General features: G+C 48.6%; 1 protein-coding gene across 2 annotated transcripts; it reads left to right on the forward strand.

Moving 5' to 3' along the window:
- The first annotated feature begins 29490 nt into the window (after positions 1-29490).
- LOC128104385 (core histone macro-H2A.1) lies at positions 29491-94555 on the forward strand. Of its 2 annotated transcripts, none has more exons than XM_052729277.1 (9): positions 29491-29660; positions 38212-38416; positions 62074-62180; positions 62874-63071; positions 70085-70192; positions 76623-76722; positions 82685-82774; positions 85086-85260; positions 93813-94555. In XM_052729277.1, exons 2-9 carry the CDS (start codon positions 38245-38247, stop codon positions 93976-93978), a joined length of 1116 nt encoding a protein of 371 aa, XP_052585237.1. In that variant the 5' UTR covers positions 29491-29660; positions 38212-38244; the 3' UTR covers positions 93979-94555. The 2 variants fall into 2 exon arrangements, with proteins under 2 accessions (XP_052585237.1, XP_052585236.1); XM_052729276.1 differs by having other exon boundaries at positions 29492-29660; positions 70082-70192.
- Positions 94556-101316: the final 6761 nt, after the last annotated feature.

Genomic DNA, 101316 nt, shown 5'->3' on the forward strand with positions numbered 1-101316 from the left:
ATTCAGAGACTGGCATGCGCAGACATTATCACCACTGCCGGCTGTACCCCTGTAACTGGAGGGGTGTAAGTGACATTAGAGTGGGCCCTATCCTGAACTACCATGGCCAGCTGGAACCACAGGTGGCTCGTAAGTTGTTGGAAAGAGGCAGAGATGGTGGGGTGTGTCTACTCTTCATGACCCACCATCTCCCAGCACACTTCCCTTTGGCAAGAGCAGCTGGCAAAGGACACTGAGACTGACTGCTGGTCTGAAGGGTCCTGGGACCTTGCAGGACAGGCCAGAAGACAGAGGAGTGTGGTGGATATGTGGGCAGCCAAACTCCAATGCAAGCTCCTTGTGTTCTGTGTCAGTGTCCCTTAGCCTTGTCTGGGCCCTAGGGTAGCCACCAAGTAGAGTGTGATGTTGGGGAATGGGAGGAGTCATTGTACAGACGACACCACTGCCCAGGGGCTCTGTTGCCAACCTCTCTAACCTAAGCATCTGAGCAAAGGGCGGTGGGTACAGCATAGTGATACACAAGGAAGAGTCAGATGTGGTCTTTGTTGGCATCCTTACCAGCATGCCATACTGCCCTGTGTTGGTCCCCCTTCCCAGGTGTCGGCACAGAGCAGAGAGGTGTCCAAAGAAGACCAATACCCAAATCCTCACTGTTTTCCACTGATTCTAGAAACTTTATCATTACACATGCTACCATTTCCTCATCTAAAATGAGAATACTGTACCTACCTCACCTCTGTGAAGATGAAAAAACCCAATATATAAAAACAACTTAGTACATGGACTGTGCACTAAGTACCAGCCATCGAAATAGCTATCAGATCCTTCCAGAAAGATCCCTGGCTGCTCCTGCTGAGAAGAGCCCTTTACCGTCCAGCTCCACATTACTGCTGGGGCACTCAAAGGGGACTGTAAGCAGTTATCTGTGGCACAAAAGTCCTCATCTCCACAGGAGTCAGTACCCCATTTTAGATGTCTTCTTGCTAGAATTTCCCACCAGAAGAACCCTATATGCGGCAGAAACTCTCTCAGAAATGCCTATAGCTCCCAGTAAGTCTTCAGTAAGGCCCTGAAGGCAGGAGGGTGAGCTATGAGGAAGATTTGGGTGGGGTAGGAACAGCCTTGTAAGGACAAGGATGAGCAGACCCCTGGTGAAGCCTTGATAAAGCTGTTACGAGAGCTGTTAAAATGGACTTCGAACAGCCAGGCACTCAGGCTGAGAAGAATGAAAATGGCCTTGCTCCAGAAGCAGTCACTGAGCTCAGCAGCCCCCAGCAGAGCCTCACATCACAATCCCTGGGTCTGCAGGCAGGGCTGTTTCCAGACAGGCCACTCAGAAACAGGCCCACAGCTCCTGAACTCTGAGATCTGCCCCAGGAGGACTGGCGGCTGACTGGAGGCTGGAGGCTTAGAACCAGCACTGGGCCTCATTACTGAGGACCACACGGCCCCCATGCACACGCATTGGAGGCCTAGGCAGGAAGCTAGTAAGGAAGGCTGCCTTTCAGTTTTCTGTTCTGCTTCTCCTGGGCATGTAGGTTCTGTAGTTACCATGTAGATTTTGGGTGGAAACACCTCAGAGCTTCATATGTTCAGACTTCTTCCCCACTCTGGCCCTCTGCACAACCCCTGCCTAAACGCCTAGGTAACAGAAAACCACAGGGCAATTATGAGCTATGAGTTTCTCTCCTCCGCTAAACAAAAAGAGTTTTTCCACCCAAGAATCTCAGCATGCCTTCCAAACCAGAGCTCTCAGGGGGAAAGAGAAGGTGAGGGGAGATGCTGTGAGGGGAATAGGGGTGAGGCGAGGTGAGCTTTTGGAGGAGTCAGCGTTGTGATAAGGGAAAGCCTAGGCCACAAGTTCCTCCTGATGACAGCTGCACTGGAGGAAGGGATCCCCAGATTCCACGCACCTCACTTCATCAACCTCTACACTTGGGCAGTGCCAGTGAACAGCCCACACCTGGCTCTCTGGTACAGGAGCTCCCATGGCAGCATTTGCCAATTGCTATGGTGTAATTCTTCTCACTGTGGTCAGTTTTGAGAGACCCGTTACAAGGTGACCTTGTCGAATGGAAGGGGAAAGGTGCACAGGAGCACACACACCATTCTGTACTTGTTTTCACCACACAGATGCAGCAGTCAGACTCCTGAACCCCAACAACAGGGCAGCACCTGGTGGGTCACCATGCCATCTGTGTAGAGCTACCCAGCAGCCCTTGCAGGGCCCCATGACACCACCTCCCTGCGGCTGCCAGTGCTGGGTTCCTGGACCCTGTTGTGTCTGGAAAGTCGCCCTCCACAGCCTCCAGTGTACACTGTCTCCTTCTCCTACCTCCTCCTCTCTCGGTGCCATTACTGCTTCAGCTTCTGGGCAGGAGATGCCCCGTTGCCCAGGCTCCATCCCCTCCATCTCTATCTCTCCCTGTTTTCTGTAGGGTTTAGCATGCTTGGCTCTCTTAAACATCACGCTTTATGGCTGTTTGCAGTGCAATTTTGTTCCTATCCTGCCATTCAATTTGAATTAAATATCAAACAGATGTGAGTCATTTTTTTGTGCTCTTTTTAAAGAAAAAAGTTTAATATTGGGGAGCATGCCCTCCTAAGGTCAGGAAAGCCATTCGGAGAAATAAGCCCCCTCAAATTAAAAAAGAATCACATTGGTTAGCTTGAGATGCTTTCAAGTGGTACCTTTCGAAGTGCTAAGGAACGGTGTTTCCAGCAAGCTATAAAGCATCAGGAGAAAGCAAGGCAAGATATATGGCCTGGGGCTGATGGGGAAATTGAGCTCCGAGAAGGGGTAGCCCCACCTGGGAGGAAGCCCTGAGCCTGGAGATGAGGTTTGCAGATGATGCTGGGGGAGGCCATCTTCCCTCAAGGCCTTAGGGAGGGCCTGCGCTTTGCAGCCTGTGTGGTCAGGCTGAGAAGGGAGGCAGGATGGATTATCCATGTACTCAAAAGAGCCAGCTGAACTTATGCAGCATGTCCTACCTTCACAGGTTTGTGCCACCATGGTCCTTTTCCACAGCCAGCTGTTACAGTCTGAATTGTCTTCCTAGACATGCCAAATGCCTTTGTCCCTTGTCTCTGTTACAATCTCTTAGATAGTGGGGTCTTTGGACATTGGCAGGTCATTGGAGAATAAAGAGAAAGGCACGCCTCCTCTTTGCAGACAAGATCACAAATAAACTCGCCCGTGACCTCAGTGGCTATGGTCACTGCCCAGCATAGCCTAACAAGCATCTCATCACTGAAGTGTTCCACTCACAGGGCTGGGGCCCATCTCTTGATGGCTTTTCCCATGAGCAGGAATGGCTGGTCAGGCTCCAAACAACTCCCCTCACTTCTTGGCACAGCCATACCTGCCTCTCCAAATTATTGGACCTGCCGCCATTCGTGGCTTCCAGCCAGGATCTCTCCAGGGCCAGAGAGGCTAAAGTGTTTCCATGTGGTCCCCTGACTCACTACACCAAAGACACCACTCCAACTGCAGTGCCGACTGCAAACAGCATTTCCATGTCCAGGGCGTGGGGCCAGCTTGTTCCAGACATGTTCGATATTAATACAATGGTCTGCACACCCAAGGTTTGCCTCAGGGACAACAAGGAAATACCCAGGGGCCTTGCATCAGGCCCTGCTGATGAAACAGAGCCAACAGTTCCTAGAATTCTGCAGACAGCAGACCAGGCAAGTGGAGGGATTTAAAGAAAGAAAAGCCTAGACTTGGGCATCAGTTAACTGAAGTCAAGATCAGGTTCTACTCCTTCCTAGCTCTGTGACCTTAGCCAAGAACAACCTCACCCAGTCTTCTTTGTTTTTTATTTCTCCCTTCCATGCCACCCCCCTTTTTGAGGTGTGTGTGTGTGTGTGTGTGTGTGTGTGTGTGTGTGTGTGTGTGTGATTTTATGTGTATGGGTGTTTGGCTTGCATGTATGTCTGTACACTGTGTGCATGCAGTGCCCACAGAGGCCAGAAGTTACAGAAGGTTGTGAGGCACCATGTGAGTGCTGGGAATCAAACCTCTGAAAGAGCAGTCGGCATTCTTAATTTCTGAGACACTTCTCTACTCCCTCCTGCCCCCCCATTTGTTTTTTGTGTGTAACACAAGTGTCTCTCATCTCATGGATGCCAAGGAAGACGAGATGACATGTGGAGTACTCAGCACAATGGGGGACCAGTACTTTAGTACTAGTGTTAGGTAGTTATTTTTTTCACCTTACCTTAAAGGTAACAGGCATCCCCTATCTGATAGCACTTGCTCGGGTCTGGGAGGCTGGAAGTTGGGTCAGAGCCGAGTTTCTCCCGGAAGGAACTGCACTGATGATCTCAGGAATGGGAGACACAAAGGAGGAGTGATGAATTATGCTTCATATAATGTCCCAGGGAAGGAAGAGGTGTGGGGGGAGGCTGAAGAAATACCAAGAAGCTCCAGATGAGGAACTGTGAGTTGTGGGTCACTGTTGCTCCAACAGTCCTGTGTCCCCAGCATGTTCAGTAAGAACGTCCCAAGGCCCACCTCTGAGAGCCTGAGGTGACAGAGTGAGGTGGTGGGCAGCTGATAGCACTCAAGGCAAAGCTCCTGCCCTGTAGGGAGGAACAACCGTATTTGGCTTCTAGCAGGACTCTCAGCTCAGACTGAAACTGGTCAGAAAAGATTTCTAGAAGTTGTGCTTGGATGATGAGCAGAGAAGAGAGAGGAGGGAGAGAATGAGAGAGAGAGAGAGAGAGAGAGAGAGAGAGAGAGAGAGAGAGAGAGAGAGAGAGAGCTCTATCTTGCTGCTCACCAGGAGGGACAGCCAGCTCTTAGAGATCTCAGTCACCACCACAGCTCACCTGCAGCCATTCATTGGGGCTTCACTGAGAGCAAGAGGTCCTCAGAGGGGCTGGTTAGGGCCCAGCCATGGCAAAGCTCACAGCTCACCACGGAAGGACTCTGCACACAGACAGACTGGGGCCCTCTTCTCGCAGAGTGTGGGAGAGTTCAAGGGCTCTGAAGTCCCTTTGGATCTCAATAGCAAGGATGCCTATAGCTCAGCACAAACCCTCTGCCCCTAAACTAAAGAGGTCAGATGTCCTGAGGTGTAGGGGCAGAGAAAAAGCATCTTCTCTCTTAGCCCTGGTGTTAGGTAGGGCTCTCTTTTCCTGCCCCCTCCACCCCTACAGAATGTAGGGGTGCAAGGCCCTAAGTTATTAAAGAAGACCGACCATGGGCTGGGGATGGCTCAGTGAGTAAGTGTTTGTCATTCAAGCATGAAGACCTGACTTTGGATTCCCAGAATTCATGGAAAAAGCTGTCATGGCAGCTACACATATACCCCAGTGCTGGAAGTGTGGAGACAGGCAGGTCCCTGGAGCTCATTGGCTGACCAGTCTGGCTGAAATGGCAAGATCCGGGCTCAGTGAGGAAACCCTGTCTCAAACAGAGACTAGAATGGAATTGAATTAGAATAGGAGATGGAGAGTTATAGAGAAAGACATATATCAACCTGCACAAGCAAGGCAAGCACACCTACACACACACACACACACCACACACACACACACAACACACACATAACACACACATACACACCACACACACACACACAACACACACAACACACCACACACACCACACCACACACATACACACCACACACACACACCACACACACACCACACACACACACACACAACACACACAACACACCACACACACCACACCACACACATACACACCACACACACACACCACACACACACCACACACACACACCCCACATACACCACACACACCCCACACACACACCATACACCACACACACACCACACACACACCACACCACACACATACACACCACACACACACACATACCACACACACACCACACCACACACACACACCACACCACACACATACACACACCACACACACACACACACCACACACACCCCACACACACCACACACACACCCCACACACATACACACACACACCACACCCATACACCACACACACACACACACATACACACACACCACACACACACATAACACACACAACACACACACACACAACACACACACAACACACACACACACCACACCACACACATACACACCACACACACACACACCACACACACACCACACACACCACACACACACACACCCCACATACACCCCACACACCCCCCCCCACACCACACACACACCACACACACACCACACACACACCACACCACACACATACACACCACACACACACACACATACCACATACACACACCACACCACACACATACACACATCACACACACACACACATACACACACACCACACACACCCCACACACATACACACACACACACACACATACACACACACCACACCCATACACCACACACACACACACACACACACACACACACACACACACACACACACACACAAACACACACACACACACACACACACACACACACACACACGGCTGACTGTGGTGCTGGCTCGGTCTCACATCCTCCAGTATGTGCCTCATGCCAAGAGCCTCAATCTGTAGCGACCATGTTCATGCTGATGGCCTGCTTCCACATCCCCCGTGGGGCAAGGGCCTTCTCAAGCTCTCCCCTGCCACATCTGAGGTCACACTAGTCTTGTCCTCTGCTGATGCTGCAGGGCTTCAGCTGATTGAAACGTCAGCATCTTATACTCATTCATACCCATCTCTGTTGCTGTGGTGCATTAACCTATTAGGTGGCTTAAAACTAGTAAATGAGCAATTGTCCACACCATCATTCAGTTTTCCCCAAAGTAGAAAGGCTTGTTTCTAGGCCCTGCGTCGGAGTCCATGCTTGTCACAGCCATCTAACTGGCTACTTTGTTTAACCATTTGACGGGCCTTTGAAAGGTTTGTAATATCTTGGGCTATATTTGATCCACATCTATAAAATGCACCTTTGGAGAAATTCCCTTGGGGCTGTTCCAGGGGCTATATGACCAGGTGAGAAGTATGCAGTGTATTCTCCCGGCTCTAATCCCAGGCATGTACCTGAGAGTTGACAAAAAGTTACTTCACTGGCCCACATGCCACTCTAGCTCAGAGTGCCCTTATGATGCCCTTTTTACAGATGGGAAACAGTGAGGTGGCTTTGGCGGGGGCATTTGCTCAGTAACCCGTGTCTGTGTGTCATTTCTCAGGTTCCTCTGCTCTCAAGGCATAGTCTGGACTGCATCAGAATCCTGAGTGCCTTTGTTCATGGTAACGAAAGACTAATGGTGGAAACAGTCCCACAGCAGCACAGAGGCATGATGGGATGAGGAAGCTGCTACTTTGACCTCTGAAACCACCTCTGCAGATGGCCATCTCAGATCATGCCCAAGGAAGGTTGCCCTTCCTGACCCCTCTGAAGATGCCCTTTTAAGTGAAGGGGGTACTTTAGGATCTCTAAGCCCCTTGGAAGATGTGAAAATGGGGGCAGGTCAGCCACATGAAGAGCAAGCTAAATGTGTAAACACACCTTGGGGATGCTAATCTCCCAGGTCAGGCTCTGGGGCCTGGCTACCCACTGCAGGAGCAGAGGCTGTGTGCTTCTGTATCGATGGTAGGTGGTCTCAAGGCTCCTGGGGTCAGGCAGGACACTATTTGTTGGTACCAATGCCCACAACAACCCAAGTGTTCTGCCCAACCTTCCCCAAATACAGAGCAGCCATTGCTGCCAGGCTAGAGAGGGGCTCCAGGTTCACACAGAGATTCCTGCCCCTGGTTGTGCCCCTGGCCGAGGTGCACAGGGCTAATCAGAAACACCTGTGTACATGGAATTTCCTGCCCCGGTTCAGCCTTCATTTCCGCTGCCAGTAAAAACCCGAGGCATGCAAAGGTGAAAGAAACCAGCCAGTCAATCACCCAGACAACGGCCACCAGGGCTGCAGAGACAGGACTTGGTAAATTAAAATTTAATTCTCACCTGATGGCCCAGCCAGGACAACCATGTTCCAAACCTTGCATCCAGTAGCCATAGTCAGGCAGCTCTCTCCACCCTGGTTCTTGTAGGAATCAACCTCACCCCATGGCCAGAGGAGGGTGGTATCTACCTCAGTCATCAGGCTGTCGGGCAAGCGCCTCAGAATGAAAGTGACGCCTTTCTTGTCAGCTCCATCCTGCAGCTGCAAGGGCTGTTTGAATTATTAGGTGCTGGAGAGATCAGAGCTCACTGGTGACCTGGGGACATTTAGTAGACAACATCAAAGCCAGGGCAGCCAGGGTCCAAACTGAAGGATAATGGTCAGAGCCTGAGGGTCTGTGCTCTGTCCTAGCCCAGCAGGTTTAGGTGAGGAGAGAGTCATAAAAATGCCTCTATTTTTTTCCAGAACATTTTTCCAGAGATTCCTGCAGGCTAGTGGAGGTGGGGCTTGGAATGAGCAGGAAGAAATGTCATGCTGCCCGTTTTATGATCAGACAAACTTTGTCTGAAGAATGACTTGGCTGATTGCACAGATGGAGAGTTAGGTACCAGGCTGAGGCCAGCACAGGAGACTGAGACATGGAAGGGACAGGGAGTGGCCCTGAGAGGCCACATCCAGGCTAAGGACCCAGGCCTAAGGTTATTTGATACAATGGCCTAAGGACCATTGTGCAAGTTGACTTTGCACAGAACAGAAATAATGGTTCTCTCTCTCTCTCTCTCTCTCTCTCTCTCTCTCTCTCTCTCTCTCTCTCTCTCTCTCCTCCCTCCCTCCCTCCCTTCCTCCTTCCCTACTCTCCCTCCCTCCCTGATTTTGTTAGACTGGCTGGCCAATGAGGCCCCAGGATCCTACTGTTCGCACCTTTCAGTGCTGGGATCATACATATGAACCACCTGTCATGTCCTTGGCTGTGATGTGCCATGTCACTAGGGGTCTGAACTCAGAGTAAAGCACAGCAAACTCTTCCCTCTACAGACAGTAGTCATACAGGTAGCTTTCCCTGGAAATACCAAGCACAAGCCAGACACAAAATAGTTCCTAGGAAGAGCGAACTGGGATAAAACGGGTTTGTTACATTAATCAGGAGAAGGGGAGCTGGAGAGATGGCTCAGTGCTGCAGAACCTGTTCTGCTCTTGCAGAGGACCTGGTTCTGGTTCTTAGCACCCGTGAAGTGGCTCATTACCACCTGATCCAGGACACAATACCCTTTACTGGCCTCTGTGAGTTCCTGCATGCATGTGGTACACATACACTCATGAAGGCTCACACACACACATAAAAATAAAAAAATCTTTTAAAAATGAGAAAACACTGGGTGGTGGTGGCACACGCCTTTAATCCCAGCACTGAAGAGGCAGAGGTAGGTGGATCTTTGTGAGTTTGAGGCCAGCCTGATCTACAGAGCGAATTCCAGGACAGGCTCCAAAGCTACACAGAGAAACCCTGTCTCAAAAAAAAAAAAAATCCTGGACCCTGGACAAAGATTAAAAAAGGAGATAAATCAGGACAGGGTCCTCCCTGCCGCTGGTTGTTGAATACGGTTGCTGTTGAGGAGGGTGTGCAGTAACGACGGACCGATTGTGACTGCTACGTTCACTTAGTGAAAATCCACCGAGCCGTACACTCACAATTGGTTTACTTTCCCATATGCATGTCATATTAAGTATCATTTTCATAAAGTTGCCACGTCCAAAGCATTGTATATACAAATAAATAAATATGTAATATTCATCCTAGTTGAGAAAATGTGGGTCTTATTTTGTTTTAAAGTAGAAACCTAAAAATATGTTACTCATCTCACCATCTGGAGTTAATTCCTTAAATGTTTTAGTGAATTTCCTTCCCACTTTTAAAGAATCTTTTTTAATATTTATGTATGTGTATATGCATGTGTACATGTATGCAGATGCCTGCAGAAGCCAGAAGAGGGTGTGAGGTCTCCTGGATCTGGAATTAAAGATGGTTGTGAGATGCCTGTCGTGTGTGCCAAGAACTGAGCTCAGGTCCTCTGCAAGAGCAATAAGGGCTCTGAACCTCCGAGACATCTCACCAGCCAATCCTTCTTACTTCTTTCTAGTGCATGATGTGTGTGTGTGTGTGTGTGTGTGTGTGTGTGTGTGTGTGTGTGTGTGTGTGTGTGTTCTAGCTTTAGTGATATTCTCATATGTAAAAAATTATATGCACTTTAAAAATATTCCATGGTTAGTACAGTTCTATCCCTGCTTTGCTAATTACGGGGTTCAGGATTCCGTTCCTCTTTCTGGTCGATAACACTCCATTGTTTAGATGCAAGCCTTACATCTGCTTTCCCATTCGTCTTGTTTTTGGCTACCTAAGCTGCGTCCATATCTTGGCTATCAGTAGGGACTTGGTATGCACTGGCATGTGGATTCCATTTCCTTGGGCCATAAGCTGGTATGTCACTACATCACGTGGTAGAAACCTCCATACTTGTTCTCCATAGTGACCACACTGATTCTCGCCAAGAGCATTCACAAGTTCCTTTTCCTCCACATCCTCTCCAGGATTTGTTGTTGTTGTTGTTCTTTATTTCTTTTTTGTAATATTCATTTTAACTGGAGCAAGTTGATACCCTGTCATAAAAAAAATAGGAGTTCTTCATGTTCTATGGGTGTCTGTTATCTGTCAGTTGGATAGCTGGCAAACACCTCCTCCCTTTCTGTAATCATCTCGTTATCCTGTTCAGCGTCTTCTTTGCCAAAGTTCAATGGGATCCCATTTAGCAATGGCAGCCTTGGTTTCCTTTGCTCTTTGAGTCCTCTCCAAAGAATCCTGCCTGTGCCAGAGTCTTGCAGTGTTTCCCTTCTTGAAGTGCCAGTTTCAGATCTCCGGGTCTTTGATCCATTTTTGTAAAGAGTGAACAGGACTGGATTTCAGTTTAGGTGAGGGGATTTTCCGATACTCTTCGAATAATGAGTTTTCTACTCTCAAATAAAACAAAGCCCTGGTTTCTAGTGCTGAGCTCAGTGGTGCCTCAAGAGCACATGACACGTAAGACTTTGACATGAGCCATCTGCACCAGCAGGCTTGCATCTTACATGAGCTGACAGTGCGTGGTGATGGAGCTGCAGCAGCCTGCAGCCAGGGATCCCTCATTATGCCTTTGTCTGTGGAAAAGAATGGGTCTGAACCTCTCCAGGATCAAAGAGTTTATGAGTTGACTTCTGTAGAGTAACTTCTTTTGGGGAGAGAGATGAGATGAGAAGGCAGTGGGGAAAGTGCCAGGCAGCATCTTAATACAACAAAATAAAACAAAGAATGCATGACCAAAGTACCAGGCTTTGGGTCCATCTTGACAGACACCCAAGTTGGAAGACCTTTCTTGTAGTGCAGGATGTTTGGAAGCATTGGGATGCCCCTTAGGAATTTCCATCAGCCTGGCCAAGAATTTGCTGCCCAGTTGCTGTCTGAGAAAAGTTTAGTGGCATCCAGAGCTAATCCTGAAGGCCCCCATGGAGGCTGCCCTCTGTCAACTGCCAAATGCAGCCAGAGAAACCCTCCTGGCTCTGATATAATTGCTGGTATTTGGCTGCACTGGGACAAGTAGCCCAGCAGAGCTCTGTGGGTGAGAACCCTCTCCATGGGACTTGTAAGAGCCATAGTTGACAGATCAAATAACCTTCTTGCTCTCGGCCCTACAGCAGGCCTGGTCTCCATCAAGCAGGACATGCCAAGCCAATCAGAACATAACTTCCCTGCAGACAGCAGGGCAACGAGGCAAGCCATAAAAAGACCTAATCTCTTAAGGCAACACGAATCGTTGGCAAGAACATAAGGAGAAAGCAGCATTAGTCAAAGGCTAATTTTCTTCTTGTTTTAGATACCTGCTGACTGCCTGCAGAAACCAAGGTGGGGGAAGTCCTGCTAATACTAGTGGGCAGCAAGATGCACAGGTAAGCTTATTGTAACTGTTAGTGACAGCCACTGACTGAGTGCTCTTCTGCAAAAGATAGTTTTATATTTAAAAGCTTGACAAATCTTTGTAGTATTATCCTCCTGTGTTATTCATATCCAGTATGAAAACCCAGAAGCCATTTGAGTATTTCCTACAAAAGATTTTATAAGTTGTGGTAAAGGCTAGAGAAGAATATGCATAGAGATGACAGCTATCTTTGGAATATCAGGAAATGTCACACATCCTTATATTCAAGGATGTGGATTATATATCTCAACTGAGGACAGCAAGCAGCTGCTGTAACTGGCACCATAACTGCTGCCACAACCAATTCTGTCACTCTTGAAGCTGGTAGCCATCTTGGCTTGGCTTGATTGCAACAAAACTCTTTAGAAGAAAGAAGACTTACTGTCTGCATCCTACCTTCCAAAAATCCCACAAGAAAGATCACTAAGAGGAATTTATTTCTACCTGGGAACCCTAGCTGCAAGAGAGTCCAGGAAAGCAGCATGGATTGAGAATAAGACTATCTCTCATCTATGCTTTTCAGATGAGGTTAAATCATTTGTTCAAGATCATGTAGGTAAGCCAGTACTTGAGCCTAGGCTAAGGAACTCTGAAGTCTGACCTTATCCTCTGTTTTCTAGGGAATTAAGAGAAAAAGTACTCTATGTATTCCAAGTATTCTTTCTATCTACAATTACACCAATTGGGTCCTTATTGGAACTCAGATTTAGCTGCCACAAGATCATTCTGGATTTCACACAGACAATGCTTCTTGGTTGTGAGAAATTGATTGTTACCATATTAGTGGAGATGGGATGAAGACAGACATAGTGAGAAGAACAGAAATCAATGTAATTGGCATGGATTAAGCTTCAGATCAAATCTGTTTCACCTAGGTGCCCCCAAGCCATTCTCAGAGGATGACCACAGTGTGGTACATATAACTAAGTCTGACAGACACTTGGGAGGGTCAGGGAGGAGTTGGGGGAGGGGAAACATGATAAAAATAGAGTGTACGAAAATTTTTAATGAGAGACAGAGAAAGGTCCCAATGATGTGCCAACAGTTCTATCTGTCACAACACACACACACCACATATACACCACACACACACACACACACACACACACACACACACACACACACACACACACAAGCCACCAGCAATTCCTCCACAACATCTGTGGGTAGCTTGTGAAACTGGATAATGGTCTATTGCTTGAGTTGACCATATTGACACAGTGAAAATTCTCTGAGCTCAATACTTATATTTCTATGTTTTTATATTATTTCAAGTTTCCATTTTAAGATGTACTTAAAAGCCATCTGATCCCAGGACCAGGAAACTAATCCACTTTGTGTTTGAAAACTCTCTTCTTTCTAGATAAAGAAGCTAAAAACGAACTCTACCCATACAGCTACCAACTCAGCTTAAGTAAACACAGTGAGAGGCAAGAACATCTCAGGAACCTTGCCAGAAGTCACGACATTACTTTTCCTCCCTTTAGAATGCAGGATTTCTGTGTGTGTGTGTGTGTGTGTGTGTGTGTGTGTGTGAGAGAGAGAGAGAGAGAGAGAGAGAGAGAGAGAGAGAGAGAGAGAGAGAGAGAGTGAGAGAGAGAGCGAGATGGGAGTGGGGAGAGATTTGACTAGATACAAACTGTTTACCTCTTCTTGCAGAGCAACCAACTAAACTACATTTCCCAGCCTCCCTTGCAGGCACGTGCAACTATACAATGGATCCTGGCCAATAGAATGCTTAAAGTGGGCACAAGTGATCAATGTGAATTCCAAGTCTGGCTTGTATCACTGTCTTGTACAGCCTCAGTTACCTTTTCTAACCTACTGGGAAACTTCTTTGAGGTGCTAGAGGAGCATAGAGACACAAAATGGAAAGAGCCTGGGCTCCCAAGAGGCCATAAGGAGGAGAGCCATACAGGAGAATAATCCAACCAGGAAAACCTACAATGAGACACTTATACAAACAAGAAATACACTGTGTGAGGTGCACAGTGGTAAAGCCTCCTGAATCATACAAGGGCTGGTTCCTTACTAGGCACATCCTATTCTCTAAGCTGTTTGCATCATTTCTATTTAGAGGAAGCCCCCCAAATATTTTTAAATCTCCAAGGAGACATGGTGACTTCTTAACCTGTCACTTATTGAATTTAAGAAAAAGACTTATTCATCTTTATTTCTTATGTGTGTGTAGGTTTTGCCTGTATGTATGTACCTGCATCACATGTGTGCCTGGTGTCCTCAGATGCTAGAGGATGGTTTTATATAGCCAGGAACTGGGGGTTATAGAAGCTGCCATTTAGGTGGATGAGAACCAAACTCAGGTCTTCTTCAAGAGCAGCACGTGCTCTTAACCACTGAGCCATTTATCTGCCCCAGACCTTTAAAGCAAAACAAAAACCAAACCAAATAAAACAAAATAACAACAACAAAGATCTACCAAGATTGAGTTACTGTCTGGCTCTCAGGTCACCAGACGGAGCTGTCACTCCAGAGGGAGAAATTTGCTGACACAACACATTAAGAGCAGGATATCCTGTCCTTTATTCTTTGCATCTTTAAAAAAATTCTATCTTCCCCATCACTGACAGAGAACTCAGACCAGCAGCATTCTGGATTCACTTACTATGGGGTCTGACAGTCCTGAACCGCCAGGGGGCAATACTATATAACAGCAAATGCAGATAGTAACTGATGTGAAAGAAATGGAGAGAATCCACTGGCAGGAACCCGGTGGAATGGCGATGTGGTCCTTGGGTAATGGGAAGGGGATAGCTAAGAAGACTTCTCTGACCCCTGGCTCCCACTTCTGCCTCCTTTGTCATTATTCAAAGAGCTACTCCTTCCTGCCTGCATTTTTTCCTGCAGGAATGAAAACTCAGCAGCTGGAAGATTTAGCTGCAGGAGGTAAGGAACAACTATGCTAAAGCCACTGCTGCTGAGACATCTAAACACATAGCTGTTGGAAAATGAAAACATGGTGGGGGGGCATACATGCGGAGCACAGCCTGGGGTGTGCAAGAGTCTTCAAGACAGCAGTTTCTTCCACATCACCCTGTGGTTTCCAGTAAACCCAAGGGCTGTGAGTTCTGCTTCCTGGAATGGGAGCTTGCTTCCCCTCACCCCCCCCCCCCCCCCCTAACGAACACTTGCTAAAAATACCTAGAAAAGTTTGGCCTGTTTAACAGCAGCAAAGAGCAACTGAAGATTTGTAGAGCAAGATGGAGGAGAAATGGTGAAGGGCTCCAGCAGGTCCCAGCATGGCAAACACGGCTCTGGAAGGCCTTGCCTTTCCTCTATTTCCTCTTCCTTGCTAAAAACTGTTAGATTACACTCCTAAAGCTAGCCACCATGGTCTAGTCCCTTATTTGGCCACTTCCTCCTCCTGGGGATGACTACTAAGGTTCAGCTATTGAAGTATTAAAGTCCAGAAATCAAAAGCCCCCTTTTGGCTGCCCTAATTAATAATCAAAATTAAACACCTCATTCTAACACGGTTTCCCCCTTTACCTTTATAAACTGCCATTTGCCCATGTGCCACATCTGTCTCCTCTCTGTCCAAAGGCAGTCCTTTGTCCCTCTCCTTTGTTCCTTTCCTGTCCTCTCTCTTCTGACTTCATCTCTGGTTCCCTGCTCTTTGTCCCTCAGGGGCAAATAAATCTCCTTTGTGCAGAGAACTTGGTCTTGAGGTGTCTTGTGCCAATACTGGTTCTTTCAGATGGGGAATTCAGAGTTCAGTATATATCCCAGCTGCTAAGCAGAACCTTTGACAAGCATTCACTGGATCAGGGTCCAAGACACCTCAACCAGGAGAGTATTTAATAAGCACCTTGGGTTTTCAGTTGGGGTCTCTATGGCTCCAGAACAAGGGAATTTTAGGGTAGGTTTCCTAAAGGTAGCCCAGGGCAGAGACTTTGACATGAGTCCAGGAGATACGACCTCAAGAGAACTGTTTGCGTGGGAGCTCCAACTCAACCCCTGGCACCCTGGCATCCCTATACCCAAAGAGTCTAGAATGTTCTGGTGGAAGATCCACCTCAACTCCCCTCCCCCATCTCTTTCCCCAAACCCGCCCCTTCAAAGCCCACCAAATACAGCTCCTCCCCCAGAGAGGCTCAAGACCACTCCCACTGGGTATATAAGCTGCATCCCTGAAAACAGACACATGGTCTCTCGTCCTGGTCTCCTCTCTGAGGCCCGGGAATGCTTTACCCATTAAACCTGGGCTTTTCCAATTCAGTCTGATTCAGTTTAATTTGGATTGCTGCATCGGTGGAGAGTCCTTCAGGGTGCAAAGACTTACCAGGAACTACACAGAGAAAGGAGACAAGGAAGAGAAGAGGGAACATACATGAGGAGGGCTGTGTCTCTGAGCAGTCTCTCCCAGGCCTGGAGGCTGGGGATAATTACTAGTGATTCTCTTTGGGAAACACTGACTCCCCAGAGCTAACGTTCCCATTTCCATGTTGTCCCAGAATCCCTTTAGCAATGCAGAAGCTTGAGAGGGGAAATTCAATACAAAGTTTAAACAAAGAAGATGTAAAAATTCTAATATTAGACCAAATAGATTTTAAGATGCATTATTAAGAAGAAAAGTAAAAGTTTCATAATGATGTGGAACAATTCATTATGACGTCCTAGCCTGTACATAACTAATAATATAGCATTAATATGCAAAACATGTTATATGTAAAAAGCATGCATAGATATATAATGCTAATGTATCTAAAGCCACAATCACAATGGACAGAACTAAAAGAGACAGACAAATCAATAACCACATACCTCACTCAATATCTGATTTAAAAAAAAAAAGACAAGAAATCAGCCAGGACATTGAAGATCTGAAAAATAAAATTAATAAACCTGACTTAATTGATATATAAAATATATCTCCAGTGAAAATAAAATTCAAATTATTGCCAAGTGCATATGAAATGTTTAATAGAAGAGAGCCATATGCTGAATCAAAAAGAATCTCAACGATTTTCGATGCTCATAATGATCTGTTGATTAGTCTCTGCATATAATAGAAGTAAGCCAGAAGTAAGCATCAAAATCCCAACATGCCCAAATGTTAAATATATACTTTACAAGTAACCAAGAGCTGGGGGCTAGAAAGCAGTTAAAAGCATTCACTGCTCTTACAGAAGACCCAAGTTCGATTTCCAGCACCCGCATGGCTGCTCACAACCAGCTGTAACTCCAGCTCAAGGGCAGCCTAGGCTAGAAAAACTCTATTTCCAGAAGGAAAAAAAGAAAAATAAATCAAAACTGAAAAAAGTACTAGATTAAAATAGGAAAGCATGTAATCTTAGTTCTTTAATTTGGGTAACTGAAAAGTCAATTGAAATGAATTAATCCTGGGACAAGGTGACATATGAATAGATCATTTAAATAATACTTAAAAAATAAACCTTGTAATTCAAACCTTCCCACCAAGAGAAACTTCAGACAGCTCTGCTAATTTCCATCAAGTTTATAAACAGGGAATGAATCCAGTTCTACTGATCCAATATAAAATCTTCCAAGAAACATAAACAAAGAGAATAGTCATCCAAATTCGATTTTCAGCAAGTAATTTTGAGGGCACCAACAAGCTGATTCTAAAGTTTATGTGGAGAAGTGAAAGGCCCAGAATGGTCAGCACAGGATGAGCAAGAGCGGAGGTGAGGACCCATGCAAGTCCAAGACTTCATGTAAAGAAGCCACACGGGCCCTTCCTCCCTTACGTTGCTTTGGTCAAGCAACAGAAAGAAACTAGGATCCCACCACCACGAGAAGCTGGTGTTAGAGACAGAGTGACATGTGGCTGAGTGTGAGGAACAGCCAGCCAGCCCAGGAACAGATCCACATGAATGTGGATTACTGGTCTTTGCTGCAGGCCTACGGTATTTAATACAGAGAAGGTTTTCAACATACAGTGTTGGAGCAACTGGACACACATGCAAGATAATAACCTAGTAATGTATACACAGACTTTGGACCCTTTACACTAGATGATCACAGATCACAAAATCGAAATGTAAAACAAAACCATAACATTCCTGCATGATATTAGAGAAGAAAGCCTCAGTGACCTGGGCTTGGTGGCCACCCTAACAACACCAGAGGCACAATCCATGGAAGAAGTAACTTACAAGGTAGATTTCATTAAAATGACTTTATTTGGGGGGTAGAGAGATAGCTCAGAGGTTATGAGCACTTACTGCTCTTATAGAGAACCCAGGTTCAGTTTCCAGCACCCACATGGTGGCCCACAACCACCTGTAACTCCATTTCCAGGGGAATCCAATGCCCTCTTCTGTCCCTGCTTGCACACGGTGCAGATACATACTTAGAGGCAAAACACTCATACACATAACATTTTAAAATCTTAAAAAGATAAAAAGGTTACCTTTTGTGTGAATTCAGTGGACAACGTTCTGGAATAGTGGACCCCTCAGAGACAGTTAAAAAAATCAGTAGTCGCCAGTCATTGGAGAGTAGAAGTGGGAAGGGTAAATAGACAGAGGCAGTGTAGCATGAATCTTAAAAGTTCTTATTAATAAAATCAAACCTGAGGCCAAGTATTTGGGTGAACACTGGATGATCAGAGAAACAGAACAAGCCACAGCTAACCCCACCTGGCCAACTTCTCAGCTGGTCTTGTTTCCTCAGACTGGAAGCCTCTGTGTCCTCATATCTGAATGGCTCTCAGCTGAACTGTGCTGCTAGAAGCCTGAAAGCTTAACCAGCCAAATGCTTCTAGTTTCTGGTCCTCACGCCTTATATACCTTTCTGCTTTCTACCATCACTCCCTGGGATTAAAGGCATGTGTCACCATGCCTGGCCATTTCCAACATGGCCTTGAACTCACAGAGATCCAGAGGGATTTCTGCCTCTGGAATGCTAGGATTAAAGGCATGTGCTACCACTGCCTATCCTCTATGTTTAATATTGTGGCTGTCCTGTTCTCTGACCCCAGATAAGTTTATTACCGTGCACCATATTTTGGGGAACACAATACCACCACAAGGCAGAGACTTTTAGGCAGTAAAATCACTTGCATGAAGCTACCATGGAAGCCACACACCATCCACTAGACCTTTGTACAAACCCAGGCAATATGTAACACCATGGTAAACTATGGTAAACCATGCATGGTCTTTGTGTGACCACGACATGTCAGAATGGCTTGCCATTTGTAACTCCTGATGGCTTTGGTGAGGGTTGATAATAGGGGAGGCTGTAAAAGAGACATCACCAAACCATATGACATACAGGAATACAAAGTATCAATTAAAGCACTAATAACCACAAAACTCCAAACTGCAAAACTGATATAAAATAGTCTACACAGTTAATGACTATTTAAGGTACATGTGGAAATAGTAAATGAATGGTGTAACAGGGAAAGGAGAAAAAGAGAGGAAAGGGACTAAGGAAAGAATTTATGGAGAGGGAGAGGAAAGAGTAAGAGATTAGAAAACACAAATATAAAAGAAAGAAAGAAAGAAGAAGTTCTAGATAATTTCCTGATGAGAAAACTGCCAAACAAACCTCTGGGCCAAGGACATGGCTCTGTCAGCAAAGCGCTTGCAGCAAAAGCATGAGGACCTCAGTTCAAATCCCCGGCACTCATGTAGAAGCCAGGAGGGACGATGCACATTTGTAACCCCAGCACTAGGGGTGTGTGAGGACAGGCAGATGCCTGGAGCTCACTGGTGAGCCAATCTAGCAGAATCAGTGAGCCCTAGTTCAATGGGAGACCCTGTCTTAAAATCAAGGCAGAGATTGACTGGGGAAGACAGCTTGCACTGACCTCTGGTCTCCACATGTGTGCACACACACGTACACACACATATACACACATCCACACACATGTTCATGCACACACAAATTAGGTAGGTGTGAGATGGGTGGGGCTAAAAATTCAAAACATAATAATTTAAAAAATAAGGGAAATTAAAATACTACTACAGTAGAGAGAAAAAAGGGAAGGAGCATGGGTCGGAACAAAACAAAGAGGAGAAGCAAGATGGCAAAGTTCTTGCACAAGTCTGACAACCCACGTGAAAGGGGAAGTGGAGAACCGACTCCACAGAGTTGTCCTCTGACCTCCACGTGTGCCTGCCCACCATAGTAAAGTGAAAATCCTAAGGAAGAAAAGAAAGAAGAGAGAAGGAATATATTTCTCAGTAACGAAAAATTTATGTAAGTAAAAATCACATGAGTATATGAAGGAGGATTAAAAAATAAAAACATAGTAAAATATGATAAAGTAAAAGATACAGTAAAAGTGTAGGGAAGGAGCTAGGGGAGAGCAAGGTCTTAGTAAGGAAACAGGGTGATGTGTCATTTTTCTAGAGAGTTAGAGACTGCTAGTTATGTGCTGTGGGGTGGGAAGAGCCACACTGGTGGATTCTTGCCTTTCACGCTAGTGGCTTCCCTTCTTTGTGTACCAGGGGCCTCTGCTGGCCACACTTAGCTTTGCAGTTGGTGGACTTGGGTTCTCTCACCCTCTTGAGACTCCTCTCTGTACTCCTGAAGTAGCTAAAGCCCCAAGCATATCCTGAGTGTTGGAAGCAAATGGCATTGAGATCTGAGCCAGTGGAGGACCGGCCTTCATACTCAAGTCCTCCTAAGCCTTAACTGTCCCGATGGAAGGATGCATTGGGAGTGGGCTAGTCTTTCCACACTTCTTGGCCTGAGCCAAACCTCTTGCCACGTGTGCCCTTTGGTTTGTGAGCATCTATCTGTCTGTCCTCCTCACTCTCCACAGCTGCCCCCAAATGCTGTCTCTCATCTTGGGGCTGTGGCAGGTTAAGTTCAGGCTCCCTGACTTGTGGTGGTTCCTTGTTCTCATACCCTTGGGATATCTCAGTCTGAAATAGTAGATTCACTTCCAAGGTGGTTTCTGGCCACCATACTGAGTCACACGAAATGAAGAAACGGGACTCTCTGTGGCAGGTCTCTAGAGGAACCACTGTCTCACCAAAACCTGAGCTTGTATTTGAAGTCTGTCAGGCTGTGCACGGTCCTCGGGCCAGGACTGCTAGTCTGTTTTCACCGGGGCATCTGGCTCACCTACTGGATTAGGCTTCTGCTTTCCAGACCAGGGAGCGAGGTGCTGCCGCAGAGGTGTGTCAGGTTTACTTTTCTGTGTGTATCTTTTTGTGTTTCTTTTCCAGTGACCTGTCATTGTTCCTTTTGTGAATTCCAGAAGCTCCTTCCCCCCCTTTATTTGGAAGGGTTCACGTTCTGTAGTTTTGACTTTCTGTACCAGATCACTTGAAGGCAGCTTCTCATTCACCATCTCACCCAGAAATCCACTCATTTGATTTTTAACTTTTCCCCCCATCTAAAGCCTTTGGTTTTGTTTTTAATAAGATCACAAGAGGAGCATGAGGATAATCTTTTCAGATAATTGTGCACATTGTCTGACTCTATACCCAAATTTGACAAATGGCCAGTTCTTAACACTCTTAGAGTTCTTAGATCCTGTAGAATCTAAAAACAGGTCACTAACGTCACATACTTTATGACGTTAAACCCACTGAAGTATCTGACACTTTGAATGGATCTTCTTACCTACATATAATTTTGTGACAACATACAGTCATAATTTGGAGAAGTTATGCAGATATTTAAAATGTTAGTTGACCTTATTGTACACTATACAATGTATGTCATCAAGAAGTCATACCGCTGGGTGACACTGTTCTTAGGGAAACAAACAAATGTCTACTCACCTCCAATAGGAAAAGAGTGACAGACCAGAGTCCAACTTGGTGAACCAAAGAGTTTTATTTGGGTTACTTACAGGAGTCTGGGTGAGGGATTACTTAGAGAAGCAGAAATGGCTCCAAAGCAGCTGCATCGCCAAAGCTGCCTCCACTCCAATTCCTACCATAGGTAGGGTTCATGAAAGGGGGACACCCGGATCTCACTGTACAACTGACAGGCAACCACTGTACAACTTACAGGCAGCTCAACAGGTTGGAGAGTATCTCTTTCAGCGTTCAGCTTGACTGAAAGTGTCTCTCAGCAGCCCTTACTGCTTATATATGCGTGGGGAGGGAGAGGCCTAGTACATCTGGTCTATTTCAGGGACTTCCTGAAACCTTTGAGTTGTTTACTTGTTGAGTGGAAGTGGATTTTGTGGTTGGGGGTTGCCACAACATGAGGAACTGTATTCAAGGGTTGCAGCATTAGGAGGGTTGAGAACCACTGTTCTAGAATATCCTGTGTTAACTTCCCTCCAAGGTGGAAGGCTTTATCTAGGAGGAAATCGATACACAGCACATATCAGCTATTACATGTCATGTCCGAACAATTTTACACTTTGGGAAGACACACAAAGTTCATGTTAGAAGATAGATGTTTTAAACTTTTCTAAATGTATATGATTACAGACTTTTTGGATCTTATGTAAAAGTGTGTGTGTGTGTGTGTGTGTGTGTGTGTGTGTGTGTGTGTGTGTAAGGGGGGAGGAGGTAGAGAGAGGGCAGAAAGAGAGGAAGTGAAGAAGCCCTAGGCATTAGTTTAGATTGCTTTGTGCTAAGTACCAGGTTTACTCAAGAGGTCTTTGTATCTCACTGTAAACTGCAAAACAGGCTTTTTTGTTTTTTTAAGGCAAATGAGGCTTTCTTATCAATATAACAGCAATTTTGAGGAACAAACTTCATGAAAGGGCCCACACTGTAAACACAGCTGTTCTGATGCAGAATCTTTCAAACTGTTTGCAGCCCAGCTCTAACCTAGGGGGCAAAACCCCACTCCAATCTAGAAAAGTCTGTAAGCAACAAAAGGACCGGGAACACTGTCCGTCCTTCTTCCCATAGACACCCCAGGTGGCCTCCTGGCTTCTTTGTTACTCTTCATTTAGGGTAAACATTCAGTCTCTCCTCCCCTAACTGGGAATTCATTGCTTAACAAACATAAGGAGTGGAGTCTTAGAAAACCAGGGAAGGTGTCAGATCGAGAGGGAAGTTGATGGGTAAGAGACTAAGGAGAAAATAAATGCTCTCCTGGGTGGAAGGGAGTACTCAGCTTGCTAGGAGGGGAAGAGCAGACAGAACAAGGCTGAAGATCAAGAGGTCTGTCACTCTCTCCTGGTTGTCCCACCCACTTTCTCTGAGCACATACACCTTTCTGGTGTCCTGGAGACCCACTCTTGCCTTCCACACAGAACCCAAGAGAAGTAGGTTGTTTCCTGCAGACATGGGGAATAGTTTCAAAGATATGTTTTGTGCACGTCTGAGTATTGGGGATACAGCCTTAGAAGCAGTGTCACAAGGTCAGAGATCCCACTTTTAAAGGACTTCTAGGCCAGGTGGTCGGATGGCCCATGAGAGAAGTCAAGGTGTATTTAGCCAGTGGGTGGGGTTACGCGCCCTCGGTGTCCTCAACACTTCTTGCCCCATCAAAGTAGTCAAACCTTTTTGGTCAAACTGAGGCAGACCAGGAGGAGAAAGGGAGGGGAAGAGCACAGCAGATCTGTTAAGTAAACAATGGCCTCTACCCCAGGATGCTCTCAGCACCTTCCTGGGCTCTGAAGAGTCAACACTGTTCTGAGACATGACTTGGCTTTTCATTGTTGATCTTTGTACAAAGTAGCAAAACCATGGTGTAAACACAAGTCGGTAGTCTGAACAAATATGTTTCACTATTTCTTGGTCTTCACAAAGGAAAGAGCCAGTCTCCACGTGCCCTTGATGTCACAGCGAAAAGTATTAAGTTTACTAAATCTTGACCCTTGGAGACAAATTAAAAAAAAAAAAATTCTTTGTGGCTGAATGAGAAACACGCATGAGGTGCTTTTGCTGTCTGACAAACTTGGATGATCACCCCAAGAAAAAGAGCTTACGTCATTCACTACACATTTCAAATTGGCACAATGATGCAGGACTCTGTAGTGCTTTCTTGGTACATAGACATTTGTGCCTTTGTGAACCTCATCCTTTGGGAAAAGAAAGAAGAAATTGTATTTTGTGATCTTGCTGTCATGAAGACAAATGTATTACTATTATATGTTGCTTTCTTCAATTAAAAAAGGACCTGACCTTCAATTTCTTCTGATTTTAAAAGAAATTAACACATTTTTGTAGGTCTATAAAGACCCACAGGCCTCAGCATTATTCTTCAGGGGGGCTTAGCATCCAGACACGGCTCTCTCCATGTTTGTATTCCCCAAGAGGAAGTGTCCATAGGCTGTAACAGTGTATCTAGGAAGTGTCCATAGGCTGTAACAGTGTATCCTAGCTAGGGGTTCATAGTGAGATCCTCTCTCAAAACAAAAACAAACTGCATTGGTGAAAAGACAGATACACTGTTACAGTCTGGAACTTGCTATGTAGACTAGGCTGGTCTTAACTAACAGAGATCTACCTGCTTCTGCTTCCTGAGTGGATTTTTTTTTTTGATGAAGTTTTTTTAAACAGAAAAGAACAAACCAGTTATTTGTGACTTTACTGTTTCCAACAATCTGGTTGAGCTTTCAAGAAAAACTACAAATTTGAAACATTTGTTTGCCATCATGAACCTGACAACTTCCCAGTACTGAAAAAACCCTCAGAAGAGATGCATACAGGTTTCTGCCAACTTTACCTGGAGTCACCCGGGAAGAAGGAACCTCAGTTGAGGAATTGCCTCTGTCGGCTTGGGGCACGTCTGTGGGGCATTTTCTTAATTGCTAAATGATGAAGGAGAGCCCAGCGGCACCTTGGGCAAAGTGGTCCTGGGTTGTATAAAAAGGTTACTAAATGAGAGCCTGGGAGCCTGGGAGTCTGCTTCAATTCCTGCTCTGACTTCCAGCAATGATGGGCTGTAACACGGATGTATAAGCCTTTAAATAAATGCTTTCCTTCCCAAGTTGCTTTGGTTATGGTATTTACCAGAGCAACAGAAAGAAAACCAGCTATGGTGAGTATGGCATGAACAGGTACAGTACCAGTGTGTGCAATGAATTGTTTACAGGAAGTCAGAATGCCAACACTGCATAATTCAAGGAGCTTGCATTTTCCAAATGACCCAATCCTGTGCAGCTAAATGGTCCCTTCCAGACATAAGACCAATGCATTGTAGTGTACCTAACACCAAAAGTTGACTCACTGGTTCTAGATTCTATATTGCAACAACCTTTAAGAAACTATTACTTTTTAGAGTTAGAGATGGCTTATTGGTTAAGAGCATTTGCTGCTCTTCCAAAGGACCCAGGTTTGATTCTTAGCACCCACATTAGGCAGTTCATAACTGCCTGTAACTCCAGTTCTAGGAGCCCCAATGCCCTCTTCTGATCTCTATGTGGTGTATACACATGCACTCAGGCACATATACACACATAAAATAATAAATAAATCCTCAAGATATTATTGAATTTGAATATAGCATCAAAAAAGTATCTGAAAAGACTATTTAAACCCTCTATTCCAAATATACATCTATATGCACAAAGTTGGTTCATCAAAACTGCATATAGCAACTGATTGAACACAGAAGACACCAGAATCTAGTTCTATTAAATCAGGCGCCCAATAGGAGTTGAAAATTATAACACAATGTCACTCTTCTTGCTAGCTTTTTGGTTAATACAATTTTTTGTAACAGTGCATTATTGTGTTATACATATGCTAACATTTTCAAATGAACATTTTGCTGAATATTTATTTTTTCTTAGTTTTAATTTAGTTTCTAATGGTACTTTTTTTTTTTTTTTTTTTTTTTTTTTGGCAGTGCAAGGTCTTGAATGTAGAGCCATACACTTGCTAAGTAAGAACTCTATCACTGGGCTACATCTTTAGACCTTAGTAGAGAAAATATGTATGTATGTATGTATGTATGTATGCATATATCTCCACATAACCAAGAACTCTTCAGGGTCTTCAGCAATTTTTAAGAGTGTCAAGGGGTTCTGAATCCACATAGTTTGAGAGCTGTGGTTATAGGAAAACTCTCTGGTAAAATGCTCATGAAGGACCATTAAGTTTAAAAGCAGGTGCTGAGCACTGGAGTGGAAAACTGTACACGTTTAATATGAAGCAGATTTAGCAAACCCATGTAACTCAGCAAACTGCTCCTTGCTCAAAGGGGGAACATTCTTTCCCAGTGAGTGCTTATAGTGATATTTATCTTTTGAGCACTTTTATTTTCTAGTTTCCATGATGAACACATATTTATCTTGCAAATGGGAAAAAAAAACCCCAAAGTCTTTAAAAATTAAGAGAGGCAGCTATGTGTCTCCCTGAGCCAGGCTGAGAAGGATGCAGATCGCTGACATAGAGGGTGGGGCCCAAGGTGAAGGGAGAGATGGAGGGAAAGGCTTGCTGCACCACACAGCACAAGTGTGCTACTGTACTCTTACTATAGTCTGCAGAACAGCACACTGGGGACAGGGGTCAGGTGGCACAAGATGGCCTCTTGAGGAGTGCAGGCTCTAACTTGACCTGGTGGCCTCTGCAGAACTGAGGGTGCCTGCCCAGGGATTCCGAGGGGGATCAAGCGACAAAGGGAGTCAGCCCTCTGGCTTCCCTTATGTCTGCTTCCTAGGCATCCCGAATGTTTTGATTGGAATTTGAATCATCTTTATTTCCTCAGCTTTTCTCTTGTCGCTTTCCACGATGGCCAATCTTGATTATATCCTGATGCCAATTGGAGTAGATTAAGAAGCATCTAGATTATAAAGTATATCTTTGGAAGGAATAATTAATACTAATAATGAATGAATCTGGGTGGCGCCTTACCCCAGGCTGGGAGTGCAGATGGAATAAAAGCAAGGAGGAGAAGGCCAGTGCCAGCAGGAGTTCTGTCTGCTTCGTGGGTACAATGATGTGAGCTGCTCCATCACACACTCTCTGCCTTGACGTTCTGAAATTGTGAGTCAGGATAAATCTCCCCTAACTTGCTTCTTGCAGGTATTTGGTCACAGTATGACCAACACAGAAACGTGATATATGAGAAGTACTCCGACTATGTGGTTCAGATGCCTTTAGAGCTGGATCGTGGGAGGAATTATATAGAGTTTGAAGATGTGGGCTAGACAAGCCCTAGACTTCTGTAAGCAGAATTTAATAGAAGATCCTGGTAGGAGCTCAGAAGACCAGAATGGATATTAATGTGGATGATAAAAACGGTGCTTGTGAGCTTTCAGATGACGACAAGGACTTCGTTGGAAACTGAGCCCATGTTTATCACATTTTGGCAAATAGCTGGGTCTACATTTTTGTCTGTATCCTGAGACATAGGAAAATGAGTTTAAACAATAAATTAATCTGATGGAGGAGGATGAAAGACAGCACTGAAGTGTGGCATGGGTATTACTCGATGCCTTTAGCTAGGTTTACAGTGAGGATTGAGAGAAAATACCAAACAAAAAAGGTTTGAGAAAAGTCAGTGCCAAACAAAGATTGATAAAGAGACAGTTCCTGAATTAACCAGGTCTAGTAAGGAGAAGCCAAGAGCTTTGTATTAGAACAACAGAAAAGTTACCTGAAGGCATCTCAGATACTAGCCAGACCCCAGACTTGTAGGCAGAACGGTATAAAATTTATAAACTCATTTGGAAGACTTTCCCTTGACACGAGTGTGCTCAGATGTTCCCTGCTCACACAAAGGCACCTAGAGACATGTTGGACTGGTTTCAGCTGCCTGGGCACTCAGAAGGTTGAGAACCACTGCTATAGGGCTCACAGTTCAGAATTTGCCTCAAGTCTTGAGATTTTAGGCTTGAACTTTTGAACAATTGGAATTGGAATATTAAGACCATGAAGACTCTTGCCTTTTGCATTATGAGATGACCCTGAACCTTTACCCAGGGGCAGGTATTACGAGCTCGAATATGAAATGCCCATCCTTACAACAAGTTCACTGTTGAAAGCGTGGTCTTTAGCTGGTTACACTATTTGAGGAAGCTTGGGAAACTTTAGGATATGAGTCCTAGTGAGAGGAATTAGGGTACAGGGGGCTCACCACTGGAGTATATCTTGTCCTGGCTCCCTCTCTGCTTCCTGTTTGCCATGAGATGAGCGGCTTCTGCCATGCACTCTGCCACTCTGGTGTTCTGTTTCACTATATGCCCTACTCATTACAGCCGTGGACTGTGGGTTGAAACCTCTGAAATTTAGTTAAAAAAATAATAATTTCTTCTTTAAATTGTTCCTCTCAAGTATTTGTTACAATGACAGAAAGTCTGACTAATATGTTTCCCCTTCATTTTCTGAACTCCATTTTCATACTCTGGTCCATAATAGTTTCAGCCATGCTCCTGCCTCAGAGCCTCATGCTTAGAACACTCCTCTCCAGTAACTACATGGTTTGCTTGCTCCCTCTGTTCCTTCAGGCCTTTCCTCAAGTTTCTTTCTTACTGAGCTATCGCTTTACTTATTGGATTCTACTGTTTCAGGGTTTGCCTGCATGTGTGTATCTGCACCACATGGTGCCTGGTACCCACGGATGTCAGAAGAGAGTACCGGATCCCCGTATTGGAGTTATCGGGACCACACCAGTGCTGGAAACAGAACCCTGGTCCTCTGCAAGCACATAAAGCGCTTTTAAACACTGAGCCGTCTCTCCAGCCCCAAGACTGCCTCTTAAACACACTGCTGTCTCACCTTCCCTATTAATTTCCCAACCCATTTCTTCCCAGAATTTACACCCTATAATACATGATTTCTTTGTCTCTTGCCCTTCTTTCCCCATCAGACTGCAAACCCTAGGAGGGCAGGGTTTTTTTTTGCCTGTTTTGTTCACCATTTCATATCCACCACCCAAATTTATGCATGGTGCAAAGTACATCCTAGGTATTTACTTGAAATGAATGCGTGGATGATAGGTATTAGCGCTTTGCGTGGCTTTAAAATAATGCGTAAAAGGTGGAGAGCTGGTTCAGCTGTTAAAGTAAGGGTCACAATCCAAATACCTGCTGCTATTCTAGTGCAGCCTGGGCCCGGGGGAGAGTCTTTAGTTCTGTAGATGGATTTTGCTGTCCTTTTTCTGGCTGTCTGCTCCCCTTCCTTAATAAATGCGTAATAAAAGTGTCACTGCAAATCCCCACTTAGAGCCAATAGTCAACAAACGTTTGCTTAGTGGAGGTAGCTAACCGATTCCACGAACAAAGCGAGCCCAGACTTTTGAGGCCAGCTGTGAAGAACCCCACTGATCCAGGGAGTCGAGATGCAGGCGCTGATCTTGGGGCGGGCAGCTGCTTGAATACTGCTTGTATTTAAAGACAGCAGGCAGGCTTGAGGCGTAGGGAGTTAGCACTGATTGGGGAGAAGATCCCTGATAACAGCAATCGTACTATCCTCCGTCTTTGTGGACGACGTTATTGGGCTTGGGGAGGCACAAGTCACACAGTAGGTGCTCACTGAAGACAGGCTGAGTTGCGCTCTGGACAAGCATCTTCCTGAGGCCTGACTCCTGCAGCTCCCGCGCGCGGACCGATGCCTGGGGATAGGGCGAGCCGCCAGGCCTGGGTGCACCCGAGGCAGGAGTCGTTGACGTCCAGGGCCCCGGCGCAGGCCGGGGTCAAGGCCGGGGCGCCGGGTAGCGCGGGGAGGGGTGGCCGGACGCGCGAGGCCGGGAAGGGATGTGACGAGCGGCGCGCTGTGCATTGTGGGAATCCCGGGGCCGCCGCGAGTGGTTCCAGTTCACTGGTTCCAGCGGAGCCGGGCGGAGGGCGCGAGCGCGGGACGCGCGGGCGGGAAGCGAGGAGGCGTGGGCGGGCCGGCAGGAGTGCGGAGCGGAGCGGCGCGAGCGGCCGACAGGGCTCGGGCCCCACACCTTGCAGCCGCCCGGTAAGTGCCCCGCGGGCCTCGGAATCCCAGGCTGCCGGTCCGCACCGTCTGGGCCCCGCGCGCCCTCCCGCCGCCGTGCGCAGCGGCCCTGCCTGGCGTCCGGGAGAGCTCGGGCGCTTGCCCCGGGTCCTCGGGTTGCCCGGAGCCCGCCAAAGGCCTGCCCGGGCAGCGCGCGGGTCCGGGTGGTTTTGTTCGGAAAGCAAACCCGGAAACCAACTTCTCTTGGAGACGCACCCCTGCCCCCGCCGGGGCGCTTTGTGGGAACGGGGCTGATCTGGTCCCTCCTTCGGCGGTAGAGCCAGAGCTGATACGGCCCGAGGACACCGAGGCCCCGCGGCCCTGACTGGCCGGACCGCCCGGGCGCGGAGCGTCTGTGCTCGGAGTTGTACTTGGTCGCGCGCCGCCAGCCCGCGCGTGTCCTCCCGGGCACAATAAGTGGGGCGCGAGCCTTGGGCCGTTGTGTGGCCGGCTGGAGGGGGCCCTCCGCGAGGCCTTGAGCAGGGGAGGCCTGGGGACCGCTCGCGGACCGAATCCCAGGCCGGGGCAGGCTGGAGAGGAGCCATGGAAGCCCCGCTGCTTTCGCTCGCCTTTTGTTTGCTTTGTGGTGGGGAGGTGTTATTTTAAGGTGACTCCGGAAGGCCGTAGGCTCCCCGCGCGCAGAGGGACAGCTGAGAAGAGTCTCTGGGGGTGGGGTGAGTGGAGATGGACGGCGCGGGATGCTGCAGGCTGGGTCACCTGACAACAGGTGTGCAAGATGATGAGCCCTGTCCCCACGCCCGCAGAGACCGCTGATAACTCTCATTGCTGCACAGAAGATCGCTTGAAAGAGTCTTTTAGAAGAAATGTAGGGGACATGTTCTCTGAGTTTGAAAGTGAGTGACTTTTGAACAAGCAGTTGAGACAGACCTTGGCTCCAACAATTGCAATCATTACGAAGTCTTTGTAAGGTTTTAATGATCCAATAAACAGCTTAGAAGAATAGACAATTAGAGGGGTTCTCCCGCTCGCTTTCTTCCTTGCTGACACCTCTGTGGTTTGAGGTTTTACTGTTAGAAGAGAGGAAGTGTTTTGTTTCTAGACTTTGCTGCAGGGAGTCCCAGTTTGGGGCAGTTTTATGCTGGAGCGGAAGAGCACAAACTAGGGCTAACTCTACTACCCTCCCGTCACCTTTGGGTTCCCGATGTGTGGTCACAGTTACCATTAGTTCTGAAATGGACACTTGGTGCCTGCTACCGGGACTAATACACCCTGAACACAGTTGAGCAAGTGATCAGCAGCGACTTGGCTCACACACCCTTCTGAGTAGATCGGCTTTTTCAGTTTGTGGGTTTTTTCTTTAAGGATAATGAAACTCCTGGGACTTCCGACTTTCCCTCTTTCTCGGTTTGCCGGGACGGAGGGCCATCTTTTTTACTTGTTGCTGTCAATGTTGATCCCTAGATAAGGTGTGGGGGAGGGGTGAGTGGACATCGTTTCTAGCAGGTGCTAATTTACGATGAGGCAGGAAGAGCCCACATTATAATATACTGAGAATTGTCTGGAAATTCACATGTGGTAACCTCCTCACTGGCCAGTGTCAGGGAGTGGTACAGGTCAGTCTGCCATTTCCTTGAATCCTAGAAAGAGCCATTCTTTCCTCCCCCAGTGACAAGCTTGGAGCTGATGACGTCCCAGGTTGATTAAAGACTTATTTAAATAAATAAACTGGAAGACCCAGATAGTCTCTGTGTGATGTTCAGAGATTTGCAGTAGCCTTTGTCTTGATGGGCTTTTCAGAGCCGGTTCTTGAAACATGACATGGGAAAGGGTGAGGGTGAGTGGGACCCTTACCTATCCTGAGCCCCTCCCTCAATCTGTATGCTTATGGACGGTGGCTCCTGCCTCAGCTCTTCTGAATGCGTGCACCTGAATGGATCAACTCTTGGTTCCAAAGAGGCCAATGCCTTGTTGCCGAGAGCACCCTGCCTGGTTGGTGTCTTGCACTCACTAGTCCCAAGAATCTGTTCTGGGTTAGGTAATGGGAATATAGTCATGAGCAAGAAATGCCCAGGCCTTGCCCTGGAGAACCGACTGTAGGAGATGCAAACAGGTGAGTGTCTCCAAGGAGACCAGTGGAGGAGGGGCAGCTGTGTTAGTGGGATTGAGCTCTGTCTGTCCTGGAAAGATCAAGGGGGAGTTTGCTGGTCGAGGGAGGACAGATGGGGGCAAGTGTTTATGCCTGAGAAACCACGCGTGCAGATTGTAGAAGGCAACAGCAGAGGACCTGTGAGGTCCAGCCAAAGGTTCAGGATGGGGGACAGGCAGGCAGAATCACGAGGAATCCTCATCAGAACCACAGTTGATCCTAAGAGCAGTCAGGAGCCTCCAAGGGCTCTGAGCAGGAGAGGAGAACAGTGGTCAGCCTCTCATTCTTAGCTGGGACACCTGCTTAGCAAGTACCCAGAAGTTTCCAGACACTGGGCTGACTGGGCTCCTGCCCTCTTAAGGTCACGTTTTCTTCTAATGGCTTTTTGGAGGAGCTGTCTTGGAATTTAGCACAACCTTTATGGGGGAGAGGAAGCAAGTGGCAGCATTGCCCTTATAGTGCAGGGCTGGTCCCTCCATGCAGGCAGGAGGCACAGCTTGGTGCACATTCAAGGGTGAAGATTCAGGCTCCAGCTACAAGCCATTTCCTGCTTGTGAATGACACTTGGGTTTGCTTTCTTCCACCACTGGAAGCTGGACACATGAGCAGCATACATGTACTGAGACCTCTTCTGTCTGTAGTCCCTCCTTTGGTTGCCCATGGTTCATTTAGTGTTTGGTGAATGGAGAGAGATTTTTCCTGATTGATGAGTACAAAGACTGGTCTCTGTTCTGAACCAATGGCAGTGCAGCCTGGGTCGTGTAGCAGCCACGTGTCTCTGGGGACAGGACAACAGTGCCACTGTTAATATTCTGGCAGGAAAGGAATAAACAGAGAGTGCTGCAGACAGGATTACCATCCTGTCCTTCAGAGTGGAGTGGCTTTGCCTTCATGACCAACATTGACAGGAAGGTGACCTGCATGTGGATGCAGGCATCTATTCAGCTGCAGGGACTGTAGCAGGTGGCCCTCATTAATAGTATCTTCAGCACTTATAGCTCAGATTCCTCCATGCCTGGGACTGGGACTCAGGTTCTCTGACCCATCTCCCCACCTGCAGGCTGTATGCATCCTAGGGCAGTGTGAATGTGGTCCAGCACTTTGTAGATGCCATCTTCATGTTGTACTAGTAAAAATGTTGGTCACTCCTGGTAAAGGCTGCCTCTGCCTATTTAAATAGCATCAGTGGGCCAGTGTCTTACAGGTGTGAAGAAGATGAACAGTTTCCTCTGGCCAGAATTAGTCAGAATAGTGCTGAGAAGAAAGGTAAACAGGGTCAAAGATTGTCACGGTCATAGCCCTTTGTGTGACTTGTGTCTCAGCTCTCAAGGCATGATTCCTTCCGGGAACTCCCAAGGTGGTGCAGACTCCCTGACTTTGGAAGGTCTCCGCTTTCACAGTGACTTGACAAATGAATCTTGACAAATGCATATATGGAATAACCCCAAAGAAGGCTCCTGATGTCCCACTGGCCATGGCTCAGCATGGCCTTTGGACATGCTGCCCTGTTCTCTATTGATGGGAGAACATTCACTGTAATGGCAAGTAAACAGCCACAGACCAGATAGCAAGCAGGGCTACAGTGGTGAAGCAGAGGAAGTTGGTTTGGAGCACCATGACAGCTAAGAAAACAGGTATTGATGCTGTGTAGCGAGTGTTGAGGACAGGGGTATGTGTGTGCGCGTGTGAGTGTGTGTGTGTGTGTGTGTGTGTGTGTGTGTGTCTTAAACTCTTTTTCCCCTTTAAAGGCACCAAGGTTCAGTCATGGGGACTCTGTCTATTGACCTTGCATAATCCTAATCATTTCCCAAAGGCACCACCTCTAAACTTAATTGCCAGGTTAAATTTCTATTCTCTGAATACCCAGAGCTATAGGAAACCTCGGAGACACTGAGACCACCAGTAACCCAGAGTACAGGGATGTGAACCAGAGTCTCCTAGGATGGGTGGTAGCATCTTCATGTCCTAGGCTGGTGACAGCAGAGGAGTGGCTATTATGTAGTGGTAACTGGACGCATTCTTAGTGTCCTCGAGTGTTTGGGAACTTCAATGGATGGATCCTTTTGGATGACTGAGTAGGGTGCCCTCCTGGATGGTGAGCACAGCAAGGAGAGAGATACTTCTCTGGCCAACAGCAGTGGTATGCTGAGAAGAGGCCGAGTGCTTGGAAAGTCATCCTGTCTACACTGTAGGACTGTCCTTCCCTCAGGTCAGGCTCCATGTAGGACACAGGTTACACTTGCTGCTCAGACCATGGCTTCAAAGTCAGCTTTCAAACCAGTTTGTCATATGGCCTCTCACAACCCTCTTGTAGTTACATAGAGATGCGTAGCCAAGTTCTGACTGGTGGATCATGATTAGTGGTGGTGTACCCGTTTTGAGACCCAGCCCCTAAAAATCCGTGGGTTACCCTCCATGATGTCCCCGTTCCGTGCAGCCTTGGGAATGAGGCATTAAAGATGGCAGAGTCAGAGATGGGGGTCTAGATCTAGGAGTCGTAGAGATGTGACTGCCAGTCATTGAAACCTCCTCTGGACCTGTATTTGCTTCTCTGCCCCTCTCCTGAACTATCTGAGGCTAGATAACTTCACAAAGAAATTTGCTTAGTGCACAGTTTTGAAGGTTCGTGGGTATGGTGCCAGCCTCAGCTTAGCTCAGATGAGACCCTCCTGACACATATTACACTGCTTTTGGGGGTGGGGTGAGCATGATCATATATCATATCATATATCATGTCATGTCATATCATATATCATATATCATATCATATCATGATCATATGGTAAGAGGCAGAGGAATCTGGAGGAGCCAGTACTGGAATCCCACTAGCCCCCCTTCTTAAAGTCGATACCCCTTATCACCAAAATGCAGACTAATCTAACACGTGAGTCTTTAGGGGTCATCGTGTCTAAAGCATAGGAGGAATTGTTATGAGTGAGAAATAAGTTGTAGGGACTTATTTAATGGCAGCTTAGCAATAGTGCCCTGATCAGGACAAGTGTCTGTCTAAGGCCTGTCATGCAAGGAGATGCTGTTTCTTGTCTTACGTGTCCTGTGTCTTGGTTGACAGTTGAGCAGTGGCTCAGAGTGTCAGCCCCCTTACTCACACACTCGACCAATTTCCCACCAATACTTGAGGGTCCTTTCTGCCATCATCTCTAACTGACATATGAAAACAAAAGGTTCAGAGGGGTTAAGTCACTTGAACAAGGCCACATGCCCACTAGTAATAGAGCTATAAAGCAGGTCGGGTGTGGAACTCATTATAGATCACGATGCCTCTTCTCCCATGGCCACTTTCCCCACAGTAGAGCTGAGCTGGAGCTGCCCATACACCAGAGACTCAGAGCAGGCAGGACCTAGCACGCACACACAGGCTTCTCTGGAGACTGCAGGTAGGAAGTAATTGGGCAAAGTATGCTTAAAGCCCACCATGCGCTGCTGGCGGTGAGGAGGCTCAGGCCTTAGAATTCTTTCAGAGCTTGGGGAACTAACCATAGATAGAAGTGCAGAAAGAACACACGAGTGTAACAGAACCATGGCCACCCACCTGCCATGGCAGAACCAAGGGGCTGCTGCGTTAGTGAAGCCTTGGACACCATGATGAGATGTGGGCATGTTCCTCACCAGCACAGTGGCTTTGGGGATGTGATGAGCCACCTGCAGTGGTTACTTGTATTTCAGTTGAATTGCGCAGGCACATACACAAGCTGACACAAGGCTATGGAACCATGGAACAGTGGTCTTTCTGGCTGTGACCAGGGCCAAGAAGGGTGTGTGTGAAGAGGAGAACAGAGGACATTCCAGGTGGGAGAAACAGGGTGATGATGGGCACAGGATGTCAGAGGTGGCCCGGGGCTCCTGAGCCAGCAAGGATACCAGGAAACAGTGCTGTGGAAATAGATAAAGATGCTTTCTCAGAGCTCAAGGAGATGGGGAGGAGGCAGAAGTGGCTCTGGTCTGGAGAAAGCCTGCTGTTAGCTACAATGAGAGGTAAAAATGTAAAGCAGGTGAGGGGGTGGGGGAGTTCTGCAGATGGCTTGGGCAAAACTTTGCTATTACTTGGGGGCTATGGAGGCTAGCAGGAAATAGGGGCCACACTTAGGCCTGCTTGGGTTGTGTGGTGTACAGTATTGCCACTGAGGGGGCCTAGAGACCCAGAGAACCTTAAGGTGCCTGTAGGACTGATACGTGGGCCTTTGCCATAGGAGTCTGGTAGCCAGCTATACGCTGACATAGGGACAGAGTGTCCTTAGCTTTTTTGTGTAAAGACTCTTGGCTACTGTCAGAGAAGGAAACAGAAGGAATATCACTCTTGAAGAGTGAGCATATGTAGGACTTGGCAGGTCCACAGAGGCAGCCCAGATACACCTGTAGGTCTTCTGGGGGAACAGCTGGTCTGTGCACATGTCATAAAGGTGCTGAGCTGCTGGCAATCATCCCTGACCACAGGCTGCTCCTGCCGAAAGAGGGGAGAGACACTGGCAATAAAAGCTCTGAAGATCTTGGGTTGTTGGTCTGTGAAACGCATTTGCTAAGCCAAAGGTTATAGGAATCAGTGACAACTCTCTACAAACAGGTACATATGTGCCACCCACACTGCATGCTCAGTGAGCCCAGGTACCTGGGCATGGTGTGTCCTGGAACAGTGTTGCCACAGAGGTCGGCTCATTGCTTCTGACCCTCTTTAATTGTCCCAAGACCTTAAGACCTTGGATCTGGCACAGTGCAGGGCTCCTGGCAGCGGCTGGAGCTACCTTACCTCTGCTGCAATGTGGCTGCCCCAGCATGCCCAGGAATTTTGTTGTCTGTGGCCCTCACAGCTGTGTCTCTAGCAGGCAGATGTTAGTGTGGACCACAGCCCCTAAGCTAAAGAATGTCAGGATAACAAGAACTCCTAGCCCTGGGGCCTTTGTGCTCACAGGCACAGTCTTTAGAACTGGAAGGCCCACACATCATGGAGCCTGACCTCAGAGTCTTAGCATCTGGGAGACCTGTTCATTTGGTTCAGTGAGCAATAGGATTGCATCAGGGAGACTCCAGAATCACCCGGTATCCCTCACAGTTATCCTTCAGCACCCCACACTGGCTTCACACTCCAGTTTTACATTTGTTCACTTATAATTTAAGTGACTCTCGGGTTATTATTAATCATCTCTCTCTCTCCGCCACCTTGGGAAGGCAGGGACCACCTTTGCCCAGCAAAGTTCCAGTAGTGTACACTTCATGTAAGCCTTTGCCACCCTACAAGTGCAGTCAGGTTTGGCCCTCCATCCGCTTGCAGTCTGTAGGAGAAGCTGGAATCAGGGCCATCACTGCTGTAGCCTGAAGCTCATGGAGCTGAGATTCTGGACAGCAGGTCAGGGATGATTGACAGCACAGAGAAAGGGGCCAAAGGAGGTCTGACGGGGCGAGAGTCAGTGCAGATGTGTGAAGAGGAAAAGCAGGAGGACCTTTGTGGGGTACCCCACGAATCTCTGTGTCGGAGTTTAACTCACAGTGATGTGAAGCCAAGTTAGATTTGTGTGGCGGGCCCGGATTTCTATGGCATTGCATAGTAGTGGCCCAGGATCACGATTTTTCTTACCTTGGGATTTGTGGTGGTCCTAGTAAGCTCTTAGATCAGGGCTGGGACACCTTCAGATATGGATGTGACAAGATTGCCCGGCCTGCAGGGTAGAGAGGAGGAGGAGGAGGGCAGTAAGCGAGAAAGAACTTTGCAGATGCCTGTGACCACCTGGTTAACATGGGATGAGTCGAGTCCAGTCATGGCTGAGGAACATCCTCTGGACAAGGGCTGTGTGGTGGGAGTGGACAAGCAAAGCCGGTGACGCCTCTTCTCCACGGCAGCCCAGTGGACCGCATGTGCTCAGAAGGCCTCTTTCAACTGCCGCCTGTGGCTTCTGGCTTTTCCTCACTGCTCTTGCCTGTCGTAGGCCAGGGTCCTAGGAGAGAGAACACGATTTTCATTACAGATTCCAGCCCTTGGCTTTATGTCCTTGTTCTAGGTGAAGACCATAGTTTTCTTTCCTTTTTACTGCAGATTTATTATTCCAGTCTCAAGTACATAAAAATACGATTATTAAAGAGGTGTAGAACATAATAGGAAATCCCATTATTTTTATTATTTTTTACACCATGAAGCATAAAGGCAAGACACTTAAGAGCAGTCATTGTCAGTATAACATTTAAATGGAAGTGGCCAATAAAATTGATGTCACAGGATAAAATATACACAACTGTATATTCTCTTTGCAGGGCTCAGACAGCTCTGTCCAAGCACATAAATGACTTGGCAGACAAAGTGGGCTCAGCTGCTGCCTGCCGCGTCTGTCCTCTGTTCCTATCAAGAGACCACAGTGTACCTGGAAAATGGGGAGTGAGCTGTCCCCAGTGTCCCTGACTGTGTGCTTCTTACCTTCACAGTGAACTTGCTGATCTGCTTCTGGGGCCACCGCCATGTCGAGCCGTGGTGGGAAGAAGAAATCTACCAAGACCTCCCGGTCAGCCAAGGCAGGAGTCATATTCCCTGTGGGACGGATGCTGCGGTACATCAAGAAAGGCCACCCTAAATACCGGATCGGCGTGGGGGCACCTGTGTACATGGCTGCTGTCCTGGAATACCTGACAGGTTAGTTCCCAAGCCAGCTGTGGCACCGTGGGGTGGATGTGGTGGGTCTGTGAGCTTGCCAAGGACTCACAGGATCTTTTCCTACTTAAAGAAGCTTCTTTAAATTTCTGGAAAAGTCACAGACTAGAAGAAGAATCATTTTTGCCTGGATCTGCCAGTTGCTAACATTTTACCTCGATTACTTGGCCCCCTTCCCCACATTTTTGTGCACTGACTCTTCTGTATTTATTTTTGGCGGTTAGGTACCTCATTTTTAAGTTTTCAGAGTTACCCTAATAACGCCATCTAGACTTCGGGTTTCTTTCTTGATTCAGGATCCATTTCAGTATCTTGGATTGCACATGCCCATCAGGTTTGCCTAGTCCTGTGTCGTCTTGAAGGGCTCCAGGTTTAGTCTCCCGTTACACTGACATTTTAAAGCATCCATGCCACTTATCTTGCCGAATGGTCTTCGGTCTGGGCTGCTCTCGTGATAGGAGATTTTGGCCTTGCTTTGCAGGCGAAGCAGGGGTGGTGTTGACTCTTACTCTCTGCTCCTGGTGTGGGCGTGTCCTGTCCCTCATTCATCTGAAGTGGCAGATACCAGCTTTCTGCACATTCTTACCACAGCCATCCTTCAGCCAGTGTCTTTAGTCTCCCAGGATGATCTTAACCCTAGAGAGCCCTTAGACTGTGGTGGGTATGTTGAACAAGGAGTTGGGGTTTGGGTTAGTATTTATTTATTTATTGAGACAAAGTCTTATGTAGCCCAGCCTATCCCCCAACTCTACAGAGCTGAGGATGACCTTGAAATCATGGTAGTTATAAAATAGAGATTTTTTTTTCATTTCTCTCATTCTGTATATCCTAGGTGACTTTCTTCTGTCAATCAGATGTTCTCCATCCCTACCCCCTTCCCTTCTTATTTTTGTGCGATTGGTATTGGCTCATGATTTCCTAACTTGGTGTGTAATTCTTCACTCATGTCATAGCTCATTTTAATGCTCAGACTGGCCCTGGGTGGAAGAAAAGCTGGTTCTTAGGCTCATGTTCCACATCCTCATTGCTTTCTGTAGGTTTTCTTGCTGTTGAGCTCAGTGGGATGCCTTAAGTCTCACTTGGAACTTTGCTTGTCCTGGTCTTGGAGTCAGCCACCGTGTGGTTGTTCGCACAGGTCTGATTGTGGCCCCATTGCGGGAGACCAGCTGGGCAAGGACAGATACTGTCCCTGGTTTTAGTGAAGAGAAAATGAGGCCTCGGAGCATAAGAGGACGCGCCTACTCTGCACATACCCTTTAAGGGGCCCAGAAGGCCCAGATGCTGCTCTCTTTTGTAATGACACTTATTAATAGGGTGAGCTTCCTGGGTACTAGGAAGTAGCTCCCTGATTCTTGTAGCTGCCTCTCCTCTAAGAGAAGAAGAGATTGAGCAAGACAGGGCACCTCTTCTGAACTGGCACAGCTAGTAGCAGAGTTGCTGGACTGCTCCCGCATTGCCCACACCTCTCCCCATGGCAAGTCTCAGGCCTCCCTGGAGCAGACACAGTCACGAGGGAGGCGACATTCTCATGATTATCAAGCTTTGAAAAGTAGTCATTTTGTTGGAGTCATGAGGCGTTTACACATATTTTGGGACTTTTGGCTTTCTGCTTGGGCAATGTGCTCACAGGTGGCAAACCTGTTAGTGTGGGCTGGGCATGGTTCTCACTCTAGATGAGGAAACAGGCCTAGAGTTTAGGTGGAGTACCCAGGGTTCTGGTTGTTTCTCGGTTCCTGTGGTAAAACATTGACTAAGAGCAATTTGGTGGAAGGAGAGAGTTTATTTAGCTTCCAGGTTATGATCCTTCATCAAGCAAAGCCACGGCAGAAACTTGGGGTAGAACTGAAGAGAGAGCCCATGGGGGTACTGCCTCCTGGCCTGCTTCCAGCTGTGCGCTCAGCCCCTTTTACACAGCCCAGACCCACCTGCCCACGGATGGCACTGCCCACAGTGGTGGTGGTGGGGGTCCTCCTGCATCAGTTAGCCATCAAGAAAATGCCCCACAGATGTACCCACAGGCCAGTCTGTTGGAGTCAGTTCCTTGTGAGGCTCCCTCTTCCCAGGTTTATCAGGTTGATAACTGAAGCTGACGGGGACACACACACACACACACACACACACACACACACACACACGATGGGCAGCATCGGCAGTCAGCCAGAGGGACGGGAGGGGTGACTGGATAGAAAGCAGAGGACTCCATAGTTCTACACACATTGTGACCAAGCTGAGTCACTTCACCTTTCTGGGCCCACTTTGCTTACAGCTCAGATGGAGACAGTTATCCCTGCTCTCTGGGTATCATAGCAGCTTCTTTAGAGCAAGATGGGAAAGCTGTTGTCTCGGCCTCCTCACACCACGATGCCCCCCGCTGCCACAGACACTCTTCAGTAGGTTAAATGCAGCATGAGTTTCATTTCTTCCCCAGAGCTTCTTGAGTTTGGTTAGTAAGGTATGAGGGGACAGTACCATCGCTCCCCCATCTCAGGCAGCTGCTCCCTATCGCCCTGCGGGTATCTGTAGAAGTGTCTCGTCTGTGCCTATCTCCTTATGGATCTGAGCCCACTACTTAGGAGACTGAGGTGAAGACCCTTGTGCATGGCTCTGGAGACCTTGACCATGTTGCGCCTACGCTGGTCCCTCCTGCTGTGGTCGTACGTGGTGGTGCTCATAATGGAGAAGGCCGGCAGGGGCAGCCCATGACTGGGGAGGCGGCGCAGAGGCCTTCTTTGCCCGGTGAAGTGTGCGGTGTTTTGTTCTATAAAGCTCTTCCGGTAGGGCTGCTGCTAACTGAATACACACCGTATCTGCCTGTACACTGCTTTAGTCCTTGGCATGAACATCCTGGCACTGCCCATCACATGCCTGGCCCATGTAACTCGGGAGAATATCCAGAGTGGTCAGCGCTGCACTGTCACCTGTGAGGTCCCTGTACCCTGAAGCATCCGATGGGCACCGGGGCTGTGTCCAGCGAGCCCCTCAGAACACTGCTGCATGCACCGTGACTGCTCTCAGAGGGTCCCAGCACTCGATCTGTGGGGTCAGAATGTGACAGGCACGGGTAGCTGGAAGTTTAGGGGTCTCCCTGTTCTCAGTCTTGCTTTGGGGTCCTTAGTGAAAGGAAAGGTGGACTGACTCCCCTTTCTGTTCTGCCTTTGCTTTTGTTTTACTGAAGACCTTTTCTCACTCATCTTGCACGCTTATTGAGTACCTACTGTTTGCCAGGTACTGTGCTGTGCTCTGCATGAGAACACAGTGACGGGGCAAAACAGGCTATACTCTGTGGAGCTCTATCCAGAGTAAGTGCTGTGTTCAGAATGGGCATGAGCAGAGCAAAGGGGTGCCTGATCAACCCTGGACCTAGAGATTCACTGTCAGGGAATACTTTAGGGGGTTGGAAGGAGATGCCCCCATAGGCCTCGTGTAGCATGAATCTTAAAGAGTCTTATTAACAAAAACAAACCTGGGGCCAGGTATTGGGGTGAATGCTGGAAGATCAGAGAAGCAGAACAAGCCACAGCTTCCTCACCTCGCCAATTCCTTAGCTGATCCTGTTTCCTCAGACTGGAAGCCTCTGTGTCCTCATCCAAATGGATCTCAGCTGAACTGCTGCTCAAAAGCCTAAAAGCTTAACCAGCCAAATGCTTCTAGTTCCTGGTTTTCACACCTTATATACCTTTCTGCTTTCTGCCCTCACTTCCTGGGATTAAAGGCGTGAGTCACCATGCCTGGCTGTTTCCAGCATGGCTTTAAAGTCACAGAGATCCAGAGGGATCTCTGCCTCCCAAGTGATAGGATTAAAGGCGTGAGTGCCACCATTTTCTGGCCTCTGTATCTAGTGGCTGTTCTGTTCTCTGACCCCAGATAAGTTTATTAGGGTGCACAATATTTTGGGGAACACAATATCACCACAGCTTCGGGAGGGCCTTGGTGTCAGGCCGTACTGCAAGAACTGGGGGAAGTTTCTACGGTCAGTTCCCCTGCGTTCCACACCTGCTGGGTGCTAGTCCCACACTCAGGCATGAGGAAAGTATAGAAAGAAAGCAGAGATCAGCCTTCCATCATCTTGGAGTCTAGTCAAGATGAGCATCAGATACTGTGCTGTGATACAAGGCAGGTGTTGCAGGGAAGTCTCATTCACCTAGCAGATCCTCACTGTGGGCTGTGATGTGTTTGGTACAGCCCCCATCTCCATCCTACCCCAGAGAACTTTGTTCCAGAACAGGTACAGGAAAGTGACAGGCTTTCCCAGATGATGAGACAGGACCACCCGTGCTGGGAGGCAGAAGCGGGACACTGAGCAGGTATCAGAAACTGTCTCCTGAGGATGTTGTTAAAACTGCTCTGTGTGTCTAGTTTCCTGCACCCTGCAGAGAGATTGCCTTCTTCTCTGCATGGCCCAGACTCGGGGGGAGTTAAACCATGGCAGGCATTGCGTTGGGGATGGCCATTTGAAAGATGAGCTGGCCTCCTACCTTTGGAAGGGCTGCTGGAGACACAGGAGGGTCCCTCGGTGACCAGCTGTGTTAGTCTTGTTTCTGGGACAAGAACCCTGACTAAATGACTTGAGGAAACCTTTATTCTGGCTCACAGTTTGAAGATAGAGTCACCACCGATAGCAGGAGGCAGTGGCAGGAGATGGTAGCCGCTCACACTGTGGCCAGTCAGGAAACATGGACGCTGGTTCAGCTTGCTTTCTCCTCTTCACTCTGTCTAGGATACCAGCACATAGGATGCTACTGCCTATATTTAGGGTAGGCTTTCCTGCCTTAATTAGCCCAATTAGAAACTCCCTTATATACAGGCCCTGGTGTGTCTCCTGGGTGATTCTAGGTCCTGCCAAGCTGACAGTATTAACTGTCACTCTGACCTAGGGCTGCTTTACTGTTTGTAAGATGAGCAACCCAGCCCCTGCCCCAGTGAGCTCTAAGGCAGAGGTAGAAGCAGCTGCAGAGTCCTCGTGATGGTGTACTCCGTGTGCCAAAGGAGAACATAGAGAGGTAGGCAGTCTCCACAAGTTCTATTCTGAGGTGACTGGATTGACACTTCCCTTAGGATGGTAAGGGGAGCTGTCCTTGCCCACTGTGACTTGTCTCTCCCACTGATCCACGGACCTGGTCTCTCCAGGCACCCACAGGATGTCTTAGAACTGTTGCTGGACTCTTCTGAAAGCCTCCGTCATTGGGCACCTCAAGACACACCCTTGGCAGATTCTTTCTTCTGGTGCTGAAGGTCCCCTGTGTCTTGAGTTCTGAAACATTCTTGGAAATGTGAAGGATTTTCCAGGCTATGGAGGAGCTGAGAGGGCCCAGCTCTTGGCCAATTATTCCAGAGCTGAGGCCAAACCAGCCTGGGAAGGTATTGAGCTGGTGGTGCCCTGTGAACCAGAGGCTAGGAGCATGGTTCCACCCTGTGGAAATTGTATTTTCCAGATCAGCCATGCATCTTGTCTTTCCTGTTCCTTTTAAGGATGGAGGGATGTGAGGTGGTAGTGTATCTTGCTCTGAAGCTGGCGTTGGTTCTGGCTCTTGGATGAGGAGCCCGGTCAGATACCTGCTGAGGCTAAAAGGAGTGAGCATCAGCATCTGGAAGAAGCCTGGGTCTAACAGCCTTCTTCCCCAAACCCCTACACTGTGGTCAAAGCCTGGCCCAGCCCTTCCCAGGCCCAGTCGTCTGCGTGTCCCTGGAGTGCCTCAGCTTTGCTATATAGCCTCCTGGCTCTTGGTCTCCCAGCCAAGAGATCAGAGCAGCCCTACCTCTTGAGAGTGCTGTGTATACTGATACTGCTTCTAGAACATGTAGCCTGCATTTCATATTACACAATCAGCAACAGAACAAGACAAGTGTTAACATGGGGGACAGTGAGCTAGTCAAGGATAGATTCTACCCAGCCATCATCTTTGATCTCAAAGTTTTGGGGACCTTAAAAAAAAGATTTATTTTTTTTTGAATCGCGTATATATGTATGTGTGTAGGGTGTGGGGAGAGTATGTGAATGTGAGTGAAGGTGCCTGCAGAGGCCAGAAGAGGGCATAGGATCCCCTGGAACTGGAGTTATAGGCAATTGTGAGCTGCCTGACATGGATGCTGGGAACCAAACTGGTCCTCTGTAAGAGCAGCAACCACTCTTAACTGTACTGTCTTTCCAGCTCACCGAGGAACTTTATGATGAATGATATTTGAAGGACATTTGGCTCTTGCTGCAGTCTCAGAAAACCATAGAGCCTCTCCCTGAGCTCAGCACAGTGTCGACAGTGGGAAGTATGATGTAAGAAATGGGACTTGGGGGCTGGAGAGATGGCTCAGAGGTTAAGAGCACAGACTGCTTTTCCAGAAGTCCTGTTTTCACTTCTCAGCACCCACATGGCAGCTCACAACTGAACTGTCTGTAACTCCAGTATCAGGGATCTGGTGTCTTCAGGGGCACCAGGTATGCATGTGGTTGGTGCTCATTCTTACAGGCAAAACACTCATACATATAAAATAAATAAATCTTAAAAAAATTAGAAAAGACTTGGGACATTACTTCTGCTCCCCTGGGAGTTCCTTGGTGTGGGGTGACATTTAAGTGATATTATAATGTCTGTGGCTAAAATCAGGGGATGACCAGATCCATACTTCCTTGAGAGAGAGAGAGAGAGAGAAAGAGAGAGAGAGAGACAGACAGACAGACAGTCAGGGACAGCAAGCCCAGAAAAGGTGGCATCTGAGGAGAGTTAAGTTAGGAGACACAGAGTGTCACCTTAAAGACAGAACTTTGTCCTAGCTTGGCATTGACTCTCCAAGCTGGACCTCGGAACACTTAAGTCTCCTCCACAGAGAACCCATAATGTAGATAGTGCTGAAGTATCTGAGTTAGTCTCCTCCACAGAGAACCCATAATGTAGATAGTGCTGAAGTATCTGAGTTAGTCTCCTCCACAGAGAACCCATAATGTAGATGGTGCTGAAGTATCTGAGTTAGTTCCCTTGGGAGGCTGTGTGCTCATGCTTTGTGAATCACTCTTGTACTGGGACTGGAGACACGAGCTTTGCCTTCAAGAAGCTTGCCCTGGAAGGAAGAACCTTCGTGACCTCTCAGCCCAAGCCCTGAGAGAACAGGCCTCATTCTTCGTGATCAGACCACTTTCCTGTTTTTGTCTAGACACCCTGTTATGTGATCTCATCACACACTTTATTCTGTATTTAACTTTCTAGAGACTTAAGCCTGTGTACCAAAAGGAAATCCACTAGCAAAGGGTGTCATGTAGTTAAGCAGACTGGGAAATGCTGACTACCAGCTACCAAGATTGACCATCCCTACAAGACCATCGATTGGACTCAAAGCTGGGCTGTTTAAAAACCTAGTGTCATAATGTTATTTGCATCTTGTAGGAGGACAAGGTGGTGGCCTGTGGCTTTTCTGTCTTGCTTGGGTTAAATCTATAAATGTATAGAATGATGAAGACAGCATTTGCATATTGCTAATCCCTACTTTTTCATTCCATTTCCCAAGCCCCACCCTCCATGTTTCTAATTTTGGTCTTCCTTCTCCCATCTCATCCCTGGCCAGAGCCTTCCCATGTCCTCTCATGGTCAGTGCTGCCGGTCAGCACTGCCTAATGGTTGTGAGGTTTCAGGTCTAGCTCCTAACTTGGAAAGCAGTCCCCCGCCGGGTGATCTGATGGCCACTATTCAGCCTGAATGAGGCTCAGGTCTTGGGCCTGCCTGTACTACAACCCAAGAACAAGGCATGACTGCTAGATGTTTTCCTGCCAACCGGTGGTCTGCCAACAAAATGGTGGTCCTCACCCATGCACCATGTGACTTCTGGTCTCTAACTCCAGCTAAATGTCGCATATGCCACATCTCATTCCTACCCCATCTCTTAGGGAAGGGGAGAGAACACTCCCCTAGCAGCAGCACACCTTACTACACAGATGTGCCTTGCAGCCAGCAGCAATCACACTGCCACTTCTGAGGAGGGAAAGAGGAGGTCGTACAGAACGAAGGTTGCCTTAGGCAGGGCCTGCGGTTAGTTCATCTGTCACTTTCCTTGAAATGAGACCCACATCTCTTTTATGCTTTCCTTTCTGGGACACCCCAGTGTGTCCTGAACTAACACAGCTAAAAATATAGTGAAAGAGGAATCTATTCAGGCTGGGCTCTGTGATGCTCCACAGCCCTTGGAATGCCTGCATCCCTTGTGTGCATGACTGCGCATGACACAATTCCTGAAAGGCCAATACCAACCTCATTTTCCTTAAATTAAAACAAAACAGAAATGAGAAGCCAAAATTTTTAAGAAGTCAGGGTTACAACAAAAAGAAAGGTGGCCACTTCAATTTAAAGTGCGCTGTGCAGAGGGCATTCGGATCTGTTTCCTTGTCTGGCTTTGTGAGGATTTTGTGTTTGAAAGTTTAGGAAACTGAAGCGCACCTGTGATCCCAGCAACCAGAGGGGGCAGCTGGTGCTGCAGCTTCTGTGTGCAGGAGTGAACAGTTTCAGTCTGGTTGTCACTAATGGGAACTCTCAGTGTTCTTTTTGCTAACAAATTACAGAATGGTGCGCAGTCTTACAGAGTGAACTGTCAAGTGACTAAGGAGATGAAGGAGCTGTGGCCACCTGCGACCTCAGCCCCTCATCTCCTGAGGGGATGGATGACTCCAGGGAACCCTTGGACAAGAATCAGTTCAGCACTGTTCCCCTAACTGAGCGCTGTCAGCAGTTAATGGGTTCCCTTGGGGTATGCTGTAGGCTAGAGGGAACAGCCTGGAAGCCAAGGGTAGGCCTTGCCCAAGATGTGGAGGTGGAGCAGGGCTTCCTCCATTGCATATGCATCTGTGGAGCTCCCAGACTGAGTTCTCAGAGCCCTTGATACGGCTTTAGTTTGTTTCTTCCTTATTCCTTCCTGTCTTTTAGTTTTGATTTTTGAGATAATATAATTACTTTTCCCTTCCCTTCTACCCCCCCCCCACTTTCCCTACACTCCTTTAAATTCATGGCCTCTTCTTTCATTGTTACTGCATGCAAATATGTACATGTTATTTACATATATATTCCTAACTATAACCTGCTCAGTCCATATGTTACTTGTATGTATGTTTTCAGAGCTGACCATTTGGTACTGGACAAACAGTTGTGTACTCTTCCCTGGTGAAGACTGCCACCCCTGCTCCCAGGCCTTGTGGGTTTACCCCTCTCCACCTTGGTGTGTCCATTGGTACCATCCTTGCTCAGCTCTCGGCTGGGCAGTCATGGTGAGACGATGGGTGTAGCTTCTGACATTACTAGGAGACACAGCAAATTCCCCGTTCTCTGGCTCTTACGACAGTTTTTTTTTTGTTCCCTTTTTTCTGCAGTGTTTCCAGAGCCTCAGGTGCAGGAGTGCTTTGCAGATGTGTCCATTCAGTCTGGACTCCACAGCTCTGCATTTTGGTTGCCTGTGGTTTCTCTGTTGCAAAGGGAAGTTTCTTTGATGAGGGGTGAAGATTACACTGACGTGTGGTATAAAGACATGCATAGCTGTTGTTAGGGATTACACCAGCTAATCAGGCTTTCCTAAAAAATCCATGGACTTGTCCAGGAGCAGATGGGACCTGGGCACTCTGAAGTAGTTGTTCCAGATCCCCATTCTCTTCCAGGGCCCAGGGTTGGATTACAACACTTATATCAGACTTTATTTATATTATCACAACATTTATATCAGACTTTATCTAATTTGTCTGTTTAGTTTGTTGTTTTGAGATAGGGTCTCATTGTGGAGCCCTGGCTTGCCTGGAACTCACTGTGTAAATGAGTTGGCCTGGAACTCACAGAGGTCTGCCTCTCCGGTGCTAGGATTAAAGGCATGAGCCACCACACTCCGCCCTGCCACTCCCCCGGGTTTGAAGGCTGTAGTCCAGGCTGGCCTAGAAATCACTCTGTATCTTTGTCAGCGAGGGCTAGGGTGAGCTTAAACTCAGAATCCTCCTGCCTCAGCATCCCCAGTGCTGAGATTGTAGGCAAATACCACCACACTCACCCCACTGGTCCTCCTGAGGACATCTTTTCTTTCTTTTCTTTGTTAATGTGGTTCTGGGGATTGACCCTGGGACCTCACGAGTGCTGGGCAATGCTTTGCCATTGAGCTTCATTTCCAGCCCTTGACAGTGTTTCCTGAGTTTCAACAAAGGCTAACCTATCAGATGCTCTGTCTTTCACAGATGGCCTGTCGAGGGTTCATCAAACCCAAAGACACCTAGGTTTTCTCCTGTTACCTGCTAGGAGTTTTATGGTTTGTATTCTCTACAGTTTGATCTGTGGTCTATTTTGAGTTTTTGTTGTTGTTGTTGTTTTGGCCAAGAGTGTAACGTCTATGTTGAGGTGAATTGTTTATATAGATGTTCACACATACTTGTATACTTGTTGAAAATCTCTGCCTTACTGAAGGTAAACCACAGTGCCTAAAAACTTCAGTGAGCATGTAGGCTCTGTGTCATCTCTGTATCTCTCTCCCTCCCTCCCCCCTCTCTTTAAAATATTTATTTTACATCTTGACCGCAGTTTCCCCTCCCTTTTCTCCTCCCAGTCTCTCCCTGCCACCTCCCCTCTGCCCCCATCCCCCTATCCGCTCCTCCTCCATTTCTTCAGAAAAGGGCAGGTCTCCCATGGATATCAAGTTGTAGTAAAACTAAGCACATTGCCTTGTATTAAGGCTGGGCTAGGCAACCCAGTATGAGGAATCCAACCCGGTATGAAGGTCCCACCAAAAAGAGTCAGACAGCCCCTGCTTCCACTGTTAGGAGTCCCACAAGAAGACCAAGCTCCACAACTGTCATATATATGCAGAAGGCCTAGGTCAGTCCCATTGCATGCTCCCTGGTTCTCAGTTCCGTCTGTGAGCTTCTATGAGCCCAGGTTGGTTGATTCTGTGGGTTTTCTTGTGATGTCTTTGACCCCTCTGGTTCCTACAATTCTTCCTCCCACTCTTCAGCAGGATTCCCCAAGCTAGGCCTAATATTTGACTATGAGTCTCTGCATCTGTTTCCATTAGTTACTGGATAAAGCCTCTCTGATGACAGTTCCCACCAATCTATGGGAATAGCAGAATATCATTAGGCATCATTTCATTGACATTTTTTTCCCAGTCCTGTTTGGTTCTATCCTAGGTCTCTGGGCCAGCCAGCCTCTGGGTCCTGGCACTCCAGATGTGTCGGGTTGGTTCACTCTCGTGGCATGGATTTCAGGCTGGACCAGTCATTGGTTGGCCACTCCCGAAATCTCTGTGCCACCTTTACCCCAGCATATCTCATAGGCAGGACAGACTGTAGGTGGAAGGTTATGTGGCTGGGTTAGTGTCCACTGGAAGGCTTGCCTGGTCACAGAAGATGGCCAGTTCAGTTTATGTATCCATTATTTCTAAGAGTCTTAGCTGGGGTCATTCTTGTAGATTCCTGGGAGTTTCTACCTGACCCTGAAATGACTCCTTTCAGTTCTCCCCCACCCCCCTTCATGATATCTCTTAAAGTGGCAATCTGACATTTTTATTTATGCCACCATTGTCTGCAGAACAGACAAGTTCTACAATAAGGGTCTGTTTTTCTTGGGTCAAGAGGAGCTTATAGCATCTTGAAATGTTTTTGGTTTCACAAAGCATGGCACAACCTTATTGTGCGTTTTTCCACCTGGGACCACGTCTGTTGATGGTAATTACTCTTCATGTTGTTTATGAACTTGACGGTATCTCAGTCTTTCTTTATAGATTACAGACTTAACATGTATTAGTGTTTCATCCCCCTCTGTTAGTCTTACTTTTTCCCCATCTCTTTTCTAAACGTTCTAAATAAGCACTTCTGATCTAGGTAAGTGTAGCATGAATCTTACAGAGTCTTATTAATAAAAACAAACCCAGGGCCAGGTATTGGGGTGAATACTGGAAGATCAGAGGAGCAGAACAAGCCACAGCCACCTCGCCTCACCAATTCCTCAGCTGATCCTCATCCAGAATGGCTCTCAGCTGAACTGTGCTGCTCAAAAGCCTAAAAGCTTAACCAGCTAGTTCCTGGTTTTCACGCCTTATATACCTTTCTGCCATCACTTCCAAGGATTAAAGGCTCGTGTAGCCATGCCTGGCTGTTTCCAGAGTGGCTTTAAATTCACAGAGATCCGGATAGGATTAAAGGCATGTGCGCCACCATTTTCTGGCCTCTATATCTAGTGGCTATTTTGTTCTCTGACCCCAGATAAGTTTGTTAGGGTGCACAATATTTTGGGGAACATAATACCACCACAATAATTTCTTACTTTTACTTCATTTTCAGTTATGTTATTAAAAAATCTTAGTTATTTTATATTCTTTAAATAATTGTATAAAATCTTTAAAAAAGATTTATTTATTTTTATATTATGTGTGTGGGTGTTTTGCCTGTACGTATGTAAGCATACCATGTGTGTACAGTGGAGGTCAGGTCCCTTAGAACTGGAGTTACAGATGGTTGTGAGCCTCCATGTGGGTGCTGGGAACTGAACCCAGGTCCTCTACAAGAGCAGGCAGTACTCCTAACTGCTGAGCCATCTCTCCAGCTCCTGATATGATGTCTTCATTAGTCCATTTCTGCTGGACTTTGAGTCACTGTTCAGAAGGACGCACACACACTTTATACTTATTATATTGTGTGTGTGTGTGTGTGTGTGCATGTGTGTGCATGAGCGTGCTTCCATGGCACATGTGTGGAAGTCAGAAACAACTTTTGGGAGTTAGGTTCCTAAGATTGAACTCAGGTTTTATCAAGCCCACGGCAAGAGCCTTTAGCTGCTGAGTCATTGCCCCAGCCATATGTATTGTTTGACAATTCATAGGTGTACATAATGCATTTTCACTTTTATTACCCTTTCTCATTCCTCGCCCGATTCTGCTGAAGCTTTTTGTGTTTGCACACCACTGACTTTAATCAGGGTCACCTATGTGAGAATGGGTGGGGAGTAGTCATTTACACACCAGACTTTAATCAGGGTCACCTGTGTGAGAATGGGCGGGGAGCAGTTATTCACACCATTGGGAAATGCTGTTTTTATTGGTTTCATTTTTCATATTCTTACTTTGAAGCATTTGGAATTTATCCTGATGTATGGTGTAAGATAAAGATTAACCTTAGTTTTGTTTCATTTGGTAAAGCTGGTTACCCCAGCACAATTAATTGAAGACCCCATCTTTCCCCTGATCGGAGGTGCTGCCTTGATCACACATGACTTCCTAGGATAAGAGGACTCCTTCTGGACCCCCTTTTATGTTTTGTTAGCCTGTGTTGTTCCATACTTTCCCCTCATAGTGGTTTCTCGTACCTAGTGGTATGCGTTGCCTTGTCTTTTGTCCAGTTTACTTTCTTTAGTAAGTAAGAGTTCCCCTGGTAAAATTCACCTGACAAAGGATGTTCAGTAAGGCCTGGCATCTCTCCTCACTCTGTCTACAGTTTCTCCCTTGCTTTTTGTATATGGACTTTGTGAAGATAGTCTTTCCTTTGGAATTCTAGAATAAATCTAGAAAATGAAATGAAAAGAAAATCAGTGCATCAAGAGGATAATGGTCACATTTCAGACACAGGCTGATTTAGTGAGGAGGATCTGAGGGTCTTTAATCAGCCCCTCTCCCCCTGAACCCCTTACCCAAGCTCAGTCTTTACTTCTGGCCTTCTTTCCTGTGGGAAGGCAGTTGTGTTCCCACTGTCCTCGTCCACGCTGTATCCGGAGCCTGTGTTCTAATATATGAAACCAGGCCAGGGCCTTGGAGAACAGCCCATAGGTTCGCCTCTCACACTTCCCGACCACACCAATGATCAGGCTTTTCATTCAGTAATTCATCTGGAATGACCTACTTGTGAAAGATTCCCTGAGCCCTGACCACGTGCACAAGCTAAGTGTTGGAGTCAGAGGATTTGTATGGAGTGCCCCATGTGTCAACCATATCAGAGGCCATCACTGTGACTTCAGTGTAGGGGCTGTGCCTCCCTCTCCCGTCTCTCGGGTAATGCACTTAGCTCCTAGCACAGGGCCTGGTGTCCACAGCATTACAGGAACACTTCTTTATTGAAGGAGTAGACTCGGCACAGTGGTGAGCTTCAGGAGGGAGCGGGGTGCTGGTGGTTCGTGATGCCGGGAAATTTGGGAGCTACTCTGGACCCTAGAGTTTTAAATGAAGCAGAATCAGGATGAACCTGAGAGCAGTGGCCACACCTGTGTGAGGAGGAGCACTTGACCGGGCAGCTTTGCCAGCAAACAGGAGGAATTTGGAAGGCTCACACAGACTGCTTTTTCCTGTTGCTCCTAAAAGCCACCAACGTCTGTCAGCTGCAGCATGAGCAGCAGAAGCCGCTAGGAGCCATCTAGCAGGTTAAAATAGATGTCCCTAAAGGGCCCCAGGATCTATCTGCACATCACCACCAGGAATGCTTCTGAAAACTTACAGAGAGGAGAAGGAAGTAGGTAAGAATTATGTGTTATCTCTTCCAAGATTTCCCACTGAAATGACAGTGACCAGTGAGAGACATTTACAGTACTCTTGCTCTCTTGGTTCTTATGTCTAGTCAGCCCAGAATTAAATACCATAGAAACAAAAAAGAATTTCTCAGAGCTATAATGAGTTGCAGCAAGACCAACAGAACGGTGTTAATGTTAAAGCCCCTCCCCGCTTTCTGTCTGACCTCCTCCCACAGTCCCCTCCAGGTTTGCTTGCCAAGAAGGTGACATAGCCCTCCTTGGGTTTGCCAGGCACTCCACTCCTGCTGCTCTGGCCCTAGTTCCTACCCTCCATCCCTCCCTTTCTACCTTCTCTTCCGACCCCAGCCACTTCCTTATCAGGCAATTGCATCATCCATTTAGAGCCTGGAAAGTGTGTTCCCAGGTCCCCAGAGCTGCCCGCATCAGCAGCTTCCTGGGCTGGCCAGTCAGTGTCCTCTCACGGTGTGATCTTACACCTGTCTGTCTGTAGGGGGCTGCTCTGGATCTTTATAGAAGCCTGACTCCTCATAGGGCTCCCTTTCAGCTGGCAGAGCCATTTGGGAACCCAGGCCCTCTGCAGATGACTGATGACTGCCCTTCCTGGTTGTGATTGATTTTACTGTAGTGACTGGGAGCTGCGGTAGACTTTGGTGAGCACATATCTGCTGTCTTTATAAATCTGTGTGCTGACTGTGTGCTGAAAGTCAGTGCCTGCATTCACTGAGAAAACGAGGACAGCCTGCCTGAGGCAGCACCATTTGCCTTACCCTCTTGTCCCTACCTTGGGCCCCACGGGTCTCTAGTCTAGATTCAGAGACTGGTTTGTCATGATACTTTGTTGAGTATCAGGCAAGTGCTTTTGATGTTTGTTGAGCTCTTAACTGTGTGCCAGGCACCAGTGAAATGTTTTACACTGGGCAGGGCACTGAATCCACAGGCCACCCAAAACTCCTCCAGAGCCACTCAGCACAGTAACACATCTCCCCAGAGAGCAGCTCTCCAGACTTTTCTGGGGCTGAACCCTCAGCAGTGCAGAGGACTGGGCACCAGGACCACTAGTCCACTTGGTCCTTCCTTGTTTCAAGTAGCCCCGATCACCTCAGGAGGACTAGTGTATGTCCAGTCTTTGTTAGTGAAGGCTAAGCCTGAGGGAGCAGGCTCTAGAGTCACATGTAACTGTCAGAGTGTGCATAAGGACCTGCAGGGGATGGAGACACTTCTGTGGCCTGGTGTGGGACAAGGAAACAGAGGTCCTGCAGCAGGAAGAGACTGGAGGATGACCGGTACAAGGCCAAGGGTGAGAGGAGTCCAGAGCATGAGTGGGAAATGGTAGGAGCAAGGAGAGGGTGGTCCTTGGAGTGACCTGTGCTGGGGTTTCAGGAAGGACCTGGCCCATGCTGGCAGCTGCAGAAGAAGCAGGTTGCTAGGGAGCATCTGCACAGCCAAGAACCCCAGGAGGAGCCCCATAGGCCTCAGATGGAAGGCCTGTGCAGTCGGTGTGCAAGGTTGTGTTGCTCGGGGGTGCTGGGGACACAGTGGAGGGCAAGAGACTTCTGGACCAATGTCCTTTCTTTGGCCCCTCAAAGAGGGGAGAGTGGAGTGCTGGGTGTATGTAGAGCATATGCAGGTGTGCCTAGACAGCGACCCTCAGCCTCAGGAATCCACTGCCAGGACCAAGTTGGTGCCAGTGGAGGGTGGCCCCGGGAGCTGCAGGCCCTCTTGGGGCCCTTCCTTTTGTGGCACTCTGCTGCTTCTGCCACTCTTCTAGAAACACTCCGCCATGGAGAGCAACCTGAAGTTCCCTGTGCTTGCAGCCTTGCTGTGAAGGCTGCGCAGACTGGGAGGCAGTGTCTAAGGCACTTGAGACAGTGAGACAGCGTGGAGCAGCGCCACTTTGCGTTCACTCTTGTTTTGATTTCTGTCTGTGTTTCCCCGACTTACCTCTGTCTGGTTCCCCATAGCCATGCTGCCCGTGTGAGTGTGTATCGGAGTGTGAGTGTGTATCACAGCTGATGCCCCACAGCAGCGCAGTCTGCTGCCCTGCGCCTGGTTTTCCCTTTAGAAGTCCATCTGGAAAGTGGTACCAAGTAGGGGCTTTTTAAATGAACTTCCTCTTTACATTATGCTCTAAATCATTTCATTTCAGCAGACATCTGATTGTTCACCCCTTTGGGCCGAATTAAGAACAAATGGCTGTGGTTTTCCATATTAAAACAAACATACACGTTAACCATTTCCTTGTAAATTAATTTGGAGACCTTGAAAGTAAGTGATTGGTGCTGCAGAGGCTGGGGTAGAACAGGTTGCCTTAGACCGCCTTCTTTCCCTCCTCCTCCCCCCCCCAGCTCTGTAGCCCCAGCAGCTGGCCCTGCTTCTGCCCTGCCATGGTGCCCCCTGCTGGGGTCAGATGAAAGTCCCAGACCCCATCCCAAGGGAAGGCTGCCTGGGGGTGCTGTGTTCTGTCAAGGCAGGTCTGGCAGGACAGAGGTTAATAGAGTTCAAGTGCATTTTTCAAACATATGTAAACTGTTAAGTGTAACAGCAAAGGGTAAAACTGCTGGGGAGGAAACACCAGGTTTTCTCCTGCTTTTGCTTTTCGTATGCGTCTGTCCACCCAGTTATTTAGATGGAGAAACCAGGAGAAGGCAGTCAGTTTCTTGCCCTTGTAATCAAGGCTGCCTTACTGCTAACTCCTCCCCTTCCTGCTCCACCCCACCACCCCTTCCCTCATTCCCTCCTTCTCCTTCCCCTCTTCTTCATGAGGAGATTGTAGCCTTAGTACACAGAGCTTACATTTACAGCATCTACTAAGCATTTTACTTAGTAACTCAACCCTTACAGACCTATTCTATAGAGTGGGAAACTGAGGCTGGGTATTGTCTTGCCATGGCTGACAGCAGTCACAGGAGCTAAGATTCAAATCTCCACATCTGACAGCAGACCTGGCCAGCCACCGTACATCATGGCTGCTGCCCTTTGCTGCAGGCCAACTGGAGGTGGTGGAAGTCGAAGCTTCCATCTGCAAAGGTGAAGGAGGGGTTCCTGGCATTGGAGCTACTCAAGCACTGGCCTTGACAGGCAGGTTAGAGTCGATATTTGCCAACAATCCAAGTGTCTCTTGTGTTAATATGCATGTCTTTTCAAAACATGCATGTGACTCTGACATATGAAGAATGAGTGTCCAGTGGAACGTACTTCAGAGACTCCCAAAGTAGGCTACAGCTCTGCCTTGTTGGTAGTCTTTGTGGGACTGGACCAGATGCCACCTGGTTCACAGAGCCAACAGCAGGGATGAGCTTGAGTGGGCCTTGTGGGAAGCAATGGGCGGTTGGTTCACTTTAAAAAGTCTTTGTATCACCACAGACAGACTGTCTACAATGCCTGCATAGCCCTTTCTTTGTGGAATACCCAGTTCCTCTGAGAGCCCGGGGCCAGCTGAGGGCGGGCTCTGGGACAGGCCAACAACAGGGAGCTTTGCTGTGGCCCAGAGCTCCACCACGGAGACAACTCTGCCAGCTTAGTCTCTGCTGTTCCACACCTGGAAAGCAGTGGACATGTGGCGGACATGGCAGCAGACACTCCAGGTCACTGAGGGAATTGGAGAGGGCCGTGGTGTGGTCAGAGCACAGGAAGCTCTTAGCGGTCACCCTCCGATTGGGGTTGATTGGGTTAAGGCCTTCTGGAGTGGTGTCCCAATTCTGAACTTAGTGAAGTCAGTGGAGGGTGAGGGCTCAACAGAAATACAGCAAACAGATTCCTTGTCATGGTTTTGGCTCTGTAGTAGATATCGGTATTCTCCTTGGGATTATGTGCATATTTGCTTTCTTTGATTTCTGATTGTTACTTTCAATCTTTCTTTTGTTAGAGGAGATGCTTCAAACAGCTCCATAAAAGCCCCAGATTCTTTCCTATTGCAAGGTTTGTGTTTGGAGTTTGGCTCAGCCTCACCACATCACCTGTTAGTTGTTAGAGTCTAATTCCACAAGCCATGACTTCATCTCCCTGAAGGAAGGTAGACGAAATGCTTCCATACAGCAGGGTCGGTTCAGTCGAGATGCTGTGTGGTGGGGAGGGGGAGGGTTAGATTCTAGACCTTTGGGCTTGGGTAAAAGTGAGAGGTAGGGCTGTCAGAAGCATCCCTGCTCAGCCAGCTGTCCCAGAGATGAAATGACTGCCAAGTCACGGCCTTGTCCAAGGCCCTGGGAGTCTTGTCATGGTACCCCCAAAACCGTCGTGTTCACCCAGGCTTGGGAGATTGGGGCTCTGAGGAGAAAAGGCCACCTCACCAGTCCTGGCCACCACAAGCCAGTTGCTCTCTGGTTGTCTTTCTGGTAGACCTGGCCAAGAGTGAGGTGCTTGGGTGTCTTTCAAGTCAGATCTTAAAACAATATGAAAAGAACCAGCTACCAAAGTACCCAGCAGCGAGCCTCATGTAGCGGTTCTGCCTGGGGAACTTTTACCATATTTGCAATCCCCTCTGGACCTGACCTCATGCACTCTGGGCCCCAAACCAGGCCAGTACTGGTCATTAGCCATAAAAGTTAGCTTATCTCTGGCCAGGAAGAATGTTCCAGGGGTGAAGGCCTGGAGAGGGCTTCTGTTTCTTCCCTCCTAAGACTCCCATTGCAAACCTTCCATGGTTTCTCAGAGGTTCCCTTTTATTTTATTTTGTTGGCTGTAACCTCCAGGATGTAGCTCCTAATTAGCACTCTGAGGAAGGGTCTAGGGACTGAGCCCCAGAAACCATGGAGAGGCAGTCACCGGAGTTGCCCGGCAGCTCAGGGCCTCCCTGGTTTTGCCCTCTTACCAAGGAGAGGGTCATTTCTGAAGAGCAGACCTCAGGCCCTCCTCCCTGTGGAGTTCACGCCCGTCACAGCCTCACAACAGCCATTCTGTCCCCTTGTATAAAGGCCAGTATACCCTGAAGAGCAGGCAGGAACCACCCTGTCTTGTTGAGTGGCTGGCGGTTTGTATCTCTCCTTCTCCATGCAGCAGGCAGCCCTCTCCTGGCCAGGAAACCTTTTACTTTATTGCTGTTTCTAAAACTGGGCCTAGGCTGAAGGGCAGAGGGCATTCCTGCTGCTCAGCTAGGGGCAAGCACATAGTGCAGTTCCTGCTTCCTTAGCAGTCAGGATGTGTCCTTGTCTTTCTCACTGTTGTAAAGTGCCCAGGTCCTCTGCCCGGTGCAGTGTGGAGGCAGATCGGGGCGTGGACCATGTTTCTTGTAAAAGGTGTGTCTTGGAGGTACTCTGTCTTGTATGTCCCCTGATGATAGTGTTCCTATGGTTACTATCCATCTGGAAAAACACGAGAGTAAACAAGCTACAGTACTTACCAGTGCGCTGGAGTCTCTCTGAGCCCCACCTTACTGTTGTAATGGGTACAGCGCCTGCTTCCTCCCTGCAGAGTCCAGGGCCCACTCCTTGGTGATAGGAACCTGGGCTGGACATTCATCTCGACCTGTGCACATTGCTGGGTTTTGCAGAAAGGAAGCCTTGGACTTCAGCTCATTGGTACACAAGGCAAGAGAGTGACACCCTTACCCTGCTCTTTCCCAGGAGATCCCATTGCTCGATCTGCCGCCCACCTCACCTCGCACAGCCATTCCCGCAGGACTCCAGGCTGGCATCCCTCAATCCAGCTGAACTGGCAACGTGCAAGGTGTCCTTGAACTTTCCCAAGGGAAAACTAAAGCCATTGACACTGGAGCCACAAATCAGACCCGGGGCAGGCTAATGGAAGCTGGTGTCCTTGGGTCTGTGGGGTCAGTGTGCCCCTGACCTCTGGTGCTTGCTTCTGGAGCACTCGGCTGCTTTCTTCCCATTCCTCACATGCTGCCTCTTCCACCTCAGCCAGCAGCCCACACCACTCAGGGTTTCATCTTCATTTCTATCATTTCCCTGCCCAGAGAATCAAAACACAAAAAAAGTCAAAAACCCAGAGAGACCACACTTCTCCTTCTCCCCACCTCTGCCTGGGGAGGCCTTCTGTTGGGACCCCTGCAAGAAAAGGAAACAGGCTTCTTCTCTAGAAACTGCTCCCCCATGATTTGCTTGTCATGGGGTGGGCTTAAGGATTTAGGAAAACAGTCCACCACTGTAGACACCTGTATGTTCCCTGTTTTAAATAATGAGCAGGTAAGGCCTTTTTAGCACACCAGGGTCAGCAGACTATAACCTCCCAGACGCTGTCTGCATGCTCTGACTCCCCACACTGAAGGCTCCTCCTCCCGACAGCCCCGCAGAAGGGGGAAAGGCTTAAGAGGGACTGTGCTAGCGCTAGGAAGCTTTTAGAAATGGCTCCACAGCTCCGTGATGCCAGAGGCCACTCTTGAGCCATCCTGAGTGCTGAGTTCCAGCCCTGGGACTGCTCTGGTAGGCTCTGCTCTCTGCCCTTTACTGCCGGGGTCTGCTCTTGTGGGCCCCAGGCACCTGCTTTGCTAACTGTTGAGCTGTGTGTGGGGAGGATGTACTACCTACACCACACGGACAGGAGTCTGAGGCTCCACTGGACCACAAGCAGGCATTTCTGCATCCGTGACCCCTGTGTCTGATGCACTACAGGTCACCTCTTCATTTGAAGAGAGGGCCTGTGGACAGTTTTAGGGAACTTTTAGGAGAATGGTTCTCGAAATCCTGAGAAACTGTGCTGGACTGAGGTTGGAGGAGAACAGCCTGTAGAGGCTAAGGTGGAAAGGTAAGCCCTTCTCCAGTTAGTGCCCGCAGGTCCTGGCCAGTCTCCCTGCCTCACACTGGGGCTCTCTCGTGCATGAAGCCCAGCAACCCTACTCTCTAGAGCTCTGGTCTGTGTAGCCTCGTGTTGATCTCCTTCCTGCTGGTAAGACAGGAACCTCAGTGCCTTTGCATCCCTTCTCAAACACAGCTCTTTGTCTCTGTGATGACTGAGCAAAATGATTTCCTGGAGTTAGGGAAGGTGACCTGTGGCTCCAAGTGTGACTGATTCCCTTTCCCTACCCAGCTGTCATTATGAAAGTGTTCATGAGGAGCCAAGCACACTCATCTTTACACATAGGTAGCAAGTTTTTGTGTGGGGCTTAGTTGTTAATCTCAAAAGTGTACATACCATCTCAAGTGTGGTAGTGCATGCATCCATCTAGCTCTCAAGAGACTGAGGCAGGAGAGTCACATATTTGAGGCTAGCCTGGCTACCTAGTAAGTCTGAGACCAAAGTAAGACCATATCTCAAAGCAAGCACCATAGACAACCCTGAGTATTCTAAGTTTCAGGCTTGGTTTCCACACAGCTACCAGTTTATCTGCTTATTTCAAGATGTGCCCAAGCACTGCCTTTGTCAGGGTCATCTAGAACATATAACATAACTGGAATATTAGACCTTGTTTAGTGCCAGCAGAAGGGCATCACAGGCAGACCCACAGCATGGGATACACTCAGGAACAGTCTGCACATTTCATAAAGACAGTGAGGAGTCACGAGGAGATGGGCAGGTTACCAAGGGAACTGTATTGTGGAGCAGGGAGTTGGGAAGGATCTCTTGCCAGAGGGCATGCCCCAGTGCCATTGATAATGGTGGAAGATCTGTCTTTTTATCCAATGAGACTGCCTCGAAGGGCAGGAAAATAGACTTTAAAAGCATCAGACACAAGTTATACTCAGCCTCCCGGTCTTGTTTTATTCCTCGTCATGATTTTTGTTTTGAGGAAATTTTAGACATACAAAATGCTGGAAAAACTATTGTATTATTCTTACTAGATAAATAACAATCTATATAGTACAGGGTACAGTGCTGCTTTGGAACGTGCATACTTAGTAGACTGAGTAGTTAATCTGGTTAACATACTTGTCCTTCATATTCCTGTGTTTAGGTTTGGAGAACATTTAAAATATATGTTAGTGATTAGGGAATACATAGTATTATCAACTGTAGTCACCATTCTGGGCACGTATTAAGACTTTCCCTAAAATATAACTGAATCTCTGTACCCTCTGACCATCCATTTCCCTTTCACTGAACCCCCCCACCCCAGCCTCGACTTCTAAATTAAACTTCTTTAGATCTGGTATCTTAGTAAGCTCTTACAGCATTTATTTTTCTATGCCTGGCTTATTTCACTTAGACATGTCACCTGAAGTCTGTAAAGTTCAGGTCCGTACATGTTACAAAGGACAGAAGTCCTTGGAAAGAGGGACTCTGACCACATGCAGATGTGACAGCAGCTGCCACACTTTGCCGTGTTCACTGTACTCTCAAGACAACATCAAGACGCTCCATTCCTAAATACCAGCATGAATTTCCTCTTTTATTTTTATTTTCATTTTGTATGTGTGTGCATGCAGTACAAGCAGAGGCCAGAAGATGATGTCAGATTCCAGGAACTGGAGTTACAAGTGGTTGTGAGTTGCCATGTGGGTGCTGGGAACTGAACCTAGGTCCTTTGGAAGAATAGCCAGTGCTCTTAGCTGCTGAGCTGTCTCTAGCCACAGCATAAATTCCTTAAGAACAAGACTGTTCCCTTCAGATTGGCCATGCTACTGTCCAGTTTAGGAAAGCTAGTTCCTAGGGTGTGACTCCCATGTTCAGACCTCTTCACTTGCCTCCAGAATGACTTTGGTTCTGCCTCTGGCTCCTTTCAGCTTACAGTATCCCCACCTTTTGTTTTGTGTTCCTGTGACATTGACCTTATGAGTCTAATCACAGCTTCCTGATTTCAAATCCAAATGTGCAAGTGTTCTTCCTTGATTCAAGCATCAAAGATTTCTCAAACGCTGTCTATATCAAGCCCCCTCCCCTTGAATTCTACAAATGGGTGATGCATTACCAGACATGCAGGTATTGTGTCCTTCTGGCCACACCCACTCCAAGCACCCCTCACAGCTCATTCTGGGAAATGGGAGCCAGAGCTGGATTTACATCGTAGTCCCACCATGTACTTTCTCAGTGGCCTTCCACTGGTCCGAATCCCTCCCACCCTCTCCATTTTCAAAACAGAAAGTGGATCCTTTAACCCTGCCCACCTTTTCTGTTAAATCTCTTCCTGGTTTTCCCAGAAGTACTGCTTACAAAACATCCCTGTAGCTTCTTACCACTGGTTAGCTGCTTCCTGAACCAGCCATTTCTTGTGCCCATTCCTGCACTGTGATTGGGGTACGGGGGCATGTGAGTTCCCGCATGCCCTGAAATAACCACATGCTCTTCTCTGCCCTACAGCTGAGATCCTGGAGCTGGCTGGCAATGCAGCAAGAGACAACAAGAAGGGACGGGTCACTCCCCGGCACATCCTGTTAGCTGTGGCCAATGATGAGGAGCTGAACCAGGTATGGGTTCTCTAGCCCGCCCCCAGGCATGCCGGCACACACTCGGACTACCCTTACTCTCCAGCCCGCCCCCAAGCACACACTCGGACTACCCTTACTCTCCAGCCCGCCCCCAAGCACACACTCGGGACTACCCTTACTCTCCAGCCTGCCCCCAAGCATGCTAGCACACACTCAGACTACCCTTACTCTCCAGCCTGCCCCCAAGCACACACTTGGACTACCTTTACTCTCCAGCCTGCCCCCAAGCATGCTAGCACACACTCGGACTACCCTTACTCTCCAGCCCACCCCCAAGCATGCTAGCATAGACTTAGACTACCCTTACTCTCCAGCCTGCCCCCAAGCATGCTGGCACACACTCAGACTACCCTTAGAGGCTTTGGTGGCTGGCAAGACCTCGAGCAGCTTCTTGTCTGTTGGGGCTTCACTGGGAGTGGGGTCGGGAGATGACAAGGGTGCTTGGCTCTCCTGGGAGAAATGATAGTGTGAATTGAAACCAAGTGAGGACTCAAGGAGTCTATCCCTGTGTAGTCTGAGTCCTGTCTCTATGCTTGTAGCTGCCACAGAAGTAGGAGCTGAACCAGCTCAGAGAGTGATACGTATGAGCAGGGCTGACTTCTTGAATGAGGCAGGGTACTCCTGGAGCAGGGTGGTGTGGCTCACCACTTGTGACTTTGGTTTTCCTGCAAGCTGCTAAAAGGAGTCACCATAGCCAGTGGGGGTGTGCTGCCGAATATCCATCCTGAGTTGCTAGCGAAGAAGCGAGGATCCAAGGGAAAGTTGGAAGCCATCATCACGCCTCCACCAGCCAAAAAGGCCAAGTCTCCATCCCAGAAGAAGCCAGTGGCTAAGAAAACAGGAGGCAAAAAAGGGGCCCGGAAGTCTAAGGTATGGGATCTGGCAGGGATGTGTGGGATGGGATAAGTAAGGTCATAGGGGACCTCCCAGCCCTTTTCAGAGCTGATCCCCATCAGGAAACTGACTGAGACAGGAACATGTGGGAGTCCAACTCACTGGCTAGTCAAGAGTGTCTTATGGAACCTGGCCACAGTTGGAGGACTGAACCTCTTGGGATTTGGGGATGGGTAGTGGGTGTCCAGGGAGCAGTTGGAGGTGGGTGGTAGCCCAGCCCTACACCTTCTATACCTGGTCTCCCACGTAGAGGGGAGAGCCTTTGGAAAGGTTTCCTTGTGCCAGAGATCAGTCACCATACAGTCCTCAGAGTGGCCATCTGCCTGCAGGCTTTGATGCTGAGTTGTACAGTCTCCTTGTGTTGCCATGGCGATGTGTCCTCCTTTGGGTGTGCTGTAGCAGGAGCACTCCAGACCAGCTGTCATTCGGAACACTTGCTTCAGTCAAGACAGTCTTCAGCAGTTCCTCACAGACCTAGCTTCACTGGAAAGTAATGTGGATTACTCTGCTGATCTGTGGAGAGGGAAACCCTCTCATTAGCATGACCTAGAATTATTTTGATGGGAAAGGGCAAAATAGTCCCCATCTGTTCACACTGTTTTGGAGTTTGTGTTAGTTGGGGAGAAGGCGCTGTCTCCTCACACACACTTGTGAGTGCAAACAACACTGCCATGAAATCAAAATCGAAATAAATACCTTTCCAAGGCCCAGAATTGTTCCACATTCCTGGAAAGAGAACCCTGACCTTGAGCAGCTAGTATTTCCAGATACTTGCATTCTACCTTGCTCAGGAGTTCTGGAGGAGGTGGGGCAGGCAGGGCAGGACTTCACAGAATGTTCCTTGTTCATTTCTGCTACCTGTAAAGTGAGCAGGTTGGAGGTTCCCTTCCCTCTTTCTGTTTGCAGTTGGGAGGAAGGGCAGGGCAGAGGAAGCAGGGCAAGTGCCAGGATGGCCCTTTGGAATGTCAGAAGAACCACAGAGAAGCCAAGCCTCCTCCCCCTTGAAAATGGACCCCAGGGCCTGGAATTGGGTGCTGGCACAGCAGGGTGGACCATGTGTTGAGCTTGGTCCTTACCCTCTTTAATGCACTCAAGTTGTGCCATCTGAACAGATCTTGAGATGCCACGGCCTACAGCAAACCTGACCAAGCCTTGCTCCCCTTCACCCTAGTCTTCTGTCATAGGTTGAATGTCTGTGTGGTGTGTGTGTGTGATTTGTGTGATGTATGTATTTGTGTGTGTGTCTGTGATATGTGTATATGTGTGTGGTGTGTGTGAGTGTATTTGTGTGTGTGGTGTGTCTATGAGTGTATTTTTGTATGTATGTAATGTGTGAGTGTATTTGTGGGAATGTGTATTTGCAAGTGTGTGTGGTGCGAATATATGTAGTGTGTGTGTGTGTGTGTGTGTGTGTGTGTGGTGTATATGAGTGGATTTGTATGTGTGTGGCATGAGTGAATTTATGTGTGTGTGAATATGAGTGTGTGTGTGTGTGTGTGTGTGTGTGTGTGTCGCTCCAGTCCCTAGTAGCTATGTTCCTAATAACCATATGTCAATAATCACTTGAACACTCAACTTCTCCTTTGATTACAAAAGCAGGGAGCCTGTGATGGTGGTCTGTTTTTCTTCCACACAATAAAACACATTGTCTGCTTACTGTACCAGTATTTGGCTGACATTAAACCCTGGGGGAGGCTGAAATTGGAACCGTGAACAGCTAATTTTCAAAACATTTGTTTAATGTAAATTGTGTCAGCTCCCAGCAACAGTGGAGGACCTGGCATCTCCATGTTGCTGTGGAACATCCTGAAAATCACCTTTCCAGGGGCATGCGCAGTGCACCTCACCTCAGAGACATGCTAAAAAACTTGCACTGAAAGGGAGTTGGTGTTTTTCAAGTGTCAGCACTTGACATCCAAATCATAATTTCCTCCCTCAGTTCTATATAATTTGAAGGTTTTGACAATCTCCAGTGTGACAGTTGAGGCAGCTACGGTGGGAATAGTCAGAGGGTACAGAAAACCCTGCAACTCAAGTCCAGAGCTCTGGCTATGCCCTGGGCTCTTCCTACTTGGGTGGCCTCAGGAAAGTCTGCTCCCTTCTCTGCCTTGGTCTGCCCTAGCCCATAAAATGACAGGGTCTGTTCCAGCCTACAAGCCTGTGACTCTGGGGATATTGCATAATATATTTTTGTATAGGTAATGTGTGTAAGTTTGGAGGCAGAAAAAAAGGTCCTGCTCCCATCACTGCCATTATATAATGAATTATTCACCTACTTTTAGAAAGTCTGTGTATATAAAAATATATATGTATGGGAAACCCTTCTATCCTAGATGTTTAAAACGTTAAGTCACTGTTTTGGCAATGTAGTGTAGTGTCAAAAGTGGAAGGCCTGGGGTCTGTGACCTGGCTATATTCTAATTATGCCATTTGTGTGTTCTTGGCAAGTTCCTTATGATGCTCAGTTTCCCCATCTATGAAGTGAAGCTACAACACAGGGAACTTAGGAGGCTTAAAAGAGAATTCATGCAAAGCACGTGAAACAGCCTGTGTCATGGCGGGAGCTGCCCTGCCCTGCCCTGGGCCGTTCTCTCATCCTGTTGCATTGTCAAATCCACCCTTTTCATGTGTGAAGACCCCACCCCCAGGTGATGAAGGTGTGCTTACTGCTCACTGCCTGGCAAAAGGCCAGGCTGATTTTGGTGAGTGCCTCTTTTCTGAGGAATAAAATGTAGATTAAGTGATTAATGGTCTGCTACAGCAGTGGTTCTCAACAAGTGCATTGTGACCCCTTTGGGAGTCACATATCAGATATTTACCTTACAATTCATAACAGTAGCAAAATTGTAGTTATAAAGTAGCAATGAAATGATTTTATGGTTACAGGTCACCACATCGTGAGGAACTGTGTTAAAGGGTCACAGCATTAGGAAGGTTGAGAACCACAGTGTTAAGGGATGTCAGCAAAAAAGAGTTGATTCTTATGAGGAATTGCCACCCTAACAGTTCACTGACCTTTGACTGATGGAGAGTAGATGAGGCATAGGTGAACTTGGCTGGCAGGTCTTGCTCCATCTTATTTAATACTGAGTTCAGGAGTGTAAATGTGACTCCAGACTGACTCTGACCTATCCTTTTTCAGAACAGCCTTCTACATGACCAATATACAACACTTTTGCATTTATATAAAAATAAGAGTCTGAAAATCTTACAGTCATTCGAGTTACATGGGATTGCTTAGATTTTCTCCCAAGCTACGATCAGAGAAGGATCTACTCCCTTGTATCCCCACTTTAGGAGAGAAGAGGCATTTTTCTTCTGTAATTGCAGGCAATGTGCTTCAATTTCACATGGTTATGATTTGAATGTGGTGGCTTCTTGCATGCAGACTGCTGGGCTAACCTGGGGCTTCTGCTGCTTCACAAAGGCGAAGTTCTCTGCAGAATGGATGCTTCTCTGTGCAGTACTTACTGGTTACTCTCATTCAGTCAGGAGTCGCCAGCCTCAGTTCCATTTTCCAAGTGAGGAGTCTTAAGGGAAGGCAAGCAGTTTTCAGATTGCCCAGGTCACACAGCTAGTGGAGCCAGGGTTCAAATGCAGAAATTACAAGTTCAAATACTATCACTAGTGCATCCTATGATCATGGGCCAGCCTCTTGGCAGGAATCCTACTGTTCTGATGGTAGAGGACTGCAAAGTCACCCACTGCAGGGTAAGTGGGGCCGCCACAATCTCTACAAATCACTGCTGAAAGCCAGTCACAACTTAATCTGGTTACACCAGTGGCTGCTTGCATGATACATAGGAACTAGGAAGCCTCTCCACAGAAACACACCCTGACGGTGGATGTCTGACACTGTCCACAGAAACACACCCTGACAGTGGATGTCTGACACTGTCCACAGACACCTCTCCACAGAAACACACCCTGACTGACGGTGGATGTCTGACACTGTCCACAGAAACACACCCTGACAGTGGATGTCTGACACCTGTCCACAGAAACACACCCTGACTGACGGTGGATGTCTGACACTGTCCACAGAAACACACCCTGACTGACGGTGGATGTCTGACACTGTCCACGAGGCCTTCTCACCTCTTACAAGGCAGTGTGCTTCTCTCTATCTGCTTAACCCTCAGGGAGACACCTGCACCCCATTCCTGGCCACAGGCTGAGCAGTCCCCCTATGAATGAGGCTGTGCTGACTAGAATAGTGGTGTTCAAGCTTTTTGTTTACATACCTCCTGAGAGGATTTTCAAAAAGCTTTGTATACATTTACATTTAAAGTCTGACAGATTCTTCATAAGAAATTTAAAGTTATTTTTGGTATTCTCTCTCTCTGTTTCTCTGTCTCTCTGTCTCTCTTGTTTATATGCATTCAGTAGCGCCAGCTACCCGGTACAAATTCACAACAAAACAGTTTGCTAACACTGGAAAATTTACATCTTTTTTTTTTTTTTTTTTTTTTTTTTGGTTTTTCGAGACAGGGTTTCTCAGTGTAGCTTTGCGCCTTTCCTGGAACTCACTTGGTAGTCCAGGCTGGCCTCGAACTCACAGAGATTCACCTGGCTCTGCCTCCCGAGTGCTGGGATTAAAGGCGTGCGCCACCACCGCCCGGCTAAAATTTACATCTTTTTACTTACCTTTCTTTCACTTACCCTACAGAATTTAATTCTAATGCTTTATTAAAGTATGTGCACGCGCGCGCGCGCGTGTGTGTGCGCGTGCGTGCGTGTGCGCGTGTGTGTGTGTGCGCGTGCGTGCGTGTGCGCGTGTGTGTGTGCATGTGCCACCATTTGAGTATGAAGTCAGAAGACAAGCTCTCGGGTTCAGTTCTCTCCACACTTTTACATGGGACCTGGGGATCAAGCTCAGGCCACCAGGCTTGTGTGGTTCGTGCCTTTCTTTGCTCAGCCGTTTCACTGACCTCATGTGATGGATCTTTATGCCTAGTGTTTTAGTGACGTTTGTAGCAGAACACTGCATATTTCAATTCATTTGAAATAGTTTTTGTGATCTTATACTAAATGATGTACATTTCCCAAGATAACTTAATAACATAGATTTAATCAAGCCAAATATGCATTCCAGGTTTTAGAGAAAAAATGAAATTTTATTGGAAAAGCATCTCACAGTAGGATGAATGTTTCCTCCCCAGCTGGTTGAAGGATCCTAAGATGTATGAATTGCTAAGATGAGATGGAGGTCAGCATCCTGTTCTGTAGCACGAGCTGTAAAGACTGAAAATCTTGCTCCCTAGAATGATAAAATGAGAACAGAGAGGTTTGTTACAGCAGCGTCGCTCTGTCCTCTCTTTTCCTGGTACAAATGGTCAGGTTAACAGTCTCCCATGAAATTTACAAGTGAGTTACAAGACAGCATGGTGTTCTTAAGCACCCTCCCTCACCAGGTTTCCCTGCTGTCAGCCTGCCTCACTCACTGCTGAGTCGCAGCTGACATTGGGACATTGACAAACTGCAGGGGCTTTTCAGTGGTCTCCAGCTGTGAACTCAGATGTTCTTTTAGTTTTGCTGAAACCATGGGGCTGAAAACAGCAGACCTGTGGATGCTCTGTCAGCCTTTCTTTCCTCGTTCTCCAAAAGTCTGTCACCAGAGGCCGCGGCTTCCCATGCGGTTCTTGATTACCTGGCTCTCTTCCATGAGTCAGGTCAGTTGAATTCCAGGTATTAGGAAATGAACCGGTGAGAATCTGAATATAACTCTGCTGGCTCTCTTTCTTGATAAGTGCTTTTGTCCAGTCTCAAAACCCCGGAGCTGTGGGTTTAGTTTACTTAGTTTATGGAAAGTCAGCTATATCATTGCCAAAGCAGTCTTCACTGCTAAAGCAGTCGGCAAAAGTAGATGGTTTTTCTAATGCACGGGAAGCTGCTACTAACCAGGACACGGGCCCTGTCCCGAGCATACTGTCCAAGATCACCCTTCTCCATCATCTAGGCAGGTGTCTGTCACTGAGCTCTGCCTCAGCCACATCTTCTTGATTTTCTCCCACTGGACCTTTCTCAGGATCGGTGTACTCTGATAATCTGGGGGAAGGGAAGAGAAAAGATGAACTGTCTAATTAAAAGTCCCCCTCATTCCCACTGTCCTCACCTTATAAAATATCTGAATGTCGACAATCCACATACAAGCTAAATATCCATTTCTATTAGCTTTCACCTTAAAGTATGTGTCCCCAGAGCCATGTGTCCTTTTACCGCTTCCTTGGGCAGTGAAAGGAGAGGGTTTTGAAGGGGGACATTAGAAAGTACATTAGAAAGCCGAGAATGGAAGGAAGGCCCTGTACCTCTTGGAAGTTCCTCAGGATCTCCAGGTACACATAGTTTAGTCTGCATGATGCTGGGAGTGTGTTAAAGTTTGGCACTATGGGGGTGGGGACACAGCAGCCCCCATGGCCTTCTCTAGGGAGGAAAATGGGGAAGGGCCTCCACTACTGTCACCTGAAACAGTTTGCTTTCTTCTTTTTTGTTTTAAGGCACCATCTCACACATAGTTAAAGCTTGCTAAGAACTCAACTATGTAGCCCAGGTTGCCTTAAACTAACAGCAGTCCTCCTGCCTCAGCCTTCTGAGCACTGGATTACAAGGGTGAGACTCTAGCAATAAGTCACGTACAAATTGAGTCACGTGCACATATCTAAAAAGGGGAGATACCTAAAAACCGTTAGTGAAGAGATATTGTTCTGAATTTATGAAATGATTCTCTTCTAAATTGGAAATTTAGGTTTGCTTTTAAGATTATTTTCAAGACTAGAAGTAATAAAATACAATTTAAGATGTTTTCATAAAACTCAGGGCTATCAAAGTAAGTCATAACCTCTACTGTGGGACATGCCAGTGGTTTTGTTTCCTGTGCCCTCTGAATTGGTAGTGGGTGAGGCCTGGAGCTGCCACCTTACTAGGGAGGACAGAGTTGTGTGGCCCCTGCGTGATGGTCCATGTTCTAACTCTCCAATGTGTACAAGAAGAAGCAGGGAGAAGTCAGCAAGGCGGCCAGCGCAGACAGTACGACGGAGGGCACACCTGCAGATGGCTTCACCGTCCTCTCCACCAAGAGCCTCTTCCTTGGCCAGAAGGTAGGCAGACAGCGCTCAGTCTGCTCCAGGGCCCTGGGAGAGGCCACAGGCTGAGATTCCTGGGTACCACTCAGCTCAGAGGGTGGACAGACCAACTTTCAGGGGAGTGGCTTTGGAAGTAGCCCCAGGGAGGAGTGAATTCTGATAGAGTCACCAAGCTGGGTCAGGGGATTCTGGCAGGTTCCAGGAAGGGGAGATGGTAGTGCAAGAAGACAAGAGGCTCCCACTGGGGACGGGACCCTTGGGCTCAGCCTAGGTGAGGAGGTGCTCTGTGGAGGAGGCTGGTCCTCAGGTAGCATGGGTTGTACAGGGGAGAAGTCCTGTCCATCAGGTTCTGGTGGGCACTGATCTGGTCCAGGGAGCTGGGTTGTTCATGCCAGGGGCTTCTTCACTGACCCACCAGGCGGCTCCTCGAGCCAGTTGTTTGTTTTAACCATGGGCAATAAATATATTTTCAGCCGTCCCAGTGATGCAGCTTTGCCAGGACGCCATGGTTTTGTAAAAGTTGATTCACTTTTATTGAAAATAAAAATGATGCAAAGGCTTTTAAGACCTGAAAATGAGAGTTGATTAAAAGAGGGGTGGGACTTGTCTCAGTTTTTTTTTTAAATATGTTAAAAAAAATCTTTAAGGACTGAATTTGACCTTGCAGGTCCATTTGCTTAAAGGTGGTGTAAATGGTTTAGAAGCTGCATCATTTTTAGGTCCTCACTGTCAGTTTTATTTTGCATCACAATGACACCATTTTCTTGCTCACTCATTGCCAGTTGTCCCCAGCCCTTCCCTCTTGTCACTAATTGCACTCAGGCTCTCATGATGCAATTCCTGCGGTGACTGTTCCGGAATCTAACCATCGCTGTTTACGTTGTATAACCATTATCTGTATTTTGTGTGCATTTTTCTAAAGCAGCAGCTCTAGTTGTCATCTTAAGGTCTGGGGCTTTGAAAGTTTAACTTCTACTCAGCACTAAAGGCAAACACCTGGGTCTACTTCCACACCTTTAACGCCCATCACATTGCCTCAGTTGCCACTGACATGTGAAATCCCTCTGCTGTTTAGGACTAGTCACTTATCTTCTCCTTCCCTAAGGAATGATTAGCCAGGGCCGGGAGGCCTAGTGAGCAGGGAGCACGGCTCAGTTTCTGGCACGGCTCACCCACCCTGTTCTTAGTCATCTCCACCCCGGCCTCTCCTGGTTCTGCTCCCCTCTGCTGCCATCCCAGAGGCAGCCGCAGCCGGAACTCACATTTGCCTCACTGCAAAAAGACACACTTGCAAACAGTATGAAAGTACCCAGCCGTGGAAGTCCCATGTGCTAGCACAGACGCCCTTCTGCTGCTCTGTTGATTCAGAAAGAGAGGGGATCCCGTCCACATTTGGGCTGTTGCCTGGAGCCTCGCTAAGGATACCTTGCTTGCGTCTGCAGGGCCGTAGGCAGCCGCTCGCTCTGCAGGTCTGCAGCTCTGCAGCTCTGCAGCTCTGCTCTCAGATCCTTCTGCTCTGATTGCAGAATGAGCACCTCAGGGTAAACATTGTAAATCTCTTTAATACTGACTGTCCCTCTCAGGGCTGGCAGCGGTTCAGAAAGCCACAGAAAAGTATCGATGCTCCAGTAATTTGCAGATGGTCTGATGAGTAGAATGAAGGCATCGGGCTAGATCATGAAGCTAGTGTGCCTGTTTGAGATCTGGACTTCTGATAAAGACTTACTGGGATAGAACCCAGAGTAGAATGGGCAGCCCTGAGAAACGGCACCGAATGCTGATCCACTTCCCTGCACATTTAAGCACTTCAGTCTTTGGATATCATGAAACCGCCCTTCTTGCTGAGTGTGTGTACAGCAGGATGTGCTGACACTCACGCTCCCCAGAAGAGGTCCCCAGAATCAGCAAACAGAGGCTATAACCTCCATCATCTCAGGTCAGCCTGGGCACCCACATGAGAAATTAGGGTGCTCTATCCTTTCAAGAGCTCTCCACTCCTGTAGCCCGAGGCAGAGTAAGTGCAATCCAGGACACGCTTCGAAGCGGCACTTCCAGGCCACTTACTGGCTTTGACTGTCAGGCAGCAGGCTAGCGTGTAGTATTGTGGGGTGGGAGTCCATGTCACACAAAGCACGCTGGAGCCTGGCTCGGGCTTAGTTTGGGTTTCGTAGAACGTTTCTGAAGGTGTTCTTTAGAATATGGTTGTGGTAACCTGCTCTCTGCACCTCATGTCCCATCTGTGACAGTGAAAGCACACTTGGATGCAGCAAGCTGGTGAGAAAGGTGACTCTGGGCCACCCCAGCCCTGTGAGCCTGGTTGCGAAGCTGCTCACAGGAGGAACCAGTCCAGGGCTTAGGAGCCTGGGCTCTAATTGTTGTTAATGATGCATTTCACAGACTGAAGTCTCAGGAGAATCCCCCTCGTGACTGTGATTTCCGTGTTCACACACATGGTTGAATTTTTTTCCTTTTTTTAAGAAAACAGTGCTGTGAGCCCGAATCCACGAATGTTTTGCCGTGTGGTTCCATTGAGACCTGGCTTTTCCTTAGCCATTTGAGGACCTCATGGTTTATTTCAAACAAAACAACAGCAGCAACAAAAACCACTTGCAGTGCGTGCATCCCAGTCTCTCTGTCAGCGGTGATGGTTTTGTGGTAGAAGCTGTATTCGAGGCAGTTGGGAGATCAGGCTAGGGGGAGTGTAATTGAGTCCCTGATCAGACTCATGGTAGCAGGTGCTCGAGGCCCAGGCAGCAGGTCTGGGAATTCCCTTTGACCCATGCCGCTTCTTCTGAGGGCGTGAAGCTGACACGGGAGGGAGTTCTCATCTCCATCCCTCTCTTCAGACCACCGCCCAGCCTCTTAGTAGAGCAGGGAATGCTGATGGGGTCATGCAGCACGGCCCACCCTGGCCTCTGGCACTTTCTGAACGTCCATGTCTTTCTGGAGTACTGCTTGGCCAGAAGCCCACCACATGGTGCCCCTAGGCCCAAGGCTCTGGGAAGGTTCAGGCTAGAAACATGGGTGATAAGGGACAGCACAGATGTGAAGACAGGAGTGACCTGCTGTGGCCTCTGGGAAAGATGTTCTATTGAAGACAACTCCCTCCCATTCCCCTTCACGGGAAAGTGGACTCTGAGGGCAGGAAAAGAATTGCTCTAGATGTAAGTTAGGAAAGTGAGGCCAGCCCAGGCGTCCCTCTTTGTTGTTGTGAATGATACCAAAATTTGACAGTTACAGGTAGGCCCAACACACCATTCAAAAGATCTGTAATAATCACCCACATGTCTTAAAATTGAATTTCCAATCCGATTTTAAAAGGGATTGTACCATTTCCTTCAACCAGCTAGGTCAGGTCAGGGTATAGAACAGGCTGCTTGCTTCTCTCCTTCACTGGCCAACACTCTCCCGACCTCCCCACCTAGGGAAGGCCAGACGGGCTTCCGACTGCTGGAGTGCAAGCCTGGCCAAGGGCCCAGTTACTGAGCCTGCATTTCCTTTAATCCTACCTTACAGGAGAGGAGATGTTCATTTCACCCCAAGAGTTACATCTGATGGTGTTTGATGTTCATTGCTAAATGGGACAGAACCACCCTAGGAGAGGCCTGGGTATAGATGTCAGGGAGAGGTACCACAGGGTTGAGAGCTGGATGATCAGTCACCTGTGGGGGAAGGGACCTTGCAGTTTTCTAGGCTAAGTCCCTTTGTTCCAGCTGTAGCCACAAGGACACACTCCTGCTCTCTTACTGACAACACCCAGTACTCTGTGTCTGCAGCAGCCACGAGGATGCACAGCCGCACTGAAGTGACACACAGCCATGGTGTAAAACCCAAGTGTTTAATCTTCACTTTACACAGGCACTGAAACCACCAACGATCTCCTCCTTCCCGGGAAACTGGACTATTGGGAATTTCCACAATTCTCTGGCAGTCCGATTTGTAATCCAAGTCCCTCTCCTCTGCCATATGATCTGTGCTCACATGCTCTTTGACTGAGAGGAGACCTACCCTGACTGATTGTTGTTTTGGCCCAGGACATGGTGGTTCAGGTGTGGATAACTAGACCTTGTGGTCCTTTCGGGGCTTATGCACACATAGCCCATATACACTGTGTTCCTGGGTTTTCTTCTCTTATCTAGTGTCTTTTTTTCTGTTGATGGTCATCTCACTAATGACCTTTGCCACTGGTTCAGCCTGCCCAAGCCAAGGTAATTACAAAGAGTGAGCCAGTTCTTCCTTCCCTACCAGTCTCTGCCACACGCTGTAGACCAAAGGATTTTTAATCTGTTCGTGCTTGTGTACATTCTGTAACAGCAGCAGAGTCTTATAGCCCAGTGCCATGGTCTGAACATCCATGCTGTGCCCTGACACATAAGCACAGATGGACAGTCCCAACATTAGCCTCATGCTTAGATGTGAGTGAGACTGTCAGCCCTCCATTAGCTGGAAATTACCAGTACTAAGCAACAGGCCTCCTGAGGTGCACTGGTCCTTACTTTCAAGAACACTTTCCATCAGTGATGAGGCCAGAAAGGACTAGGAATTCTCCAAGGAACTGAGTTCTGTTTGCAGCTGCTTCCTACCTTCAGCAAAGGTTTCCCCAGAGAGCCCATTCCCCCGGACAGAGGTGTTGCTCCCCAGAACAGTCAAGGGCTGGCCACTGATGGTCTCAGGGTGATGCTTCCTGACTAGTAGAATCAGAGCCTGTGAAAACAGTTGCTTCTCCACCGAATATAACCCCAGATATAACCATACAATTAGAAAAAAAAAGTTTTAAGGGTTAAACCTGCATGACTTTTCAACGTGTCATCCAGTAGATACTTAAATGTGTGCACCTTCATGCCACACTGAGCAAAGGATTCCTTTCCCATTTTTTCCTTTACCAGCCTCTTGCCTTTTCACGGTGTGATTTGTTTGTTTGTTTGGTGGAGGCATGGAATATTGGCTTAGTTTGTTTTTATGAGTAGCATTTCCTTGGAGTCTGTGCCCACCCTGCCTTCCTCCCATCAGGAAGGAGCAGCCGGGGCCTATAGTGCATCTGCCACCAGGACCAAGAGCCCCTGATAGGCAACTTGATAAGGAAACCTGATGACTTTCTTCTGCTGCTTTAGGGATGCGACTCGCCCCCAAATCACCATAAAGTGCTAGGAAGAGAACGCCCCGGTGTAGAAATTGGGCCTTTCTTCTGTCTTTGTATCTTTCTTTGGCCAAACAACCACATTCATTTCTACCATTGCTTTCTCCCAAAGGACTTTTAGACTTTGAGAATCTAGCAGCTTTTAAGGATCAGAAATTTGGGGGTGTATTTCTCTTGCATATAGTTTACCAACCTTTTTTTTCTTTAAAACAAAATGTTTGGCCCCAGAAGTTCAACACCTTGGGGCTCAATAGTCAGGAGCCACCCTGGCTTGCACTCCATCTATACCCTCCATAGTGAACTTCAGGACAGGGCTTCAGTCCTGCTGCCCCCTGTAGGCTCAGGCACTCCCTAAGCCTAGGTCTTGGCAGGTCTGTAGGCTGCAGATGCTACAATTGACATCAGTGAAGAAGGAGCAACTTGATGACAAGACAGAGACTGTGAACATGCAAGCTTAGCCACACCTGAACCTACAGAAAAGCGGGAGCAGGGCCAGGACAGCCGAATCCAGCACCCCCTGCTCTTAGTTAGTGACCAAGGGTTGCCATGGCAACAGAGCAGCAGTGGGAGAAAGGTCAGTGGCCCTTCAGAAAGACCCAGTTGATGGGGCAGACACAATGCAAGGTATTTGCAAGCCAGCCATCGGCCTCAGTGCAACCTGACCAGTGTGGTGAAATTATTTTTAAAAAGACACATTGTCTTTCTGGAGAACTACTGGGTTTCTTGCCAGGTGTCCCCAGAACTCCAACATTGTGTGACTAATGGGCGCATAAAATTAAATGTCCCCAAGCAACAGACCACTCTTGCTCTTTGCTATTCCTGAGCAAGATGGAAGGAAGGAGGGACAGCCAGCAGCTGCAGTGGTAAAGAAGCCTTAAAGACCTGCAAACGCTTGCAAGACAGTGGCACTTTGTAGGTAGACACACCGCCGGGTAGGGTTTCTCTACTGCCTTAGTGCCCAAGGACAAGGACCCCTCCTCCTCCCACACTGAGCACCCTGGTTCTGGGTCCTCATGGTTACACGTTCCTCTACAGGAAAACTGCCAGCTCTTTCCCAGGCCCATGTGGCTTGTGCTTCCCTTTCACCCTCAGCAACATCTGCAGGTTCTGAATGCCCCGCCTAGCTTGCTTCTAGCACCCTGTGGCACTGGAGTCTTGTGTTTGAAGGAGATCCACATTACCAGCGGCTCCTGTTTCTCTCTGTGCCCAGTGCACTGTGAGCATCACCGCCTCACCCGTGTCCAGGGTTCACTGCTCTGCAACTTGCCGGCTCTCCTGTTATTTCCCACCTCATGCTTTTCTTTTCAGCTGAACCTTATTCACAGTGAAATCAGTAATTTAGCCGGCTTTGAGGTGGAGGCCATAATCAATCCTACCAATGCTGACATTGACCTTAAAGATGACCTAGGTAATTGGGGATGGGGTTTGGCACCACCAGCTGTCAGATGAGAATTCATGGAACCCAGAATTTAGGCTTTTAATTTGCCTAGACTTAAGCATGGTCAAGGCAAATTCCCCAATCCTTGATTAGCATTTGGTTGTAGACCTTAAATACTGACTCTATCTAGGCCACTCCAAATGGAGATGGTCTCATGTCTCATCGATTGTGATTGGCTACTTCCCCTGGATTGCAAATACATCACCATCTAAATTCTCTTCCATAATGATCAGACTGGCTGCTGGTTTCTTGGGAGGGATTTTAAATTGTGTTTTTTTGGTTTTTTTTTGGTTTGTTTTTGTTGTTGTTCGTTTTCGTTCCTTTTTGTTTATTTATTTTTTAAGCTGAAAAATCTCAGGTAACTACCAAACAATAGTTTCTCCATTTCAGCTTTGGCTAGAATGACACTCAGAGTGTGTGAAGGAAAGCAAGCTAGATTTTTGTCGTGGAGCTGTCCTTTATTCAGAGGCAAATCTATCAGCTCTTGTCCTCACTCAGCCCTTGCTTCTGTGCAGTGTGTGACTGACTGCCACCCGCATTCACTGTGGCTGGAGGAGATTACTCAGAAGGGCAGACTCTGAGTTTGTCCCCATGCAAGGAGAGCAGACATTCAGCACAAGCTGAAAGGTTTCCTCAGATGTCCCCACTCTGTGGTTTCACTCATGAGAGGAACTGTCAGCTCAAGGCATGGTCAGTACCCTTCTGGGTACAGCCTTGCCAGGGCACACTGGCTCGTCCGATGCCTCCGGGGTCAGTGCCCTCCAACACCGACCACAGGCTGTTCTCCGTGCCTTCTGCTCCCAGCTGCAGCCGCCTTTGTCCTAACCTGATGGGTTTCTCATCAAGGGCCGCTCCCACCCACACAGACAGGAGCCAAGTGCCCGGGTTGGGATTTGTTTTCCACGTGCTTCAGCAGATGCCATCTGTGAAACAAAAGGGCAGAGGCCGTAAATGCCAATGGTCTATCCAAAGTATGCTGGAAGGATTTGCTGGGAAAAGAGAAGAGCCTGGAAAAATACTTCCACCCATTCAGGGGGAAAAAAACAGGCAACCCTGTACATATATCTGGGCTGGTTTCTTGCTGTTACTTGAAGGGAGGCAAAGCTGGTAAGTGCCAGAGGAAAAATCAAGGCCTCCGAGTTGACTGCTCCAGAGCAATGGAGAAACTCATTGTTGTGGTTGGCCTGACGGTCCACCTTTTTTCAAAGCAGATGCCATGTTTCTGTAGCCTACTCAGTGGGGTGCCAGCATTGGACAGGCTTCTGCAGGGTGAAGTGGGGCATCCGTTGTTTTATTTCTTTTGATCTTTGGAAATGATCTCATGTGTGTTTCTCTCTCTTTTTTTTTTTTGACTTGTCATTCAAATGTTTAATTTAAACATGTCACATTTGATATTCCTCCTCCTGTCCTCACTCCCATCCACATGTGCGCACACTGCGTGGACTGATTGCCCCTTGGGCTCATATGTTGGAATCGACCAGGTAGGCCAGCCCTGCCATTGGGGCATTAGTAAATGTGCCTGTGCGTGGGTCTCGGTCCAACACAGTTGATCTACATCTGTTTACCTGTTATAGTTGCAAGTTGTTCAGGCTGACATTGCCTCCATCGACAGTGATGCTGTCGTTCACCCCGACAAACACTGACTTCTACATCGGTGGTGAAGTAGGTAATGCCGAGCTGGGTGCTGCCGAGTGTGTGTGTGCATGGGCAGTCGGCGGCCGCGCAGACAGCTTGATCCTTTGACAGCTACGCAGGCTGCATTCATTTCACACTTCCAGCCGTCCTGACCTTCCCGGGGCCTTCGTCCCTGGGTTGTGAACTGGAGAAATACAGCTGGCCTCTAGCCAGCGCATCATGCAGCTGCCCCGTGGGCACTTCTGGTTTGGAAACTGGCTCGGCAGCAGCATTTCTTTCTCCACCTCCCGAGGTGCAGCTTTGTTGGAGACTGGGTTCCCGGGGGTTTCAGTTCCAGGCAGGTAGGGCCGCTTCTGTGCCCTCATCAGAATAAACAGGCAAACTCCTGGGCACAGGGCTCTGTGCCCACCCCGCTTTCTAATGTCAGAAGCATGCTCATTCTTGTGAATGGCCTCACAGCTCAGACACACAGAGGGGTCGTCACCCTTTCTAAATGTGTTCCCACACGGAGGGTTTCAGATTGAAGGTGTATTTAATAAGCTGCTTTTGGTCAGCACTTGAGAAGCACTGTGCTAGACACAGAAAGCACTTGGGTCTCCCCTGCAGCCGTTCCTCAGTGTGGCTGAGGCGAGAGCAAGAGGGATGCAGACTCCCTGTGTGGGCTCAGGACTCAGCTCTGCCCTGAGGGTATGTCATGAGGAGGCATTCCCTACCCAGGAGGAACTGGACTCCTAGCTTCAGTCTCTACCACTTTGAAGACCTGGCCAAGTCCTGTAAGCCTCCGTGCCTCATTTTCTCTACTTGGTAATGAGGATTATGTGAAGAATAGGCAGAGCACCGTGTGTGGTGTCTTGCTCCTGGATTGTGCTTGCTGGTAGCCTCACTGTTACGTTCATCTATATGATCTAACGTAGGTGTGCAGGGCCTAAGCAGTGTTCTGAGTGTGGCCCCCAAGGCTGCTTCCAAAAAGAACGATGCCATTCCTAGTCAGCACCAAGTCCTGTGGTGTTGGAGGGTGGCCAGCGGAGTCCTGGGCACTAGGTACTGTTAGGACTGGTTAGAGGTTAGGACTGGACTGCCCCGCTTGGCCCAGTGCCACCAGCACAGTCTGCTCTCACACTTGCTTCAGACATTGCAGTTCGCGCTGATGATTCTCCTGGGAATTTTGGATTTCAGACATGGATGGAAAAGTGAGCAGTTGGCAAGTGTGCCATGCCAGAATGAAACCAGGCTGCAGGCAGTTAAATCCCCTCCTAAGAAGGCGGCTTAAAGAAAGATGTTTCCTTTCTCAACTCAATAAAAACTTGATGGGAAGGAAGTACTTATTTGGAGACTAAGTTTGTCCAAATAATAAGCACAGGTTTGGTCTTACTAGCTGGGAAGGCCTAAAGCCTGCTCATCCTGTCATCCAGGGTGTTGGAGTCAGTGGAGACGATGGAGACCTCGGGCAGAGTGTCTCACTCAGGCCCGAGGGACGGCTGGCTCCTAGTCGGCAGAACTGGCCATAGGGGAAGAGATAGAAGTTTTGAGACAGGGTTGCAGCCGGCGAGGGAGTGACATGCAGAGCGAGCTGTGGCCTCCCCGATCTGGGACTGGTCTTGTTGGGTAGTGACAGTACCGACACTCCACCCTGACATACACAGAGATTGCTGTCTTCTGTGGCTCGTCAGACAGCGTGAACAAGGTCATGGAACCATCACTGTCACAGCTAGGAAAACCTCAGCAGGAGGAAAGACTACCAGACGGGAATCCAGTCTTCCAAAGCCCACCTACCTCTGTTCTCTGCCTAGAGATCCAGTCCAAACTAGTACTGACCTCAGAGACCTTGTACAATCCCAAAACAATAATAATCCAGATTCATGCATGGCCTCAATTGGTTCCAGCTCCCACCTTGATGTGAGAGAAGGGAAGAGAGGAAGAAGCTGGGAGGAAATGGCTGCACTTGGCACTTTGGGTGTGAATTCCTGAGTCCTGAGACTGCTGGAAGAAGGGATTCGAGTGCAGGAATGCTTAGCCCTGTGATTAACTTTACCCATCAAAAGTTCTTTCTAACAGTGAAATAGACCACAGGCTGAGCCTGATATTTGTCCAAGCCTAAATTTTTGCTCAGGCTGTTTTGAACACTGATACTTATGCCTGCTTTCTAAGCATGAAATAATGTTCTTGTTCTCATGGGAGTAACACATGTTTATGCTTGGGGGCAAATCAGCGATTGCTTTATGATTAACCCTGAAGTGGATCCTAAAAATCAAGAGCCTCACATTAAGAGTGTTGACAATATGGTTGAAAATGGGCCTGTTTCTTGTTAAAAAGTACACGTGTGTCTACATGAACATGTGCATACATATGTGTGTGTAGGAGTCGAGTCCTGACTGGGTTGATTGCCTGTGACCTAGGGTTCAGTTTTTAAGTTTGAGAAATGCATTAAGTGTATTTCCAGCTTGCGGTTGCACTTCTAATTAAAGCAATATTTAACCATAAGTAAAAGTTTTAAAGTAAACACTCTTCCTAAGATAAAACACCTTTAATTATCAGCAGCCTATTTTCTTAGGAAATGTTTTATATCTTAAAGGGAATCAGTGGTCTTCATAAGTGAAGTACTGACTTTATTTCCCACCTTGCTCAGTCCTCACCTCAGAGGAGACGTGAGGGAATGTGAGCCTTAGACAGTAACCACAGAGTATCCGTCTCTCTTCACACTCGACACAGGTTAAAAGAAAGACTAGATTAATGAACTGATGGGCTTGGACCCCACACTCCTTTTCCTCAGCCACATGAGGAACTGACCCTCTATCGGGGTCTCCCATCTGGGCCATATCTACTTTTGAGTGGTAGAGTGGAGACATGAGGCCTGGAGTGGTCCCCTGAGACACATGGCACATTCAGTTGCCACTCTGGTGCTGAAGGTTCCTATAAACGTGGAGTAGCAGCAGGTGAAAGTCTTTGGAATGACTTTGAGCCACATAGTTCAGGGTGCTTTCAGGAAGGTAAAAGGCATGAGAGCATTCCGAGCTGTTGAGGACAGACACAGGATCTCACCACGAGAATCTCAAGCCCCGTCCTGTCTTAGCTGAGGACTCCTTGCAGGCTGTGGACTGCCCACTGCTCTCATCCATGCACCTTGACTTTGCAGTACAGTGATGGTTCAGTCCCTGCCAGTAGCCCTGGTCTGTCTCACCTGTGACAGTGCTTCCAGACACTTCCTAGGGTTAGGAACATCCGAGGAACATGCATGTACACAAGACAGGTTTTGTTAAGACAGTTCTGTTCTGGGCTGGTACTTTCCAATAGACCTTAACCAGCCCAGGTGCACTTAGGCTTTCCAAGATAAATGGTGAATCTTAAGGGGGAGTATTTCATCCTCTTCAAGGAAAAGGACTTTGAAATGCACAAAACTGAGGAACCAGAGCTTAAGGAAGACTAGGACTCGGTTCAGGACGAACCTGACAAGCTGCTGTTGCCACAGCTGAGATTGCTGCTGGTGGCCCACATGAGCTGTGGAGCCTAAGTTCTCACAGGTGCTGGTCATCGTGGCTTTCATAGCAAGTGTCCAGGCTTCAGAAAAGCCTTTTTAAAGTTGGGTCCTAAGCAGCCAAGTCATCCTTTCCCAAGCGTTGTGCAGTACCAGTTCGTCTTTAAGCTCTGCTTCTGATGTTTTCTCCTTTCCCTAAAGCAATTCTGAATCATTAATGTAATTAAGAAAATATTGTCTGAGACCATTTTTTCTTTCTTTCTTTTTTCTATTTATTTAATTCACATATGTCACCAAAGCTGCAAAACAGGAACTAAGCATGTAGTGCTGACCCAGAGGTAGCCAAATGGGAACACTTTCTCCCTGGCCTCCTCCCGGGAGTCCTGGCTGCCTGATAGGAGGAGCGTGTGCTACTGTTTCACAGGCCGCCTTATTTGGGGCTTCTCCCCAAGAGAAGCCCCTCAGCAGACCCATTGGAAGCCAGTGCCACCTGGTTTCTCATGCCAATGGAAATCATGCAGGCCAGGCATGTTTGCCAAGTACAGATGCCGCCGCCTTCATATCTCTGGTGTCCCCACCTCAGTCACCCCAAGAGAGGGGCAGCAAAAGAAGCTAGAAAGAGCTGTAGTGCCTAGTGGCCACTGTCCAAGGACAAATCCTTTCTAGGTTTTTCACACTCTGACCAGCCAAAGCGTAGGTCCTGTTCTGCAGCTTTGTGAAAATGTAGCTGCTCAGACCACTTAAAGTATATAATCAAGTGACCTGTTGAGTGTCTGTGTGCCACAGACAGGGGTGGCACCCTGACCCTGCCCTGCCCTTGCCTAGGAAACACACTGGAGAAAAAGGGCGGCAAGGACTTTGTCGAAGCTGTTCTGGAACTTCGGAAAAAGAACGGGCCCTTGGAAGTAGCTGGAGGTAAGGTGGGAAGGGCCCTTTGCTCCTCCAGTGTGCCGTGCACAGTACTAGCGAAGAGCTGAGAGTTGAGGAATATAGTAGTGCCGCTCTTTCTACAAGCTGGAGGACCTGTGAGCTTGACCACTCAGAACGCAGCCTGTGCATAGTCAGCAGCTGAAGGCTCCTGAAAACCACCTTCATATTTAAAAATTATTTAGTAGCTCCTGTCTGGCGTCTCCATCTCAAACGCAAAGGAATTTCAGCAGCCAAATTTGATGGTTCCAGAGCTGGGAACCATCGAGGGTGAGACTGAGCCACCTGCAAGGCCGCTAGTGAGCCATCCTCTTCGGCCAGCTGGGTTTCTAATGGGAAACCTAAACACCGGTTGCTCATGTGCCATAACCGCCACTCTTGGTTGGAGAGGGAAGAAAAAAGCTGGGGACATCCATGGGGGGGTGGGCTGAAATCTGGAGTAGGGCTCGAGTTTGGGGATCTTAGAGGGTTAGCAGGTTTGAATGACAGGGCTTCCTGGGTCCATCAAAGGGGAGGGGCACCTGCTCTGCATGAAGACAGACTCTCCTCTTCCTCATTTCTTACTTTGCAATCCTGGATGCCTATTTTATCAAGGCCTTCTGTTTCAAAAGTAAATCTTGACTAAATGTGGACATTAGTAATTATATATAATGTCTGCAGAAGTCCTCTCAGGAGAGGCAGCCGGCCTTGCCCAGCGATGCACTGTCACATGCATCCTGGACTAATTATATATAGTGTCTGCAGAAGTCCTCTCAGGAGAGGCAGCCGGCCTTGCCCAGCGATGCACTGTCACATGCATCCTGGACTAATTATATATAGTGTCTGCAGAAGTCCTCTCAGGAGAGGCAGCCGGCCTTGCCCAGCGATGCACTGTCACATGCATCCTGGACTAGTGTCATGGTCCTGTAGCAATGAAGGAGGAACTTTGATCTGCGCCATGCCTCTTCTGTTGTCCTGTAAGGGGCACGATGTGCAGAGCACCAGTGGAAAGTTCCTGTAGGCAGACCCACCTAGGCCAGCCTTGAACAAGGGTGGCCATGGATGAAGGTGACTGCGGCAGGGACTGCTGGCCACTCCTCCCCGTACTCCCATTGCAGGCCCACCAGTGACCCTTGGCCCTTGATGTGGTCCGATGGGAGGCAGCCTGGCACAACCAGAGCTGTGACTGTGGGAAGGCTGTTAGATTTAGAATGGTTCAGGTTACTCTTGCTTGCTTTAATAACATCTTTTGGTCTTGATTCTAAGCTATTAAGATTTTGTTGTTGGGCTGGAGAGATGGCTCAGCCGTTAAAGGCTAGGCTCACAACCAAAAATATAAGATTTTGTTGTTGTTATCCAAGCTGGTCTCAAACTTGGACTCAGGTGATGTTTTTATCCCAGCCTCTCAAGTGCTGGGATTATACCTGGCTTAGGAAAGTGTCAGGAGAGCAAAACCTCCCCCTGCCCAGAGCTAATCTGTTACGTGTTGTATTCTAGCCCTTTCCCACTCAGTTTAGCACCAATTTCAAATGCTCCTAACCATAGGGCTCGTGTCAGCCCTTTAGCCCAGAGCATGTGCACCTAGTGAGCACAGCCCTACAACTATTAATGGCACCATGAGACCCTACAGAGTGGCCTTAACAGGGCCCCGGGGACAATGCTGATGATTCAACAAAACAGGCTTTGACACTCAAGCAATCCAAGAACTTAAGTGTCTTCCTGTAGCAGCCCCTGAAGTGTGCTGGCTCCAGAGCTGCTCCAGGAGACATCAGGCTGTTTATAGCTCATGCATGTGGCAAAACCTTGAGGCTGTACCCTTAGATGTCACAGAGGGGAGGAGACAGTCATGGAGATGTGTGTCTGGAAACTGGCCCCTCCTCAAGAAAGGGAAGAGTTGCATCCTAAAGAGCCCATCTTGTTCTGTCATTGGGGCCAGGATCAGGTCACACAACCAGGCTGCTGCTGCTTCAAAGCCTCCAACCCCAGGCTGTGTGACCCGTGTGTAGGAAGTTAGAGGGCCGACACAGTTACTCACTGACATGCAGTGGAACTGATGGGTAAAGCCCACGCCTTGCTTCTGAGGCAGAGGGACTCACTGACATTCTTCTACAGCTCCTGGTAGCAGTAAGTCAAGTGCCGCTGTCCGAGTGGGGAGATGCCTGAGGAGGGTTCCCAGCTCAAGCTGGTGGAGGAGTTGGAGAATGGAAGTGGCTGCAGTCTTCCTTGGACACAGGCCCGCAGAGGCAGCTAGGGGATCACTAGAGCAGGAGAGCAGGTGTGGGTTTGGCCTGTGACATGTTCTTCTTCTTGTCCCTTCCAGCTGCTGTTAGTGCAGGCCATGGCCTGCCCGCCAAGTTTGTGATTCACTGTAATAGTCCAGTCTGGGGTGCAGACAAGTGTGAAGAACTTCTGGAAAAGACAGTGAAAAACTGCTTGGCCCTAGCTGATGACAGGAAGCTGAAATCCATCGCCTTCCCATCCATTGGCAGTGGCAGGTATGGGCACAGGAGTGCAACCATGTCAGTCATGGTGTGTTTTCTGCTCTGCGATCATGGCCCCTGAGCATAGAGCTGTCACCTGAGGCAAGGTCTGCTGAGGCTGCCTCCAAGCATTGCTTCCGCCTGAAGCACAGTCAAAAGAATGCCAAGGTAAACAGTGGGGTTCTGGGGCTAGAGAGTCTGCTTGGCTCTTACAGCACTTCCTGCTCTTGCAGGGTACCGGTTCCCAGCATCCACCTGCAGTGGCTTACAACTGCCTATAACTCAAGCTTCAGAGTAACACACTTTTGGCCTCTGCAGGCCCCTGTATGCAGGTAGCATATACAGATATACATACACATACATTTAAAAAAATCATTAAAAAATATGGTGTGCTGATGAAGACTTAGAAAGATCTAAAACTCTGTGACAGCAAGTGTCACCACAGAGGAGTCTACAGATAGACCTCACAGGGTCTTGAGGGGCACTAAGACTCAGGTGGATTCAATCAGGAGTGGGAATGCAGAGAGAGAGAGAAGGAACTTTCCAGCAGAAACCTGTAACTACATGATAGTTCAGCTTTGGATTGCCATACAGACTTTTGGGCAAAGCCCCTTCTTAGTAAATGTTCTGCTGTTGCAAAGACACACTTTGATCACGGTAACTCATAAAGGAAAACATTTCATTGGGGCTGGCTTACAGTTCAGAGGTTCAGTCCATTGTCATCATTGTGGGAAGCATGGTGGCATGCAGACAGACATGGTGCCAGAGAGGTAGCTGAGTCCTACATCTGAATAAACAGGCAGCAGGAAGAGAGAGAGCCACTGGGCCTGGCTTGAGCATCTGAAACCTCAAAGCCCATCCCCAGTGACACGCCTCCTCTAAGAAGGCCACACCTCCTAATAGTGCCATTCTTTATGAGCCTATGGGGGCCATTTCCAAACTCCCTCATCCCACTCCCTGGCCGCTATAGGTTTGTAGCCATATCATAATGCAGAAATGCATTTAGTCCAACTTCAAAAGTCCCTGTAGTCTTTCTTTCTTTCTATTTATGTATGTATGTATGTATGTATGTATGTATGTATGTATACAATGTTCTGCCTACATGTATACATGCAGGCCAGAAGAGGACACCAGATCTCATTACAGATGGTTGTGAGCCACCATGTGGTTGCTGGGAATTGAACTCAGGACCTCTGGAAGAACAGTCGGTGCTCTTAACCTCTGAGCCATCTCTCCAGCCCCCCTGTAGTATTTCAGTCTCAACCCAGTTTAAAAGTCCAAAGTCTCTTCTGAGCCACATGGCACTCTCTTAACTGTAACCCCCTGTAAAATCAAAATCAAAAAGCAGATCGCATACTTTTAACATGTAACAGCACAGGATATACATTACCATCCCGAAAGGGAGGAAAGGGACCATAGTGAGGAAATACTAAACCAATGCAAAACCAAACACCAGCAGGGCACACTCCAAACTACGCCTCTGTGTCTGATGTCTGATCGCTCTTCAGACCTCCAACTCCTTTTAGCCTTCTTACCACAGCACACTTCTTTCTCCTGGGCTGGTTCCACTCCCTGTTAGCAGCTGTCCTAGACAGGTATCCTACAACTCTGACATCTCCAACACATTGGGGTCTCCAAAGGCAGTCCAGGCTTCATTCACCTTTACAGCTTCACACAGGGGCCTCTCTAGGCCTCTGTTCGTGGATACCCCTGACACATGCCTGGCCTCTTGGCTGTGGGGGAGGTGGATACAAGGTGGGGCTGAATGAAAATATTGAAAGACAAGCACTTGGGGCTAGGCCCTGCCCCAGCTCCTGCTCATCATGTACCCCAGGTGAACTTAGGAGACCCACTCTCAAAATGAGAGGACCAGTACTGGGACAGTCCAGGCCTTCTGCAGCTGAGTGCAGAGGTGGGACTCAGCTATACACCTCTCCTCAACTGAGGTCAGGTCTTGGCTCCACCATGCACCAGCTGACTAATGGTATAGAAACAAGCCCTCACTCTGAAAAGTAGGCATAGAAACTCCTGTTGCACCATCTCAAGACTCCACTGTGGAGAGGGGCCGGGCTGCCTCAGAACCTCAGACATTGAACCCTCTCTGCTACCAGCTTGGGAAGGCACTTCAGAGGCTCTAGCTGCTGGGAGCTGAGACCTCAAGAAGCCCCAGCTGGGTGTCTGTACTGGCCAGTGGTGTGTCCGGATGGGGCACCTGCCTTCCCTGGGAAGCCCATCCCAGTTTTGAGGCTCCTGTCCCTCCTCTATCCAAGGCAGGATGGGATAAGGGCAATGACTGGCTGGGCCCTATAGTGTGCTGTCCTTCCAGGCAGCCTCTGCCCTGCAGGTTAAACGCAGCTCTTGCCAAACGTTCCCTTCCTCACATGAGCTGTGGAGGGCAGAGGGGCCTGCTCCCCTTTCTGGGTAGCACTGAGATCTCACACCTTAAACCCCACCATGGCCAGTCTCTGGCTGTTGCTGACCCCATTTCTCGGGAGCCTTTGGTGCTCCCACTGTGATGGCAGACGGAGCCCATCCCAGCCACCCCTCCCAGGCCAGGAGCTGTGGCAGATCCTCTCTCCCCCCAGCCTACAGTGTTGACAGAGGTCCTTCAGTCCTCAGTGCTGTCTACACAGGTAGTCTTTCTTGGACCTCTGGATGAAGGACCAGAACTAGGAACCTACAGTGTAGATGAGCTTGAAGGACCCCCGAGCAGGAGAGAATGAAAACTCACACCTGTGTCTGCAGGTGCCACGCAGAAGAGGAGCTCAGCCCAGCAGAGCTGGGAGTCCCTGGGAAGTGCAGTGCGTGGCTGGGTCCCCTGGCTGCACATCCCCACTGCAGTTTCTGTTGACACCATATGTAGATGTCATTTTAAGTCAGCACCAGAAAGCTGAGTGTGATGGCCGACCTGTAATACCTGCTCTTGGAGGACTGGAAAGGGAGGATCGCTACAGGTTTACGGCCAGCCTGGCTGTAGAGTGAGCCCCTACCCTGTCTCAGAACACAACAGGGCTGAACCTTCCCAGTGGCCGCTCCATTTGCTGTGCAGGTGTCTGCAAACACAAGTGTCTAGTCACAGAACTGCATATGCTACAGGTGCCCACCCCTCCCAAAGTAGAGTCAAGATCTTGATTTTTCATTTTAAAAGTGCTTCTGGATGAGAGCTTAAACGGCCATGCTATTGCTTCTGCCTCCCATAGAATGTTCTTTGGCATTATGTTACTGTGCTGTGTGACCTCTGGTAAATGAATCAATCTCTCTGTTCTGGGCCTTCCTTAATAAGCGAGGCCATGGGGTCTACCCTTCTTCACAGATGGCTCTGAGGCTCAGTTAATTAATGCTTCGGATGCGCTTTGATCTGCCCTGATGAAAGGTGCTTCTGAAGAGCAAGGCAATAGCAACCTTTATTGGAGGTAATAATTTCACGCTCTTTCATATGGCTATTGGGAAATTCTTAATTGAAGCATAAAAGTAATTCTCATAAAAGAACATCTGTTATTACAAACTTATTTACATTTTTCATGGAGTAAAAGTTTTTAAAAATAATCAATGGGAAGCTTTTAAAGGGCGGAATGCCAAGGGCAGCACATGTGCCGGCTTCCCTGGCCACATCTGTCAGGCAGACCTCGTCCACAGCCACCAGACAGCTGCCCTTGCTTTCATGGGAAAGAATGGGATTCTATCAGGCCAGCCAGTAAATTACAGGGGTTAAGAGGGGAAATAAAATGGCTTGTCTGTGGCATCCAGTGTCTCTGGCATAGAAGTCAAGGTGGAATGCAAGCACAGTGACGTGCTGGGAAGAACTTTCCCGGAGGGGCTGCTGATAGCCCCTGAGGTGCTGGCCTGCTCTTGCCGCCTCCCGGCTTTGACTGGGGCCAGTGGAGATCCCATTCTTGTAACCCTGGTCTTGGTCACACCTTGCGCTGTTAGACACGTGGAAGGGACCCCTCTTGGGGCAGCACACAGGGACTCACTAGTTGGGGGTGGGGCTGCTCTACTCCTCCCTTAGATTTATGAGCATAGAAGGAAAGCTCGTGCCTTTCAAACACCATTTATGGGTATTCACAGAGCCCCAGGCTCTGCTAGCCGCTTTATCTCTACTGTTAAATCCATGCACCGGTCAAAGAGCGAACTTAGAGGTTAAGGCATGCACCTGAGGTCACACAGCTCATCCTTGGCGGAGCTAGAGTTTGCTGTCGAGCAGGCTGGACCCCTTGCATGCCGATATGTTTTCTGCATGCCCAGGACCCCTGCCCACATGCCCACTGTGTCTTGCCTGGGCTGCCAGGGCACAGCAGTGTCCGGTACCCAGGCATGGCTTTAGAAAGAAAAACCAGAGCCCACCATGAAGTTCCCTGGCCTGCTTGGAAGGCTGGGAGGGAGAGGCTCTTCCCCTGCTGGCCTCTAGCTGTGATAAAGGAGCTGCTGCCATCCTCTGAACATCTTGGATTTCAGTGCTCTTGGCTTCTCGGCAAGAAGTAGCCTGGGGCAGCTTCACAGGCAGCCACTCAAGCCACAGAGAATGTGGGAAAGTGGGAACGCCCTGGGGACAGCAGCATGGTACAAGAAACCTAACCCTAGCAGAATGGTCATGTAGGTGGCAGCCATGTCCCCACAGTACCCAGAGTGCCCTGCTTCTCCCTCCTCCAAGATACCTGTTTGGTCTCCTCTGTCTTTGAGATGTGGCTGATGACTTATATTTTTGGGGGTCTCTGATTGACCTGCTCCTCACAATGGCCCTTACACCCTTTGAGGTGATGAGGCTTAGTGAGGCCCACAGCAGACTGGGGAGCTGGAACTCACCCCAGATATGGCCCTTCTGAATCCAGCTTCCCATGGACCCAGTTGGGACAAGCATCCCATGTCTGCCTGACCTGATCCCTTTGCACTAGCCTAGGGAGACTGGGGCCAGATGTGGAGAAAGGGTGCTTCAGACATGGCAGTAGTGACCCAAGGGGAGCTCACATGGCTCTAGTGTATGCCAAAGAGGCCCAAGACGGGTAAAACAGGTCAGCCCTACATGAGGAACTTGAGGTGCTATGAACACAAGCCACAGGTGAGCTAGGGGAAGTCTGGAAGGGAACCACAGGTGACCTTAGCGGCATCTCCTCATCTTCATCACACCCGAGGAAACCAGTGCCCCCATCCTGCTGCTCAAGAGCAGTCGAAGCCTGAATCTACCTCCAGAGCAGAAGCCTTGAACCCTCTCAAGTCTGTGTAGCTCGCCTGAGTTAGAGAAGAAGGCAGAGACCTGGCGAGACTGGAGTGGCCATTCAGACAGGAACTCAGACAGTACTTGTACCGAGAAGCTCATGCTTGGCATCTCTCTGGCAAGCTGAGGCCAGCATTGTTTACAGTGTTTACAGTGACTGTGATACCAACAGCAGTCATCCGGTCATAGCTGTCTGAGGGTTTGGGGTAGTATTTCACCACAGGAACCTTTAGGATGATCCTGGAAGACCAGTTATCCCTAGTGGGAGCCTGGGCCACCCCACCCCCCACCCCCGATGCATAACACATTATCTTGTGCTGCCCTCTGCCTTCATAGGCTGGGCAAGTCACAGAGACAGGGGTCATTGTGCGGCCAAGAAGTCTGCAGCTCTCAGCTGCCCTGCCTCTGCCCTGAGGTAACGGCGTATAGTCAGATCACCTATGTGCTGTTGGAGGAGCTAGCCAAAGCACTGTGTGACTACGGCTACCCTCACCTTTTGCAGGGATGGTGTGTGGAATGTCAGCATCTCACACGTCCACTATGTCCCCTGTGCTAGCAGCACAGGGAAGGGGCCTACCTTGCTGCTGCTTCCTGCTGTCTCTCCATGACCTCAGCAGGGCTGCTACTTTAGGGTGTGGCTTCCTCGGACACACAGGTTCACATGCACCAAGCAGCAGAAGAGTATGCTGGGGTGGATGCTGCTGGTGTAAACCTCTTCGAGTCCTGCCCTGCTCCCTGCATGTAGAGCATGCTTCCCAAAGAGTGGCCATAGACCTGAGAGAGGGAAAGCACCAGGTGGAGCCCAGCCAGGAGTACATGACAAGGTGTCCATGATGACAGCACCAGCCACAGGTTCAGACATAGGACACAGGGACAGGAAGGACCCTTCGTACAGCAGTAGTTACATACCCCTTTCAAGGGCCACAGGAGAGAACTAGAAAGCACTTGAGGGTCTGCCACTAAACACTGACCCAGCGAGGAGTGACCAGTAGTGCACCTAGGAGACTGACCTTGCAGTCAGGTAGAGGCTGGGACCTCAGCATCTATCTGCATCACAGCACTTCCACTTGGCATGCACCGGGTGGAGCTAAGGTTGAGCTGGAAGCCAAGCACCCCAGCTGGCAGAGCACACAGGGTCAGTTTGTGACCCAGCTAGGGGATTGTTGCAGGCAGTTCCTAGACCCTCCTGCTCTGCTCACCTGAGCAGGTGTACAGACACAGGCAGGCAGCCTCACATGCAGAGAACAGCTCCCCCCAGCTCTCAGTTCCCATCTCTCCAGGTCATGCCCATGCACTGAGGTCTGCCTGTTCCAGCAAACTCTGTTCGCAGGGCCTGAGTGCAGGCTCCAACAGGACACAGGGACACACAAAGTTAGTTGTGGCCTGCACTGTTAGAACAGGCTCTCCACAACTGAATGTCAAACTTGCCTCCTCCAGCGGTCCCACTCAGCATACCCTCTGTGCCCAGCTGACTCAGATCTGAGGCAGCCAGCCGCTGTGGGTGCCTCGCTGTAGTCCTTATTTCTGTCCTGTCCCTGCCATCCTCCACCCTAGCTAGACCACCAGGGCCACTCTGGGAGGAAACCAGACTGTCTCTGGAGCTCCGAGCTGTGCTGTGTAGAGGGTCCCTGAGCCATATCACACCTCACTATTTCCCAGAAGCTAGGAAGATACCCTGAGGTGACACATTGCCCTCTGAGAATGAGCTGCATTCCTGAAGTATGTGGAACTGCCCTGGTCTCCTAGGTGATAGCAGGTCACAAGAAAGCTTTTTCCTGTGGCCATGTGACACCTTGAGCACAAACAGCTGTGGAGAATATGGCTCTCCAGGTGGGTTGGTGTCAGGAGTGCAGAAGGACGGGAGTGCTGTGAACACATTCTCATCTCAAGTGTGCAGGGCACCCCACCTAGCAGCAGGTACCCCCCCCAGAGAGGACCAGCAGACTGCGGTGAACAGAAGCATGGACATGAAAGCTGCCCTAAAGCATTAGGTTATTTCCATCAGGTCAGGCCAGCCCCCGCCCTGGCACCCCCTGCCCTGTGCACTGCAACTCCTGTAGGTGCGTATGCAGTATTGACCAGGACGGCCTCGGGCACACAGGGACCCATCGGTGCTGAGCTTCCAAGTCCTGAGTTCATAGTCTAAGTTCCAAGCTCCGCATGACGTTTTCAGTAGAACCACACTTCAGTGGCAGGATAGTACTGACTTGGAGATTTCAGTGATATCCTGAAGTCAAGAGGCTACTTGGCCCAGAGTTCTGCTCTGCATGATAGTGACTGCCATGCCCTTTGCTGTGACATTAGCTGATACAGTTTGGAGATGGTCTCTGGACAAACAGCCCTTGGTGCCATGAAACCCCATAAGAGTGCCATACAACTGGAGGCCAGAACTACTCAGAGAACCCTTCGCCATGATGGGCTGACACTAATACTCAGCAGTGGGACTCTAATGGTGGTTCCAGGGACAATGGAAAAAAGAAACAAGCTTATGCACCTCGACCACTTCATGCACATTCAGCTTCCTACTTCTTACTGGCCACCTTCTAGAATGTTCTCTGGGTCATGCCTCCCTGTGAAGATTATATCACATTCTTCCTGTGCCCACGGATGCCTGGTTATTGCCCGTTATCTTGTGAGTGGATGGTTCTGTCTGGATGATCTAGAAGAGCCATACTTTTGGTTTTGAATGAGTTGCTTGTTAAGCACGCAGCAAGCAGGAATAGAAGACACAGCCAGCAGCAGGTAGACAGCAAACATCAAACCAGGTGCTTGCAACATCCAGCAGAAATCTACTCTGGAAGCCTCACAGAGCAAGCAAATGTAACCGAGTTCATAGCAAGCAGCACATATCAAAGGAGTCAGCAGTGATCTGCTGAGGAGCCCACCAAAGCAGCCGAGCTGTAGAGTTCTGAGCGGTGTCCATGGGTGGGCTTCCGGTGTCTCATTCCCACCACAGCCATTTTTATAGCATGGGATAACAGTAACCTCGGTTAGAAACGGTGTGGCTTCTGGTTGTGCCCAAGATCTCTGTGTTTCTTTGTCCTTCTGTCAGAGCCAGCCTTCCTCAGGACAAGGACACCTGAGCTGACCATGCTCTGAGATGAGGGAGGTCACACACTGGTCAAGAGTTCACTCCCAAGTGCAAACAGTACATGACAGTTTCCTATTCAGTGTATCCCACAGGGACTTTCTAACACTCCTGCATGAACACCTCCAGGGCTCAGTAAGCACCATCCCAGAGTGAGGACCCCGCAGGGCAAGCCTGAGGTGCGGGGCAAGCCTGAGGTGCGGGGCAAGCCTGAGGTGGGCTCATTGTGGATGCTCTGAGTGCTGACCACTACCTTCTCGCCTACAGGAATGGGTTCCCGAAGCAGACAGCGGCCCAGCTCATTCTGAAGGCCATCTCCAATTACTTCGTGTCCACTATGTCCTCCTCCATCAAAACCGTGTACTTTGTGCTTTTTGACAGTGAGAGTATAGGCATCTATGTGCAGGAAATGGCCAAGCTGGATGCCAACTAGGCCAGCGACCCCTAGAGCCAGCACCGACCATGTCCTCTGCCTCCAACTGGAAAGAAAAAAAATCCCCTTTGCTCTACTGGGAGGTGGGACTCCTTTCGTTTTGTTTCGCTCATCTAGGGAAAATAAGGTTTTGGTTTCCAGTTTGATTGTTTTGGGCCTTCTAAAATGTTCTCTGTTAGCACTGATAGTCGGCACTGTCCTTGTTAAGCACTGCGTTCCAGACCGTGTTTGACTTAGTTAACCTAGGGGATTTTATAGTTTGACTTTAATGAAATCCCGATTAACACAGCAGTGGGGAGGACGGTCCCTCTCCTGTGTCCCAGCAGCAGGAAGCCCGTTTGTAACGTGTGTTGTGGTGCTTTACTGTATACCCAGTGGCGTTCTTTTTACTATAATGTTTTTTTTTTCCCTCAAGAAAAATCACAAAATTTGCAACAGACATAACTTTTGTTTACTTTTTGTCTTAATGATAGATTTGAAAATGAAAAATGTTAAAAACAGAACTGAATCTGTTGTCCTTAATTATATTTGCAATTTGAAATTTGTGTGAATTGATTTAGTAAAATGTTAAACTGTTGTGACTGGCATGCTTTGCATTCTTGTGCCTGTGAGCCCCAGGCCAGTCTCCCTAGGATGTGGGTCTCCCCAGGCAGCCTGTAGGCCAGAAGGCCCCTCGCTAGCCCCTGTACCTTGGCCAGTAGGTTGGACATCTGCTGGCCCAAGGGGTGAGTAGAGAACTCATGTAGAAAGCTTCACATCTCCTGAGTGTGGTCGAGGTATCGGCCCCATTTCACAGAAAAGGAAGGGAGTGTCCCCAAAGCCACACAGGCACGGAAGTGGCAGATACAGAGCCCATGGCCTCGGACTCTAGGCCAACTCCCTCCTACCCTTCTGGCCCGTCTGTCTGACTTATGCCTGGACTCTGTGGTTAGAACTGAAGCCTCAAGCCCTCTGCTGGTTTGCATTTGGTCACACCCCCGAGGAGGGTCCCTGGCAAGAGGGTCCCCAAAGACATTCTGCCACTCCCAAGGTCCCAGGATGTCCCACCACTCAAGGGTCTAAAATGCCTTAGCGAAACACAAAACACTTTCTGCTTCATGGGCGCTTGTGACTTAATTTGTCTAAAAGCACAGATGCTGCCTCACATTTCTTTTGGAAGTGTCCATCCAGAAGAGCAGGTAGAACCATGAAGAAATATGAAGCACCCTACAGAGCGTGGATGTACATAAGACCTCTTCCGCCAGGTGTGGTGGCACATGCCTTGAATCACAGTGTGGAGGGAGGCAAGGGCTGGCAGAGCGCTGTGAATAGAGGCTAGCTGGAGCTGTACAGACTATGTCTCAAGAAAAGGGGAGTCTCACAGACAGGCTGAGCAGTAGACACATCCACTTCTAACTCTGACCTGAACAATACATTCCCAACGCTACTCTTCAGAATCTTTTTTTAAACCAGATCGTTGCTGGGTTTAGATTGTCTCGTCTCTTGATTAGAATGGGACTTTGGTTGGCACTGATTTTCCAAGGGGATGTATCTTAAAACAGGAGCTTGGACTTTCCAGAAGCCACTCCATCCTCGAGAGTGTCAGTCCTACATGTAGCCACTACAGGGGCACAAGTAGAGACGCTCTTTGCCGGTAGTCTTGGCATTTGCTGTGTGCCAGGCACTGTCGTGAGTCCTTCATGGGCAACATTGCACATGCTGCTTGCTATCACATCAGAAGGCGGGGCCTGCTGCTGGCCACTTCCCAGCTGGGAACACAGGCTGAGGGTAAGTGATTAGCCTGGGGGCCGCTGTTTAGTGACAACAGGCCCTGACACTGATCACTCTGACAATCACCTGGCCTTGGTGGCAGCTCGAACTCAGAGAATGAAACCTCTTAGGCACTTATTGAAATGTCCAGAAGGAGCCAAGGTTTAAGTACCTTCTTTGAGACTTACATTTGTTAACCTTGGGAGCAATACCAATGAAGCCATGCAGAGTTTTTGAAGACCCTCCACTAGATGTCGCCCAAAGGATTGGGACGGGACCAGAGAAAAGGGCAGGCAGTTTCTGTTCTTTATGGTAACAGCACAAAAGAATCCATTGCATTTAGCAAGGTTTGCCTGAATTAACAAAATCACCTAAATGGTTCTAAACTTTGAATATCCAATGTACAATGATTCCTGGGATTGTGTGCACTAAAGAAACTTCAGGGAAACTGCAGGGAAGGCCTAGCTGGCCACCCGAGATTCCCATCAGCTGTAAACCAGCTAGTTGGTTTCTAAAAATGGGTCAAAATGTATTCTCTGCCACCAGCCTCTTGTTTGAAGGTGGGAGTAGGGGGAGACTCGCTGCTTTTAAGAAATGCATCTATTGGGGCTGGATAGATGGCTAGCTGTTAAAGGCTAGGCTTACAACCAAAAATACAAGAAATGTATCTACAAGGAACCTCTTAAAACACACATCTGCCTCCACTCAGAAGACCAAGCTTGAGTTAGTACAATGTGCATATAAATTACTGTAAGGGGACGCATGCGGGCACTAGATGTGCCCTGCAGCCCAGGCCATCCTGCCATGAGCTACAGGTAAGTGACAGTGAATGCCACAGAACAGAGTCCCCATCTCCATCCAGACTTCAGGGCCATATACTCTTGTACTCCAAAGTGGCCCCAGAAAATAAATTTGCCCCCTCACTTGCCCTTGGTGGTGGGAGGCCACCCTGAAAAATCCATGGTTTTCTCAGTAGCCTCTTCCACGAGCCCTCAAATGGCCCCTGGGGTCTAGTAGATCCCACTGCTCCAGCGGGGACTAAACTAACCACAACAGCAGTGGACATCCCTCCATACACATCCTGCTTCTCATGGCATGCCTGTGAGGACGATAAGGGTCTTTACAGGCACAGGGAAATAGAGGTGAAGCATATTCCCACAAGACCACATGGCTATGAAGGGAACTCGGATTTGAACCCAGCTCTGCCTGACTGTACCAGAGCTTCTCCAGGTAGACTCTTCATTGGTATCAGCCCATTATTTTGCTCTGCACTTAGGCATGGCTTCTTGTCTGTTCACTGGAAGGACCTGGGTGGTCAGCCTTGGGGCCGGAAACAGCCTGCTACATGGAAGATGAGTCAAAATGTGTACTGAAGGAGCTGGAGAGATGCCCAGTGGTCAAGAACACTGGATGCTCTTCTGGTGGCCACTGGAAAGGACCTAGGTTTCATCCCCAGCATCTGCATGGCAGCTCACCACTGTCCATAACCCTAGTTCCAGAGGTACCAACACCCTTCTGGCCTCTGGGTACCAGGCACAGATGCTTCACAGACACATGCATGCAAAGCACCCATATACATATAAAACTTAAAAAATGTGTATTTGAGCAAGCTAGTGCTTGACATGGATTTACTGAATACTTTCTATGATGGAGGCCTCTGCTGGGTGGCCTGTCACACAGGCAAGTCAGGCAGTGCCTCTGTCCAGCAATGGATATGAAGAAGTGAGCTTTGCTTTCTGATATGGGAGGCTCAAGAGAGTTTCTCGGAACATGTAACCTAGCCCTAGACTTGGTAGGAAGGGTTGGAATCTCTCGGCCAAGAGAGCAAAGTGGGACATGGGCAGCTCCCTCAGCTCCAGGCAGGAGGCACCCTGGGCCCCTCTGCTGAAGACCCAGATCTGTGCCTACTCCCAACATGGTAGCCACGCCTCCCCAACCTCTGCACCCTAGTCTCAGCATTTGACAAATTCCTTTCCATTCAGGGTCAAGTGACTGCTGGGTCACAGCTGCAGCCAGCCCTGACAGACAAATCAGCTTATACACTAAGGCGGGGGGGTGGGGGGGGGTGGCCCGCAGTGACATGGGTACCAATCTCCCTGCTTCACCCAGAGCCTACACCTTCTGGTCCCAGGCTCCTAGGCTGTCTGCTCAGCCTTCCTCAGAAGGTGGGGCCCAGCAAGCTTCTCCATTCCTTGTTTGCCATCCAGGCTGCTTGGCAGTCACCCCGGGGTCCTGGAGGCAAAGCCTGGCCCATATCCTCATTAGCAACCATGATGTTTAATTTTCCCTGAGGCACCTCTGGCCAACCTTATCTTAGAAACTGGCCTTGGGGCCACCTTGTGCAGGGAGGGTACAATCTGCCTGAGGGTGCTGGGGCAGGAGGGGGCCTGACACCCCCCCCCCCCCAATGAGAAGAAAGGGACATGTTCAATGGCAAGGGGTGGGACCACCTTTGCTTGGGCTTTTCTTCAGTGTATAACTTGACCTGTCGTGTTTGCTTCTGGGGGCCCCTCATATCAAAATCATATCACATGACCCTCCCAACAGGTGAGGCAAGACACTGCTCATTAATCCCAGGCCCTGACACCCCTTGCACTCCTGGCAAAGGCATGTAAATAGACTGGCCTCTCCCTGACCCCTGGAAAGCAACCCAGCAGGGGCTGTACTGTCGGACTCAGGAACTGTTTCAGAAACACTGCTTCCCTCCACAGAAGATGTGGCTCCTCTGCTGCCACTCAGCATCCCCATCCTATGCTCATGTGTGTGCGTGTGTGCATGCACACCATGCCTACACATACTTGTGTGCATACATACATAGGAGGTTCCCGAGCCTTCTGGTTGGTCAAGGACAGAACTGAGGGACATGCACACAACCATCTTTAGAAGGAGAGGAGCAGCAGTGGGAGCAACCTCCCACCAAACAGCTACGATTTCTGAGGTGCCCTCCTGGACCTGTTTTGCTCTGTGAAGTGGCCACAACTGTCTGCAGATTTATCATCAGAATCCCTTGAAAAACTTCAAACAAGTCTCCTGAGACTCTAAACAGAGTCGGCTAGGTTCCCCAGCCCACAGCAGCCATGCGGTATGACGACTCCCATGCATTTGATGTCAACCTGGCTATGTTCTAGTGTATACACGGTAGGTCCCATGCCTCCTGGCCAAGAGGTCCTCTGATTGCCTTCCTGAGCAAAGGGGAATCTGCCCCAATGTCAGAGGTCAAAGTCATTACTTGTCTTCAGGTTTATATCTGTGCTGTGAGGGTACCAGAATGACGCTCTCCAAATCTGTACTGATTACAGTACAGAATACTGCGGCTTAGAACATGCAGAAAGCAGAAAACCAGTGTGCCTTGCTGACAGGAGTCCTCTCTTCCCTGAGCCTTGGGCAGGTGACTCAGCACCATCAGATGATACGTTTGTCCCCCCACTCACTCCCAACACACCATAAAGGCTTAATGGGCAAGAGATCCATTTCCTTCAGACCCTCGCTGGTGGTACATCCCCAGCTGGCCATCATGGCTTGCCCAGCCAGACCCCAGATGAGACACTCTGGAACATTTGCCTGTGCACCCCAGCCCAAGCTGCCTGGGAAACTTAATATTGCTGCACTTTGAGACAACAAGGCTTCCTAAGCTTAGGAGAATAAATTAGAGTTGAGTTAAAGTAGGCTCAGCTGTGGCAGATGGGCAAATTGATTTGCTTCTCAGCTGGGAGATTAAATTCCACTACCCAAAAACGGCCGCAGGGTAATGAGCTGTCAGTCAAACGGTCCAAGGCAAGGCCCTTCGCATAATTGAAACCGAGCAGCTCCTCATTAGGCCCCACAGAGGTCTTGGCTGTAAGGTCTCACCTTGAGGTCCTCTGGTTGCACACACTAAAGGAGACACCACAGGGACAAGTGCCTTGTGAACTTAAGGACTTCCACTCAGTTCAAGTGTTTGTACTGTTGGCCCACTGTCCCTAAGAGTGCTCTAGGAGTTAATGGTGGGCCAGTCCAAATGGATGAGAGAGTGCTAATGATTCCGTTAGTATCACATCCAAGGGACATCACTTCCCAAAGGCCAACTCTGGAACTCTCTTCTGCCTCCTAGTGTCCAGTGCACAAGCCATCATGTTCACTGGGCCCTCCAGCACACAGCACTCATGTGCACACACTGCCACTGAAGTCCTCACAGGGTCCCAAGACGTAGGCTCAGTGTCTGTTTTATAATTACATTAACTGAGACCATAAAGTAGGGAGCTGCCTTCACCTGAGGCCTACCAAGGAAAAGGGCTGCATCTCTCCCCATCTCTCCAGAGATACCATGCCACTCTGTGCCTGACCTGACTCCAGAGGGGCCACATGTCTTGCTCATCCAGCCTTTTGCATGCACCAGCTCTTCAAGGAATACCATGACCTTTGCTTATTTATAGTCCTGCTCAACCCTGCATGTCTCCACTCCTTGGACATTGCCTGCATCCTCCGGGAATGCTTCCCTTCTGGAAGGATGCCTTTTCTCAGTCCACCCTACACACCCACTGGCCGCAGCAGCCTGTTGGCCAGACAGCTGTCCCTTTCCTATGCAGCTGCCTCCTCCACTGGACTCTCAACTATGTCTGCACACACGGTCCCTGACTTCCATGGACCATGCCTGGTACTAGGCTTTGGGGACACAATACTGAGTAAGCAAGGAGACTCTGCCCTCCACAGAGACAGGGCCCTGCACATGACACACCCTCCGTGCCTTGTCCAAAGGGCCTGAGCATGATGGGGCTATCTAAATCACTGCCAGTATGCAAAGGCCGAGCAGTGGCATAGAGTCTGCCTCAGAGAATGCCAGGGTAGCTTGGGTGAATGTGGACTCCCTCAGGCTTATACCTAAGGACATTCCTGACACTCCAGCCCAGTTCTGACACTCGAACTTTAGCGCAGTCTGGTGGTGGAGGCTAGCCCCTCTGGCCATACTGCATGCTACAGCCTGGATCTCCCAGCCTCTGGTGCCTCTGCTTGATCTGGCCCCAGATTTGGAAAGGATTTGAGCACAGCCCTAACAGGGAAGGTGACGGGGAATGCTTGCAGAAAGGACTTGGCACGGTAGCAGCAGAGAGCCTTTGCTCATGTGCCAATGAGCTGGGTAGATCCATTTTACAAGACAGGGCCCTGGCCTCAGAGAGCTGTCCTTGCTGGGCCACTTGCAGCCTATCCTGGTGACTGTATACATGTTTGTGTCAGGAGGCTCTTCAGGGGTCACCATGTGACAGGAGGGTCCAGTCCTGCAGCTTGCTTCACAGTACCTGGCTCCTCGTAATTTTGTTAGTTTGCTTTTGTTTTGTTCTGTTTCTGTTTTTGTTTTCTCATCCCAAAGAGGGGCCTGTGGCCCTCAGTATAGCAAGATTGGCCAGGTAGGTCTCCATGGGCTCTTGGCAGGAAGTGTGCCCCACCTCTGCTTCCCTGACCATCACACCACTGAGCACTGTCACCATGGCAGCGGGGCCTTTGAGAGCCCACCACAGGACTCAGTTGCCACCTCTATTCCTAGGTTGGAAACAACGTCAACAGCACAGGGACATGACTATACACTGTGTGAACACTGTGTGTAGACAGAGCCCA

Source organism: Peromyscus californicus, unplaced genomic scaffold (assembly GCF_007827085.1).
Source record: "Peromyscus californicus insignis strain IS unplaced genomic scaffold, ASM782708v3 Scaffold_8__1_contigs__length_139910024, whole genome shotgun sequence".
In the NCBI taxonomy this organism is placed as follows: domain Eukaryota; kingdom Metazoa; phylum Chordata; class Mammalia; order Rodentia; family Cricetidae; genus Peromyscus; species Peromyscus californicus.

Bases quoted from the DNA above. Each gene is read 5' to 3' on its own strand.
- LOC128104385 (XM_052729276.1), top strand. From the start codon at position 38,245: ATGTCGAGCCGTGGTGGGAAGAAGAAATCTACCAAGACCTCCCGGTCA. The intron at 62,181-62,873 runs GTATGGGTTCTC...TTTTCCTGCAAG, and splicing joins ATGATGAGGAGCTGAACCAG to CTGCTAAAAGGAGTCACCAT. The intron at 76,723-82,684 runs GTAATTGGGGAT...GCCCTTGCCTAG, and splicing joins TGACCTTAAAGATGACCTAG to GAAACACACTGGAGAAAAAG.